A 144,179-nucleotide genomic window follows, 5' to 3' on the forward strand; every position below is an offset into this window, starting at 1 on the left:
AGTCTGGAAGTTCCTGCCTTCAGCTCTGAACCTGCCCCTTGGCATGCCCCTCCCCTCCACGTCCCCTCTTCTCTCTTGTGGGACCCCCAATTTCCTGGCTGTTGGGACTCCCCAAAGCCTCCCTGTGCCTTCCCCCAGGCCCGATAGCAATGGTGACAGCAGACCATGAATCAAGACCTTTGAACTGTGAACCAAAATCAATGTTTCCTCCTCCAAGTTGTTTTCCCCAGGTATATGTCACAGTGACAGAAATCTACTAACCCACCTGCTTTTCCAGGTCAAGGTTTATCGACACTGGCTTCCACATTAGAGTCATTAGCCTCTAGAAACTTCCACAATGATGTATAGAATTAAATATCGTGCATGTTTTCTCACCCCCCTTAGCGTGAAGCCACTACAACCCATTTGGCCTTTTCTGGAGGGACTTTGAGCCACAGTGTAGAGACGAGAACAGAGATGCAAGGGCGTCTTTATTGTTCCTGGGCGCAGGGCAGTATACACAGCGCAGGGCAGTCACTTAGCTGGTAAAAATATCTCAATAAATAAACAAACAAGCAACATATACACTGAAATAGGGAGTATAAAAACTGGCTAGCTGAGCAAATCATGGAGAAACAGAGTGGAAATGTGAGGGTGAGAATTCCAGGCTTCCTTAAAACAGTCATGCTGAGGAGGTTTTGGGGGAAGGGATCCCGGGTTCTTATTCTGAGAGCCTTGGTCCAGTTTAAACAGATCATACAAGAATGCATTTCTGTTTTATTAAAAAAATACATTATAAAGGCACTTAGAAGGAAATACAAATCTAAAATATCCTCATGAATGCATTCCTGATCTAGAGATTTTCAGAAAGATTAAAATCACCCCCAACTAACACTCAGAAAGAAAATCCAAAGGGTGACGAGATGACAATGTGAATGAAGGTCACCTGCAGGAAGGGCAGAGTGAGAGAGTGCCCTTCCTATGTGGAGACCGTCTCCGAGAAGGAGGCGGAACCGGGCCTGCTGTCCAACGTCACTGCTGACCCTCTGGAAGCTTGGCTGGAGGGTGTTCAGGTGTCGGAAGTCACAGTTGTGGACTGACGCATCCCAGTTCTGCTTGTGCCTCTGACACATGGTTGGTCTGGAAGATAAGGAGAGGGGATGAGCTGCTGTGGCGCTTGACATCTTGGGCAGCTTGGCTGCTGACTGAGGAAGCCTGAGGTTGGACAGATGTGGACATCGGGCTCTGTTCTTCCTCAGACCTCCCTCCTGCCCCTCCTTGCTACAGAAACTGGACAGGAGGGGCCCGGGCCTTACAGAGCCCCAGACCCTGCAAGGCTGCTTCTCACAGTGCACTGTGTTCCCAGGGCCACACCCTTTGGGCTACAGCAGAGTGAGCTGCTGGGATGAGGTGGCTGGGAGCAGCTGCGAGAGAAGAGAGGTGTCGAGGCAAGTGTTCCATCGCAGTCGTGTGTGAATCGCCGCCTGTGCTTGGGATAATGGCAGACACCTGTGTAAGTCCCACACACTAACCCTGCACCAGTGTCAGAGCCCTAGAAGTTGGAGAAAACGCAGAGGAAGAGCTCATGTACACCCCCCCGTTCCCTAAGTATCTTCTCAGACCTATTCTGCAATTTCACAACCAGGCCCCGCCCATGGGGACAGTCCAGGGCTGGTTTTCAAGCTACGTGTGAGTGACATGGGGGGGGGGACATGTGTTAATGGGTGTGTATTGTGTGTTATATATGTTGCATATAGTAGGTATGTGGTGTATGTTATGTCAATGTCATGCTCTGTGGTATATGCTGTGTGTGGTGACTCTGGTGTGTGTTATGTGTGTGTGTGGTGGGTCTATGGTATATACGTGTATGGGTGTGTGAATTGTATGTGTGGTGTACAATGTGTGTGAAAGAGAGAGAGAAAGAAAGAGATGGAGAGAGGGAGAGAGAGAGAGAAAGAATTGCATATGTAAAGGGGGTATGTGGTATATGTTGTGATTTATTTCTTGCCCCTACAACTGTGATTGAGATAAACACCTTTCCCATTACCACAGCATCCTCTTGTGCCATGCAACCAAGTTTGAAGACTGCACATGTGCCAGTGAAAATAGGGCAGGCCAGGCTTGCTGTCGAGGCTGTGGGCAGACTGCTTATGGCTTACTCAGTCACCTGGCACAGGAACCTTCTAGGTGTCACCTGGACACTCCTCTTTCTGCGCCACCTGCTGTAGCATTCAGGCATGAGCAGCACGCTGGCAAAGCCACATCCTCAGGATACACACACACACACACACACACACGCACGCACACACGCACACACGCGCACACACACCCCATTCTGCTCAGAAATGGTCCCTCCCAGTGAAGGCAGGTCTGGAGCCTTAAAGGGGAAGTGTCAGTGAGCGACAAGGTATGGAGACCTGTACAAAAGGGAAATTCAGGTCCCTAGAAGTGTGAGGGTGGGGACCTCAGTCCTCAAACATTGTCGTCTGTGCCTGTCACAAGCCAAGGCCAGTATGATAGCCTGACAGCCAGTTCTGAGGGCAGCCACAAGCCCAGGGTCATGGCATGGCCGTGGGAACCACAGCGTCAGGAGAACACACTACTTGGTACTAGTTCCTGTCAGGGCCTATGGCACACTGGAAATCTCCAGCTGGATCTCCAGCCAAAGCCACCAAGAGTGGAAGAACGACCATGCACCATGTTGTCAGGATGCAGCCTCCTGAGGACCCCACCTAGCCCTTTAGTTGCTGGCTGTGCAGGGCGTGTGTGCCGCGCGGCCAGGCCGCACTGGCTGGTGTGCAAGGACCCGGTGCACCGCACTGTTCCTGGAGAGTCGGAGCTCTTTGCGGGTCTTTCAGAGGCTGCTGAGTATTTCTCCCTTGTGGAATCAAGACAATTGGAAAAAATCTGTCTCAGATTTTCAGAAATATCTGAGACAGATATTCCCTAAAATGTGGGTGCACATGCGTGTGCACACACACACATACATACATACACACACACACTCACCACTCACACACTCACCCACCACCACCACCCCTTTTCAAACTCAGAACACTCTAAATATTTAAGCCTTATTAAGTGGTCTTGGGCAAAAAGTCAAAGTCTGCTCTTTGGAGAATGTGATTGTAATTAGATAATTAATAAGGGGGTGGGCAGAGAAAGCTACGTGGTGGCCTTCCTCAGTGGGAGGAAATAATTACAACCGCTTTGATATATGAGCTGAACCCGTCCTCCACGGGAAGTACAGTATCATCCATGAAAAGGCAAAAACGGCAGGGGCCGTCCTCAGCCAAGGGTGGGCTTGAGGGATGCTTTTGAGGGTTTGCTTCAGGAGCCCGAGGGGCCCAGGGATCCTTGCAGAAATGAGTGGCAGGTCCATTAGTTTTGACCAAGGGCTTTCCAGCCGGACCCTTGGTGTCATCTTGACCCCCACATGTCTGTGGACATAGCTGCAGCACGCTCAGCAAATGTAACCATCTGGGCTTAAGATGGCCTCCTCACAGAAGAGCCACCCCGAGATGCACACATGTGCTCCTGCGACTCACTCTGCCCACGCTGGGCTGTAGAGCTGGGGCTGCACCAACGGGGCTCTCCAGTGCTTTCCCACACTAGACCCTGGGCACTAAGAAGCCAGCAACAGGTCTTATGCCGGCCAAGGCCAAGGCCAAGGATGAACCATCAGCAGAGTCTCCAGAAAGTGAGGCAGGGTGGTGGTGGTAAGGAGAGAGAGGTGTGAGGTCATCAACCCACCCCCACACCTCGCCCACCGGCCCTCTCCTCTTCGCCCTCCCTTCTTTCTTTCTTGCCTTCCCTCCTTCCACCAGCCCTCCTTTCACCCATGCAGCCCGCCAGCCATCTTCTACTATGTGCCAAACACCTACATCTAAGAATGGTGCTGGTGTTGAGAAGACTGGGGAGAGCTGGGGCGAGCTCTCAGCAGCCGCGTTTATGCCAGCAACCAGAACACAGTGAAGACGCAGAACCTTCTCGACAGAATCACAGGCCAGACTCTCCCGCGAGGGCGGAGAGGGCGAGGGTTCCACAGACTTGGCCTGGTGTCACAAAGAAGAGTGTGGGAGCCAAGGGAGAGACAGGAGCCTGGACCTGAGATCACGAGTCCTCCTCTAGTGAAAGGCAGCACACATGCCCACACCCTGAATACACACAGACAGCACATGTACTCACACGCACACACATGTGAATACAAAGAGAGACAGCACATTGCACGTACACACCCGCATGAATACACACAGAGACAGCACATGTGCACCCACACATGTGCACACACACATCATACACAGAAAGACAGCACATGTATGCACACACGAATACATAGAGAGACAGTAAATGTGCATATACAACACACACACACACTTGAATATATACAGAAACAGCACATGTATACATACAACACACACATGAATACACACATAAATAGCACATGTACACACATACATGAGTACACAGAGACAGCACATGTATACACACACACAAATACACACAGAGACAGCACATGTATGCACACACACAAATACACACAGAGACAGCACATGTATGCACACACACAAATACACACAGAGACAGCACATGTATGCACACACACAAATACACACAGAGACAGCACATGTATGCACACACACAAATACACACAGAGACAGCACATGTACGCACACACATGAATACACACAGAGGCAGCAGATGGACATGTACACACACGCACAGACATGCACACACAAAACACACATCCACACACCTTAGCTGCTCCTGTGTCTCCTGCAGGGGCGGGATGAGACTTGAGGCCAGGAGCTGGTCACAGAAACATAATCATGACCACAAAAAAGAAAACACAGGCAGGATCTCTCTGTACTTTTCTTCTCTTAATCTAACACAGCGTCTAGTCTTACATAAAAGAAGACCAGGAAGTGCAAATGTACCCACAGCTGTCGTCTAAACCGACTGGCTCAGCACCAGCCTCTACGGACCCACAAAGAGCAAGCAGACGGCCCACAGGAGGGTTCCTCCACTGCTGCCACTGCTGCAGGACCGTACTTCCCACCCGTGTCAATTCCACTATTCCAGAATTTAAACACAGGGCACATTTCCTATTGTATTTTAATTATTCATACCAAGTTATCTGCTTTGGAACAGCATTTAGAGTCGTTTTAGACCCACAGCAAAACTGAGGGAAGGTGCGAGGTTTCCCATCTGCCGCCCGTGTCCACTGAAGCGCGGTTCCCCGCACAGCACACCTGCACAGCCAGGTACAGGAAAAACTAAGGACGGAGCACCTGCTTGTAAAGTGAAGGGCAAAAGTTCCCTGATGTCAGCAAACCAAATTGGCTTTTGGAGATAGGTCTCTGCTGGTCGCCCAGGATGGCCTTAAGCGCTCAGCCTCCCAAGGGCTGGGATGACAAATGTGGGCCAATCGTGCTGGGTTTAAGCTGTTTTTAAAGAATCATCTCCATAGGGCCAAAGTGTTAATCCCAGGAATTCAGAATGAGGGGTGACTGGTGAGGGAGGGCAGGGCGCACTGACCTCATGGCTCTGGATGACACAGGCAGCGATCAAGAGGACAGGCTTGGAGCCAGGCCCTGGGACAAACCCCAGCTGCTAGTCAGGAGTGGGCAGCCTTAGGAAAGTGGCTTACCTTTGCTGGGCTTCGATTTCCTGTAAGTATGGACGATCACCAGATCTACTGAAGTTACTGAGTCGTGTCTCATAAATGTTTGGGGCCAGTCTGCCCTTGTCTCCATGAGGATGGAAGCTGAGAGGTCGGGGGACTGCTTTCCTCCCCAGCTGGCTCCCCATGGTCTTTTATAGAGCCTGACACCTTTTCAGTATGTATCTGTACACAGTAGAGAGACCAGAGAGGATGCAAAAGCTCCTAAGTGAACAACTGGGGCTCTTTCATCATGCCAATTGCGAAGGGGCATCCCTCTCACTGCCGGCCCAAGTGGTATGGAAGGCTCAGGACAGCTGGGACCACGGGACAAGTAACAGCGGAGAGACAAGCTTTGCTATACTGGTACCCAGCTGGACACGGGAGGGCTGTGGACACAGATGCAGCCCTGCCTCTGACCCAGGCACTCACTGCCTGCGGGAGACAGCTAAGCCCCCCTGGAGGCCAGCAGTATCAATTGCCTGAGGCCAGCTGGAAGCGGCTGTGGAGCTCCCAGCCCAGTGGCCTCCACTAGGTGGAGAGGCACCTCCATGGCAAACGTTACAAGGAGGTGCCGCAGCCCCAGCAGTGTGACGGTGACCAGGGGCCTCTTAGGCCTCTCCCTAGTCCCTGGACCCACATCTGCGTGGGTCACCATCCCCACCTCTTCCGGGATGTTTCTAAGCATGCCTAACCTAGACAGTTACATCCTGTGACAGCCTAGCCCTGCTCAGAGGAACACTGAGGCGGAAATGACCCACATCACACAGAACTTTAGAATCATGACAAGAGCAAGAATGTAGGTATTTTGCTGTTCCTTGTCTAGGGCTGGCAGTATGCTGCCCCCCACCCTGCCCTGGTTTAATGTGGCTGTACCAGCCAGCTTCAATGAACCCTAGACACACAGCCTCTGGTGAGCCATGGACCCTGCTGGCCGCCCTCAATGGCCATGCCCTTTAACAAGCAGACACCAGGGTGCCAGAGCAGACCCCAAGGGACTCTTAGAAGTCACCAAACCTAACTGAAAGGGCTTCCTTTGTCCACCACATAAAACTTTAAAGAGACCATTAGGCCTCCAAGAGCTGGCCAGCTCTAGGCACCTGTCAGTGTACCCAAAGCTGCAGCCCACACCCCAACGCCCTCTCCCAGCTTGCTATCTTTTTTGACAAATGTATAAGCAGAGACGGGGGAGGGGGGAACAAAGTGGTCTGTTTCCAAAGGGGAGAATATGAAGCTTCTTTTCAGGCCAGATTCCTGCAAGCTGCTCTGAGCAAGGCAGGATGGGACCAGCAGGCAAAGTGGTCCTGAGTGGAAGGGTCTCAACTCGCAAGCGCCACAAGTCAGGCTTACCTGGGTTGTCCAAGCAAGTTTGCCTGGCTAGGCACTGGATACTGGCTGGGGGAGGACAACAGGTGTGGTCCTGTTTGGGACAAAGGCAGGTAGGAATTCACCAAGCTCCCTCCCCTCCCAGCCGGTCTATCATCCCTCCTGGCTCTGAGCAGGTCTGGATGCCTGGGGAGGAGGGAGTCACCAGAGCAAACACAGAGCCCAGCCCAGCCCAGCCCCAGGCTGCCTGGAGGGTGGGTCAGCCTCGGCAAATGGGGCAGCATCTGCAGGGATGCACAGGGTAGCTCATCACCAGACAGACTTTCCAAGGAGTGTAAAGATGAGGAAGGATTTCTACAGAATGAAGGCTGTCCAGAAGGCCAGCATGGATAAAGGCAACTGTTCTCTCTCCCAGGCAAATGCATACCAAGAAGCAATGGGCTTTCTGAGATTAATTTGTTTTTACTACATTCTGGCTGTGCCCAGGCCCCTCGTCAGGATCCCTACCCTTCAAAGGGCTGTGTGTAGCATGCTCCCATCTGAAGGGGTGACTGGTCTGGTCTTCCATTGCTGGCTTCTGGACCCTCATTGCGAAAGGCTGGGAGGAAGCTTGGCTGCCATGTGCTTCTGCTTCGCCCTCGAGGAGCCGCAGTGCTACGCAGAGTGGATCAGGGCAGCAATATGGGACCTGCCGGCTGTGGGGCCCGTCCCTTCCCCTCTGGAGAGTCAGGCCTCTTTGCAATGACTAGGTAAGTGGCATTCCCTCCTATGCTCCCAGGATTCCAGTGGATCGATGATGCCCTCAGAACACTCAGTCACCCTCAACGTTTTTGGTGAAGGGCAGGCCCAAGTGTGCTGACTGGGGATGTGCTGCTCAGATCTTTGTACAGCCTGGCATCATCCTCCTGAGAATAGCGGCCCAAGTGTACCTGTGCTCTCTGGCTATCTCTGAGTCAACAACATCATGACCCTTCTGAATCCACAGGGGGCTGGGAGTGTTTCCAGGGAGGGTCGGGGCGAATTTGGGTAACAATGGTTTGACTTGCTCTTCCCAGTCCAGGTCCCTCTCCCCCAGCTCCATGACCCACTTGTCTAACCCTGACTTGAGCAGCGTGAATGACAAAAATCCTTTTGGGAATGGCTGCATTCACAGTGCTGGCTTAGTTTCCTCAGCTCCTAAGTGGCCTGCAGTAGAGCTACTGGCCTAGAACGTCCCAAGGAGCAGACTTTCATGCCAACTGGAAGCAGTGTGCTCTCTCTCCCTCCTCTCCCACAGGGAGAGACTTGGGGCCTGGCTCTCTCCTTCAGGGACTCAGACTGACTGTTTGGAATGGCCTGTCTGGTGGCTCAAAGCCAACCAGGAAAGAATCAAGCTTGCCTCTACTCTGTTCCCACACCACTATCAGGAAGACCGCTCAGGGCCACTCCCTAAGATCTCAACTCCCAGGAGCTTGCTCTGTCCATTCCGTGAGAGCTGCCGCAGCAAGGTCAGGCCCAAGTTCCACTGACCAAATCATCTTGCTGACCGGGCAGCCTCCCACACACTGAGGCCTTTCCTTTCTTCCCCGTGCACCATGGCGAGGCTGCAAAGGGAGCTTCCCAGCCTTAGAGACAGAAGGGGCTGGATCGTGGGAGGAGGCTCGGCCTCTTCTTGGCATGCGGGGCTTTTATATGCAGGAACTTTTTCACCCGGGGACTTATAGGGAAGCCTGAATTGGCTCCCAAAGGAAACCCACGGGGTGGGGTGGAGGAGGGAATGGAGAGTGTTTTAGGTGTTGGTGACAGGAGCCCCTTAAGGGACCAGCTCATCAAATGATGTCTTTTCAGAGGTGGAGAGCCGGGGCCACAGGTCACAAGGTGAACTAAGACCAGAGGCCAGAGCTCAGGCTGGTAGAGTCCTGGGATGGAAATGAAATGCTGTTTGCGCCCAGAATGCCCACCCAAGAGCTCAGACTCCAGAGTGCAGTTAGTGAAGCTTCAGATGGAACCAGAGAGTGCCCGGCAGCCCCTGACAGCAGCGGCCCAAGGGGAACTGAGGGGCGGCCGCTGAGGGGTGTTCCATGGACTTGGCATGCAGACATGGCCACAGCCTGGCCTGTGTTCTCTTGGGGGACGGACCACACGACAAACCATTTCAGCAACATGTAGTAAGCGCCCCAGTGAAGGCTTCATGGAGCACACGCAGGGCTGCAACTGACTTGCTGTGGAATATATTAACACATACAAATGACTTCAGAAACTGCAGTAAGTGATCTAGACGTGTCATACTATACAGGGCAAGAACAGGGAAGGCAGCAGTTAAATTTCTGGGCTCCTGGAAGCTCTTCACAGACTCTTCATGAAGCCAGGTCCTGGGTACAAGGCAGAAAGGGTGCACAAAGGGATGTGGGGCCCAGCTGGGCAGAGGAAGGAGGGGTGAATGGATGTGTATCCCAGTGAGGGGCCAGAACCCTGCATAAATGAGAAAGCCAGTCTACTTTGCATCAGTGACCCAGGAGGACGGCAGCAGGGACAGAGTCAACAGGGCCAGCAGGGAGCCACTGAGGTAACCTGCACCGGTGCACACAGGTAGGAGCGTCAACAGGCTCTCCAGAGAGAAGGCAGCATGAGCACCCCTGGAAGCTGGCTACCCTGCGGTGCTGGGGTCTAAATCTGGCCCTGGATTCCAAGAGGGCTCCTTCTCCAGCAGTGTGCTCCCTGACCAGGAGACCCTGGGAGCAAGCAGAGGGCGGGGGAGGCATGGCTGGAAGCCGCAGACAGTAGAGGGCATCCAGGAAGCGAGATGGTGGGCAGCGCCCCCTGCTGGCTGGAGGACTGGGCTAGCCATGCAAGAAAAAGGAAGACCGGGCCCTGGGTTTGCAGAGCACTGTGGGGAGGACTCCTTAGGGACAGTCTCCTCGGGCTGAGCTCAGCAGAGAATGTGCCTAGAGCTGCAGCTGTGACCAAAGGCATGCGACAGCATCATGAAAGAGGCGTCCAGGTCCACATGCTGACGTGAGCGCACCGAGGCTCTGAGAGGCAGGGCCCGCCCTCACCACAGCATGGAGGAGAGAGAGCGGGAGATGGGAGCAGGTGTCTGTCCCTCTGTCCCGGCAGCCCTCACACAGTGCTCAGGGACAGCGAGTCACAAAAGTGAGAAAAGATCATGGAAGTTGTTAATAAAAATTTGAAGAGAGGGCTGGAGAGATGGCTTAGCGGTTAAGCGCTTGCCTGTGAAGCCTAAGGACCCCAGTTCGAGGCTCGGTTCCCCAGGTCCCACATCAGCCAGGTGCACAAGGGGGCGCACGCGTCTGGAGTTCGTCTGCCGAGGCTGGAAGCCCTGGCGCGCCCATTCTCTCTCTCTCCCTCTATCTGTCTTTCTCTCTGTGTCTGTCGCTCTCAAATAAATAAAATAAAATAAATTTATTAAAAAAAAATTTGAAGAGAAAAAAAGTGTGAGAGGATTTTGAGTTCACCTCCCAGGCAATTTAGGAAGGAGCCCTGAAATGACTTGTGATAATGGCCTGAATCTGGAGATAGGCTAGCTGCCAATAGTGACAGCTTCCCTTCCCAATCGTAACTTTGAAAAGCAAACAAACAAAACAGGCAATTTTTAAAATGCCCGTGTTTATGCAAATAGCTATACCTAAGTCTATTTCCGTGGGCAGTCTTTTTTAAAAGGTGATTCAGGTAAAATCAGCTAGTTTTGAAACTTTACGCTATAAATTTATAGTCACAGGTAGGTACAAATCTGATGAAGGGACAGAAAGAGGTACAATGGTGCAATCCCAGCCTTGCACCTCCAGAAACCTAGATCCAGCCAACTGTGAGGCACGCTGGGGTGCTCCTGGGCACTGCAGAAACTCTACCAGGGCTGGGGGGAGCACAGTAGGTGCTTGGTTAGTCTGCAGTGGGGCGAGCCTTGGGTTCCCCATGCTCTGGACTCAGTGGCCTTTTACCTCTGTTTCCAAAACTTCAGCCAAGCCTTTAAGAAACAAGGCAAGCTAAGAAATCAGATAACACACACTTAAGTTTTGAAGCCTTTGCCTCAATCAAGGTGAAATCAACTTATAGAACCTAGGGTGGCAATTAAGGTAATACCAGAGGGAAGAAAATCAATTTCAGGGGCAGGGCTGAGTGAGCAAGTGACCCCAGCTAGACAGGCCTGGCTACCCTGGTGGTCCCTGCAGCTACAGTGTGGAACTAAGGTCCCAGGGTGGCAAGTTCAAGTGGGTTCCAGTGAAAACATGACTATAACAAGATTAACCAGGGCCTGCTAGCAAAGACTCAGCTACTTGGGGGTGAGGTAGGAAGATCACATGTTCAAGGCCTATTTGGACAACTTAGTGAGGCCCTGCTCCAAAAGAGGGCTGAGGCTGTAGCCTCTTGCAGGGCACTCATGTGACACATATGTGACCCTAGGTCCAATCCCCAGCATGAAGAGAGAGAGATTCGATAGCAAGCAAGACCTGAATAAGGGATGAGTAGGCAGGTTCTTCATGAGCTAACATGGACCCGTGTGCACAGCCCCCGCTCTCAGACCCTTCTGGAGTCTTGCCACTACTCCCAGAAGTGGAGTAACAGATTCCCTGTGCTGCCGGCAACATTCACACCCCGTCTTGCTGGTTCCCAGATTCAGATCATTGCCAGTCAGGGAAAATGACCCCTGATCGTTGAGCTAGCACAGATTGTTAATCCCAGGCTACCACATGCCCCTCCTCATCTGGGCCTTCTTGTGGGGTGTAGCCAGGTCTCTGAGAAAGGGTGCTTGGGAGGCTGTTTGTCCAATGTCCTGCTCCCCTGGGAGCCTTCCTGCAACAAAGTCAAGGTGTGATGGACAAGTTGCTGGCACCAGGCTTCCCCGGGAGGCAGTGCTGCTGGGAGGTGGCCAGCAGAGTCTAGAAAGTTCTGAGAGTGTGAGTGATGCTCAAGGTTTGCAACAGCTCCCAGATAACCTGCATGCTGCCTCTGCTGTGGAAACCACACAGCAGTCAGGGAATCAGAAGTGTTGGTGCAGGCATGTTGTTGTGGGTGAAGATACCCTCAGCACAAAAAAGGTAGATCCTGCAGATGCCCAGTTGCCCCAGACAGCCTGAGGTTCAAGTAAGAGAGCCAGAAATCTGTTCATGATGAGTCAGTTTTTAAAAATCCAATATTCCTTGATTGAAACCCCACTTTTACAAACTGTGGCATATTGAAATATGTTTAATGGAACTTATTTTGCTTTCAAAGTGTTTTTCTGAATAGGAAAAACATTTTTTTGTACTTTCCTAAACAGTGCATTTTTTCCAGAAGTACAAATGACATGAATGAGGGATGACTGAACATATGTGCACATCTCTGGTCACATTTCTGGAAAAGAAAGCCTAAGTGGGAGATGGCTTTGGGGACTGTGTGGTAAGCTGAGTGTTCCATGTCTTGTCAGTCCTGGGAGGTCGCTGGCTCTCAGAACCATCTCCTGAGCTGAGGACTGTGGGTTAAGCCATTCGCCACAGCCAGCAGTGCTACCACAGAAACTACTTTGCCCGCTCTGGAGCACCTGCCCGGCCATTGGAGGATGTGGGCTCTCGGGTGGTTATCCTACGGAAAGGGGCAGACAGCATCTGTGAGGGATGGCCCTGAGTGGATGCAAGCACGGAGGATGGGCTTCTAAACCGGACTTCCAATATGTGGTGGTCTCAACTCCCTGCTCTGTGCAGAGGTCACTGTGGGTCTTTACCCAGAAGGCCCCCACCTGCACTGAGGGTCATTTCATCTCCTCAACGTGGCTTCCTTGGCTATGCTCCCGGGCTTGCTCACCCTCCCTGGGACTTCTAGAGTCATAGGCTGGGCCAGGCCAGCTCCCATGCAGGCAGCTCTCCTCGCCTGCAAGCCAGAGCCCATCAGGGACAGGTTAGCAATCACTCTGGTTGTATCTCCTTCTGCAATCCTTGTATAAAGTGGGCAGTACCACCTGCCCAGCAGGAGGGAGGACACCTGGCATATGGTGAGTTCTCAGTGCATGTTAAAAAGTCTGCAATGAAAGCTGGGTATGGTAGCATATGCCTTTGATCCCAGCACTTGGAGGCAGAGGTAGGAGGATCACCATGAGTTCAAGGCCACCCTGAGACTACATAGTGAATTCCAGGTCAGCCTGGGCGAGAGTAAGTCCCTACCTCGGAAAAAAACAAAACAAAACAAAAAAACTGCAATGAACACATGAATTCCAGAGCAGTCATTGGCAAATGAGGCCCACCAACCAGCCAGGGAGAAATGCTGTTCCATGTCCCATGTCTTCACCGAGATTCTGAATGACCGCCCCCTGCAGGTTACATAGCTTAAGAAACCATGAAGATGTAGTACAAGTCGAGTTTTCTCGGAAGCAATCGACCACAGACATTGAACATGCACAGCATGCACAAGGCTCTGCTCTAGGCCCAGGAAGCCAGGGGCAATGGGGTTGTCAAAGGGCAGACCCCAGGGATTGTAATACCTTGGTGTCACATAGACTTGGCACATACATACAAAGGTATCCCAGGACCTCAGAGGACACCAAAATCTGAGCTCTCAAGTCCCTCATGTGAAACTGATCAGTATTTACATAGCATGTGCACATCCTTACATAGACTTCAGTGCATTTGATCTAAGGAGAAACCAGCAGATCCCATGATTTTACATTATCTTTAGAGGACTCATGACCCCTGATATAATGTCAGTGCTATGTAAACAGTTGTCACACTGTGTTTCTTCGTAAATATGACAAGAAAAATGTCAGTATGTGCTCAGTGTGAACAAGTTTTTTTTCAAATGTTTCAATTCTAGGTTAATAGAATTTGCCAATATGTAACATGTACCATCTAAATACCACAACAATGTACATACGCACATTGCATATGTATTCACCATATTTATACAAACATCACATGTAAATGTCTATGTGCACACACACACATTTATTCTCTAAGAAGGGCAGCTTGTGCCTTATGTTTGCTCTAGCCTTTATTTACTGAGCTCGTGGTCTGGGGGGGAGATATTTTAAACTTAGCCAGGGACCAATGCTCTTCTCTTGGGGTGCTCCCTTGCCTTAAGTGACCAGTTGATGCTTTTAATTAAGATTTGAACTCCAGCTTAACATCCTATAGAAATTTCTTTTGCCAAGACAGACCCCATGAATATGCTAAATGGTTGCAATGTCAATGTGTATAAGCAAGTTCAGCCGTCTCCTTCAGATCCTTGATCCAGAAATCCACCTTCCCCTGTAGATTTTCTTTAATCAAGCTTGGTCAATAAATAGATGTGATGCAGATGGTCTGTGCAGCTTTAAAGAATTCAGGTTGAATTCACTTTAAAACAAAACACTGCCTTGCAATCAAATGAAAGGATGAAAGTCAAGGGGGAAAAAAAATCAACAAAACCCTCAATAGAAGCAAAGCTCTGGAAATGGCTACTAGACTCTGAAACAAAGACTTAAAAAATTAAATAATATGCTTAGGGAAAGTGCAAAATGACCAAAACTTTTCAGCCTTATAATGTGCATTATTTTAAGGAAATCTGATCTTCAGATCTCTGCATTCAGTATGTGAATGAAGCCCTAGTTAAATCTTAGGGAGTTTCATGGTCTATCAAAACCTTAATGAAGAATGCCTTTCGTAACTCAGCCCCTCTGATGTGAATTCTAAATGGCTCACTGTGCACAGCGTTCCCGAAGTCATACTCATTTTACAGAGAGAACGCAACTTTCATACCAGAACTACATGAAGACACAACAGTGAGTTATGGGATTGTTTTCCCTCTCATGTTATTTTGATTCTGTCAGGATAAGTTGGGCTTCGCTGCAACAACAAACAAGGCCCTGAATCTCTGGTTTAATGCCACAGTCGTTTTCTTCTTGCTCATTCAGGTTATTAGGGGCTCTGTTCCACAGAGGGGAGGGGACTCAGGCTGGCATTTTTGACCACCTGTCCTTTTCCAGCAGGAAGACAAGCCAGAGCTGCACCTGCCAGTTCTTCTATACTTTAGCCCGGAAGCACTTTCTCCCAAAGCTCATTGGTGGGATGAATCATGTGACCCTCACTTATCCTCAGGAGTTCTAGTGGGAAGAAGGGTCTCAACTTGTATATGTTCCATAGAATCTGCCTCAAGTATCAAGAGTTTTAAACGATTGTATAAAATAAAAAAGCAATTTATAAGTAGGGCATGGTGGCTCATATCTTTAATCTCAGTACCTGGGAGGCAGAAGTAAGAGGATTGCCACGAGTTAGAGGCCACCCTGAGACTACATCATGAATTCCAAGTCAGCCTGAGCTAGAGTGGAACCCTACCTTGAAAAACAAACAAAAATTATAGATAGAATTTGAGGAGCTCTCTGAATAGCATGACTCTAACCATCTGTGCCACATGCCAGGCTTTAATTCCTGCAAACCACTATAGCAGATTCATGGCTGGGTTGGCCAAGTATTCTGGGGACATGGATGTGGGGAGCAGGATACTGAAAGAATTTACCTTATTAAATGTTCATTAAAAAATCACATGATAAAAAGGGGTGAAACACTCAGATAGTACAATGGCATCCATGCACCTGTGACATCCCTTAAGGGGTCCTTGAAGACTGTACAGTGGGTTGTAGCCAGGCTGGAAGGCAACCCTTCTGTGTCCATTCCCTCCTTTGAATATTTATTTATTCATTTATTTATTTGACAGCAGCAGACAGAGAGAAAAAGAGAGAGAAGGGGCGCACCAGGGCTTCCAGCCACTGCAAACGAACTCCAGACGCATGCGCCCCCTTGTGCATCTGGCTAACGTGGTCCTGGGAAATCGAGCCTTGAACTGGGGTCCTTAGGCTTCACAGGCAAGTGCTTAACCACTAAGCCATCTCTCCAGCCCCATTCCCTCCTTTGGAAAGGATCTTTTGTGCAGAACAAAGTGATTCAGTGTCATCTGAGTAAAGGCTCCTTGGGGCATACATGACTTAGGCTTATCATGGTAAAAGAGTTTGTAATTGGTGACAGTCCAGGGCCTTGGTGACAGGGTCTCTTTAGCCCAGGCAAGAAAACTCCAGGAAGTGGTCTGGGGAGATGGCTCAGGAGATGAAAGCACAGGTGTACATGTGTGATGGTCTGAACCCACATAATGCAAGGCTTAGTACTGAGCGTATGTAACCCTAGCCCCTCTACAGTGAGACCATGAGGTGGAAACAGGAGGGCCCCTGAAAGCTCACAGGCGAGCTATCCTGGCCTACTCAGTGGAGAAGATAAAGAACAAGATGGAAGCAAGAACCTGCCCAACGTTGTCCTCTCACCTCTCCCAGGGCATCCATATCCCCGCACACACTCACACACAAATAACTAAGAGAAGGGCATTCATATCCCCCCACACAAATAACTACAAAAAGAAACCTCCACAGAGCATGAGCCAGCTCGCTTTGCATGGAAGCGCTCTGCACAGGTGGCTGCCAGGCGGTCATGCGCCTCCCAAGGCCACTGGCGTGCTCACTCCAGCCCAGGCCTTCCAGGGCCACTGCAGCACCGTGCTGTCTTCCCCCTCTCTACTGTGCGTGGTCACTACACTTCCACCATGGCAGGAGAGCGTGGCCACAGGGAGAGCACTGGGAGTCTCCTCCGTGAGCATTCTCTCTACTGGAATCAGCCCACCAACAAGCCCCCTAGCTCCCCCTTTGCTGACAATCTGTCCATCCCCTCAGTTCACAGGCACTTATTTCCCCATGGACCAACACCCATCAGATCAAGACGGCAGCCTGGAGTCTCACAGACACCCAACAGCCCTGAGCACTCAGGAGACGGCTCAGGAGCAGTTTTAACTTGGGGCAAGGGGAGCTCCTGGCTGGAAGAGCAGACTTCCCAGCCATGTGTGTGCACCTTTAGAATACTCGCCTCCCTAGCAGCGTCTGGGGAGAACACGGGCTCTTCCTCATGCTTGTGCTACGCACTAGACAGCCAAGAAGACACTGGCAAAATTTTATGTATTATTGAATTACAAGCAGAGGAAGAAGGTGGGAGGCAAGGAGGGAGGGAGGGAGAGTGACAGACAGACAGGAATATGAGCATGCCAGGCCCTGACGCATCTCTTGACACTGCAAACTGCAAACTGCAATCCATCTAGATGCATCTGACTGTACATGGGTACTGGGAAATCCAACCTGGGCTGTCAGACTTTGTTAAAAAAAAAAAAAAAAAAAAGCACATTTAACCACTGAGCCATCTCCCAGCACATGAATGATACTTTTTTTTTTTTTTCTTTTTTCAAGGTAGGGTCTTTCTGTAGCTCAGGCTGACCTGGAATTCACTATGTACTATCAAGGTGGCCTTGAACTTATGGTGATCCTCCTACCTCTGCCTCCCAAGTGCTGGGATTAAAGGCATGTGCCACCATGCCTGGCTATGAATGCTACTTTTAATGAACTTGAAGGATTTGGAAAGAATCCACTTTTCACTCAAATGGTCCACTTGAAGTCTGAGGCAGTATAGCAATATTGAAGACACAGTTAGCCCCAAGGAGTGCCATTCCTTGGGTAATGTAGCTGTTAGGCCAGTAATGTTACTTTACCTACAGCTATAGCTTCAGACACCAGCAGGTGTAAGCACAGAGGAAAACATGGAAATTGTTCTGTTGGCTTTTAGAATGAAGTTCATTGTATGTTTCCTTACTGGGAACATCGTTAGTAATGTGATTTCTAAGCTAAGATTACAAGTATGCTTTTAAAATGCATGGAACACGGACTCCCCTGTGACACAGCCTGGAAAGCCTGGCGGTGCTGTCCCTCTGCCACTCCAGGGCCCTCCACAGACCTGTGTGGTTTTCCCGATTCACGGGGACCCTAGCACAGAGCCCATGACCTCACTCTCCATCTCAACGAACAGAATTCTGACTGGAACCAAATACCCAGGACACAGTGACTCAGTGTGGTGACAGAGCCAGACATCTGTGTGATGTGTGCACTGGTGGAGGCTGTCCTGAGCCCTGGGTGGTAAGATGTGGCAGTCATGAGTACAGATCTCAGCACAGAGGAACCGCCCCCCCCCCAAAGCCACAAAGACCTGTATCCTCATTCCCCATGAGACGGCCATCAGCTGTCAGGGCACTGGTGAAGCTGCTCACTTGCCCAAAGCAGGCAGACCCTGGCCCTGTAGTGCATTACGCAGCCCAGGACCCAGAGCCCATCAGTGCGTGGGTCAGGAATGAGAACATTGTTCTGAAGACTTTGGTATGGGGGTACCTGAGAGGAAGGGGCACAGCCTGGCCAGGATGGCACAGCCTCCAGGCACCAACAAGATTTGGGAGGGATCTAAGGGCTATGGAGGCTCAAGAGTAAAGATGTTTTTGATTTCCAGGGCTGATCCAGTTGCCCTGAACTTCTCAGGAGAGAGAGACCTTTGGGACCATCCGCATTGCATGCTTCCCTCTACAGACAAGCCCCTAACCTCCCACTGCTTCCAGGCATTCCGCCCCAGGGAACAGCAAAGTGGCTGGCTACGGGGAACCCATTCTGCCGAGCTATGCCAGCACTGCGGGCGAATCCTCAGGTCCTTCATCTCAACCTTTACCAGCCGATGTTTTCATTGCCCTAACCTTGGGTATACATCCTAGAACCCAAGCAGACAGAAGGGGACACCACTCCCTGCCCCCAGCCTGCCCTGAGGCCTATCCAAGAGAACCACATCCCTTGAGCCTGTTCATGAATCATATGAGGTCTAGAATCTTCTTTTGGCCTTAACTCTCAACATCCCTGGCAAGACTGGGTGGGATAGTTTCAGGATTTAGCTCTGGTGTTCAGTGTGGAGCCAAGACAGAGGCACTCTCAGGGCAGGTGGAGGCTCCTAACTTAACTCACCTTCGCTACTTGAGGGACCATGGGACCAAGCTTTGGAAGGAGGAGATGAAGAGGCCTGATGGGTGCCCTGAATAGTGGCACCCAGGACAGAAATGAGGGTGCACACACCCAGTCCACCTGCACACAGGAGGTGCTGACAAGTTCCAGGGAGCTGTTTGATGTAGGTGAAAACCCCCAGCCAAATACCTTGAGCACCCATTGTGCCTTCCAAGGAGGGAATGGGCTTCATGGCTTCCCAGGAAGACTTCTCAGGGACAGGGGAGCTGGAAAGCATGCAGATAAGCACCGTAAGCGCCGGGAGAGGCTGCAGGCATTTACTGCTGGGTGAGACAGACCAAAACCAGAGCTTCACCCTGGCTTATCGGCCATCAATTACTGAAGTCTTGCAGATGCAAAGGGAGAGAAAAGCCACAATTATGCACATCTCACAGCTGGGAAACCAGTAAAAACACAGCCCCTTCAGCTTTTCATTCCTAAAACCGCCTGCCTCCCCACAAGGCACAGAATCAACCTCTCCTTCCCCAGGGTCCTCTCAACCGAGAGCTCTGGGAGTGGGCATCCTCTCAGCCGCCCTGGGAGTACATCTTAGTCAGCCCCTGCAGTGTGCTCAGAGCGCCTCCCTGGCCAGGTTTCTAGAAGAGTCTTTGTCTCAAGTGCTAAATGTTTTCCCCAGTCTGTCTTCAAAACCCCATACCTTCTCGTTCTGTTGGAATTAAAGGATAGGGAGCGATAAAGGTTGGGCTGGAGCAGCCTCTGCCTCTGCCTCGTTCTCGCTGAGCCTCTCCATCTCCTGTCCTCTCTCCTTCCTGGTCTGTTTTTTCTCTTCCTATTTTCCCTGTTTAATGTCAAGTAAGCCAGCCTGGCTCCTCGGGGACATACAGCTGCAGAAGCAAGCACGAGTGGATTTTAAATCAACAGAGAATTTTAAAAGTGAGTCATGTGGAAAAAGAAGCCCACAAGCAATGCTGGGGCTCCGCTGCTCCCACGAAGCACACGGATCCTGCTGTGTGCACAGGCGCCCCGGGGCGTGATGCTCAGGTGCGCTCAGCTCCCCGTGTGCACAGGCCCCCAGGGACCTCCTGTGCACCCGGCAACCCGTGTGTGTGCACAGCTTCCACCGTGTGCACGAGCCCCTGTGGGCACAGATACCCACAGGGTGGGGGCTGCAGCCCAGCTCAGTGGCACTGTGCTTGCCTGGCAAGCGCTGCTTCTCCTCCCATCATGGAGGCCTTGACGTCTATATTCAGGTGCATAAGCTAACTTAATCGATTATTTAGTTAATAATAGGGAATCAAGGCTCAGGAACGAAGGATGTCTAGAACGGGGGGGGGGAGGGGGCATGGTCTCTTTGTGCACTTCTCCCTCCAAACTAAAGTTCAGCCTCAGGAGCCACTGTGAACCCCAGAGGGACTCTGACAGGCCCATCCCAGAGGACGGCTTCCTTCTGCCCTGTCCATCCTGGCGGAGCACCTGACCTGGGAAAGCCAGTGTCCCAGAATTCTGGAGGAGCAACCCAGAAGCCACTGGTTCCATTTTTGTCCCCAAAAGCTTACTTCTTGGAGGACTTCCGAAATCAACTTTTCTCCTCCCAGTACTCCAAACAGATCCACTCCCACCAAGTCCTGTCACAGAGAAAAATCAAGTTCTAAGTTGCAAACATACTTGATCCCTTCTGGAAGGCCTTCCAAAGGCCTTTCGCTCCGGAATCAAGTGTTTTCACAGACCGCTGGCTCCTAGTTGGGAGGCAGAGTGTGGAGGGAGGATACACTGTCAAGGCTGCTCACCCAGACGCCTGTGGAGCTGCGGTGGGGAGATGGGATGAGCCCAGCAGGCAAATGCATCCCCCAGATGAAGTTCACACCAGCTTCCTGAGGGCTGTCTGCTCCGCAAGGCAGGGCACCCTGGCACAGGGAGGGACATGGGCTTTGATTTCTGTAGGGGCTGTAGCACTGAAATGGAGAAATGGACTGATCTGTTTTCCAGCCACTGCTGTGCTCCACAGCCCGGAAGTTCTGAAGGCAAGTCAGCACAACAGGTGAGTCTCTGGAGGGCTGGAGAGAGGCTGGGACTCAGTGCCCTGGGGCCACACCACACAGCCAAGAGCATCCAAAAAGATGACCACGGGCTTGGGGGACCAGGATTGTTGCTGTGAAACAATGGGGACTAAGTAGCCTTTGGGGCAAGGACAGAACATCAGAGAGGTCCCAACCTGCAATCGTGATTCACTGTGTGACCCCACAACAGGAGGTGGGGGAGAATGTGTGTGTGTTTGAGACAGATGCAGGGAGAAGGTGAGGGGCGGGGCAGTGCCAACCCTGGGCCTCTCCAAAATGCACTGGGGTGAGAGGAAGACAAGTCACACCCCTTGAGGGGCGACTCCACTCGGCGGTGTGGGCCTTCCCTGGCCCCTCTGTGCCCGGGAGCCTTCCTCTGATCATGAGATGCACACTGCCACTTGACATCACACATTTAGACTTTCTCACTTTTCATACCTTGGGCGTTTCAGCCCCTGGGCATGATCACATGCCCTCACATAGTATATTTAATACCAGAATCCTTATTACAAGTCTCCACATCAGTATGCAAAGAAAGGCAGCTCCTGAAGGTGGCTGGCTGGCTATCAAGGGAAGCATGCGGTCTCCCACTACAAGGCCTGCATCCTTCTCTCTCCAGATGGTCACAGGTAGCCACTGGAGCCCATGTCTGAGAACTGGGTCTGTGAACTCATCCCGTGCTTGGTGAAATGTGCTCATTCTGTGTTATCTCCCGAAGTGAGCGCTTCACCTGGGAAAAAGATCAGTCCGCGCCGCTACCTGCTCTGTGTCAGAGCCGACAGCAGGAGGCGGGAAGTGACCCTCACCCCTCCCAGCTGGGCTCTGACAATCACCAGGACTCTGGACTCCAAGCAGGTCTGTGGGTTCCCATGGCCTTAATAAGTCCCAGGGCCCCCACTGGGCCGGGTGGGGAGCTGCCTGCTTATTTTTTTTCCCCATGGTACTCTGGAGTTTCTGCTCATTGGCTGCCACTTAACTCGGCTGGAGAATTGCAGAGAAAGAAAGAGCTCTGCCAGGCCGGGTGCACTCTGACAGTGCACAAGGAGGTCCCCAGTGGCGAGGAGGTCCAGGCAGAGATCAGCAATCGCTGGGGAGGGGTGTACCCCACCAGCAGACTGGTAGAGGCATCAGCTTTCTAACGCCAGCCCCCGCTGTCCTGGCCTCTCGGTCTGCTCAGCAGCAGCTTTTGGGAACCCCACTGTGCGCAACCCCTGGCCTCCCCATCTTGTCCTTACACGTGTCAAGTACTAGCCTGCTCGGAGGCTCCCCAAGGTGCTTTGTAGGGATCCTGGGGAACCACCAGCAGCAGCCCCTCCCCAGTTCCTTGTGCACCCATCTGGCTACGTCTGCTGCCCCATCTCCCAACACGCCCAGCATGATCTTCTAGACTGACGATTTGATTACACACATGGTCATGGCGGATTTACTATGGTGTGCATGTCCACACAGCCTCATGGTACGCAGAGCTGCTCACTGGAATCCACGTCCCCTCTTCCCTGGATGGCTCTTCACAGCCGTCCATCACACTTCTCAGCAGGCACACGCAAAATAGCATCTAGTTTTTGTTTGTGACTGGCACCTTTTTGTTTTGTGATAGGGATAGGTCTGAGGATGTTTTAAAACCCTGTGTTCACATAGAAACCAGCCTCCATTGTAACTTGTCATTAGTCCTAATGATTTTGAAATGACTTCTTTCTTGGTGGTGGCATGGGAAGCAAGGTTCCTGACAGACAATTATGTCATCTACAGATACTTTCCTATCTTCTACTTTTCCATAGTCCTATCTCCATTTATTTTTCTTGTTTTATAAAATCACCTAAAAGACCAAAACAATCTTACAAAATGACCCTACCACTGTCCACACTGGTCTCCATTGCTACAGCATGGACAAGACGTGATGGCTGGCTACTTCTGCTGTACCTCACGGAGGCTCAGCCGCCAGCGGTCATTGTCCTCTTCATTGGTCACTTCACTGTGAACTGAGACTACTGCATTTATTTCCTTCTTTAACTAATTTGTATCAATGACAAAAAAAAAACATGAATGGTCTGAACTCTTCTAATGAAGTATGAAAAAAAAAGAAAAAACCTTGGGAAGGTATCAGAATGTTAAAATACCTTAATTTCCCCAAAGGTGATGTATTCTATTGAAATTCTGATGAATTTATTTTCTCATCGCTGACCTAGAATTAAAGCTCCCAAGGAGATTGGTTTCTCCCAGCAGCCCAGGGGCCTTGACAAGCTTGGCACATGCTGTGACGAAGGCTCTGGTAGGTTTACACACTTCGGTGACTCCTGATCTGGTTTCTGTCATGTTGAGGACATTTCTGAGGTGGAGAGTGTGTCTCTACTACCCAGTGGTGTCTAATAGTGGTAAGCAGGATGAAGGGGACAGGACTCAACAGACACCCCTAGATGGACTGCTCTGTTGGACACGGTCCCTGATACACTTGACCACCATCAGCCACACTTTGTGCTTTTTGCTTATTTTTTTATGTGTAAGGAGAGAGAAAAAAGCAACAGGGAGAAAGAAAAAGAAAGATACAAGATAGATAGATAGATAGATAGATAGATAGATAGATAGATAGATGGAGAATGGGCACACCAGGGCCTCCAACCACTTCAAACAAACTCCAAATACATGAGCCACTTTGTACATCTGGTTTTATGTGGCCACTGGAGAATTGAACTGGGGTTGTTAGGCTTTGCAGACTAGTGCCTTAACCACTAAGCCATCTCTCCAGCCCTACTTTTTATTTTTGAGACAAGTTCTCACTAGATTTTAGGTGCATGCCACCACACCCAGCTTGTACTTCCTAACATTGAACTTCTCAGTGGGAAGGACAGTAACAAGCTACTCACACACTTTGGTGCCACCACAGCCCTGCCTGGCTGCTGACCTGATCCCACTTGGGAGGTCTTGGTGTCCCTGACTCCCTTGCTTGGCCCCTGTGCCTCTTACCACCCCTCTGAAGTGGCAGTGACCTTCAGTTTATGGAAGAGGGTTTCTCAGGGGTTTCTACGGAGACAGCTCTCTCCGGTGAAGGTTTCTTTGCTCCCAGAGTCCCCATGCCCACAGCCAGAAAGAGGACTGAAGAATTGGATCTGACCTAGAGCCTTGAGGACCCCTGCCTGCCGTGCCTCTGGTCTTTCCCTTCAGGCTGACAACTAACGGAGCCCATGACCAGTCTCCTCCTGCATCCTTTTTTTTTTTTTTTCTCTATTGCATCAGAATCTGCTGAAATAAACCTTCACCCGAGCCAGGGTTGTGCTATGCCAGGTGTCTTTGCCAAAAAGCTGTGAGGTAACCTTTTTATTTATTTACTTATTTATTTTTGGAACTTGGGGACAGGGGAGAACTGCACAGGGTCCAGAAACTCAGCCGAGTGAGTGAGTGACATCATGGGAATTTGCCTGGCCGGATTGGTGGCGTCCTGTGACCCTGGTCTGGGAGTCAAAGTTCGTAGCATTTTCTTGGCTCCTGTGTCATTGTCAGCTTGCAGCCTCTGGAAGCCAACCCCACTGCAAGGTGATGCGCACTTCTGCAGAATTTCCCAACAAATACCCCAAGCATGGCCACATGGAACACCAGGCCACAGGCACTTGTTATTGGGACATTGGCTAGTATCACATATTCTTTGAATTTTCCTCTCCTTTGATCTTTTGGCCAAATCCATCTTCCCCAGTGAGGAAGCTGCTAGAAGCACAGTGTCTGTCCCTGCAGGCTGCAAGTCCCAAAGTGGTTTTCTCCTCAGCTGAGCCCTGAAATGGATATCACTCTCTTCTGCATTCTGGAATCCTTGAAGGACTGGATGTCTACCACATCGCACTCAAGAGCCAAAAACTAGAGCTGGGTCCACTGTGGCCCAAGAGAGTGACAGCCTATAGTCTTCTCCATCTTGGGCTTGCTCAATTGGATGAAGCCATTTCAGATAAAGGAGAGCCAATGGATATGTTTCATAGTCTCTGCCCTGCTTCCTTGTCCTCCTGGAGACAAGAACATAATGAACCCAGTCAACATGCACACACAGTGTTGCTCTTACCAATCCTCCAACTAGCCTCTTCCTCAATGGACATCATGTTTGCTGCCTGCATCCTCTGGGAAGTCATGGACGGCATCTAGGTGAGAACAGCTGACTGACAGGGAGAGGACAAGTGTGGCAGACAGAAAACCCAGAATCATACCTATGACGTTCCCTTCATGCCTGGAGGTCAAGTAAGCAATTCAGGCGCTGTGCAGGAGCCTCTCCTGCCTGGATCAGTACATGATCCAGCAAACCTGGTAGACACCAAGAAAATTGACAGTGGGGTCTTGAAGAGCTATCTACTCACTCTTGTTTGTAGCCATAGTATTCGCAAAAGCCAAAGTGGAGAGCAAGCCATTGAAAGATGAATAAAAAAACAGAAGCTATAAGTTGTAAAACATGAGCTCACACTGATCATAATAAACTAATAACAAAAGGCATATACAGTGGGATTCCTGTCGTCTGAGGTGCCCTGAGTAATGAACTTCATGGGGGCAGAAAGTAGAATGGTGGGTGGCAGGAGCTGGGACAGGCGAGGACAGTTAGTGTTTGATGAGTGTAGAGTTTTAATCTAGGAGGAGGAGACCTAGAGGCGAGGGCTGGTGCTCAGGGCACAGCAACATGCCCAGTGCCTGGAGAACTTCAAGTGATTCGTGTTTGATAACTAAACATTCAGGAGATGCCCCTGCTGTAGTAACTGGAAGGTGGATGAGGATGACTCATGGGCAGGGTCTCCTGCTACATGTCCTGTGGTACCCATACCCTCCGTGAGCTCATGCTTTTGTACCTGCGGAAGGGACTCCAGCCAGGGTGCCTGGGATATTTCTGGGTGTTCAGGAGCTGGCCATTTCATGTGCCCATCTAACCCTTAGCCAAAGGAGATGGATGTGCTGGGCTGCCGTGGTAACATCTAGTTATACCATGGCCCGTGCTGTGAGCCAGGGCTGAGGTCAGGTGAGTGTGAGGGTTGTTTAGTCAGGGCAGCCACCTGTGTGTACGCCTGTACACGCCAGATCTTCTGGCACATCCTAATTTGAAGCAGAGCTGCAAATTTCCAAGAGAAGGCTGAGTCCTAACCCTTGCAGAAGCAGGCTATGCTTGCTTTTTGCCTTAAAGCTCACTGGATCAAAACGTTTCAGACTTTTTTTTTTTTTTTTTTTTTTTTTTTTTTTTTTTTTTTTGAGGCAGAGTCTCACTGTAGTCCAGGCTGATGTGGAACTCACTCTGTAGTCCTAAGCTGGCCTCGAACTCACAGCAATCCTCCTACCTCTGTCTTCTGAGTGGAGGGATTAAAGGCACACTCCATCATGCTGGGCCTTTTGTTGTTGTTATTGTTATTATTTGAGTGAGAGAGAGAGGAAAGAGAGAGAAAAACATGGGCACACCAGAACCTCCTGCCTCTGCAAATGAGCTACAGACACATGTGCCATTTTCTGTCTGGCTTTACGTGGGCACTGGGGCATCTAAACAGGACTGTCAAGCTTTGCAAGCAAGTACCTTTAACCACTGAGCAATCTTGCCAGCCCTTCAGACATTTTCTGAACAGTGATGTGTCAATAGCATTCACCTGTGGGAAAGAAGGGGACAGATGTATGCAGAGGGCTAGGGTCCCAGCAGACACCTGGAGAGTGTACTAGACAAGTGACCAGTGCTACCTCCATCCTACAAAATGTCCTATTATCTACCAAAACCTCCCAGTGATGGACGTGTGGTCTGAGCACTCGCTGAGGGAGAGTTAGGAGCAGCTGTTACCACTGGGGTTATCTGGGCTCAGAGCCCTTCCTTCTTTGAAAGGCTTGAGAAGTGGCCCTCAGAAGTGCTCTGGTGGCAGACCCAAAGTGCTGGACAAAGTAGGCTCGCAGCTGTGAATCTCCTCACCTGCTTGCTGTCACCGTCCTCAGACACAGCTTGGGCACAGGTAAACTGTGACTCAGCTCAAAGCTGTGTCCGTGATCACTGTGAACTTGCTCGCTTGCCCTGTTAAGGAGAAAGCATTCCAGCTAAGGGGTCTGCCTGGAGCAGCAGCTGGGGCGGGACAGGCGAGGGTCGCACTCAGCAGGATTCACAATGGGCTGGCAGCAAGGAGCTGTGTGACCACCTGGGCTCAAGGGCAGCGTGCCTCAGGCAGAGCTGCTCAGATGTGCCACACCATCCTCATGTGCTGCTCGGGCCAGACACTGGCTTCCTAATTTGACTCAAATCTCGCCTTTCCTGCTATGAGCATCTCAATTTACAAGGAGGGTCCTCTTTACTTCCACATTACTGAGTATTAAGATGCCATCTTAGGGCTGGAGAGAAGGCTTAGCAGTTAAGGCACTTTCCTGCAAAACTAAGGACCTGGGTTCTACTCTCCAGATCCCATTAAGTCAGATGCACAAAGGTGAGGCAAGTGCAAGGTCGTACATGCCCACTAGGTGGCACAAGCATCTGAAGTTCGATTGCAATGGCTGAGGGCCTGGCATGCCAATTCACTCTCTCTCCTCTCTCTCTCTCTCTCTCTCTCTCTCTCTCTCTCTCTAAAATAATTTTAAAAAGATGTCATCTTAGTTACTAACATTCTTTTACAGTCGAGCAGGAAATAATGGGGAGTGTGCATGCTGAGAGTGAGCTTCCATTCCAAAGAGCTAGGCTCCCCGCATCACCGTTGGACGGCCTTCTCCCTCCTGGACACTGTGTATCCACCAGTCCACTCCATCGGGTGTTTGTCCTAGGAGCCCGTCATGTCATCCCTCGTCCCTGGTCATTTTGCTTTCCCTCATAGCCATCCCTCTGGGTGTGGGTGGCATCCCTGTAGCTTTCACTCACGTTTCTCTACAAGGGTAGCATTGTGAGGCTTCTCCTCAAAGGCTTGCTGGACATGTGAGAACCTATGGTCAACAATGAAAAGAGAACCTATGGATGGGGAAGATATTTGTGAATCATCTCTGACAAAGATTCATATCCAATCTATAAAGAACTCCAGTAATTCCATAATTCGAATCAGACAACCGGAGTGAAGAATACATTTGGCTTTCACTGTTGACCACAGCTTCTCTTTTCACTGTTGATCACAGGTTCCCTTTTCACTGTTGACCACAGGTTCCCTTTTCACTGTTGACCACAGGTTCCCTTTTCACTGTTGACCACAGGTTTCCTTTTCACTGTTGACCACAGGTTTCCTTTTCACTGTTGACCACAGGTTCCCTTTTCACTGTTGACCACAGGTTTTCTCTTCACTGTTGACCACACATTCTCTCTTCACTGTTGACCACAGGTTTTCTTTTCACTGTTGACCACAGGTTCCCTTTTCACTGTTGACCACAGGTTCCCTTTTCACTGTTGACCACACGTTCTCTCTTCACTGTTGACCACAGGTTTGGTTTTCACGGTTGACCATAGGTTCCCATTTCATTGTTGATCACAGGTTCTGTTTTCAGTTGACCATAGGTTCTCTTTTCACTGTTGACCACAGGTTCTCTTTGCGCTGTTGACCACAGGTTCTCTTTTCCCTGTTGACCACAGTTTCTCTTTTCCCTGTTGACCACAGTTTCTCTTTTCCCTGTTGACCACAGATTCTCTTTTCCCTATTGACCACAGGTTCCCTTTTCAGTTGACCCTAGGTTCCCTTTTCATGACACCTGCCCTTAGCCCTGCCACTGGTCCCACTGCCAGCCTCCCTCCTTCTGCTTACTGTACGTGGGTCTTCCTTCCTGTTCTGTCTCCAGAGCTCTCCATGGTGCCGGCTTTTGCTTCTCATGCCACCTCCATGCCCACCTATGCGTTTATGGCCTGTTGTTGGCAATGCAGTCCTTATCTACCACTTGGCCCCTCCCTCAGATCTCAGTGCCAGCTGCCAGTGTTCTGCTCTCATCAGAGCATCCAGTCCAAGATAGGCTGGCAGATAAAACTTGACTCCTTTATCCCCACGGTTACAAACCATTAGGAGGGCACCCCCACCACATATCCTTGTAGACAAAGGACAGTCTGTGAACAACTCTCTTCTTGTTGGTCGCCCTGACACCTGATACCACTCTTTGCATCTAGAAGCCCACTCCACCATAGGACTGTCCTGAGGTCCAGTGGCAGCAAGGCGTGTGCTAAGAATGTGGCTTGTTTCACAGACAATCATAGCTAGTGACTTGCTTCCCTTCCTCCAGCAGGTGAAATGGCATCTTGGTTTGAGTTTCCTGGAATGTAGCTGAGGAATAGACCCGTATATCAGTTACTCTTCTTGTTGCTGTGACCAACTACCTGACAAAAAAACAGATCAAGGAGGGAAAGGTTGATTTCAGCTTATAGTTCCAGGGGTGCAGTCCATCACTGTGGGGAAGCAGGGCAGCAGGACCAGGGGATGGCTGGTCCCACCACACCCACGGTCAAGAAGCAGAGAGAGAACAGGAAGTGAAGCCTGGCTACAAACCTCAGAGCCCTCCCACAGTGAAGCAAGTCCCTACCAAGGCTCCACCTCGTACAGGTTTCACCCTCTTCCCAAGCAATGCTGCCAGGCGCGGCTGTGGTTAGACACATGAGCCGAGAGGCTCGTTCCCGGGCCCATTGCGGCAGGCCCCAGTAGTTGAGGGCTACTTCCCCACATCCCGTTGAGCCTCACTGTCCTGACTCTGCACCTAGGGAAGCAGGCTTTTGTTTTGTTTTGCAAATCCTGTCTAACTTTGGCATTGTAGAGAAGCCCAGTGTGTGCCACAGTGGGAGGAGACAGCTCCCCTTCCCAGGCAGGCAGGTTGCAGGCTTGGATCTCTCCGGTGCCCGCCTCTGCCCTGAGCTCTTTTCTAAGCAGCTGTGCTAGATGAGATACAGGGCCTTCCCTGAGGACCCTGGAAGCCGTAGGTAGGGAAGGAGAAGGACACCCATAGGAGTCCAGGGCTGTTGTCTGAGGGGCCTGGTGGTCACTGGCTGGTTTTCACAGTCAAGGAAGGAGGTGAATTAGGAATGCCAGCTACCTCCCCGGCCTGGAGTTTTCCCTAGATTGTTCATTTCACTTCATCCAAGCAGCCCATCAGCTGTTTGTCCACCTAGAATCCCAGGTCTTCACCTCTACCCAGAGCTGCCCCCAGCCTTGGCTCCCCCTTCTGCCTGTCTCCCACAGAATGCATGGGAGCACGTGAGCATAGCTGGGATCCAGCCTGTGGGGGACTCGGCCACTGCCCATGCCACCACTGCAGCTGGGCGACTATCCATAGCTCACGCGGCGCTGGACTTGTGCGGGTCACGGAAGCCTCTCCTGCGTGGGTGGCTACTGTCTCCCGTTTGCTGCGAGCTGACAGCCAGGTTTCCTCCTCCCCCACTCTGCAGCCTCTTCGGCCGCCAAAAACACAGGATCTAGGCAGGACTTCTTTTTATCATGTCCACATCCCGAAAACCACTCATGACAAAGCCCAAGGATAGTGGGTATTTTATTGAGGGTTGTGTGTGTGTGTGTGTGTGTGTGTGTGTGTGTGTGTGTGTGTGTGATGTGTGTGTATGCACGCTCATAAAATGGCAGTAAAACTACAGTGTCACACAATACAGGCTACAGGTTTTCACTTCTCCAAATCATCCTATTTCAGATCCACATACGACACCTCACCCCTCTTCTAGTAGGTAGAAGTACAGTTCTCCCCTTCTCTCTCCCTTTTCCTTCTCCTTCACTTCATCTTCTTATCTTCCTCTTCTTTGTTCTTCTACACAGAGCGGTTCAGAGGCTTGGACCCCTCCATGTTTGCCTTGTGTTTCGAGGCTCTGGATTCCAGAAGGACAAAGTTGTAGAGCAGGAGGCAAGTTCTGTTCTCGGCAAACACAAGCCCCCTGGCCTCCCCTCAAAACTAGAGCATTCTGTCCAGGAAGCAGCCAGGGAATTGTAAATCACAGACACTCTTCCTGTCCTGGGGATACTTTTGAACTGAGACACGACAGTTTCTTGGTGTATTTCTACATGGTAGGGAGGCAGAGGGTCCCTTGTGGACACTACCACTGAATTTTCATGTTTAATTAACTCATTACCTACAAACAACACACTAGGACATGGCCCTACAGGGCCTCACAAAACAGACAGATGCCCTGGGCACAGCTAACGGCCATCGCTGGTGTGGGGTGCTAGGACCAGGGAGCCAGAGATAGTTACAACAGATGCCATCAGGGATGGCTGGAGTTCCCAGAGTGGGAACAGGCCACTGAAGACAGGAGCTGCAGAGGGTCAGCAGGGTGTTTTAGTGAGAGAAGGCAACACAAGGCACAGAACCCGGAGCTCTGAATCTGAGGCACCAGCACCTGGAGTCCCCCATTTCCACAGGCGTCTGCTGTGGATGCTGGGCATGGTGGGACAGGAGAAGCCCAGCTGCGGCTCTGCTCACCAGAAGTTACCTGCGGCTGTGCCTGTCTGGGCTGACTGTCCTGCTAGGCAGTCGGGGGCTGGGGTAAGGGAATCAGCATTGGCCGGCGGTGTTGTGTGGTTCATATTGTTTGTATTATCCTAGTAATAGTTTTAGCGATAGATCAGATGGGGATGAGGACAGCCAACCATGTGGAGAGCTGGGGAGGGACCCTGGAAGATGGTTACACCTCCCCTACGGAGAACAGCAAGGTGGGGGACACCAGAGGCGCCCTGTTCCTGAGAATGCTGTTTTGGTCGTAGTTGACGTGCAGGACAGCTAATGTCCCTTGTCAACTTGACTGGATTTGCGGTCACCTAGCGCACGCCTCTGGGCGGGTCTAGGAGCGTTCCCAGGGAGGGTCGCCTGAGAAGAAGATCATCACCCTGAGTGTGCAGCACCACGCCCCGGTCTGAAGTGAGCCAGCCACCAGCTCTCCTCGCTTCCTGTCTTCTGGCCACGCTTTAAGCTCCTGCCACCATGCCTTCCACCCTGGCGGACTGTATTCCTTCAAACTGTAAGCCGAAATAGACTCTTGGGCTGGAGAGATGGCTTAGCGGTTCAGGTGCTTGCCTACAAAGCCAAAGGACCCAGGTATAACTCCCCAGGACCATGTAACCCATATACACAAGGTGGTACATGCATTTGGAGTTCATTTGCAGTGGCGTGCCCATTCTCTTTCTCTATTTGCCTCTTCTCTCAAGTAATAACAACAACAAAACAGCCTCTCCTTCCCTAAGTAGCGTTGGATCAGGTGTTTTGTTACAGAATTAGGTAAAGTAACATAACATGTAACAGATGTGGGAGGTGCTTTCCACCAGCTGGGACATGTAGATTCACTGCACCATCATGGAAAGAGGATTTGGCACTGGGGTATGAGGGCTTTCCAGGGCCAGAAAACAAGCTCCCAAGTGGTGGGCTCTGGGTTCTGCACGCTCGGCTTCAGCTCGTCCCTGGCTCCTGCTGGTATGAAGACCCAACCATCAGGCATGGTGGGGGCAGGAGCGGGTCTCCACAGCCACAAGATGCTTGGGCAGGTAACTGAAGGTGGGCACAAGGCTGGAGACCGGTGCCTAGGCTGAATCCTACCCGATGTGTCGTGGTGAACGCTGTCACAGTCAGCAGGACACGCAATCAGTGAACAAGCTGGACCAGCAGTTGTTCAGCATGTAGAACCACGTGAGCAGGCTCGTGATGGGCTCTTCCCACCAAACCAGCTTCTGGGCCTTCAGCTTCTCCATCTGTGAAATGGAGTAAGAGAAGCTCCGGCCTCCCTGAGCCATGGCAAGGATGAATGTCATTGCCCATTTTGCCAGCTCCTGCTCTCCACTTTTGCAGAGAGAGGGTATCCATGCCCTTATTCTCTAACCCTCTGCTCCAGAAGGCAGCTACTTTGGACTCAGCTAGGGTGGCGGCCCACCGCACCTCACATGACTGCAGCTCCACAGGGGACTCTGCTCTTCTGTGACCCAAGGCCCAGCTCCACCAGATACCCCACACCCAGGATCTTGTGTGGGGAGAAACCCCAAGGAACCTCCAAGGCACTCAGAGAAGGAGACATCCCATGGATATTTCTTGGGGACAAGGTGTAAGGCCTGGGACACATGCAGAAGTGATGGGCCGACTTCTGGCCAGCTAAACAGGGCAGTGTCTCCAGAGAGAACCTGCAGACTCCAGGACATCTCTCTCCCTGGACCAGCTGCACTCCTGGATACCCACCATTTGGACCCTGTCCTGCCCAGCCTCCATTCCAGTGAGGCCAAGCCTTTCACCCTGGTCTCCCCTCTCAGGCTGACCTGGCCCTCGGGCCGGGTGGGGTGCCCTTGGAGCCAGAAGCTGCCTTCCAGCCCGCACTCTGGGGGCCAAACTTTCCTACTTTGTTTATTCCCACAGCCAGGAGACACAAAGCCCTGCTCTGAGTCACTGCTGCTCCCGGCAGGCTCTGATTCATGGAGGAGGCCCATGGCAGGGACTGACCCTGGCTGTTAACCTCTTGCTTCCTTCTACAAATGGCATCAGCAGCTCCTAATTGAGAGCTGAGGTGCTGCCTGATGGGAGCTCAGTGCACTGAGCGTGGAGAGCCCAGTAGAAGAAAGCAGAACAGGAGGGAACCTCCCTCTCATCTCTGGCCACTTCCCGCCTTGTTGATGAAAATTCACAAAAATGTCATTCACTGCTCTGAAAAAGATTTGGTCATCTGGCAAGTGTGGTCCCAGAATTTGCCAGAAGTATGTGTCAAATGTGGCACAGAATGTAAAAGAAGACAAGGCTTAACAAGAAATCAGATTGTGGCTAAGAATCTGAAAGGAAAGGGGAGATGCAGAGCCTGGCTGGGCTCTTGGGGAGGCCCAGCTAATGATTCATCCTATGAAAGGAGGCTGCAAAGAGCCCGTCCCAGGCTCTAGAGAACAGGGCCTAGGGGGTGTCCAGGCCAGAAGCTAAGTTCCTCAACACACACAACTCAATGCGGGGACCAACGTTTGATCCCACGGAGAGTCACCACCACCACCTGCAGATGAGCGGCTTCCTTCCCTTGCTGCTCTGGGCAAGGCTAGCACATCTGCCCTCCTCTGCTCAGCGTGGCTCAGGGGAGCCGTTCGTTCACTGATGAAGAGTGCTCCCCTTGCTGCTACAGTCTGCAGTGGGCAGCGATTGTGACCAGATATTCTCAAATATCCAGCGAGGATTAGGAGAACAAGGGGATACTGGGATGCTGAGACCGCGCAGTGTGGAGTGAGCTTACCAGGAGTCAGGGGAGCTCTGTCCTGCAGGGGAGCACTGAGCACCGAAGCACCGGGCAGACGGCCGAGGCGCAGTCCTCACGGCCAAAAGAGAGCCTGGGAACTGCCCCGGGAAGCCAAGGCCGCTGAACTGATACACACTCCAGAAGAATGGACCAGACTGCTCAACATAAGGCTCTTGAGGGCAGGGTTGGGGCCTGGCAGTGGATTGTAGAACATACAAAAATACACTTTGAAAGGCCAAATTTGTATTACAATTGCAGTGCCCGGGATCAAACCCAGGGCCTGTAGCATTCTGGGCCAGTGCTCCACCTTTATAATAACTTCAGTTGGATTCAGAGGCTCAATGCTGAGGGACAGTTCCAGTAAGGACCCACTGACAGGGGCCCAAGACTGTATCCAAGGTGGGCCTGGAGGGGGCAGCGGCCAGCCTCTTCTACAGGAAGTGGGGCTGGTGGGTGCCCTCCATCCTTAAAACCACTGGCCACCTCTGTGTGATTTCCTCAGGTTGCAAAACTAATGCTAAGTATTTGTGGAAAATTGGAAAATACAGAAGTCCTCCGTGATCCCAGATCTCACCATGCAGCTTTAGGTGCACGTGTGCATGTACACGTGTGCACTTGTGTGTGTGTCACAGAAGAGTGCATATTCACATGACTTTCCTATGCTATCTTGTTATAACTGTACTGTTTTCATCTACTCTTTTCACTGTGCCTAATTTATAAATTAAACCATATGACGCGCGTCACACGCATAGGAGAAATACTGCGTGCATACGTATGGTCTGGTGCTGAAGTTTCAGATCCACCAGGGTCGTCAAACTCATCTCCACAGACAAAGGAGGGCAGCAGCCAGGAAAAGCCACAGCAAGAAAGGAAGATGCTGCCTCTCCGTGCGACGGCCGCGCTGGCGGCTCTCAGGAGCAGCACGGCCCTGGCCACACACACTTTGATTTTTCGGCCTGGGATCATGTGAGTTCCCTTCCAGGCTCCAGCTTTTCCTCATGACACAAGACCTGCTAACTGCAGAGTCCTGACCCAGGGACAGGATGTGATTTATTCAGCCAGCTTCCCAGGACCTCACGAATGTCTCATAATGTCTCAAAGCTCATATGAATTTCCTTACTGCTAAGCAGACTTGCCATAGGTTTCCTAGAAACAGAATGACTGGTTTGTAGGGTGTTTTCAGGTGGGCACAGCTCAGAATGGAGCATCTATCTAGCACCCCAAGGCCCCAGCTCCACAAAAGACTGTACATGGCAGCTGGAATAATCTCTAAGGTGCTTTGAGAAGACATATTTCCAACTTTAAATATTTTCCTACCTATTCTCAAAGCCTCTTTAGAAGCACTGCATAGCTTATCCACTGGCAGGGACTAAGGAGGCATGATGCCCACCTTCCTCCACACAGAAGACTATCACCATATTTTTTTCAACTTAATAAAACATAATATTTGCCAGTTTCATTAAAATTTCTTGGATTATTGTTAATCTCAACTTTTATAGATTTATGAATCCATACATTTATGCATATTTTCTACTGTATAAATTGTCTGATTTTTTTTCATTTTTTTGTCTATTGGGACTTTTTAATCCATCATAAATGGGCGGCACACCCTTTCTCACTTCCCTGTGGAGCTCACCCTGCTCCTGATGAGCACGCTTTCTTGCCTCTGGAGGTCAGAACTTGAATTCTTACAAGTTATTCTTGGTGTTTGGGGTCTGTGCTCACCTCACTTAGAGCAGCTAGCTGTGGGAACTGGAGGTCAGAGAGTCCATGTTAGCAGTATCTGCCAACCCTCAGTGCTCACTGTTGAGACTTGAAGGCCAGCAGCTTGTGTCTTTATTATGTCTGTTCATGGCCCAGCCACAGATGAGGGTGATGATCCTCTTTGGACAGATCCACGGGACCTCAAAGGGACAAGATCCACATGTCCCTCAGGAACTCCCCAGGTCGCCTGACTTTGCTGTTAATTACCTGTGAACATGGGTGCTGAGGGAGAACCTGATGGGGATGCCATTACACTGAGGCCCCTACCTTGGGGACAGTAAGAAGCCTTGGGAAGAAGAAGAGAGAGGAAGAGTGTGCAAGGCACTGGCAAGCTCCAGGGTGCTGCCCAGGCTCCCATCACATTTCTGAAAAACATCTGGAAAGTCACAGGAGGACAGCTCTATGTCCCAGCTACAGGCTGAGGCGCTGGGCCCAGGTCGCCACGCATGTGAGCCAGGTGGACTGTCCCACAACTGAGAAGTGGCTGAAAGATGTGTGGCACAGGCGCTCTGGCTGCCAGGCCAGCAGCACACTAACGAGCAAAGATGTCACTCTGCAGCCCAGAGCCTTGCGACCCTCGTGGAAGGCAAAGGGGCCTGCAGGTCAGTACTGTTTCTGCCCTGGGGAATGACCCGGACCTCGCCACGCCAAAGGCATGGTGCCTTAGTCTGCACCTTTGGAACTTCACTCTGCCTCCTCCTTTTTCCCCTGGTGGCTGTCTCTGGGCAAAGGACTAAGAAAGGGTCCAGCAGCACCAGAATGGGTGGGCTTCCTGAGCCGCAGCCATCTCCCTCCTGGTCACATTCACTGGCTTGGCTCTGAGCTCTTCTGCCCTCCTGGACTTTCAAGGCCAAACAAAGCTCCAGCAAACACCGCTTCAAGTGTAGTGACACGGCATCAGGTGCCGCCAAGGCGACTGTGGTCCCAAGGAGACAGGGCTTTATGATGCCCGTGGGAACACAGAGTGCCTCTCGTGCCCATCACTCTTGGCCTAGTGGATGTGACAATGTCAGGAGGATACAGGTAGGTCAAGGGCCTCCAAAGGGCTGATGAACTGGAGGAAAGAAAGCGAGCCACCTAATTGTGTTACCTTCCTGGTGTCTACGTCTCTCCCCTCTGAGGACAGTGCCTACACACAAGGAATGCAAGATTCTCTCTCACACCCTTGGTGTTGGTACCAATGCTTGAGAGTCGCCAGGCATGGAAATCAACCTGAAACAGTCCCATTATCAGGTGGACAGGCCACTGCTGTATGCAGCATCACTGCATTGGATACTCCAGGTAGGTCTGCCCTTGTCACCAAGGTGGACAGGGCAAGTTCTCACCACCCTATGATCAATGTACAAAATGCTCCCTGCCCTTGTCTGGTGGATAGATCATGTTTTCCCTCTTTTATCCTCTGTCCCTGGAGTTTGAGAAATCAGTCAACCATGGAGAGGTTTCACGTGGAATGAAGACATCCTGCTGCAGTCTGAGGCCAGGCAGAAGCATGTGTGACAAGCAGTTTTGGAAGTAGGTGTATGTAAGAGAGTGAAAGGGAGGGAGGGAGGAGGGAGAGAGTCAGTACACTAGGGAGGAGATGAGGAGCCAAAAGCTTGTTGGGAGGTGAAAGTCACCAGTAAGGGATGGGGTCAAGCAGTCCACAGCTCAGTCCACAGGAGAGTGAGGAGAGTTGAAGGTTCAGCACACCTCCAGGTTCTGTCCAATTGTCACCCTGGATACCAGAGGCCTGAGTCTGGGACTGACATTTATTTATTTATTTATTTATGATGAATTTCTGTGATGCTGATGGTACAATACACAATATAAAATCTGTGGTTTGAACCATGTTTGGGTATCCAGCTCAGTGGATTTAAGCTCACTCCTATCATTGGGAAACATCATTGCTGTCACGTTCAAGAGCTTTTCATCATCCAGTCAGCAATCCCACACCTGTAAAACAGTCACTCCCCCCCTCCCCCACAACCTCTGGCAGCCTCCCGTTGGGTTTCTGCCTCTATGGGTTTGCCTTTCCTGGACATTTCAAATTAATGGAATCATACATGATGTGGCCCTTGCCACTTGGCTTCTTGAACTTCACATAATGTTTTCAAGATTCACTCTGGAGGTACATGGGTCATTTCTTCCCTTTGCATGTCTGGGCGGAGCTCACGTATCACTCCTCCATTGATGGGCTCTTGTGGTGTTTTTGCCTTTTGACTTCCATGAACATATCTGCATGAGCTGTAAGTGCACACCTGTTTTCAATGCTCTGGGTTGTTTCTGGAATGGGTCAGACTAGCTCTTAGAAGTTTGGTACTTGGAAGATCATCAGAAACTCATTCCACAAATGGGGAAACTGAGGCTCAGAGAGGACCCCCACAGAGAACTGTAGACCTGGGAGGAGGAGGGTGGTCTTCACACCATGCCTGACTTTGGGTGTCTCATCCCTAATCAGATCCACCAGGCACAAGGCAGTGGGTTTGCCCACCAGAGCCCCTGGGAAGCAGCCTGCCTCCTACAAAGGCAACAGCCTTTGGTTTCTAATTAAAATTTCCCAAATTAGAAAAAGACCACGTCAGAAAGATTCACAAAAGGAAAGAACCACAATGATTTATGCTGGAAACAGCGACTTAAACTAATTGCAAAATCCATTGCGAAGCATCGCACTGATCACAGGCGGCACAAGCGCTGAACTGCTGCTCAGGGCTGCGTGCCCGTCGAGCGGGCGGGGCAGTGCCCCGGGACAGCCACAGCGCCTCCTCTTCGTGTCACATCTACCCTTTCTTTCTCTCTGGCCAGAAAGTGAAGCTATGTGACTGACACTAAACACTACTTGGTGTAACTTTCAGAACACAACACAGCACATGCCAACAGCCCAGGCGAGGAGGGTACAGAGACTGCTTGATGCGCTGCCTCTGTCTGCCTAGCTGCACCATGTTCTGCCAACACCAGGCGTTCTACTGCTCGGGAAGAGGGTGCTCCACAGGCGGGCAGCAGGGCAGCCGGGCTTACATCTGCAAACAGGGTTGGTTCTGCTTCCTCTGAAAGCCTCATTGGGATGGGCATGATCTCCCCCTGTATTGAGCTGTGTTTGGTGGACAGTGAGCTATGCTAGGCTCCACCAGGAGCTCCAGAGTCCCAGAAGTACAGTGGCATAGTTCTGCTAAAAGCCTTCAGTGTCCTTCCTCTTGCTGCCTCTGCCTCTCTTGCTAGTGTTCCTCTGGTCATACTGTGCCCCTGGTGTCCTCCCCTAAGCAGCATAGGTCACCCTGCTCCCTCCCTCTTGCTAGGGTCCCCATCCTTTCCTCCACACAGCAGGAGACCCTGAATGCCCTGATCTGAGGACCTCTGCTTCTTCTGGCAGCTTAAGGCCCATGATCTTGGAGGGCTTCTTCCATCAGGGCTACCTCCAGTCTCTCTGGTCTCTTCACAGGGTGGATTTGACTCCTGCAAGCAAACATGAGGCCATGGCTCTGGCCCTGGTGCAGTGTCCAAGCCTGGACCCTGGTGCAGCCCCGCTGCTGAACCCCTGAGGTGGCCCTGCTAGCGTTTATAGAGTTACTTTTCTCAGAAGGCAAGCAGGGTTCTTGTTCCAATAAAGCTCTGTCTCCTGGGTCTCCGGGGGACTAAGTGAGAAAAGGATGGGACTCCTTCAGCCATCAGTGAAGGGGAACCCTGACTCTGACACAAGCCTGGACTCTGCTCTTTCCTCACTGTGAGGCCCAGGTCCCCTCCTATACCTGGACTCCTCACGAATCTGTTCCTGCATCGCTTCTGCAGTTCATAGGTTCATGTCCCAATGTTTTCTTCTCCTTTGTCTCTCCTGAAAAGGCTAGCTTTTTACATTTTGAATCTTAAATGGCAGATTAAAAGTACATGGTACTTCTAGGGATATACAGGGAAATGAACTTTTCATCACTGAATTTACATGAAATTGTCCATTTTTGAAATGTGATAAGCCAAGAGAGGATCTGACGTGAGATCAATATCTGAAATGAATAACAGTGCTCCTCCTCTGCTGCTCAGAGGGCAGTCTCTATCTTCAAAGCATTGACTAAAAGGGAGTTTGGGAACTGGCAATAATTTATTATCTGGCAAAATACCCTGAAGCCCAGAGGACCCTTCAAATCCTGCTGCTCACACGGATGGACGGACCCTTTGCTACATCTTAGCAACTACACAAGGGGGACCCACGAGTAGACCTTCCTCTCAATACCCAAGAGAAGATGCCTGCCCTGCCATACCTAACAGCAGGGTCAGCACCTAGTCCCCTTGCAGTTCTGGGATAGGTGAAGACATTTCACAAGAGCAAAATAACAAAAAAGGCTACCTCTGGGTTCCTGGGGTACAGACATCTATGCAGGGTATTTTGTTCTAGTACCAGTGATTTTTCTAGAAAACAAGAGGAAAACTAAGGAGAGAAGTCTCCACACAGGTGAGGGTGAGGCGGGGCGGCGGGGGGGAAGTACTAGCTTGTATCACACACTGCATGGAAGTCCCGGGACTGGGACAAGAGGATCCTTGGAGACAGCGTGTCTGTTCCCCATGTGTGACCTTGCCACCCTGGGGACTCAATGGTGGGGCCACTGTTCTTACTCTGTTATTTTGATGATAAGAAACGTCACTGGCCGTCAGTCCATCATTTTGCGAAGGTGGTGTAACAGCTAGCAAATCAGCGAGAGCCGGGCGTGGAGCTGCGCTCTTGTAGCCCGTCACTGGAGGCCAGGGTCAGCCTAGACTACATGAGACCTTGGCTCAGAATACCAAGAAGGTAAGGAGGAGGAGGAGCAATGTAAGATACATGCCGGGTCGGGGGGGCGGGCAAGCTCCCAGATGAAGAGGAGGGCTCACCAGGCAGGAGAGCCCAGTGCCCAGCCCCTCACTGCCAGGTCACATCTGTAGAGCAGATCAGAGTGGGGGAGACCAGGTGGCTGGACTGCTCTATGAATCTGCAAAAGTTAGAAGCCAGCAACTCAGAGTTACTTAATTTCAGGAAAATTAATCTCTAATGAAGATGCTGTTCACATAGCAACCCCAATTGTGTAAAAAAAAATGTGGACATGCGACTTGACAAAGAAAATGTCACCTTTACCTCCCTCCTTTCCCTCTCAACTAGGAGCACTTCCCAGAGAAATGGCAATGCCCTTCTGACTTATCAGAATAGTATCCTGAAGAATGAGATTTAAAATTCTCCCAGGTTTCCAGGAAGAGCCCCAGTCAGAGTAGTTTGCCAAACCTTCCAGCTAGCCAGCCTTGCTCACCCCCACCCGCCCCTGGAGGGACAGCCTGCAGGATGAGTCAAGCCACACTGTCACCCTCAGGTCCAGTCAGCCACTGGCTTTTGACTTCTGACCTCTGTGCACCCAACAAATCAGTCCAGGAGCTCACGAGGCATGCTTGTTTCTAGGTCGATGACAGTAAGAACACACTGCCCGTGGCATTTCTACTTGCAGAGTGTCAGATCCAAGTGGTTCACAAAGAAGCCCACGAGGCAGCAAAGACTGGGTTTAGAAACCCTGCAAACCACAGGCTTTGTTTTCTTCTAAGGCATTTGTTTATTTTTCAAGGCAGCCCCATCTGCCTCTAAAGCAGGCAAGACTCTCTGGAACATTCCAAAAAGGCATCCGTGTCACAGAAAGGCTGGGTGGCACTTGTTTGTGGAGCACTAGGAAAAAGGCAGAAGGCAAAGGCATCAAGGCCTGCCCTTCAGCAGCAGCCTGGAGGACCCTCGCTGCTGCTCCTGCCGAGCCGCCCAGCTTGGTGCTGAGAGCCTCTGCTTGTGACATACCACAAACCTCAGCCACAGGAAGCAGGAGTGAGGACTGGCCACAGCCAAGGAACTAAGGAAGGTCAAGGTATAGGTCCAAATGTCTCCCACCACTTATGTCCCAGGCAGGCGACACACTCCTGTCAATCACGTAACTCAAAGCGCTGCTTCCCCCAAAGGTGCCACTGATTGCCATTTTTAAGGTGGAGTGTGAGTGAGCCCTTAGACACATCTTCATAATCACCTACTCTGATAATGAAACTCTGAGTTCAAACTCGACTCCTAGGATCTGACCAGTGAAGCCAGTTCCACATGATATAGGGAAGCCATGGGAGGAGAGGCCAGAACCCCAGCAGTAGGCTCCACTACTGCCCTGGTGCCCCTGGCTCTCAACCATGTCCTGTCTTACCCATAATCACCCTTGCAGCATCCTGAACAACAGAGTTAGGACCAAATACTGTTCAAAATGGCTGCTTCTGTGGAACCCAAAAATGTTTACCTCAGGCTGGAAAAAATGTAGAGTGTTGGCTTCCCTTGTCTCGGACCTGTGTCCCTTTGATGGGACAACCATTAGTAATCACTACAGAAGAAAGAAGTCGTATGATGTCTCAGTTTATATCAGCATGAAAATTACAAACTTCACATCACATTCTCATCCTAAACAACACTCAATTACGGCACAGTTGAACATAATTAAGTCACATTCAAAGGGTGACTACCGATCTGAATCATAAAGTATGTTCCTAAGACCAAGTGCATGATTTGAGATTTCTTTCTCTCTCCTTTCTTGTTCCCCCCTCTCTTCTCTGTTTTCTCTCCTTTCCCCTCTAGTGTACATGCATGCATGTACACACACACACACACACACACACACACACACCGTGTATGGTTCCAAATACTAAAGCTATAAGCCACCAATCTCTACACGACTTGGTAAATAATTGTTATAAATCATTGGTTTTGGAATTTTGTTCTTATATGCTGAAAGTCAATATAGACTTAATATCACAAAAGTAAACGTATATTCATTCCAGGTGAAGTTTCCCCCAAATTTATTTCAGAAATGTCTTCTCTGTTGGTCCAGAATAACTGTATTCCTATCAGACCCAATGTTTGTTCTCTTCTATTTCAGGGTTGCCCCTCGGCATAGGAAACTGGAGAATGCTTCCAGTCAATCAGCTATAGAAATGATATCGAGAGTCCTCACATTCTGAAGAGAAATACAGCAATGTAAATCCGGAAAAAAGTGTGGATCTTTAGTTTATCATTCTGAGACAGAGCATAGTGATAATTCCTTATGAAATTTGTTCATTGAACTGCAGAAATTTAATTTTATGGAATATTGGCTTTTTAAAATAATTTTGAGGTTCCCATGAAGTTTTTAAGAAGTCATGTACCTTTATCTTTTCCCTCATTCTCCCAAGGGTGATATCTTACCAAGGTACAGAACCATATTGCAGCCAGAAGATTGGCATTGATACAGCCCCCAGACCTTCTGCAGTTGTGGCTTCCCCCACACTTGTGTGTGTGTGTGTGTGCATGTGTGTGTGTTTAGCTTCAGGCAATTTTATCCCATGTGTAGGCTCAGGTAACCATGAGCAGCATCTTTCTAAGCAGTTTCTGACTTGCGTCTCGTCTTGTCTCTGCTTTTGAGAACATCCATTTGTACAGCTCTTAGATCCTGTTTCTCCTTTATGGCTCTCCGTTTCTTGGCTACAGTAACATATCCATCCTGTCTTTGAATTTTATGGCCTCCATCACAAACTCTTTGCTGGTAGAGAGCTTTGTATTGAGTCTGCTCTCTGCAGCGCGCTTTCTTTTCCCAAGCAAAGACACAAACATGCACGGGCATTCCAGCCCGCACTCACAGGGCTCTTAAAGACACCAGGGAGAACAGATTAATATAAATACTAAGCTGAAAACTGTCATAAAACTTCAGCCTTTAAAATTGGCTTATTAAAATATTTGTTTTCTTAAAGTCCAGATTTAAGCTCCAGTTATGAGTTACAGTGTCTGCCACAGAAACGGTGGGCTTCCTGATTTCTTCACCAGGCAAACGCCATCTGGTATCTGCACCATCTATTCATGATATAGGCATGTGAGGCTGATGAATACTCAGTGCTTGCAGGCTCTCAACCTGCTTGCAAACCTCAGCTTAGGACCACATTTCAAATGACCACAACCAACTACTCATGAGGTCCCATCCCTCCAGCTCCATGGAGACTGGAAAGTCACTGCTGACTGTGAAGGGGACAGTCGTCCCAGGGGAGGGCCATTCCCTCCATCAGATCTTACTGACGGGAATTTTGTAAGGAAACATCTTGTTCTTAGGTAAGGGCTGCTGGTTCTACTTCAAGCTGACCAAGAGCCCCGGGGCTTCTGCATCTCCATTCTTCTCCCGAGAGTTCTGAGACTAGCCAGCATCCCGAAGGAACCCACGGTAGTGGTAGGCATCTGCCTCCAAGAAGCAAGTTTCCCGGGGAAAAGAAAGGCTGACATGTGTTCAACGGCGAGGGGTCACATGCTTTCTCCAAAGGAATCAAAAGTATCAGAAAGAAAAGAAAAAAGGAGGTCTTTTCTTTTGTTTTGGTTTTTAGTATGGGATCTAAATGAAAAATTGTACAGACTGAGCAGAAGTTGGAAGGGACAGCTTTAACCATGAAGGACCGAACACGATGGACGGCTAATAAGAAAAGGCTGCCTTCCCCATCCTGCAGGCCAGGTGACTGTGCCCTGCTCAGAGCTCCTTCTGAGATGTTTCAACTAGACGAGTTCAGTGACTGGGCAGACCCCTGGCCTCTGCTGTACTGAGGTGTTAAATGGCCGCCGAAGGGCAAACAGTACAGGCTAGGCTCCACAGGGCCACACTTCCTCCTCTAACACCACAACTGTCAGGTATTTTATTGTTCTTGCTGTTAGTCTAGACACAACCTTTCATACATCTGATATCTAACACCTCACAACAGATATGAAAAGCATCTGCAAGTTAAATGTCTAGATAATTTTGCTGATATGTACACCTAATGCTTCTTGGAAATGTACAAAGAAATAACAAATCACCTTTACCAACCTTTCCAGGACATGAAATCAACTAGGGTTGTGTTTATGCTCACAGAAAGGAACAGGTTATGAACAGAGAATGCAGAGATATTAATTAACAAGCCCAATCAAATAAATGAGGGCTTCAGAATAAAAAAGTTCTATATTTCCTTTTTCTTCTTATAGAGAGTCTCTAATCACAGACACTGGTTTACCTGACTAGACATTATATTCGATTCTGTAAAAATAAATAGGCCTGCATCTAGACCACTGATCTCCAACTAAGTTTGCTATATAATCTTCTAAGGCCTTTGTCCAAGCAAGCTCTTAACATTTTTCATTTATTTATTACAAATACTGCATTTTGTTTTTAATAATATTTAATTGTGATCTGCGATTGTGTCTCTTAAGTTTTAAAATGTGTAATTACTTTACTATGAATTTTAAATGTTCCTAAGTTCTTGCATCAGGGTAATAGCTCCTGGAGTTTATTTTCAATACTTTTCTGGACAGCGGTCTTCACGATAATTCTGTTGACATTTTCCTTAAACAAATTATATGTGTGTGTATAAAAACGATGACACCACTCATCTGTCTGTTCTCTGGGTGTGCTGTAAGCCACGGATGGTATGAGGGTGAATGGGAGAAGCTAATGGAAGCTCATAATTTAGGCAGTGAAAAACAGAATTAATGTATTATCCCTCTGTAGCGCTGAGTACTCAGCCAACCCAAACTTTCTTTCCTAGAGAAATACGTGATTGGGACGATTTCCATCTGTTTTTGACAAACATTAGGAGATTCCCACAAGTTAGTCCCTGTTAAAAATTCTTCTTTGAAACTATAAAACGGTCTTTATCTCAGGCGGGCGGGTATATAGCATCAAAAAGAATTCTCAGCGATACAGAAATAAAAGATTAAAAAAATAATAAACCCTGCAGCAGGAGATCAGCATTAGCGTCCACAGGAGGAACATTTGCAGATAAAAACGACATGAAAAGAAATAGATGTGTTTGGAGAATAGATGGCCTCTCTGCGCTAATCTAAATTCCTTGTGGGTGAAATAGAAACTTCATTTAGAAAATTTCGCAAGATGGGGAAAAGAAAAAAACAGATAAAGTAATAGGTCGGAAAGATTTTCAACACCCTCCCCCAAATGATTTTGCACCCTTCCACAGCGGGCAGGCCTTGCGGGAGCAGAGCGGTGCCCGCAGCCTTGGAGGACCGGGAAGGTGCCTGCGAGGAGCTGGCGACCGCGCTTCAGAGAAACCCGCACCTTTCAGGGCTGCAGGCAGCCGTGGCCCCTGTCTTCCCCTGCAGGGCCTGGCGCTCACCGCTTCCTTTGCTACAGACCTGTTCCCCCGCCTGGTCCCCGCGGGGCTGGACCTCCTCGAAGCGAGCGCAGGCGGCTGTCTAGGTTCAAGGCCGGTGCTCCAGGGACCGAGCCCCAGATCCACCACTCCGCTCCACCTGCCTGCGGGCCGCTGAGAGCCCCGAGCCGTCCGGGCCTGCGCGCTAGGGTCTCGGTGCGGTGCCCTCGGCGCGACCCGGTCCCCCGCGCTCTCCGCGAACCAAGAGTTCCCTGCGCTGCTGCTTCTCTGAGTGGAGCCCCAGCGCAACTTCCCTCCCCAGGTAAACCGCGGAGCCGCGGGTCCCCATCTCCGTACCTACCGGGACGGTCAGGGCGCCGCCGACAGCTCCAGTTGCGTATTGGGGACTCCCTGGTGGAGCAGCCCACCAGATCTGAGCGTCGGCTCCCCAGAACCAGCCACAAGCAGAACCCGCCTGGGGACCCATCTCCCTGCCCCAGCCATCCTCAGGAGCCTGTTCGGGTTTGCACTCCTCACGGGTCACCCACCGACACCATACACCACCAAGAACCAAAATGTATCCGCGCTCTTTAAGAAGCGCCGTCCCGGCGGGTTCTCAGCTGAAGCCCCTGGCAAAAGCCTCTGGCATGCCCCTGGGGCCCGGGAGCCTCCCCATCGCCCTCCGTCCGTGGCTGGAAGGAAAAGCTCCCCCATCCACTCGCCACGGCCTGCGGGCCTGTGCGCCGAGGGCCGCGCCGGCCCGGGTCATCCTGCAGCCCGCCCCGCTCGCGCCCTCCCTCCTGCTCGCCCGCCCGCGCCCATCCCGGGGCGCCCAGCGCCGGCACCGCACCTACCCTGGCGCGCGGGTCCGGAGGCGGGAGGCGCGGCGCTAGTGCGAGGCGGACATGGACCACGCGCCCTCCATGCGCCACACGGAGAAGGCGTAGCTGAGGCGCTCGTGGGCCACGTAGCTGCAGCTGGTCATCTTATTGTCCATCTCGTCGCTCTGCAGGACCTGGTAGAGGAAGTCTATGTACCTGGCGGCCAGCTTGAGCGTCTGGATCTTGCTGAGCTTGTCCGAGGGGAGCGTGGGGATGATCTTGCGCAGCGCGGCGAAGGCCTCGTTGAGCGACTGGGTGCGCTGGCGCTCACGCACGTTGGCCAGGATGCGCTGGCTCTGCAGCTCCTCGAAGGACTGCGCGCTCGGGCTGCCCTTCTTGCCGCGCTTGCCCGGGGTCGGGCTGCCATCTTCGCTGGACTTCTTGCTGTAGCGCCGCTTCCGGCCGAAGCGCTTGGGCTGCCTCTCCAGCTCCTCCTCGCTGGTGCCCAGGCTGTCCACGGGGGACACCGGCGAGCTGGAGCCCTCCTCCATGGCGCCCGCCCGGCGCGCGTGGGGCTGGGGGCGCCGGGGCGCCAAGCGCGCGCCACTGGCTGAGCGCACGCACACGCACACACACGTTCCCGGGTTGCTCGCAAGACTCTGATTTCGAGGCCGGCTTGTGTAAAACCGAGGTCTCCCGGAGAGGAAGTTATTATAACTTTTTTGGAAACTCTACCCCGGCTGGGTTGCTAAATAGCTGTCAGGAGCGAGGGCGGCGCGCTGATTGGCCACCGTGGCCAGGGGCAGGACCAGCTCGGGGCCTCCAGGCCGCCCCCGCCCCTGGGGCGGCACTTTCAGTTTTGTCTCTTCTTTCGGCCTTGGCTGTGGCCGGCATCACCGAGGCTGGGTCCGCGCTCGCAGTCCTCGCCCCTACGCCAGATGGGCCGCCAAGCAGCCGCCCTGACCCCTCAGCCCAGCCGGACCTGGCTTTGTCTGAGTCTCATCTTGGAGAGTTAGCCAAGCCACACCGCTGGATCTCCGCGAAAGGCGGAGAAAGGGAGGCCAGCCCTGAATGCCCTCCGTGGAGTGGAGACACAGCCGGGAGCCTCTTGTGGCGCGCCCTCGGGTACCAAAAGTGATGCCCACCCTCACGGCCTTGCTTCTAAGATCGGTGGAGACATCTCCCCTCCTGAGCCAGCCCTCGCATTCTGGACCATTTCCCATCCCGATTTGATTTGCTGGAGGGTCCCAGCCTCAACGTCTTTTCCGAACCTTCCACCTAAACGCTTTATAGCTAGGTGCCACAGTGAGCCTATACGAGGGCGCGGGGTGGCCGCCTGGTCCTCCCAGCTGTTCCTTAAGTGCTGCGCTGCATATTTGGGTCTCCCACCCGACCTACATTTGTCTCAGTGGCCTCAGCTCCCTCCTTCCCTTCTGTGGTCAGCAATGGGCCAAGGACACCCTGGGAACTGCGCAGGGCTGCTCTGGGCCCAGCCTCTCCCGCGCTGGGCGCTCGCTAGAGGACAGTACCTGGCAGAAGGGTGCGAATCTGGGGAGCTTGAGGCCAGGCCTCGGTGGGCAATTCCAAGGATCCCAGCCTGTAGCCATCTGGACGCTGAGCGCCAGCGCGCGTTTGAAGTGCTCTGGATCTCTTTGTTCGCCTGGCAGCTCTGGCTGGGGCCTGGAGGTGGTTTACAGCTTCCGTGCCTTTGAACCTATTCCCAGGTGACACGCGGGGCGCAAGTAGGCCTGGCCTGAGCAGGCTGTCAGGAGAGCTGTATGATCAAGGCCTAGCTGGGCCTTCTTATTGAAGTTGAACTCGGTCTGGGGAGCACTGAGCTTTGGAAGCAGCTGGGGGTGGCTGGGTAAACCACGAAGTGGGGCCTGAGCTCTGACCACCACCTTAGGGAGCACAGGGATGGCAGTGCACCCACCTTTCACACCCCTGTCCAAAGGCCTGGATTCGTCTACTCTAAGGTATTTCCAGTGTCCATCACTGGACAGTGCTCTGTATAGACCAGGCCCACTCACTGGGGACTGGTGGCAATGCTGTTCCTAGTTCCTTAGGAACTGCCTGGTTCCAGATGAATAAATAAAAGTCCCTAAATTAACTGCTCTTTCCGCTTCTCTGGGGAGGCAATGGTTTATTCATCACCCCAAAGTAGCTTTCTTTGTCCTTTTCTTTAAACAGTTCAAAACAAATCAAAGGAAAGAGAGAGAGGGAGAGAGAGAGAGAGAGAGAGAGAGAGAGAGCAAATCCTTAGCCCCTGCCTGTCCTGAGGAGTCCAGGTGACCTGGCCACTCCTTCAGTACTGCCCCTGGCCCCTGCTGGGTCAAAGCATGCCAGAGACCTGCTGCTCTTTTGCCATCCCAGTCTCACTCAGGGTGAAGAGCCCCTGTGCCTGGATCTTTTGGGTCCTGGACTAAATGAGCCAGGTGGCATGCCCCTCTCCAAACTCAAAAGGCACTTACTCAGAAGAGGAACCTGCCAGAACAGGGCCCAGCCCCCTCTCTCCTTCCCTGTGTCCCTGTGTTTTTCTCTTTCTCACCCTGTCGGCTCTTCTCTCCCCTCCCCTCCTCCCCTCCACCAGGCAAAGGTCATAGTTTAGTTTGGAAATGAAAACAGCCCAGCGGAGAAGAAGGCTGGTAGGTCTCAAGCAGCCCACAGCTCAGGCTAGCTAAAGACAAAGGGAGCTGATAGGAAGGTGGGGTTCCTCTCTGCCTGGGGAGATGGGCACAGAGACTTCAGCTGGGCCCCCAGTGGGTGGGGAAGGGAGTTGTGACTATCCAAGCCAGCAGCTCAGCTTAGTCATCAGGGGGGCCTTCTTTGGTGCTGGGTCTTTTTAGTTTCAAAACACGTTAAAGATAAAATCTTAGTGCCGGTGGTCCCGGTGAGTGTCGTGACCCTTGCTGACTCAGCGTAGGGCACCATGCCCCTCCGCGTGCTGTCCTCAGTCACTGAGGAGGCTGTGCCTGCTCGCCACATGAATCGAGTGAGGTGACGTGAGCGTGGGCCTGGTCTTTCCAATGGCACCAGAAGGGTCACAGGGAGGTGGTACTCAGCCTCCTCACTTTCTTTTCAGGTTGGCTGAAGTGAAACTATGATGAAAAATTAATCAGTTGAGGAAATAATACTCAGGTTGTTGAGATGGTCTGAATTTTTGCTTTTAAAAGCCAAGTCATTAATAAGGCTAATAAAAACGGAGGTATTAATAACGTGAGCAGCAGAATGGATCTGTGTGTGAGTATTCATGGGACCACCCAGGCTCGCTCAGCCCTGTATGAAATATCATGCAATAAGGATTCGTGGGTGTGTACGTAGTTCTCAGTATATTTGTTCGTTATTGAGTGTGGAAAGTCATGTCAATGCTTCTTTTCATATATGTAAAAAACGTGCACTTTGTTTCATAAAAAAAATGACCCACGGTTCTATTGCCTGTTCTGTGGGCCACAAGCAGAGAAGGTGGTGTGTTTTCACAGTGACTTGCAGGCTGTTTTGGGCATTATTCTTGCCACACAGAATGTGACACTGCTAAGATTGTCACGGGGGGACAGTCTTTAGTGCCAGTATATGGTTAGACAATGCCTGGGTTTTATTGGGATTAAAAAAATGTGTACTCCACACATCAGAATCATGTTTTACAACCTGCCAGGAGCTAGGCAGAGCAATACATTCACAAATGCAAATGCAAATGCTATTGCTGTTTCCTTTTGCCTAAATTGGGAAGCTCACCTGTGCTCTTCACAAAATTAGGCATGGTTTACTTGTAACAGACAGAGATGGGATGTTTAACAAGGCTCTTGTGTGCATTCCCTGTGTGAGCTTTGCAGTAGAAAGCTTGAGCAGATGACAAAAGCCAGAGCTGGTATGACAGAGTCAGTTTCCAGAGAGGTTTAACTGAGCAGGGAAGCCTTGCCTCGAATGTGGGGAGCACCATCCCAAAGCTCTCTGCTTCCTAACATCAGACACAATGTGACCAGCTCTGTCACACTCCAGAGCCATGCCTTCCCACCATGGGCCAGAGTAAATCCTCCCTCCCTTAAATTGCTACTTGTCAGGTATTTATTTTGTCACAGCAATAAACAAGTAACAAATACACGTGTCACTTGTTTATATTTCTACTAATAAAGTTGCCACTGAAATTACAACTTTCTCTGAAATTATGTTACAAGGAAAAGCAAATGAGTCATTGCTTCACATCTCCTGGGTTCGAGATTTCCAGAGGCGAAGAAAACAGACGCAGACTTCAGATGAGCCCAGTGGCGTGAATAGTAACGCGTAATCTGTGCAGAGGTCAGTGTGGACTCGTGTACGTCCTCTTCAGCAATGCGTCTCTGGCCCTGACCCCTGGGAAGGTTTGCAGCTGCTGAGGGGCCTGCAGCGGTGAGGTTGTCAGTGTGGCTCCCTCTGTCTGCTACAGGGAGGGGTTGACTAAGGCCGGGGCAAACCTATGGCAGGAACATCTCATTGCATGGTGGGGTGGGGGACAAGGACACTGTCCACGCTGCTGGGTCGTGTCAGAAGGGAAAGAATGTAAACTGTTCCCACAGGCCAAGGCAGGACAGGATGAACAGCCTACAAGTAATGACCATGGATGACACACATCAGAGACGGACTAACCCAAGAGTTGACAACGTGGGTCAAATTCAAGTTTTAATGTCATTTTTGGCTGCTGCTAGGAAATTGACTCAGGGCTCTGGGACCTAGAAAAGAAAGGGAAAGAGGCAAGCATGACACCAGACCCATGAATTATGCCCCAGGGTCACAGGGGAGCTGCTGAGACTATGGCTCCTTCTGTGGAAGTGCTTCTGCAGGTACAAGCACACTTGGAGCGTTGTGTTAAGAGCGTGCTGACGAGGGCACGGCTCCGGGAGCAGGGCCCATCCCACCCCTCAGGGCTCCGGAGGCCAACTGTCCCAGTACTGGGCTCTGGAAGCCAGTCCAGGAAGCCCATGGCAGACAAACAAGCAGGTTCACTTGTGCAATGGGCTCTTGGGCCTCGCTGCTAACCCAGGGCCACTTGCACTTTGTACATCTGCCTTACTTAGGAGGGCAGGTCAGGCTAGCATAGTCTGGGGCAATACCCACAACCACTCTGACCTCATGGCCTGCAGCAGACCACTGACTCCTGTTGCCACCAGCAGGTCCTTTCCACCAACCTATGTCTTCACACAAGAAGCTGCCTAGACCCTTCTGTCCCCCACACAGCCGCATAACAAAACACTCTGTAGTTCAGGGGCTTGCCTTATCAGCGTGCCCTGTGTGCTCAGCAATGTGGGCACTGTGTGGACTGAGCTCCGGTGTGCGGCTTTCCTAACAGTCCTGTCTAGTGTGCCTGCAGTCACCTGGTTGCTGGAGTGTGAGGTGGTCATCACAGCCTGGGGGTTGGGCTGTCAGTAGGAGCAGCTTGCTTATTCTTCAGGGGGAGAATAAGTTTCTCCCCCCACCCAGGGAACCATCACTCGTTCCCCTTCTGAGATCAGTTTCTACTCAAATATGGTCTTAGATAGATCTGGGATTGGAATAGCAGGGGCCATCCGGCCTGAACTGGTTTTGAGTGCATGTGCACTAAATCAAACTGGGTCCTATAAGTACACTTTTAGGGGAGAATGTCCTTATGTCTATGCATAGCTGGTTGTATATATGATTAAAATCAGATGCATCATGGGATGGCATGCACAGTTAAGAAAAGTTTACATAACTTAAGCCTGTCAATCAAAACATCCAGACTATACTCCTTAGTTACTGGCCCCTTCTTCTAATGATCAACGTCTTAAGAAAGCCCTCCCTTGGGTACTTCCCTGACCTCTCAGGTGACCCACTGCCCCTCTTGGCCGTTGTGGTGATTTGAATGTACAATGTCCTCTGTGGCCTCATGTATTTTTGATTACCCCCCATACTTAGTCCCCAGCTGGCAGAGCCTTGCTGGAGGAGTGTGTCACTGGGGTCAGGCCTGGGGACTGCTTAGTCCAGCCTTGCTGCAGCTCACTCCTCTTGCCACTTCCCCACAACTGACATGACAAGGCGTGGCGCCGTGTTGTCTGGTCATGCTATGCTTTCCCACCATGATGAAGCTTCCCCTCGAAACTGTAAGCTGAAAGAAGCCCCTTCCTTCCATAAGCTACTCATGGCCTGGTGTTTTGTCCTGGAAAGGAGAAGGTGGCTGCTACCATAGTGACTTTGGCTTTGCTTTCCATAAAGTTTCTTGCTGCCTTACTCTGTGCGTGCATGCGTGCGTGTGTGTGTGTGTGTGTGTGTGTGTGTGTGTAGGCATCCCATCCCAGTTCTTTGAATGAGGTGCCAAGAACCCAGAGCCCTGGGAGATACTGGTAAACAGTCATGTCTTGGCGTGAACCCTTTCATTCCTATTTGTCTTTCTCTGTGGCTGACCACTGTTGCGGTTTGTCCCAACCAATCTTCACATTGGGACTGAATTCTTCAGCGTGGCAATGTTGAGGTGGGAGGACCTAGACGAGGACCGTGATAGGGCCACCTAGGCTCTGTCTGCAGCTTGGCCTTCTTCCGGGGACTACTGCTGGCCTCACAGGAGTGGGTCTGTGCCCCCATGCCCAGCCCCTCCCTGAGGCTGTTTTCTCATGTGAGCATGCTCTAACCGTCAGGCTCTGTTGCAACCCATCTCATGCTGTCTGCCTGCTATGACACTGGCACAGGACATCACAAGACGTGATGCTGTGTGGAATTTCTAGCCTCCAGAATCAACAGTCTCATAACCGTCTTTTCTTCATGTTATAGCAAAGGACCTTTTGCTATAGCAACACAAAAGAGTACAAGCTGGCCACTGCACAGAGGACCTTCTCCCCCTATCCTGGCCATCAGGGGAAGGAGGGGCCTGATCAGGGATCGCGCCATTCAGAACATGGGTTTTTATATATTCCCCTGGTCTCAGCACAGGCTGTTATACCTCCTCTTGGCAACACAGGAACCCACTGGTTCAAGGGCACCGTGGTCACTTCCTGGCTCCTCCTGGATTTGGCCTCTTGGCAGGTGGTTGGGTGCTGATCACGCGCTCCTGGATTTTTTGTTTGTAGGGCTGCAGGACATGAGGAGGCCTCAGCAGGGGGCTAGCTGACTGTCCTCAGGCTGCCCCTCTCAGGGCCTGGCTCCCTCCTGCACCGCTTCCAGGGTCCCACCCCTGCCCAAATGTGTCTGTTTCTTTCTCTTCTCTCACTTTCTCTGAGAGTCAGACTTTGGTTTGTCTTGGTTCCTTTAATTTAGAGGGATGTAGGGAATGGTACAGCTCTAGTCAGAGCACACCATCGTCTTCACTTAGAAATTATTTGACGAGGCTCAAATGCAGTGGCAAGTTCGGTGCTGGAGCTTACTCTGAGGCTCTGGAATGGGCTTAATGGAGAGCCAGGCTGCCTCGTGACTCACGTAGACATGCAGTGACCAACAGGAAGCTAAATCCAGGTGAGAATCTGCTGAGAAGAGACCAAGGCTGGGGAAGCTCTCCTTCCCCATTACTCCTTCTCTGTGAGGCATTCATCTGTGGGAGGCAGGGTTCCCAGGGGCTTCTGGGCAGAGGCCCGCTCATGGATGTGTGTGTCCAGATGATTGAGTTTCTTTTGGAGGGTGGGATCTAGTTTTGCTCTACTTCCTGATCACAAGACAGTTGTGTCCCTGCATCAGCCCAAGCAGGACACAGCAGATAGGCGTCCTGGCCAGCTCTCATGGACACCATTCTCAGGTTTGCTGTCCTCTGGCTGGGGTTTGCTCACAGTGCCTGGAGCTCTCACTGTTCTGCAGTGGCTCTCAGCACCAGAGCTGTGTGTCATTCTTATCTCTGTCCCTCCCCTCGATTCCCAGGGCCCCATGCACGCACTTGGCTTCTTCCAGCTTTACATTTTCCTTTTAAAAAAATATTTTATTTATTTATGTGTATGTGTGTGTGTGCGTGTGTGAGAAAGAGAGAGAGAGAGAGAATGGGCATGCCAAATCCTCTAGCCACTGCTAATGAACTCCAGGAACATGCAGCACCTTGTGCATCTGCCTTACATGGGCTCTGGGAATTGAACCTGAGTCCTTTGACTTTGCAAGCAAGCACCTTAACCACTAAGCCATCTCTCCAGCCCCAGCTTTACATTTTTAAGTGAATATAGGAACCACATAAACAGACATTGGTGTTGAGGATGTGGCAGGGCTGTGATCTATGTGGCGAGTCCTGGTATGCTGGAGCAGACTTCAGCAAGAGCAGCCTGCTGCACAGTGGGGGCGAGAAAGCATTGTGGCAAAGAAATAAGAATGTGCCGTGAAGCTGGGCGTGGTGGCGCACGCCTTTAATCCCAGCACTCGGGAGGCAGAGGTAGGAGGATCGCCATGAGTTCAAGGCCACCCTGAGACTACAGAGTTAATTCCAGGTCAGCCTGGACCAGAGTGAGACCCTACCTCGAAAAACCAAAAAAAAAATAAATAAATAAAAATAAATAAATAAAAAAAAGAATGTGCCATGACCCAAGGAATCACCGGCTTTTTTGTCCCTGCAATGGGGGTGTCTCTGTGGCTGGACTCTCAGGATCTCAGTGGCCAGCCCTCATTTGGTTGCAGAAGGAATTTCTTAGCTCTCTTCTGTGGGTGTCTTGGGCTCTGTCTTTAGGCTTAGCTGGATCCAGGCATTGGAGCAAACTTATTTCCTGCCTCTCTGCCATCTTTCAGCTCTGCTGGGTCACCCATCACTCCTTAGACCTGAGCAGAGAGGCCTGGCACCCCAAGGCAATGGATTGGTGCAAATCAAACAAACTTTCCCTTTTGCCTCAACACAGATGTTGGCAGAAGACCCTGGCTGGCTGCACTTCAGGGATGAGGCTGTGCTCCCAGCATGATGGGCAAAGGAGGGGAGCAGACTGGCCGGAGGGCGATCAGGTTCCCTGGGAAGAGATACTGGGCAGGTGAACAAGGTGTGGGGTTTGGGGTATGCCTTAGGGGAAGATGGGATGGGACTCCTGAGGGTCACATAGGGCCAGTTATTGAATTTGCTTTCCTTCTGCAGGCAGTGAGAACCAAAGGGGAGTTCAGAGGAAGCAAGCGATGGCTGTGACTGATCTGATTTGGAGGGCAGTAGGAAGAGGCCGCCAACAAAGAGGCTGTTACAGGAACCCGGCCCGCCAAGCTCTGTGTGCATGTGTGTCTCTATACGTGCATACACATGTGTGGGAGGGTGAGGGAGGAAAGCACATGCACAGATGTGCTTGTGGAGGGAGAGGGAGGACAGGTTCACACATGAGTGCACACACATAAACACATAAATGTAGGTATGGGAGCAAGATGTGTGTACCTGCATGTGTGTGCACATGTGTGATTGCTTGCTTCTGCATGTGAGTGGAGGAAGATGGCAAGTACTACTGTGTGCATGTGCCCATATGTGCACACACATAACAGTATCTGTGGGAGGGGATTATGTGTGCCTACATGCATGTGCACATATATGTGAGCATATGTGTATTGGAAAGAGGAGTATGGTACATTCACATGTGAGCATGTATGTGTACTGTAGGGGAACATGTGTGTCCTTGTAAGTGTGTGCACATATGTGTATATGTGGAGGAAGGGGGGTGGGGTATTCCTGACATGACACAGATGCCTGAAGCTCAGCTTCGCTTAGTGAGCGAGCGCACCGGGACCCATGGGCAGGCAGCAGGGAAGAGTCCATGGGTCCCCTTAGACAGCGGAGTGGGAACACCTGCGCTCAAAGCTACTTCAGCGTGTGGAGTCACAAGGCCCCGCCGCAGCCCCGGGCTGCGAGGAAGAGCCGAGGCAGGGACGAGAGCAGGGCTGCAGGAGCCCTCATTCCAGCTCTGCTGGTATCTGGGGTGCTGTGGGGACAGTCCTTTCCCTGCTAGGGGCTCAGGGTCCCTTGTGAATTAACAGTCTCGTGTGAACGATTGGCAAGCTTCCCTCCACATGCCAATGTCTTCTACTTTCAGGAATGGACCCTTAGCAAGCTGGGGGCAGAGTGCAACCCTCTCTGCTGTCTGAATATAGCAGGGCCCTGGGGGGCCACACATGCCTGACCCTCATAAAGTCCGTGCTCTAAGGTGCCCTGGCCGTAAACTTTCCTGAAAAGGTCATTTGAATTTATCGCCCTATATTTTATGATTACAAATTATGGCCTCTTTTCCCCACAACAATTGTGAGATTTAGCAGACCTTAAATTAACTTTATACATGTTTCAAAACGTTCTTCAGAAAACTTTAAATTCGTGAGTTGGAAATGTTCTTGAGATCCTCAGCGCTTTCATACAGGTTTGACCCAACATGTCTAAAACAATAAACTTAGAATTAAACTTGTGTGTTAAAACTCTGATTGTATCTCAAATCTAAAACACATCAAAGATGTCTGGTGGGGAAGAGGTTCTGGGCATGTGGCAAATTCCTCTTTTATGGAGGTCACCAGAGCAGCTAGACATGGACTGCTGGCCTCTCCCAAGTGACCAGGAAAGAGCACAACTAGATGTGTTTGTTAAACATATGTGTGTGCATGTGTGCCTGTGTTTATATGCATGTTTATGCATCTACTATGTGTACTTATGCATGTATATTGTGTGTTTATGTGTGTGCATGTTTATGTGTGTATATTTGTGTGAGGAGATGTGATATTTAACTTCTCTAGGCAATATATTTTATTTTGTTTCATTTGATTTTTTTCCAGTACTGGGAATGGATGCATTCTACCACAGCTATACATCTAGCATTAAGCAATACTTTTTGAAGTTTTTAGTTATTTCTCTTGACTACATCTTTCTACTTTATTTCTTTATCTCTCCCAGGGAAAAAGAATGAATACTAGCCATGGGCAGTTTCCTTAGGCCAGAAGCCCATCAAAGGAGGGCATTCACCTGCCCCGGGCTTTCTCTCAGCTCTCTCTCACTTCTACCCCATGACTCTTCCTTCCTCCTTTTCTCAAAACCCCTCATGCCTAACCTGACCCCAGGAGTCTCTGATCTCTGAGTATGAAGTCGAATATTCATGAACACCAGCTTTGGAGAGCGAGAGTCACTTTCATCTCCCTGGGCCACACATGGTGATTTTGCCTGTGTCCCATCTTCAACCCTCCATCCATCTGCACCTCACAGCCACACACCCCAGCAGCTTTGAACGCTCTCTCACCAGATCCAGAGACACGAGGCCCCTACATGACTGAAGTGGACAAGGACGAAAGTGTGTCCAGTAGTGACCCTTTTGAAAAGGCGTGTGAAGAAACTAGCATACTGAATGGTCTTCTGTGGAGACGCTATGAGGAGGACTTTGAGATGGCAGTGAGAGTAGTGGGAGCCTTCAGATAACCAGCTTCTTCCTTCATGCTCAGATTGAGGGAAAGTGGTCAATTCAGTGCAAAGGAAGCAGCAGCAGGAGGAAGATGGCAGGGAAGGATTAGATGACATCCAGTGCTAAGCAGCCTTATCAATGCTTGCTGCCAACATGGGGGATTCGCTCACTGTCCTTACTAACCGAGTCTTCCCTTGCTATCTTGTACATCTTGAGGTGTTGACACCCTCAGCGAATGAGGAAGGGTCCATACTCCATGTTGGACAGCAGGAGCGCTGAAACACACCATGTGGGTTGAAGAACTGGGTCTCATGCAATCTTGACTTCCCAGTCATTGATTTGAGAGTCAGAGGAGGAGAAAGACAGAGAGAAAGAGACAGGAAGGATGAAAAGAGGGAAGGAAGAAAAGGTGGAAGGAAGAGAGTATAGGCATGTCAGGACCTCCTGCTGCTGCAAAGGAACTACAGTCACATGTACTATTTTATGTGTCTAGCTTTATGGGGTACTGGAGAATTGGACCCACACCATCAGACTTTGCAAGCAAGAGATTTCAACTGCTGAACCATCTCTCTAATTCTCCATCAATTATTTTTAAAAGGTATAGTTTGCATGCAATAAATTTTAGCTACTTCTTGATTTGAGAGATGGTGACAGAAAAGCTCTAGAAAGTTCTCTTTAATCAAATTTCTGTTCCTGATTGCCTTTCGAGAAGCTCAGCTCAATGGAATCATTCAGGGCCTGGCTTCTCATGTTTACCTTCTCCACTGAGAACAATACTTCTGTGATTACTGCTGCATCCCTCACAGACCTGCTCTTTTCTCTTGTCACGTATTCCATTGGCAAGTGCACCACTTGGTTCATCCAGCTATGGACATTTGGGTTGTTTCTAGTTTGGGTGATTTTTGTCTTTGTGTAGACATATGTTTATCTATTTGGTGTCTTTCAAATACACACCTTTGTTTCTCCTCTATGGATGTGGGATTGCTGGTCCTGTGTGTCCACTCAACCATGGAAGAAACGACCACATTATTTTCCAAAATGACTAGGTCATTTTGTATTTCTGCCAACAGTGTATAAAATTCAACTACAATTGCCAATACTAAGTAATTAGTGAATAAAACCCCAGACAGGCCATATCAAAGTTGGGAGGCTGAGGAGAAAGAAGATTTTGCAGAGTGCCGGTAGGAGTGTAAAAGCAGCATAGCCACTGTGAGTGGTGCTTGGTCGTCCTTGATAGATTAAATACAGAATGACCACATGGCCTAGAAATTCTAATCTTAAGTTGTTACCCGAAATAATTGAAAGCAGATGTTAGACAAAACTTGTATACAAAACTTCACAGCAGTGTTCCTCGCAATTGCACAAGTGTGGGAATGGAAGAATCAACAAACAAAATGTGGTATAGCTATGCAAAGGAATACTAGTCAGCTGTATAAAGGAATGAGGGATTCTGCAGGCTACCAGGGGGATGAACAGAGAAGCCAGAAACAAGAAGCCACATTATTGTGTGGTTTTACTTATGTGGAAGATCTACAATAGGAAATCACTCTACCAAGAGAGAATACAGATGAGAGGTTGCCAAGAGTCCTCCAGGAGAAGGGAGTGTTTTAATCTACTTTCTGTGTTTTGTGATGCTTTGACATCATGGTGGCTCATAGACCCAGGGAGGGACTGCCCTCCCAGCTAGCTAATTTTTCGAGATAGCAGACAGCTTCCCTGAGAGCTTAATATGCAAACCAACCTGCCTCTCTCCTTGTCTCAGGCTCCTGGGCCCCAGCTTGAGACCAGGACTGCCCCACATAGTCCTGCTGGGGTAACTCACAGTCTCAAGTCTGCCATGCCCTGAACACAATTGGGCTTTCCTCTGCTTCACAATCCTCCCTGCTGGCACATCCTGGACCTCGGGACCTGGGACCATAAAACTTCTTCCTTCATGACAGTCGTTCCCATGCCTGTCTTATCATACCAAATTATTGAACCAAATCCTTAGTGTTTTAAAAGATGGTGCATGGGGAGTGACTGCTTAGTAGGTGTGGGCATTCCACTACAGATGAGGAAAACATGTAGCCTAGAGAGACTGTATTGCCCGTGTTTAGCCTCAACAAAGAAAACACTTAGGGCTGGGGAGAGAGCTCAGTTGGTAAAGTGCTTGGTCACAAGAACAGGGGCCTGAATCCAATTCACATCAAAATACCCGACAGGGTGGTAATCTGCTTGTTATCCCAGTGCTGGGGAGGCAGAAACAGGAGGATCCCGGGAGCTCGGCAGCCAGTCAGTTGATCTTAGCTGCTGAGCTCCAAGACAATGGAAGACCCGGTCTCAAAAAGGGTAGATGGGACTGGAAAGATGGCTTAGCAGTTAAGGCATTGGCCTGCAAAGCCAAAGGACCCAGGTTTAATTCCTCAGGACCCATGCAAGCCAGATGCGCAAGGGCATACACACATCTGGAGTTCGTTTGCAGTGGCTGGAGATCCTGGTGTACCCATCCTCGATCTCTCTCTCTCTCTCTCCCTCTCTCCCAGCCTATTTCTGTATCTGCCTCTCTCAAATAAATAAATAAAAATTAAAAAGGTGGATGATGTTCCTAAGGGTAATATCTGAGGTTTCCTGGCCTCCACACACATACATATGCGCGCGCGCGCACACACACACACACACACACACACACACACACACACACACAGGAAAAGTCTGAGGTCCGTTTCTAACACCTTCCCTGTGCCGGCTCTCATCAGGCTCACAGACCTCCACCATCCCAACAGGCGCAGCGTCTCCTGGCTCTCATATGTTTCCTTAACTACTAGTGGCCCTACCATATTTTTCTACCGAATACTATTTTTATTATGAAATAATTTTAGGCTAACAGAAGCTTGCAAAATTTGTTTAGAGAGTTCCTGCAGCCCCTCATTCAGAGCATTCCCGGAGCCCCACATCCACGTTCCCCTCATCTTGCAAAGCCACGGTACAAGGGTGGAAAGCAGGAAAGGAGGCACTGGTGATACCGCGAGTGGACTCTAACTGAATTCTGCCTGTCACCAACTTGGGTTCTGTTTATTTTTTGTTGTTGTTGTTATTTTGTTTTGGCCCAGGACTTAATCCTAGGTACCAAATTGACTTAATTCTCAAATTTCCTCAAATCTATAACTGTTCTTTAATCTTTATTCCTTATGACTTTGACACTTTCCTTGAGTACTCTTCAGTGAATTACAGTCTGGCATTACAGTGTGTCGTGGTGGGGAAGGCATGGTGGCAGGAGTTTGACTTAACTGGCCACACTGCCACAGCGAGGAATCGGGGGTGATGAATGCTACTTCTCAGCTTGCTTGCTCCTTTTTATTTGGCCCAGGACCTCAGCCCATGGAACAGTGCTCCCACAGTTACAGTGGGTCCTCCTGCCTCAACTAACCTAACCTAGGAAACCCCTCATGACATGCCCAGAGACATGTTTCCATGATGACTCTAGATCCTGTCAAGTTGACAAGCATCATGCCCCCGGAGCAAAGGCTGCCAGGTTTCTTGCGCAGTACCTGTCTCTTTCCTCTATCACCATGTGCTCTTGGAAGCTCTGGAAACTTTCTCTTCAGTCTATCAGTCCCCAGAACCCTTCCCTGGCCTGGGTCCTTCAGACCTGAGCATAGATGGCCCAGCTGTCCATCAGCGCCAGGCCCAGAGAGCCAAAATTCTTCCAGAGTCTGTGGGGAGCAAGGGCAGTCACCCAATGTGCATCTTCCTGAATCTCTGCTTGCCTGGGGTCAAGTACACAGGCTGAAAGGCAGCTCTGAGTTGGGACCCCATATAGACCTTGGAGCCATGTTCTTGGCCAGGTGCTGGGACAGCACAGGCTGTGGCTGGTTACCCTGAAGCCAACACTCACCTCTGACCTCTTTCTTTACTTCATTCTGGCACACTTTAGCTTTTAGAGTCATAGAAGTTTCTTTCTCCTTTTATTTGGTGGAGCCACTCTCCATCTCTTTCCTCTGGAGGGAAGTGAGCCCACACACTAACCCCCTGGGTGACCGGCCACCACACTGGAGTCCCACCCCGGGTCCCACTCCTCCCACGGGTGTCACTACAGCTCACCTCCTGCTTCCCTGGTAATTAGTCCTGCCCTCAATGTGATAATGCACGGAAACCTGCAGAACCCCCTCCCTCCTTGCAGCTGCTCCCAGAGCTGTCCACTGCCCTGAGCCCTAACTCAAAAAACATGGCTTTCCCGTTTCCTCCTCTCCTTCTGTGCTGGGGACGCTGGCCAAGATCCCAAGCACGCTCGCCCTGAGGCTTTGGGGCTTGTCCGTCGCAATAGCCCTTCCTTGCCTTACTCATGCCTTGTTGTCCGCATCCCTGGCCACAAAACAAACTACCAGACAATATGAAAACCTGCAACACTATGAAGAGGGTAGGTCAGCAGGAGAAAAGAAGGCAGGCGGGCCCTTTGCACACTTCCTCTAAGGTGAGGGGCCGTTGGTCCAGTGCAGGTTTTGTGACCCTGAGCTTCATGCACAGTAGGTCTCCTTCCAGCACCTGAACACTTGACCCTCCACATCCTCCTGAGAACCTTTTCCCCTTGGAAAGTGACCACAAGTGCATGGTTAGGCCTCACGACTCCATCTGCATATACACCCACTCCTGTCCCAAATGTCCATGGACCTGTGAGCTTGGCCAGGTTACTTTGAATTTCCTAACTTCATTTCTGCAAACAGGAGCACCTCACAAACTGGCTGGGCTGGTGACCAAGAGTGGACAAGAGAGTATGACCCTGATACCTAGCATTGGCATCAGATGTTCTTTCTATTCCCTCACAACCTTCCGTGGGTCTTCCAGGCTTCATGTCTGTCCCTCCAACCCCAGTGATCCCAGAGTGGCCAATGGCTGACAGAGCCTTGCTTTATAACCCGTGTCTCGGAACCACCCCTGTCCTCTAACTTAGAGCCCAGTCCCCGTGGAGCCAGACACGGTCCCCCAGGGAGCCTGAGCTCTGCATGTCGAGTACGACTTTGCAAGTGTGATTAGGTTAGTGGTCGTGGGATAGCAGAAGCCATGCTGGAGGGAGGTGATGTGGCCCTGAGCACAGGCATGCAGGACCTTGGGAGGTGTGCACCAGGGCCACCAGCCCCTTTGCAGCCCGCAGAAGTAGCCGGAACGGCTGACCTGCTGGCCTCTCACTTCTGCTGGGACAGAGAATGTTGATGTTGCACCGCACAGTGGTGTTGTCTCTAGCAGGAGCTCTGCTCTGCTCTGAGCAGCCGCCACCCGGAGTGGGCATGAGCGTGGTGCGCTGGGAGAAGGTTGTGCTGCCCATCAGTGCTCTGTGGTTTTTCCAGAGGAAGCCTGGGCTGTGTGGCCTTGCCTCCAGGCCACCGGATCTGCTTTAATTACTACATTTGCTTAATATTTTTTTTCTAGTGATCCTTCCTCAGAGCCCTTGTGAGGTTTCTGAGGGATGTGACAACAGTTTGATGGATGTGTGGGGAACCCCATTCAGATCCACAATGAATCTTCACCCACCAAACAACCCCCAGAAGATGCAGCAAGGAAGCACATGGCACCCTGGGGCTGTGTCATCCAACAAGGGCTGCAGAGAACTCATCTGGGCTCTTTAAACTCTGTTGGCACATTTAGCATGGGCCAGTTCCTAATGTGGCCTCCTCCAGCCCAACACTGTAACCATGTACATTACTTCAGGTGGGTTAGAGGAAGTGGTGACACTTCTCACCACAGGGAAATTGAGCTGGTTTATTACTAATGAAAACCTATTTGAGTTACTCTAGCTTTGACTCAGAGCTGCTGTCTGGTGTGAATGCAAAGAGCAGGAGAGAAGAAACCTGCTCTCTTCTAGAGAGGTTGACAATCCACTTAGAGTAACAGAGCCCAGGGAAGCAGGAGGCACTACCTCAGTCTGCCTGGGCTCTAGAGACACGAGTCTTCAAACACAAGAGGTCACCTTCCCCACAGGGAACTTGAAGCTGCACAGGCCTCTTGGGAAGAGGTTATCAGGGGCTACGTAAGGTGCTGCAAGAGATCTCAGCCCGTACCTTTGCTGAGACACTGTGTCTTCCTTTTGGCTGCAGGGATGTCAGGTGGCCTGTTAGATCTGGTAGAAGCTGAGTGAGTACGAAGTGGACGCAGAGGAAGAAGCAGAGGTCGGCTTGGAGTGCCCTCAGGCCCATTGCCAGAGAAGCAGGAAGGTCAAACAGAGAAGGATGAGGAGTCCAGGCAGGTGTGAGTGGCTCCCTGTCCACACGTGGGGAATCTAAAAATCCTACTGGGGGGGATCTACACCCTATCTCCAGGTCTTTCCAGTCACTAGTCCCAGCAGGCTCAGCTTCTCCCAAGGACAGGGAAGTCTAATACAGTAGCTAACACCAACTTGACAGGATTTAGAATCACCATGGAAACACCTCTGGGTATGTCTATGTGGGTGTTTCCAGAAAGATTGGATTGTGGTGAGTAGATCTGCCCTGAAGGTGGAGAGCATCATTCACTGACTGGGCTCCAGACCGAGTGGGACGAGGAGGGTGAGCTGAGCACCAGCATTCAGATCTCTGCTCCCTGACCGCAGCGGCAACGACTGGGGCCTCCTCACACCCCTGCGCCACGTTGTCCCTCCACGATGGGGTGCACTGCCACTGTGAGCCAAGCAAACCCTTCCTTCCTTAACTTGCTTTTATCAGGTGCTTTGTCACAGCAATAGAAAAGTAACGAGTTCACTGATTCAATCCTTAGAATTTGTTTTGGACAGAGCTTTTACATAGTCGGTGCCAAGTAAATGTTATCTATTGTGTTTATTAAGTTTATTTCATTACTATTGGTCAAATGTGAGATGGTCTTTCTCTAGAAGACTAGATACTTTTTGAAGGAGGAAACTCCCCACACATGTGATACATATAAACATCTTCACACAACATGGACCTGTATACTTATCACACAGAGATGCTCACTACATGCACCCTGGCTAGAATGGAGTCAGATGTGCTCTCCATGGAAGGCCTGTGTGTGGAACCGCAAGTGGTTGTATAGAGTTGGATGGCAGAGGCTCTTCCAGTGTTGTCCATGAGCACATGTATGTGCATGTGCACGTGTGTCCAGTGGGCTCTGTTTCCAAGTGGCCAGCTTACCCTTCCTGCTGAAGCTGGAGGGAAACCACAGCCTGTGTCTCATGAGATCATTCTTTCCACTTTGGGCAAAGAGTTTTCAAAAAAATGCTCTCTGTAAAGTTTGCTTTGAAGAGCCAGTGGGAGAGGAGGCCAGCAGCTGGGGTAGAGTCGGAAGCAAGCTGCAGCCTTCCCGCTCAGCACCACCAGCCCCTGTGGAGCACAGCTCCTGACAGAACATCTCAGCAGATGGGAAACAGGACTCTGGAAGGAAAATATTCAGAAGCTGAGGTGGGCGTCCCTCTGTTTCTCTCTCATGCCACCCCTTCTTCAGGCCACCACTCAGCACCACCACATATAAGAGCAAGTGAGCTGATCCAGATGCCCTGTGAGAAGATCCTAGAGAGAAGTCCAAATATTACTAGCCCATGAAGCCCATCAGAGAGGGAACAGCAATAAACCAGGTTCTCCTGGACACCGGGCTCCTTTCATACTTCTGGATTACATCGTGAATCCTTCTTGTGAACTTTGTGTAAGAGGACATTGAAAGCTGGGTGTGGTGACACATAGCTGTAATCTCATCACTAGAGGTAGAGGCATGATGATCACAAGCTCAAGGCCACCCTAAGATACATAGTGAGGACCTATCTCAAAAATAAAACGCAACAAAACAAAACAGGATCAAAGGCAACAACAAAACCCAGGAAAGGAGGACACTGGCTCCTGGAGCTGCCATCACCTCACCCTGCGCTCCCTCTGCAGGGCTCCAGTTGTCTGCCTCTCTTCCTCCATGGAGGCTGTCACACAGAGCTCTCCAAACACGGAGCATCTGCTAGGGCACAAGTCTTCCCCAGCCACTTCTCCAGTTCTGTGGGAAGCATCATATTCCTTTGTGACTTGATGGGATGAAATGAGCTCAATGGAAAGCACAGAGAGTTGAGAGTTGGGTGTACTCTACTATGAAACTGTAGTTAAAACACATGGATCATAATGAATTAGCATCACCCACCTAGCTTCATACCAGCCACTGCAGCCTGCATCAGCCTTCCTTCAATATCTACCCACTATAGCCTCTTTTAATCTACTTTTAATACCCAGAGAACGTAGCCCAACTCATTCTACCCTGCCACAATAACCCCACTCAATTAACCACTGACACCCACATCCATTGTATATACACCTTGTTCACAGTTTTGCTTCACTTTCAAATTTGATTTATCTGCAGTCAGCCACAATCAAAAGATATAAACTAAATATTGTGGAAATGAATAATACATGAAATATTATATCATGATAAGTAAATGTCAAGTTCTTACTGTGATTAGTTTATAAACAGTACCATTTATTGCATTTAATGCATGTTTAGTATTATCTACAGTTTTAGACCATAGAGAAATGTCTTAGGGTATATCCTCATAGGTAAAGGGGACTGTGGTATGAAATAGTCAGCTGACTTTGCAATAGGTCTTTTTTTTTTTTTTTTAAGTAGGTACACTTACCCAAGAAATGCAAAAACACTCACATGTTGTGGTTACTTTTTGTTTCTGGAACAAAACATCAGATCAGAAACAGCTTATGGGAGAAAAGAGTTTATTTCAGGCTTAAAGTTTCCAAGGGAAATTTCATCACAACAAGGAAAAATGTCACAAGCAGGAAGCTGTCACATATCTGGATGGAAGTAAAGTATTGGACTTATAGCTGAGTGGATACACCTCAAGATCCACCTCCAGTGACACACCTTTTCTGTGAAGTCTCCACTCTCCCAAATTGCCACACATGAGGCTAAGGAGTAACTTAACATTCAAATTTCCATATGACTCTAGATTTTAAATTCAGGTGTTTTATGTGTTGGGCATGGGGTGTAAAAAGAGAAAAGGCAAAAATGACAATTTGGGCATGAACTTTTGAATATGTGGTTAAGGAGAAATGGAGCCAATTTAGAGAACAGATATTCTCACCTTTGAAACAAGAACAAGGTAATAAGAGGTAGGAACAGAGAATAAAAGTGAGCCTGAGAAAATAAAACATGACTACATGACTTCCAAAATAAAAATTTTCAGCACAATATATGAAAATATATATATATAGCCTTGTTGGCAAACAAATAGGCAAATAAACAACCTAGATTCCTGTGGGACGTCCTGGTCCATATCTTCCTGAGTGAGTGTGTGACCTCAGCCATGCCAGGCTCCCCAGAGGACAGAATCATGATCATGTTTTGTCAGCTAAATCCTGACCATGATCACATCATCCTCTTCATCTCTGACCTACTTCACCAGTGAACTTTGTTGGAAGCTTAAATCTCCTTGCTTCAATGCCAAGAAATATCCACTGTTGGCATGTATCCATGTTCACCCCACCCCTTTATCTAGCTTTATCCCAGTGTCATGTCTTGATGGAGCTTGGTGCCGGGGCCTCACCTTTGAAGCAAGGAAACCCACATCTATCTGGAGATAACAGGAGTACAGACAAATCATGATGGTGGGAGCCAGAGAGATGCACACTTGCACCCATGTAGTCACAGACACCAATCATGGACTTTGGGGCCATCTGAGCTCACAAGGGGGTGTTGAGGTCTTTCTGCACAGCAACAGACATGACAGTCACTCTGCTTGCTTTCAAGATGCTTTACTGCTGATGCCTCCAGAGGGAGGGGCAGGCTTTGATTTCCACAGGGACCGAGGACACACAAAGGAGGGAGCCGCTGACTTGGCCTGCAGCTGGCTCAGAACTCCTGCCAAGGACTCACTGTGACCTCCCAGAGCCTGTGACCCCTGAGAGCAGAAGGAATGGTGGAAGCCAAAGTCAGCCTCCCCAGCTGTCTATCCAGGAAGCTCAGCGCACTGTGCCGCTGCCTCCCACACCCGCAGCACCATTCTGAGAAGGTGGGCATCATGAGTGAGTGAGGAAAGTGAGGTAGCACTGTGGCTGCCTGAGGCCTCCAAGAGCCAGACTGAGAGCAGAGGCAGAGGTAAGCCATGACACAGACTGCCTGTCAGCCACGGTGGCTAGCTGCCAGGGACTTTTGTGGACCAGACCTGCTCTCATTAGGGTTAGAGAATGTGGGGTTGGGGCTCAGAGCCCCACCTGCCATGACCCCCATCTCTAATGCTCAGGGAACTCCACAGAATATAGAAGGGTCCAGAACTGCAATCTAGAATTACTGGGAGAGTTAGAAAGAGACAAGTGAGTCCTGGAAGCCAGCCATGGGGCCCCTTCACTCAGATCTTGCTGTTAAGGATCCTCTTGATAGAACAGCAAGAAAAAGAGAAAGGGCCAAGGCACTGCTATAGAGAGAGCAGAGAGTGGGCCACACACTGACCTTGGTGGGCTGTTAACCTACTTGGAAGGCTAGGTCAAAACAGCGCTCCTACCTATCTCTTTGTGTAGTCACCTTACTACCGTTACCCTACTGTTTTCTAGTCTTCAGTGTGGAGCCGTGAAGACACCTTCCCAGGGCTTCATGGACCGTGGAGGTAAAGGGTTCAGTGTGGAAGGTAGCATGCACACATCATTGCTAATCACTGCAGTCTGGGGACTCAGCAGCCAACGATGGCCCTGGAGACTGATGGCCTGTGATGTTGGAAGAGGAAGGAGTCAAAGATGGGCACATGATCTAAGCTGCAGTTACTAGAGCCAAAAGCCAAGCTGGGACAAACACAGAGCCAATCATAGAGGGCATCATCCGGTTGACATGGAGGAGGCAGGTCTTTCAGTTGCCCGGGAGGACAGAGTCTGTGGGTGACATATGGGCCTGTTCTCCCCTTTACCTCCATGTCCAGCCCGAGTTCTCCTGCTGCAACTCCTGTGAAACAGAAGAGCCCAGGGAGCTGGCCAACCACACTGCAAACCTATGCCAGAGGCATGGCTCACTTGGGAGAGTTTCTCTTCAGGCTTTTTTATTTTTATTTTTTTATTTTTACTTATTTATTTGAAAGTGATGGACAGAGAGAGAGAGAAAGAGGCAGATAGAGAGAGAGAGAATGGGCGCACTAGGGCCTCCAGCCCCTGCAAACAAACTCCAGACGCATGTGCCCCCTTGTGCATCTGGCTAACATGGGTCCTGGAGAATTGAGCCTCAAACCGGGGTCCTTAGGGTTCACAAGCAAGCGCTTAACCACTAAACCATCTCTCCAGCCCTTCTTCAGGCTTTTAAATGCAAGTGAATAAGCAACTGAGTTAAGGGACAGAAGCCATGCCCAAGACTGTGCAGCCTGGGTCCCTGACATTGGGAAGGGTGGTTCCCCAAGCAAAAACAAAACCACACACACAAGCTGTGTCCATCGGAATTGAGAAGCTTCTCAGTGGCACTGTCTGTTCTGTCAGGCCTGGGTATGATGGAGAAATAGTTGGATGGGGCACTGGTGTAAGAGGTAAAAGAGATGCCTTCATTGGTTTGACAACCTGAAATCACAAATTGCATTGAGTTAAAAACATGTCAAAGACAGTATTGTCAAAACCACCTACATATTTAGACCTAACTGCATGCTGATTCTATATTCACCTGCTGTGTCTCTGGCTCATTCCTTTGCTTCTTGACACTTAATTTCACAGGTAAAATCAGCATTTTGGAATTGAAAATTGGAGCGGAAGATGGATGGAAGGAAGGAGGTATATTACAAAATATATGCAAACCAGGACAACACAGACTAATTTGCCACGTGAACAAAAGGTCCAACTCTTCACTTGAAGTTGGAGAGCTGAGACTTAATTAAGAGCAGAAATAGAACGCATTTGTTCATTTGGCTTTGACCGTGTGCCAGTCAGCAAGCGAGTGATTGCCTCAGCATCTGTGCGTCACGCTCTCGCTGTCTCATGTCTTCCCTCCACCCCAAAGTTAGAAATATTGGAGAGAATTCAACAGATGTGGTTCTATCTATTTCTCTTTGTTATTTAAATGAGGGGGAGGCACCATCTTAGGAAAGTGGTTTTCGTTAGCAAACAAAATCACAGCATATAAAAACCACAGCCCAGCAGACATGAGATTGGATTGCAGATAGGTTCTACTCATCCTTTCAATATTTTCAGAGATATGGCTGTAGAAGATGTTATTCTGCCTTTAAATGGAGAAGCAGGCTCTGTGAAAAGTAGGTGGCCATATATTAAGGAGGACTTCTTGAGAGGCAACCACTTAAACTCCTTGTAAACATGGCTTGACCTGAAAAACAGAGCGAGGCTGCATCTTCTTCATGAGTCACTCACACCCAGATGTGGCAAAGTTAACTGAGAGCCTCCTGGCGTTGACTTCCCAATGCCTGGAAAACACCAGCATCTCTACCACGGGGTGTTTCATGTCAGCCTTAGGCAGGTCAGAACCTCTTGCTGCCAAGGGCAGTGTCACAGTGAATGGGGCTGTCGTCTTTGGGATGGGGCCGGAACAAAGTACGCTTGGAGCCTGAACATCCCGAGAAGATGGAGCAGTTTACAGAGAAGTTGGTTAAGAACTGATCTGTCAGTTCCCAAGGTGGTCTTCCAGATCATTGGCTCCTATGGTAGTATGCCTCAAAAGATTGTCTGTGTATGAATACTGTGAATGTGGTGTTACTGAACAAAATGTCTCCCAGTGTAACTAAATTAAGGATATCAAGATGAGATCACCCTGGATTAATCAACAGGGCCCTAAACTGAATGACAATTGTCTCCACAAGAAACAAAGGGGAGATGAAGGAGGAAGGCCACATAAAGATTGTGCATGGATATGAGACCAATAAGCCATGCACCGCCTATGGCCAACAGACCCTGGAAGAGGCAGGGACAAACCTCACCCGGAGCTTCAGAGGACACACAGTCCTGCCATTACCTTAATCAGGGACTCTGGACCTACAGGCCAAAGGAGAATAAACTTCTGTTGTTTGAAACCACTGAGCTTGTAGCACATATCTAGGGCAGAATCTGGGCTGGCGAAGCTGAGCTTTCTGGATTGTTCTCTGGAACAAATTATGTGCAGAGCCTTGCAACCTGCGCGTCTAAAGAGTGCTAAAGTGCTCGCATTTAACCCAAGTGTTAAGACTCAACTCAGGGTCCCACCGCAGCCATTTCATTGTTTTAAGATCCACGAACTTCAATCAATGTTGAAAATTATAATAATTAAAGAAAGCTTGTGTCTTCATCCACTGTGTGGGGTAGGCATCTGGGTCCTAAAGTGTTTTTTTTTGTTTTTGTTTTTTTTTGAATAATAGGCAACACTAAAATCCTTTTTTATTTTTGTTTATTTTAGTTTAAGATCAACCCTAGAAATATGGAGAAAGTGGGGCTGGAGAGATGGCTCATCAATTAAGGTGCTTGCCCACACAGCCTAATGACCTGAGTCTGATTCCCCAGTACCCACGTAAAGTCAAATGCACAGTAGAGTATATGTCTGGCATTTGTTTGCAGCAGTTGGAGGCCCTGGTATGCTCATTCTCATTCTCTTTCTCTCTCTCAATTAACTCTTGAAAAACACTATTGAAATAAAAAAAATAAAGCAAACAAACAAAACTCAACACACTAAGCTGGGCATGGTGGTGCATGTCTTTAATCCCAGCACTTGGTAGAGGTAGGAGGATCGCTGTGAGCTAGAGACCAGACTGTGACTGCATAGTGAATTCCAGGTCACCTTGGGCTGGAGTTAAACCGTATCTAGCAAAAACCAAAACTGAATGGGTCCAGTGAAGATTCCAGAGGAAAGAATCAGTGAACTGAGAAAGAACAATAGAAATTAACAGAGACAATACAGACTGGGAAACTGACAAGCACCCAGAGACTTGGAGACCTGTGAAACTGTAACAGAAGATCCATGTTTGTGTCATCAGTCTCAGAAAGAGAAAAGATATTGAAACTAAATTTAAAGAAATCATGGCTAAAAACTTCCCAGTTTTAGCAAACGACATGAATCTACAAGTCCAAGAATCTGAGCAAACCCCAAACAAGATAAGCTCAGAGAACCCCATAACCCAGCCCATTATTGCTGCAGCACAGGGAATGGTTGGGGGGCACCGTCCATCATGGGGGCAAAGGCGTGCTGGCAGGAGTTGGAGGCAAAGTCAAGGAGCAGAGTGTGACGCACGCTGGAGCTCAGGCAGCTCTTAGCCTTGTCATTGAGTCCATCACCCCCACCCAGGAAATGGCACTGCCTATAGTCAAATGGCTCTTTGCACTTCAGTTAATACAATCTAGCAGCCCTCTCACAGATATGCCCAAAGACTTGTCTCCTAGATGATTCCAGACATTACCAAGCTGACAGCAGTAAGTTGGCAGCCTGTCCAAGAAGACTGCATTAGCCACATGCAGACTCCTGACCCACAGACACTGGGAAATCACAAGTGTATGTCCAGGCACACACAGAAACCACAGTCTATTGAAAAGAAAGGGGCACTCCAAGTCAGTCAAAGACTGAAGTTAAGTGAAGGTCAGCATTTTGTGTGATAAAATGGCATCATTTAGGGATGTCAACTCAATGGAAACATGCAGTTATCAGTTCTTGAAAAGAGATTCAGAATTTGTATTTATATTAATTTATTTTCAAATAGCAAAAAGTTCAGTTATATGTGAATATTCTTGTCAGTAGCCCTAGATATGAAATACCAACCAATGTATAACTTATGAGGGACACACAGGAAAGCACCGGACAGCCTCTGAGCAGTTGGCAAGGGGGTCCCAGGGACACCTGTGGAAGCAGGTCTTGCTCACCCCTGAGAGCCAACTGGCACCTGTATCTGGAGCTCACGTTAAAACTTAAAAGTTCAGGCAAGAGCCACAATGTGCCACAGGCCAGCTGCCTTCAACAGTCAGCGGCGTCACTGACATCCTCATCCCTGCCCCGCTTCAGAGTGGGGTCATCTCTGTGCCTTGTTGGTGGGCTTCATGCAATACTCATCAAGGCGGCCATCAGCCCTTATCTGACTCTCTGGGCACTTATTCTTTGTTATGAATCTTACTGCACTAAACTAAGATTGTTTGGACCATTTTTTTTTGTTGTTGTTGTTGTTAGAGTGGGGTAGGATAGACACCTCCTTTGTACCACCCAAATAATAACCCCTAGGATATGTGTGTGCCACTGCCCTTTTGTCATGGATGTTGCCTTTACAACAGAAAATGGGCTCAAGACTCCAGAAGGCTGCAGCCCTGCCAGGGTTAAGATGTCAAGTTCTTGTGAACTATCCTCTGCCCAGCCATCCCCTCCTCCTGCCCAGCAGTTTCTGGCCCTGGCAGAGTACTTCAGGAAAGAGCAAGTCAAGAACCTACTCTGAAGAATGGGTTCAAAGGGCCAATACCCATCTCTGCAAGTCTGTAGACTCTTAAATATACCCATGCCTAGCCAGTATCTGCACCTCTCAAGCTAGGTGTCAGGTGTTCACAGAGGACTCAGTTCTGAACTCTGCCCTTTGCAAAACATTCTGAACTAAGTAACTCTTTCTTCAAGTTCTCAGAATTTTAAAGAAGGTTCTGCTTACAATAGAAGCGAGGGATAGCTAATTCAGAGTGAGCAGACACCCTCTTGCAGTTTTAAAGGTTGGACCTGGATTATTTGACTTGAGGGTCAAAATACATCAGTATTAGACCCCAGTTATCATTTTAATATCTTGGATTAATATATTTGTCTCTCTGAGAATTAAAGTTAAAGATAATTTGTGGGCTAGGGAGATAGCTTAGTGGTTAAAGACACTTGCTTACAAAGCCTTCCAACCAGAGTTCAATTCCCCAGCACTCATATAAAGTTGGACATAAAGTGGTGCTTGAATCTGGCATTTTTCATAGCAACAGGAGACCCTGGCATGTGCACGTGAGCCTGTGCGTGCGCGCGCGCACACACACACACACTAGTGGGCAAATAAAATTCATTTTTAAAAGAAAATTTCCCAATCATACTTGTTCACACTTTCAGGCCAGACTTACACTGTCTGTCTCAAATAGCAGGGCTGTATATACATGAAGACCCTTAGTTTTTATTATGCAACAAAGCCAGTGCAGGATAGCTTAACTGCCACGTTTATCTTCTCAAGTTCATGAGCTAACCCCACACCCTGCAAGTGAAGCAAAGAACAACTTGGTTGGTTCCGCATGGGGCACCTGCCCTGGTATTAACAATCCTCACTGCAGGGCTACCAGAGCTCTTCAAAGTAATGAGTCCCTTCACATTCCTCTAAGTACCTTGTAATTGTAAAAGACTTCACCATTGGTGCTAGGGCTTTCAAATACTTCCAGAGAAACCTCATGTATGATTGCTCTGAAGGAAAAACACTTTGAAATTCTTGAAATAACAAAGTTAACTTCAAATCTTAAAACCTATTAGGTAATATGTTTCTCTGGTATTTTAATTTCATGTTTGAAGAGGCAGCCATTATTTCTGAGGAGGAAATAAACTATCTTCTTTTTAATTATGCAAAAAATTTTGCTAGGCGTGATGGCACACTCCTTTAATCCCAGAACTTGGAAAGCAGAGGTAGAAGGATCACTGTGAGTCTGAGACCAGCATGGAATTACAGAATGAGTTCCAGGTCATCCTGGGATAGAAGGAGACCCTGCCTCAAACAAACAAACAAACAAATCTTTTAATTGTACAATTACTTGTTTTACCAACTGTTATCCCACTGTCTTTTACAGCATGAGCTTTACAATAAAACATCTTTTTAAAAGGATGCTAATAATGGCAGGTGAAAAAATTCCGTGGGAACAAATTGTGATAAGTTTTCAAACTCTTGGTCTTCACTCTGTCTCCTTCCCTCATTCCATCTCCCATGGGATTGGGATCTTCGTTCTGGGGGACATGTTGGTAAGTCCCCTCAGCTGCTGTGGTCAGGGAAGTTTCCTTGCACTGTCACTTTGATTCTCCTTCTGTCTCTCTTCCTTTGGCAATTTCTCATGGGTTGAATATTTATTTTCTGGCCTCTTTATCACTCATTAATTCTCTCATTTTCTTATTCCTCAACATTGAACCCCATAGGGACGTTGTCAGACAAATCCCAGAGAAAGTTCTGGAAGGAACAGCCATCTATGAGAGGAATGGCAGTAGTGTTTCCCCTTACTAATTACTGATCATCTCTCGGAGGTGACTGCTGGCCAGGCACTGAGGACAGCGGCGAGGCTGGAGCAAGAAGACCGGGCGCAATGAGCACAAGCCACTGGGACCTGCTGGCTTTTATGAGGAAAGCTTGCTGCCCCGCTTTATTTTTCCTTTCAAAAGAGCCTCCTGTAAACGGTGGAAATCCTATAAATAGTCCCTCCACAGATCTGTTGGAAGAAGATGCAGTGGTGAAGGGGAGTCTGTCAGAATCACTCCCTCCAGAACCCTTCTGCTTTAAAGTGGTCCCTGCATGGGGCTCCCAAAGCATCCATGGCCAGTGCCAAGCCAACTATCTCTGCTTTTTATCTACCCACGGAAATAGGAGCAATACACACAAAATTAGCTCCATAAATAAATGCCGAGGTCTAATTGCCCAGCCAGCCCTGGCCCAGGAGGTTGTGGGGACATTCTCTGGTCTCTTTCATCTCTGGTTGTGGCTGGCCCAAGATGCAGGAAACCCTGTGTTTTCTCCAGGCAGAGAAGTGCTCTGGTGGCCTCCATCCATTTTCCTGGTAGAGAAATATTTACTCTATACTAATTGGCCTCCTCTTGGCAGCCTTAGTGCACCATCATGATGCATTGAGACTGAACCCTCTAGGGAAAGAAGAAAAGGTGGCAGGGCACTTGGTTCAAGGACTCAGAGCTAAGGAAGACAGCCTGTGTTGTCCAAACAACCATTCCCAGACAAAATCACTGGCTCATAGCTGCTCCCCAAGGCCACCTTTGCCATTGGACACTGCTCCTGAGTCTGAGGCCAAAGGCACACTACCACCTATTCTTTAAACCACAGGGCACCACTAAGTATTTTAAGGAATCATTCATGATTTTTGCAAAAGCAATTTTACATGCATAAGTGACTTGGAAAATAAAAGAAAAAGGTGTAAGTGGAAATGGAAAACTCCAAAGCTCACAAAGCATCGCTCATTTAAAACGCCCTTCAACCTTCCCTTACACGCAGCAATATAACTTGTTTTTACTTTATAGTGCCTCATGACTATTCTCCACTGTTACGTAAGATTCTTGGGAAATGGTTTACACTGACGGTATAAGATTTCAACACTTAGATTTCTGGTATTTATTTGAAGCCCCATGTCTGACGATGGACCTGTGGTTATTTTCAGACTTCATTCTTACAGATGAGGTGGTGGTGAGTGTCTTCAGGCTTACATCAGACTCCTTTTCTATTATTTCCCAAAAGGAGATGAGATAACCTGGCATTATGGGGTCAAACGTCATGGGCATTTGGACAGTTTCAATCTCCACTTTCAAATCACCTTCCTAGAGACTCTGTCAGTGTGCACCCCCACCCCTACCCATACCCATGAGAATGCCACTCACTCCACACTCTAGCCAGCATGGGCACCAGAACTTTAAACATCACTGCTGAGGGCTGGAGGGGTGGCTTAGTGGTTAAAGTGTTTGCTTGCAAAGCCAAAGGACCCAGGTTCAATTCCCCAGGACCCAAGTTAGCCAGATGCACAAGGGGGCACACACCTCTGGAGTTTGTTTGCAGTGGCTGGAGGTCCTGATGCACCCATTCTCTCTCTCTCTCTCTCTCTCTCTCTCTCTCTCTCTCTCTCTCTCTCTCTCTCCCTCTTTCTCTGTCAAGTGAACAAATAACAATAAAATAAGAAATTGCTACTGAGAACTCCCTGCTTTCATCTGGAGATCTTTGATAGTCAACAATGGCAAATAAAGTTTAAAGTTTCAGTTTACTCAATACATTTCATTTCTATTTACTTTGGTTTTACTAGTTCTTTGAGAAAGGCCCTTGCTTGCTCCCTATGTAGTCCATGCTGACCTCAAACTCCTAGCAATCCTCCTGCTGCAGCCTTCCAAGTGCCAAGATTACAGGTATATGCCAGCATACCTACTTTTGTGGCATATGCATGTGTGTGGAGTGTGTGTATAGGCATGCTTATGTATGTGTGGGTGCACATATTTGTATAGGTGTATGTATGTACAGATACATGTACACCTGTGGAAGTCAGAGACCTGGTGTGTCCCTCATTGCTCTCCACCACATTTAAAAAATATTTTATTTTATTTATTTGAGAGAAAGAGAGAGAGAGAGAAATAAGGAGGGAGAGAGAGAGAAAATAAACAGGGAGAGGGAATGTGTGCACCAGGGCCTCTAGCCACTGGAAGTGAACTCCAGATGTGCGTGCCCCTTGTGCATCTGTCTTACGTGGGTCCTGGGGAATTAAACTTGAGTCCTTTGGCTTTGCAGACAAGCGCCTTGACTTCTAAGCCATCTCTCCAGCCCACCACCATTTTTGGGGGGAGGGCTCAAGGTAGAGTCTCACTCTAGTCCAGGCTGACCTGGAATTCAATATGTAGTCTAGGGTGGCCTTGAATTTACGGCAATCCTCCTACCTCTGCCTCCCTAGTGCTGGGATCACCTTTTTTTTTTTTTTTTGAAATAAAGGGTCTTATTGAACCCAGAGCTCACCAATTCAGCTAGATGAGCTAACCAGGAAGTCCTGCAGGAATCCCTCTGTCTCCGCCTCCCTGGAGCTGGGAGTGCAGGCGTACATTCCCACACTGGCTTTGTGTGGGACCTCGGGCTTGCGTACCATCTCCTCAGCGTCCTCTTGTTACTTTACAGATCTTGGTGGTGGCACTCATCTGAAGTCGACAGGGTGCTTGCTGAGCAAGTACCCAACATGTGAACAACACCGGCTGTCTAGTGCTCTGTGTGATGTGTTAAGTAATCACTTCTCCTCCTCCTTCCTGGTGAGTACTGTGTCCTGAATGTCTCTCCTCAGCATGGTGACCCTGGGCCTGGCCTCTGTGTGCTCTGCTCATGGCCGGCTCACTGATTCTTCCTCTCTCACCTCCCTGCTCACCTCTCCTAGCTCTGAAGGTCCTGACCCTTGATGATTTGCAATTTGCTATGGTCTATCCTATCTAGAACTAGGAGATAATTTTACTACTGTAGCGCTTTTGTCCTTGACCTCTAGAGCGGTCCCAGCATTCTCTCCCGATACTGCCCCCCACCGCCACCTACTGTGCTCCTCGGCTCTCTCTCGAGCCTCCAGCATGGGGCACAGGTAGCTTCTGGCCTGGCTCTCCATGCCGCTTTCATCCACCTGTCTGTCCACTTCTGCCTCTGCTTTTGCTGATAACGTGTCGTCACACTTTGATTCCGTAGGTCTGTTTTTCTCTCAGCTACTTCCTGTCCATTGCTGGAGTTTAAACAAAAATTACGAATTTTTCACACATTTATTCTCATTTCATCTTTAATCCCAGCACTCAGGAGGCTGAGGCAGGAGCATCACCATGAGTTTGAGGCTGAGATGAACTATAGAGTAAATTCCAGGTCAGAGTGAGACCTGGTGTCAATATTTTTAAAAAAGCTCCAAAGATCTGTCCTTCCTTCTGCCAGCACATGAGGACGTCTCCACGTGGGAAGACGGTACTCCCTTACCCTGGAGGACACAGTAACAAGATGCTCTGTCGGAAGACCAGAGTAGCCCTCCCCAGATGTTGAATCTGCTGGGGCTTTGACCTTAGCCTTCCAGCCTGTGAGAAAGAAACGTCCATCATTTTAAAATTATGTGGCCTGGGCCAGTTTGTTATAGCAGCAGGAATAGACCAAGATGAGGCTCCTTCCATTTCTGTTAGCTCTGAGTGGCTTTTGGTGTGACTCCTCACTCATCCTTTCAGCTCCAGTTTGTCGGCCTTATCCCTGGGGCAGTGGAATCTGTGGTCCATGGCAGGGCCCAGTGGAATGTAGCTGATTTTCATCCAGAGCTGATTTCAGCCTGGAGTCTCCACACTCAAGGGCAGAGGTGTAAGCCTGGACCTCACAACTTCTTCCTTAATAACTTTTTAAAGAACACCTCATGCCTTCCTCCTTCATAGCTCTTTTTTTTTAAAAAAAAAAAAAAGATATTTATTAGCAGCAGAGAGAGGGAAGGAGAGAGAAAGACTGAGAAAGAGAGAGGATGGGCACGCCAGGGCCTCTAGCCACTGCAAGCAAACTCCAGACACAGGTGCCACCTTGTGCATCTGGCTTACATGGGACCTGAAGAATCAAGCCTGTGTCCTTAGGCTTCACAGGCAAGTGCCTTAACTGCTGAGCTATCTCTCCAACCCATCCTTCTTCATGGCTCTTTACAGTACATCTTCTAGGCCACAGCCTAGAATCAAAACACAGACTGTGTGTGTGTGAGTGTGTGTGTTAGGGCTTTCCAGATTCTTACTTTTACACTCAAACAAGAGGTGGCGCTCCAGAAGCTTGCTGCTCATGCCATCCCTCTATTGCTGGGATGCCAACCCTCCTCCAAGTGCACCATGACACCATGGCTCAGCCTCTCTCTCCATCTCTTGTGAAACTAGGGTTTCTGTTTCTCTTGTTTAGCTAGGCTCAGAATTTTATATTTGAATTGGAAGTTCCAAGTGTTTGGAGCAGGCATAGACACAGCTTATGACTGGTGGATCTGTAGTGACCTTGAGTGTATTTTCTTATGTGATTAAATGTGTTGCCATACCTAGGGTAGACCCTGCCTTCTCTTCCCTTCTCACTCTTTCCATGAAAGTCTTCCCTTCTCCTCCCTTCCCCCTTTCCTATCCCCTTCTCTTTTTTCCCTTATTTGTTGAAATCATTTTTTTCCACATAGATTTCTCCAAATGTACTTTCTTTGTGAAGTTAGAGAAATCCATAGAAATTTTAATTTGAAGTTTACCTTTTATACCCAGTGATATAATGAGCGATGATCCACACTCACTCCTTTGCTATCGCCTCTTGGGATTGCTTTCTTCCTTCCCTCCCTCTCTCACTCCCTGTCTTATAGCCCCTCCCACCTTCACCTTCCCTCAACTGGGCTGTTCCATGCCCCCATCCAGACTTGTTCCCTCCTTCCTTTCTCTCTCTCTCTCTCTCCCTTCCTTGCTCTCTTCCTCCCTCCCTCCTTCCCTCGCCCATCAGCACGGGATCTTCATTCTGGGTCACATTATGTAGAGTCCCCTCAGCTGGTGTAGTCAGGGAAGTTTCCTCCCATTGTCTTGTTCATTCTCCTTCTGCTTTCCTTGTGAGATTTCTCACTGGCTGGATGTTAATTTTCTGTCTATCACTCCTTCATTATTCCTCTCATCTTCTTATTTCTCAACCTCTTCACCCATAGTTTGTAGTGATGTTTCAAAGTTTTCAATGTTTGATTTCCTCACTACAAATTTAATTTTCTGCAGGGGTTGTTTCTCTGCCTCTGGGGCAGAGAGTCAAACTGGAAGCCTCCCTGTGGTCTTTTCACCACAGCCCTGGTCTTATCCTGCAGCCCCTCCTTCTTGAACGTGGGCTCGGCTCGCGGAGGCTGGCTGTCAACCAGAGCTGGGAGCGCGCGTGTGTGCAAGCACTGGAGAGACTGACTTCCGTCTCTGACCTTGCTACGACTCCCCTTTTCTGAAGGACCTCAAATTCTGACAACATCTCCTCTCCATCGCGCCATCTCCCTCCCCTCCCCAGCTGTGGTATCCTGAAGGACTACAGAGAAACTCGTACCCCCCAAGAAAACCATCTTCTAGGGGGCTCCCCACACCTGGAGTCTGCTGGAGGGTGGCAGGAGGTCTCCCCTTCCCCCCACTTGCTCAGTGAGGAATCTTATCCTTCTAGCATTGGCCAGGCCTGTAGGGACATTTGTCCCTGGTTGCTTATCTGAAGTTGCCCACGTCCCTCCTTCCACAGTGGACTCATTTTTGCTCTTGTTCCAGCCAGGATAGGGGCATAGACTAGACCTGCAGAATAGATGCTAAAATTCTGGGTAACCTTAGTTTTCTGAAATTTATCAGTGAGAAGGCTTGACTTACCATTTTTGGGTGTCAACAGAGAGCAAATTCCTGCATTGTCTCGGTGCCTCCATGGGTGGTTTGTCTCCTTTTCTTTGTGTCTTGAAGCTTTGTGGCCTCATGTTAAAAGAGACACTGTGGGACTGGAGAGATGGCTTAGCAGTTGAGGCAAATGTCTGTGAAGCTTAAGGCCCCATGTTTGACTTCCAGATCCCACATAAGCCAGACACACAGGCGATACAAGTGTGCAAGATTATACATGCACACAAGGTGATGCACGGGTCTGGGGCTTGATTGCAGTGGCTGGAGGCCCTGGCGTACCAATTCTCTCTCCTCTCTCTCTCTTTCTGTACCTCATTAAAATAAGAGACCAGGTGGAGGCAGCTGGGAGCAGTGACAAATCCAGGGACCCAGGAGGTGTGGGCATTGCTCAGTCCTTCTCCTCTTACTGCTTGATGGCCATTACCTTCCGAAGCCAGCACCTCCCTTACTTCTGCTCCTGTCCAGCTCAAAAGGACTGATGTTTTCAAGTACTCCACCGACACTGTAATGACCACAGTGTCACTGCAGGACAGGCATCTCCTTCCATGGGCAGGTTTCTAGATGCAGTGGCTCCAGGGGAGCCCTATCATGATCTTTGGAAGCACAGGAATGAAGATAATCAGGGCTGGAGTGAAGCTCCGTGCCGTGTCTGTTTTCTACCCACCCAGGAGCTCTGGCCCACAGAGGGCTGCCAAACAGCAAGGGTCTGGTGCAGGTTCTGGGAACAGTGGTCAAAATCCCATCCTCAGGGTTTTCCAGGCACTCCACTATCTACATGTGGCTGCAAACTGTCCATGACAAAAATGGGAAAACATCATAAGTTTTTCTGGGACATTGGGCAAGCTGCTGAAAAGTCCTTTCAGTTGGGTTCCAGTGCTAACTGCAGACCTTCTGTGTGCTCAGCATCGGGCTCAACCTGAAATCCAGCTGAACCTCATCACCTGCCAGGGATTAGTTCCATAATCCAGGTACCAAAGCCCACCATGGTCATGGGCCTCACACAAATGGTGTGTTTTACACATATCCCACTTTAAATCCTCTCTACATTACTTATAATACCTAGTACATTTCTAACACTGTGGAAATGACTGTACTATGCTGTCTCAGGAAGGATGACTAGAAAGTCTGTACATTACATTACTTATAATACCTAGCACATTTCTAACACTGTGGAAATGATTGTACTATGTTGTCTCAGGAAGACTGACTAGAAAGTCTGTACATTACATTACTTATAATACCTAGTACATTTCTAACACTGTGGAAATGACTGTACTATGCTGTCTCAGGAAGACTGACTAGAAAGTCTGTACATGTCCAGGTCAGGCACAGTTGATTTTCTGAAATATTTTCGATGCACAGTTGGTGAAAGCCGAACTTTGGAACACAGAGGACCATTTGTAAGCCCTTATACAAATGCTAAAGTATATGGTTTTCCCCCCAGGTTTTCTTTCTATATCCTTGTCCCAAAACTATATTTCCATATAGCTCACAGTGATGAAATACCAAAATCTTTTCTAAAATCAGGAGGAAGGTAAGAATACCAGCATTTGACACCTCTATTCAACACAGTCCTAGATCCTTGGCAAAAATAAAGGAATAAGAGCCAGGTGTGATGGCGCATGGCTTTAATCCCAGCACTTGGGAGGCAGTGGTAGGAGGCTCACCATGAGTTCGAGGCCACCCTGAGACTACATAGTTAATTCCAGGTCAGCCTGAGCTAGAACGAGACCATACCTTGAAAATACAAATAAATAAGTAAAGGAATGAATGAATTAATAAGTAAATGTCATCCAGTTCAGAAAGGAAGAAGTAAAGTATTTGTTTGCAGAAGACTTGATCTTACATGTGACAAATCATGACTTCTAACAAACAACTATTCAAAATCATAATTAAATTCTGCAAAACTGCAAGGCACGAGAGGAGCACCTGAGGACCAAGTGCATTTACGCTCTAATAACGAACCACTTGGGAAGAGAGTAGGAAACACTGAGAGGAATGAATTCCTCAGTAACTCGCCCACTGCAGCAGAAGAGCCGGGAACCAGCTCCCGAGCTACTGTAGTGACCGTGAAGGACAGCACTGACCGTCACCCTGGTGACGAATGCTGATGGTCTTAAGCCATGAGTCAAATGTGCACAACTACCAGGCAATAGCATTTCCTCAGTGGGTGAAAAATGCAAATGCCATGTTGAAGACTCTGCCAGGCTCCCATATGTAGACAGTGTCATAGCCTCAGGGAGGTGGCTCTCTCCTTTTCCTAGGTGTCCCTCATCCCCAAGAAGAAGCTTGTCTGGGTTTTGATGGACTCAGATTGACTAGTTAACAGCCTTTCAGCTCCTATTGGCCTTGATGTTCTCTTCTGTGTGTGAGGCATGGCTGACCAATTTTGATTGGTGATTGATTATGGTGTTGGGGATGGAACCCAGCACCCTGAAAAAGACAAATATTCTACCACTGAGCTACAGTAAGAGTTCCAGAGAAGAAACAGCTGAGAATATCCACAGAGGGGGAACTTAGTTGAATCCATCACACATTTCTTTTTCATTACAAATGTAGTATTTCTCTGTGGGTTTGTTTTTAGGAAGTATCTTTTTCTACTGGTACAAATCCTCTGTACATAGTGTTGGCTTTCATAGAGACAATTTCTTCAAGTTATGTTGTATTAACTCTTTTTCTCATAGCTGGGACAAAATACCTAACAAAAAATCAGTTTAAGGAAGGAAGGGGTCATTTAGGTTGATAGTCCAGATGTCCAGTCCATCATGGCAGCAGCGGATCACATTCATTCTCCAGTTGGGAAGCAGAAAGTGATAGTTGCAGACAGCTTCATGTTGCTGGGACAAACAAACATCCAACCAGAAGAGCTTAGGGGAGGGTCTCTTTCAAAATCTAGGGGAACACCATCAACGGCAGAGGAAGCTGTCTCCCTTCCATAAATCTAAGCAGAGAAACGGCCAGCAAAACCCAAGCAACTATCTAGGCTGGTTCCATCTCACCAAACTGCCCTGAAAGCACTACACTTAATGTTCATACTCATGTATTAATGTTACTCTCACTTCTGGTTAGAGAAGCTTCTCTTTTCAGATGGTTCTGACCACTGGGCAACATAGTGCTAAGTAGAAGGGACGGAGGAGTGTCCAGCACTGAAACATCTCACACCCTCCAAGGCTCAGAGTCCATTGTGGAAGAGGTGGCAGAAAGAATGTAAGAGCCAAAGGAAGGGTACCACTCCTTACATACAACTGTCCTGACAGAATTTGGCCTCAATATCCAAGACCTCATGGTACCTAGTAATACCTACACAAGACCCTCATAATAGGAGAAAAAGATGATGACATCAAAATGAAAGAGAGACTAATGGAGAGAGGGAGGGGATATGACAGACAGTGGAGTTGTGAAGGGGAAGATGGGGAGGGAAATACCATGGTTTGTTGTCTGTAAGAATAGAAGATATATATATATATTTGAAAAAAACCCAGAACTCAAACAGCCAGAGCTCCAAACTGCTCTCCACACACCTTCGACAACCCGCCCCCAGTGACATGCCTCCTCCCCCACAGGACTCCTCCCTCTGGGGACTCATGATTCAAGCCTGAGTCTATGGGACAATCTATGTAAACCACCCCAGCCACGGGTGCTGGTGCTCAGCAAGCTGCCCCTTCTTTATACGGACTAGGACAGCAGCCCACGAAACGGTGCCGCTGGGTCCTCAATTAACCAAACAAAGCAATCCCTCACAGGCTTAATGATTCGTTTCCTAGATTATTCTAGGTCCTGTCAAATTGGCATTCGATATTAACTACAACATAGATCAGGTACTGTGAGCATGTGCGTCCCTCTGCTCCTTGCTTTTAGTTAGCTTTCCCTTCCCTTCCCCCTTGTCTCATCCCTTCCCCTTGTCTCTTTTCTGCTTTCATGTCACATATGTGTATATACACATGCATGAATATATGCATATACACGGTTTATGTGTGTATAAAGAATTCTAGTTCCACAAATGTGAAAATACTTCCTATATTTGTCTTTCTGTTCATTTTTTTTAAAATTTATTTGAGAGCGACAGACAGAGAGAGAAAGACAGATGGAGGGAGAGAGAGAGAATGGGCGCGCCAGGGCTTCCAGCCTCTGCAAACGAACTCCAGACATGTGCACCCCCTTGTGCATCTGGCTAACGTGGGACCTGGGGAACCGAGCCTCAAACCGGGGTCCTTAGGCTTCACAGGCAAGCGCTTAACCACTAAGCCATCTCTCCAGCCCTTGTCTTTCTGAATCTGACTTATTTCACTTTCTATGACAATCTCCAGTTGCTTTCATTTCCAGAAGATAGGGTTGTTTTTTCTTCTGTATGCCTGAGTGGTTCACAGTAAGCATGTCTGTGCAGGTGTCTCTGTGGTGCAGTGACTTGGGGTACTGTGCGTGCACACTCAGGAGTGTGCAGACACCTCTGGGGTGCACTGACTTGGGGTACTGTGTGTGCACACTCAGAAGGGTGCAGGTGCCTCTGTGGTGCAGTGACTTGGAGTACTGTGCATGTATACTCAGGCGAAATACAGCTCTACTTTCAGTTTTTAAGATTTCTCTTTAATACAGAAGCAATGCATAGTAATTTTGAAAATATATGAAATGGGAAAATTTTTATTTGTGTGTTGGGGTGTGTGTGTATGCATCGGCTGTGCACCAGGGCCTCTTGTAACTACAAATGAACACCAGACAATTACACTGCTTCCACATCCTGTTTAAATGGGTGGCTTGGGAATTGAACCCCAGCTGGCATGCTTAGCAAGCAAGCAAGCAAGCACTTTTAACCACTGAGCCACCTCCCCAGATCCCCGACATGTATCTTTAAAGAAGAATCCTCCGGGGCTGGAGATGAGCTTAGCAGTTAAGGCACTTGCCTGCAAAGCCTAAGGAACCATATTCGACTCTTCAGATCCCATGTAAGCCAGACACACACGGTGATGCAAGTGCAGATGGTCACACATGCACACAAGCTAGCATGTGTCTGGAGTTCAGTTTCAGAGGCTGGAGGTCTTTGCATGCCAATTCTCTCTCTCTCTCTCTCTCTCTCATTAAAAAAGAATCTGTAGAATCTCACCTCCAGAGGCATCCAACAACCACACTACTTCCAGAGAATTAATATTTTAGAAGTAGATGGCTGGATTAGTGTGTATACCAGCATGGCTTCATTAATTTTTTAATTTGCAAGTTGTAAGGGACACTGTAATGGTTTATATTGTGAACTTGACAGGACCTAGAATCATCTGTGAGAGATTATGCAGATTAGGTTAGCCTCTGTGAGGCATCATCTTGATTCGATGAATTAAGGTGGGAAGCCCCACCTTAACTATGGGCATCACCCTTCCATGGCTGGGGTCCTGGACTGTCTAAAAAGGAGGGAGCTGGCTGAGTGGTAAGTGTTCATCACTCAGCTTCCTCACTGTGGCCTGAATGTGACCAGCTGTCTCAAGCTGCCTTGTCCTCTCTGCCATGATGGACTGTAACCTGGCACTGTAAATTGCAATGAAATCTTCCTCCCTTAAGCTGATTTTTATCAGGCTTTTTTTCTACCAATGGGAGGGTAACTGGCACAGGCACTTTGAAAACTCAGTATTGTTTGCAAGCAGAAAAGGCTGACTTGTTACTCAGGTCAAGGCCTGGTTATCCAAGGGCCAGGGGTTCAGAGTGGTGCTGCTTGGCCCTCGAGGGCTGTGAAGCTATTCTGCTGTCCCAGGCCTGTCGTCCCAGCTGAGCTGGGTGGACACTGCTGACTCCATCTTCCTCCATCTCCTGCTCTGTGCCCCACGCCCCACATGGGCATCATGAGGCAGGATCTTTGCCCACTGCCTGGCTGGCTTCTCTGATTGGCTGCTCTGAACTATCTATAGGAGAATCTGTCCCCTGAGAGGAGAGGGCAAGCTTCCTGGAGGAGGGAGGAGATTGAGGAGCAGAGGGACCCCATGGCCTGGTCTAACAGTAGCACTGGACATTGTTTTAGTGAGTAATTGCTGTTATCGGGCTCCAACAGGTGAACCGCTGACCTGCCTGTTGCTCTCTTGCTCTTGTGAAGGCACAGTTCCTTCCTGGTGAAGTTCGTCCTTTTGGTTGTGACCAGTGAGCACAGCCGGCCAGCCGCCTGGACAACCAAGATAATGTAATGTAACTCCATCATCCTTCTTTACCCATCTTAGCCTTCAAAGCAGAAAGACACAGACACAGAAAGACACAGCCACCACACATGGGATTTTCAGTGCAATTCTCCTGTGGAAAGTGGCTCATGGCTACCTTCAACTCCATTTATACCGCTTGCCCAAAATGTGGGAACAGCAGAAAGAATGTGTGTGTGCTTAGTGCCAACAACACTAATTCAACAAAATTGCCTTCAGAAGCCACCCAAGTGCTCTGCTCCTGCCAGCATGCATTTCACAGCCCCTCGTCCTTGGGATGCCCACCCAAGTAGAGCTGAAAGCCCCTTTTCCAGAGCAGAACAGGAGTCACTGTTGGAGGGAAAGTGGATGGCTGCCGTGAGCAGCTAGCACAAACGGACCAGGCAGACAGAGTCGGCGCATAGGTAGAAGCACCAGCCCTCCACCCACGGCACATCAGAGCCAGGCAATGTGGGTGTCTCTGCGAGGCCTCTCCCAGAAGACAGGACCACCAGCAAAGCTCTCTGTCACTGAGCTGTGTCTTGCTCCAGCGCACATGTGTGGCGGCTCCCAGGCCTTTCCTCTGCACAGGCTCTTCTGCAGAGCAAGAGCAAATTCTCTAGGACACAGCACTGCTTAGCTGCCTTTCAGGCTCAGGGAACCAAACAGACCCAGGCCAAAGCTGTGAGGTTCTAGGAAGGGCCCTGCACTGAAGCTGGGAGAGAACTGGCCTTGCTGGAGTGGGCAGCAGGTAGCATGGGCTGAGGCGGCAGCCCTGGCAAGTGCTCCCTTAGGGCAGTTTGCAGAGGGCAGTGCATTTACAGAAGCAACCTCTTACTGCCTCTTGTCCAGTGAACAGCCCAACAAATATCACCGAAATGCCTTTAAACTAATTAGCCAAACATGTAATGGCAAAGGCTGGGAGAGATGGCAACCCATTTTCTCCTTTTTTTTTTTTTTTTATTAAGACATGGTTTGTATTCAGTAAAATACACTTTTTAAACTTGGACACCTACGTTTGCATAACTATCATGATCAAGACCCAACAGTGTGGCAGACATCCAGCCATGATAAAATTCTCTGCCACTAGTGGAGGACATGGCTCCGAGCTTGGAAGCCTCTTGAGGCAACTCCAACCGATACAAAAGTGAGTGACAATGGACAGTGACTTGATTTCTTGGGGTTTCAGTTTCCTCAGCCACCAATGAAGATGACATGGCCCATCTCCAAAGCCAGTGACAGGAAGTGAGCCAAGGAGGAGGAAAGCAGGCAGCCTTCCAGGCCCCTGGATATGGTCATCCACCAGATATTCACATGGGCTTCTGATGTCAGCCATCAGCATGTCAGGAGTCTCACTATTCCCCCCACACACACCATCCCCTGAGGCATCACGTCTCCTTCAACTGGAGCCAGGACAGTCCCTCCAGCTGACTGTGACACCTCTGCACTCCAGGTATGTCCCAAAGGCTTTCCATCTGAGGCCTCATTTAATCCACACAAGGTTAGAAATGAGAGTTACCACCATTCTTTCAGTAAGAGAGCTGATGTCCAGAAAGGGCTTGGCCAGGAATTCAACCCCAGCAGGGCATGGGCCTAAGCCAGAGAGTCTGTGTATTCAATCGCATGCCGTTCCCCATTCAGGAGCAAGGGCACAGTGGGAGGCAGTAGCCAGATTGAACCATGAATGTGAACACTCTTTTGTCTAGAAGGAACATGTGCCCACAGAGATGTGAAGCACTGATAAGGCCATGAACAGAAGACAGAAGCAACACAGCAAACACCCAACTAAAAGAAGAACAAGGAATTTGAATAGACGTGAATCAAGGACCATCACTGCAGGGGTATGAAAATCCAAGCCATGACCACTAGGACATGGGCACTGGATGTGGCATGCTTTAAATCCCTAGAGGGCACAAGTGTGGAGGAGAACATGGAATCCTTGTGTTGATGGTGGGAATGCTATGTATTGCTATGGAAAGCAGTATGGTCATTCCTCTAAAATTTAAAAGTAGAGGGCTGCAGTGATTGCTCCGTGGTAAGGCACTTGCCTGAACACATTTGAGTCCCCAGTACCCACATAAAGCCAGATGCACAAAGTGATGCATGCAACTGGAGTTTGTAGTAGCTGAAGGCCCTGGCACACCCATTATCTCCCTCTCTGTCTGTCTCTCTTCCCTGTATCTTTATCTTTCTCTGCTTACAAATAAATAATAATATATTTAAAAATTAAAAGTAAGCCGGGTGTGGTGGCACACGCCTTTAATCCCAGCACTCGGGAGGCAGAGGTAGGAGGATTGCCATGAGTTCGAGGCCACCCGAAGACTACATAGTTAATTCCAGGTTAGCCTGAGCCAGAGTGAGACCCTACCTCAAAAAACCAAAATAAAGTAAAATTAAAATTAAAAGTAGAGTCACCATGTGATTCAGCAGTCTGACTTTTGGACAAATACCCATAGAAACTGAGAGCACAAACCAGACCCCTTTCTTGCATGTTTGTGTTCATAGCAATGCCATCCACATGAGCCAGGATGTAAAAGCAAATCACTGATGGGCAAATGGATAAGTCAGATATGGTGTGCACATGTGGTGGAACACTACTCAGCCTCAGACAGGAAGGAAGGGCTGACCCACACCACAGCTTGAATGAGCCGAGCCGTAAGGGTATTGTGCTGAGTGAGTTAAGCTAAATACTGAATGATTCTAGCTTCCTGAGGTCCCTAGGGTCATCATATTCATAGACAGAAGATTCAACCTTGGGTGTTGGGACTCTAGGGACGGAGTGGTTTGCTTTACAAGATGGGGGGCTGTGGTGGAGATGGGGTCTGCACAGCAGTGGGGGGTATTGAGCACCACTGAACTGAGCACCTAAAGTAGCTAAAATGGACAATTTTACACATTTTGTCACAATATAAATGCTGCTTATCATGAGTCCATTTGCAAGTCAGGGAAGAGGTAGAGGAATAGACACCAGACACTCTGGTCTGAGTCAAGAACCGCCTTGTTTCCCTTTTTGCATTCTGTGTTTTCTTAAGAAACTTAAAGCCACATGGATAGCTTTTGTAATCAGAAAAGGAATGAAGACATTTGCTGAACTCCTTTGGCCTGTCCCCTTTCCTTCCCTTACCTTTACTCACTTCTTTTTTAGACTGTGTGTCCTCTGAGGCAGCGAGGGTATTATCAGAACCATTTTACAGAGGAGAAAATAGAGACTCTGAGAGGCAAAATGACTGCCCAAAATCACAGCTAGAGCCAGCCACAGGAGCACAGCCAGGCTGGGTGGCTCAGCAGAACTCCCTCCCTGAGGCCGTCCCACAGACACCTCCAGCACGGCCGGCCACCTCCCTGATCACACTCCCTGCAATAATGCTTTTGTTTTAAGTAGCTGGAGCCTTTACCTGTCAGAGGCCTTGTGACATGCCTCAGTGATCATGTCCGGGTGTATGTCTGTGTGCATGTTACCCAGACTCCAGGATTCGGACCAGAAAATGCTTCCTGATTGACATAATCTGCATAATCCCCCCCCCCCGCGCCCTCCCTCCCATGTGCATTAACCCAGCTCCAGTGGGAGTCGGTCTGTGCCACACTAGTTCATGGTCACCGTGTGATCAACATGCTGTGTTGATGGACATCCGTCCCCCAGAGCTGCCCTTTTGCAGAGCCTGGATCACTGTCTGATCCTCAAGGGGATACGTAGGCTACACTTCTGTCTCCTCTCCACTTCCCGAGTTTGCTCTCTACTTAGTGAAGGTGCTGGGTGGGGGCTGCTGACAAGGGTGAGTCTCCCTTTCTAGCACTTCCTTGTTATCTGCTATCTCCCCTCTGGCAGATGCGGTGACCACACATCACATTAGTCATTTTTATACTCCATTCCCGTTACTCCAGTATTTGCAATGCCACACAATTCACAGGACAGCCTACTCCACTCTTTCTACTTGCACAGGCTAATGTTGGGAGCCATGCACCAAGGGGACATCTGGGGACGTCTGAGAGGTGCAGCAAGGACCTTGGCTCACCTTGGGTCACACTGTGTTCTGCAGTTGGGACAGGCCAGAGCTTGGGTGGTCAGGAGTAAACAGGCAGGCCCAAGACACTTGTTGGCCCATCACAGGGCTCTTTCCCGGGCTCTCCTTCAGGGACCCTCAGCAGCCGTGCGAGGCCAGGCTCTGCCGCATGTTCGGCAAGCTTGGCCTCTGCAGCCCCTGCCACGGAGCTCAGGGCTGTGTTTATTTGGATCTTTCTGAGGAGCCTCTCACCATGTTCCATTTCTGTAGACATATTTGGCAGAGTGGTGCAGATTTCCTCTGCATCTTTTTTTAAGTTGCAAACGCTTAAAATTCTGCCGGCCTTTGAGCTCCCAAGGGAAGCCCCCCATCTCCAGCCCCCATGTGCCGTTGCCATAGCGACCTCCCCTTCCCTTTAAAGTCTGGAATGCCACATTCCATCAGATTTGCACAGAAAGTCGCTTGATCATACGCAAAGGCCCGTCTGTCAGCTCCAACATTCTGTATCAATAAACACGCTCGGAGACCCTCTCTCGGCCTCGCTGTAAGAAATCAAGGCCCGACACTCGTCTCTGGATACTGACGCACTCCAGGGCAAGAGAAGCCCAGCCTGGGCTTGCCTCCCGAGCCCTTTCGGACTCCCAAGCCCTTTCTAAGGCACGCTAGCCGTCATATCGTTATCACCAGAGCACCAGCATGTGGTATGGAGTCTTAGTAAATTTGTATGTACAGCAGAATGCAACAGCAGCCTCCCAATATGGAATTTTACACAGATATTATGGGCATTTAAAATGTTAAAGTACATTTAAGTCCTCAAATAAATAAGTAACTTTAATTACCTAAAGAACTAGATTTTTGGAAAATTATGGTTATTTGCTGGAGGAAAATGACCTCTAAGACGTGTTTATGACTTAATGGGTAGTCATTTGGGGAGGCAAAATCTCTTCTCTACGTCTATAGATTTGACATTTTCTGAAATGAACCTCGGACCAATTGCTCTTGGGTAAAAAAGATTGTTGTATATTTTGTCTTGGATCAGATGGATGAAAATAAACAAGAGATACAATGTTTCTTTGTACAGAGAAATTGCTTTGTCCAGAAAAAGAACTCCCATGACTAGAACAAAGCATGAATAGGATAGGATTGATATGTTGTTACAATAACACAGAATTCCTTGATTGAAAAATGATGGATTTTTGTTTGCGACTAAGCAGAGACTGGTTCCCCCCTTAATTATTTCAAGAGCATGTCCTTTGTGCTCACAGTGATACTCACGGTGAGGAGGCGTGCAACTGATTAAAGGAGAGGAGGGAGTCCCGGATAATTCAGAAACCTTGGCATTGGTTTGCACAGGCTGTAGGATGCCCCACACACCTGCAAGGCTTGGCACGTTCATGTGTGGGACCCAGCTCGCGTGGCCAGCTCTGGGGACAAGGCCCCTGGAAACACATACGTTTGTGGTCCTGCAGAAACAGAGCTGATGTGTAAGGGTCTCTAATGGGGTTGGACTGAGGTAGTCAGGTGTGTCAAGGCATAAATCTGTAGGGACAGGCTGGTGACTCAACCAGAGGCTGTGCAGTCTGTCTCGATAACTCTGCTCCGGGAGAGCAGGGTGGCCAGGGTCTAACCATCCAGACCAAGGCTCTCCAGGCCTCCAGGGCCACTTGCTCTCAAAGCTTAGGCGGGCTGTGGCTGGTTTAGGGTGTTTACTCCTAAACAATGAATGTCAAGTGGGATATTGGTTCAAATTATCTTCTTTAAGCTTTCCACTGTTCTGTTGTTTTCTAATTACATGATATGCTTCCCATCACAGCACTTAGGAAAAAATCCAGGCTGTCAAGCCCAACTTCTTACGAAGTCCTTTTTACATAAAAAAGCTGGTGGGTCAAGTAGATGTAATATTTAAGCACTGTGGGTATGGATTCTAGAAAATCATTCTATGTTCTTTTGCTTGTGCTTGTATCTATAAGTAAATATGGGCATAGAAGTTGTATAAAAATTAGACATGTTTTATAATTAAAGAAAAGAAATAATTCTAAATTGTGGAAATGTTTTAAGACAGAGAATACAAGTCCCATTGCTAATTTAATGCAGACTTACAGAAATGTTTTACAACCTAAGAAAACTACAGATGGAATATCTTTGTCCTCTTTTATCTAGACACATTCAGAAAAAGTCAGAGAGCTGAGGTAAGTACTTTCATTTAGAAAAATTACTACGGTATCATGTCAGAAATGCCTGACAAGGTGGGGAGACAGGTTAAGACTGGTGTTTTACCTTCAGGGAAGTCTTCAGAAAGACTCACACTGTGTCACCAATATTTCTACCACAGCCTGAAGGGAGTGACAGCTCTCAACAAAGCCAGAGGTCTGGAGTTTGGGCTCTTTGGAAGGCAAAATAATGAAAATGAAATTATACCTATGCCGACATAAGAGTCACTAGTTTTCTCAGAGGGTTTTTTTTATGTTAATAGTTGCACTTAAAACTTTAGCAAACACAAACTTTGCCCAGTTACCACAAAAAATTGATTCAAATGGTATCTTTTCCTATGTAATTTTGAATTGGTTTTTATTTTTAATTAAATGTGAAGTCACATGGTAAGGCCTCCTTAGCTGCTATAAAGAACTTTATTTAGGCCTCAATTTGGCAATCTTCTGTTTTTTTCTAACAGCCCAGATGAATGAAAATTAAAAAGTAACTTAAGAAAACAGAATTACATTAACTATAAAATGGTCCATACCAAGTTTATTAGGAATTATGGAATTACTACCAGAACATACTTTCAATTTTAAAAAATTTGTTTTAAGAAACTTAAGTAGGATACTGCTTAGCAAAAAATAAAATAAAATAAAAATTGAAGTTTGTTGGAGGGAAAAAAAAATATCCTGCCCTAATTAGCCAAGACTGTAGCTTAAAACATATTGCAAATTTTCAAGGCTTTTCCTCCAGAACAGCTCTCTATGACCATGTTCACACAGGACACCCTGGCTCCCAGCGGGAATATTTCTTTTATTGCACTTTCATTTTCTGAAGCAATTTGCTGGAGTTCGTAAAAAGAGGATAACCGTCTGGCGTTTCAATGTTGAGGCTTTTACTTCTCTTGATTGCTGTTTTGAGGAGCTGGCCTGAACTCCAGCTAACCTTCCCAGGCTTCGCTGCTGTGTTTGGGGCTGTCAGGATGGTGGACGGGTCCCTGCCCAGCAATCGGTCGTTGGAGCCAGGCCTGCTCTGCGGCTTGCCCAGCACCGTATGGGCACCGGGGGACTTTGTCAACTGGAGGATCTGGAGGACAAGGCCACCTGGCTGGGAACTCAGGAAGGGAGCCTGCTCAGAGGGAGGGGAAGCAGGAACAGGATTGAGGTGGCCAGGTCTAGTGAGTGCTGTCCAGGCAGAGAGCGCTTGGAGTCCACAGACACAACACGGGCAGCAAGCAGAGTGACACAGCAGAGTTTCCTGTCGCTAATTGTGGCTAACACCCCAGGGCAGTCTTCAAGAGTCCCCTTGCTGGCTCCCTGCTCCTCTCTGGGAAAGTGAGGTGGGAAGTCAGCATTTCGGAGGCTAGCTCAGCACAGCCCTGCAAAGGATTTGGGTTTCTCCTGAAGATTAAACAATGTGGAGAGCCAGGGAGCAGCATGGAGCAGCCACGGGCTTCCTGACCTCCACTGTAACCAAACCACAGCGCTCGCCCTCTGATACTTCTGTCTGATGAATTTAGTAACCGCTACTTGGAAAACCTTCTTTCCTGCAAGCCAGGTTTTCTGTTTTCAGATCCACTGAAAAGAGGTGGATTTTCAGGTTCTTGATCCTTCAAAATTCAATTACAGATTTAGGCAGCATTGTAGCCTGAGCTGAGCCGCAGGCTGGGCAGGCAGCTGGACACCTTGCTGGGGCCAGAGTGATGAAACCTGTGCTGACACTTAACACTATTGAGCAGGTGGACCTGCCTCTGGCAGGACTCAGGAACCGAGTGAGCTGCAGGGGACCTAGTGACTAATGGTAGATGGACCAGCAAATGTGTCTATCTACCACAGGGCCTATTCGGCCTCATAAAGGAGAGGTATTCTGATCCACAGGACAATGCACACAAGGACACTTTGCAGTGAAATGAGTCTTAAAAAGGTAAATACCACCAGTGTGGTGGATCACACCACTTTGGAAGCTGAGGCAGGAAGACTGCCACAAGCTTGAGGCCAGGCTGGGCCACAGAGCAAGTAACCAGATCTGACAGGTTACATACTAAGGCCCTGTCTGAAAGAAGGGAAGAAAGAAAGAAAGAAAAAATAAAGAGAGAGAGGAAAGGGAGAGAAAGAAAGAGGGAGGGAAGAAGGAAGAGAGGAAAAAGTATGATGTCCTCAGAGTACCTCACAAGCTCGAGGTGGGCAGGCGGGGCACTTAGTGTCGAATGGAGCCAGAGTCAGGGACGAGCATTAGAAGATGGGGGGTCCTGAGACGGTGGGTGGCTATGGGGCTCAACTTTGTGAGTGAGCTTAGTACCTTTGAACTGTGCACTTAAAAACTGGCTAGACTGGCAAGGGGCACCTCGTGTATATTTCTCCACAGTGGAAAGGAAAGAACATTCTAACCCCAAACTAAGTTACAACACAAGGAAAATTTGCAAGCTTCTTCCTGGAGGCCCAGAGTAGCCCCCGCAGACTCCTCTAACAAAGCCAGATGACCTGAGCACCTGAGAGGAAGGGACTGGGCTTGCTGTGGGCCCTGATCCTCCCCCATCCACCCCTCCCACGAGCCTCTCTCCTGGGTGCTGGGCACAAGGGCAGTGACACCACCGGGCCACCTCGAGTTCAGCTCCCAGTGCTCCCTCTTCCCAGGGTCCTTCAGCCTCCTGGTGTGTTCTACAAAGGACCAGAGCTATCTGACTCCCGGGGCTGCTTTTGGCATGTGACAAAGCCGTGAACCCAGGCCTCTGTTTCCAAACTTTTATCTGTGATCTTAGGCCAGTTATTTTACCTCTCTGGGGTCTAGTCTCCCCTAATCTTCATAGGACAAAGGTTTGAGTAAGATTTGAGATTCTTTCCAGCTTGGACATCTGCAGTTTTGGAGTCCTGATGTACATTTCTGAGATTAAAATAAAAAAAGAAACCTCTACTGTTGGGGTTATTCCCTTATGCCAGAGGAGAGCACCCCGGTGTGACATCTCACTGGCTTGCTGTGGCGTGTGTGCGCACATGTGGAGAGAAGAGTGGCCTGCCAGAGCCTGGCCTAATGGAGAACACATTTCGCTGCACAAGCAAGACTTCTGCCTTTGCCTTTGAAGTCTTTCATCTGCGGCGTGACCACAAGAGGGCAGTGCACGCAACGCGTCCCGGCCTGAGGCACAGCTGCAGCCTCAGCCTCCGGGAGCGGAGCGTTTGTTCTCGGCAGGAGTCTTGCAGGATCTGCCCCTCCCTCCCAGGTCTTCTTCAAGGGCTGAGCGCAAGTCAGGACAGCTGGGGAATGGAGTCTGCTCACAAGCAGAGAGTCTCTGGTCCCCAAATAGACTTTATCCTACAACACAACTGACTCGCGGTGTTTTCAAGCCCAGTGCTGATTGTAGCACGAAAGACAACACTTTTCCTGGGTAGGAGTTTCGAAGTCGCAAGTGGCACCTGGCCGGCTGGCGGCCCCGCTTTGGAAAGTTGTCTCAGGGCTAAGGTATTTCCAGAACTTGAGTTTAGAAAGCTCCGGGACCTCCTGCTCACTCTGCTGCCAGAAGCTTGGTGTCACCCCAGTGTGACCTGGGGTCCATTGAAGAGCTGTGCTGGAGAAAGGACACAACTTCCAGGTTGAAATTTGACAAAATTTTCATGAAACAGGAAAGAAATTGGCAAGATTCTTTCACAAGCACTCCACTTCTCTGCCTGGGTCCAGCCTGAGGGCTCGTGTCCTGTGTCCTGACCCACTGGCCCCTTGCTCGATGACATAAGCCGTCCTTCAGTGGAGGGAATGACCTCACCGATTCTGAAGCAGGTGTGATCTCGTTCCAGGCCCACGGCTGCTTCTGTTGGCAAGCCTGGCATCAGCTACTTAAAGGCCCTGTGTTAGCCTGGCTGTGGCTTCTTTGGGCACCTCTGCAACAAGCCAAGCAAGCAACTATTCTGACGGTGCTATGCCACCGAGCCCAGCTGAACATGGATCAGGGTGGAGCAGGGAGCAGAGTCCACTGGTGCCCGCCTCTGTGAAGAGAGGCCTGCAGTTTCCAGGCAGCTTACACTATGGTGTGATCTGATTGTCTCAGCAGCGGCTCTCGTTTCCACTCTAGCCTCTCTGTCCCTCACTTTTTCTATGTGGGTCTGAAGCCCTTGGAAGCACGAGATGTGCAGGCCAGCCCCGCGTTATCCAAGAGCTCCATGCAGGGCCGGCTGCTGACTCACGCTGCGCATCCTCTATGGGGCAGAGAACACGACCTGGCATCACTGGACTCAAAGACAAATTGCTATTTTCACATTTCAACCCAAGCTTGTTCACACATACACAAAGGTCCTAATGTGAATTCTTCACTAAGCAAATACTTACGAAAAGCCTAGAGTGTGTGCGGCACAGTTGTTCTGCCTTGGGAGTGTGGTGAGAAGGCGCTTGGCACCTTCCTTGGCCTTGAGATTCTCGTCCCGGGGTACAGACGCATCTCACGCAGCAGGAGGTGCAGCAGACAGCGGCCCCATTCCTGAAGCTTGTGATAACGCTGCCCCCCTCCAGTGCTACTCCCCAGTTAAATTAATCTACTCATTTGTTCATGTAATCCATGTGTTTGTCCCCAGCGCGTGGCAGGAGCCATGTCAGCCACCTGGGCATTGAGATGAGGAAGACAGATGGGGATGGAGAGCCCGAGCACAACCGAAGACTTTGTCGCTTCCTTCTGGCTAAGATGGACTGACAGGGACAAAGCTGACCCTTTTTCCTAAAACAGAGACAAATATAAAAGCAGGACAAATGTATTCAACAACAGTCTTCAGAGCCCTGGACTAGGCACTGAGTGCCAGAAGTTCCTATGAGATGAAGGAGAGAGCTGAGCCCCACAACAGTCCAGTTCACTGCCTCGAGTCTTGAGGACACAGCATCAGGTGGGGCTCGCTAGACCCCTAAAGTTGAGAACAGAGAGTTGAGGCGATTACTGAAACTTCCTTTTCCAGGGCAGAGTCCCAGAGAGGGAATCTCAGGGGGGCACAGAGATTCGGTACCACCCGGACAGTGACTTGTGTGAAGAAACTTCCCAAGATCAAGAAGTCACCTTATGAAATATTTTTAGTTATTCTTTGACAGCTTCAGACATGTAAAAAATGCATTTCGATCATATTCACCATCATATTTACCATCAATTGCACCCCTTCTTCCCAACAAGTCCATTGCCCCTTGCATGCCTTTTTGTCTTATGATCCAAATCATGTATGTGTATATATATGCACAAAATCATAAATTTAAGAAAAAAGGAACACTGCTTGGCATTCTCTCAAGGCCTCAGAATAAATCCTGTTTCCATTCACCAAATGGGAAGCCTCGGAGGGCTCTGGCCAGCTACCCAGCATTTGCTTTGCTAATGGAGAATAAGAACTCCTGATTTCAGAGGCTCTGGTCCCGCCTAACAAGCCATAAAATGATGACTCCAGAGCTTCAAGAAGTTCAACTGTATCCCCAAAAAAGCTCGAGAATATTTGCAGGATTCTAACACCCAACAAGATGAAGTTGACAATATCTGGCATCTAATCAAAGATTACCATGTAGGCAAAGAAATAGAAAAATATGATTTATAATGAGGAGAAAAACTAATCAATCAAAACAGAACCACAACTGATGCAGATGTTAGAATTAGCAGACAAAGAAATTAAGAGTTACCATAACTGTATTCCATATGTTCAAAATTTAAGTAAAGATGTGGAAAATATAAAAAGGACAACTTGAACTTCTAGAGATGAAAACTGTAATGTCTAAGATCAAAAGCACCTGGGATGGGATAATGACAGATTAATTGTTGTAGCAGAAAATGTTAATGAACTTGAGTACCTAGTAATAGAAACTACTCAAAAATGAAGCTTAGAGATAAAAGAATTCAGAACAAAGTAAAAAGAGCCCTAGTGATGTATGAGGTAACTTCAAATGGCCTAATGGTGTGTAATAAATGTCCTTGAAGGAAAGGAGAGAGAATAGATATGTGGGACACATGATGGCATAATACAGTAAACCTCGTGGGCCTTGCGCACCAGGATGACACGCAGAAAGCAGCAGCACTTCCAAACCGATGACAGGCAGGGAACCCTGCCACGCAGCCACAGGAAAGTGACAGTTTACACACGAGTGGCAGTGATGAGAGACACAGTACAGGGAAGAAAATGGTGGAGCCACATGTTCAAACTACAAAATACAAAGCCATTTCTACCTAAAATCTTAAACCTGACCATAGTATCTTCCCAGGACAAAGTAGAACAAAATTATTTTCAGAAAAAACAAAAGCTAAAAGAATTTATCAATAGAAGACTCACACTATAAGAAATATTCAAGACAGAATGTCAGAAGAAAAATGACACCTAGTTAAATTATAGATCCTTAAAAACGAGTCAACAGTACCAGGAATGGGGGCAAGAGGGATGGCACAGCAGTTAAGGCACTTGCCTGCAAAACCTAATGACCAGAGTTTGATTCCCCATAAAGCCAGATGCACTGCAGTGGTTTGATTCAGGTGTCCCCCATAAATTTAGGTGTTCTGAATGCTAGGTTCCCAGCTGATGGGGATTTGGGAATTAACACCTCCTGGAGACAATATATTGTTGAGAGTGGACTTATGGGTGTTATAGCCAGTTTCCCCTTGCCAGTGTTTGGCATACTCTCTTGTCCTTATTCATCTGATATTGGCCAGGAGGTGATGTCCACCATCTGCTCATACCATCATTTCCCCCTGCCATTGTGGAGCTTCCCCTCAAGTCTGTAGGCCAAAGTAAACCCTTTTTTCCCCATAAGATGCTCTTGGTTGGGTGTTTTTTTTTTAATTTTTATTTATTTATTTGAGAGTGACAGACACAGAGAGAAAGACAGATAGAGGGAGAGAGAGAGAATGGGTGCGCCAGGGCCTCCAGCCTCTGCATACGAACTCCAGACACGTGCGCCCCCTTGTGCATCTGGCTAATGTGGGACCTGGGGAACCGAGCCTCAAACTGGGGTCCTTAGGCTTCACAGGCAAGTGCCTAACCGCTAAGCCATCTCTCCAGCCCTTGGTTGGGTGTTTTTTCCCAGCAATGCCAATCTGACCGCAACATGAACAAAGTGGTGCAAGTGTCTGGAGTTCATTTGCAGTGGCTGCAGGCCCTGGTGTGCCCATTCTCTCTCTCCCTCCCTGTCTCTCTCTCTTTCTTTCTCTCTCTCTGTCTGCTTGCAAATAAAAAGATACTTATTCTCTTCCTAAAAAAAAAAAAAAAAAAAAAGCCATCATGGTGGCACACGTCTTTAATCCAGCACTCTAGAGGCAGAGGTAGGAGGATCACTGTGAGTTCAAGGCCACACTGAGACTCCATAGTGAATCCCAGGTTAGCCTAGGATAGAGTGAGACCATACCTGTAAAAAAAAAAAAAAAAGTACCAGGAATGGTAACTGCACACGGAAGTATATTAACACTTCTGTTGTTTTATATGCCTCTCTTTTAAAAATTTACTTTTAAAACAAAAAAAAAAACCAAAATAGTATGACATGTATGCTATGTGCATAAGTAAAATGTCATAAGGGCCAGGAGGGAAGGGATGGAAGGGCCCTGCTCTCTTGGCTCTGAAGCTGTAACAAAGCCTGAGTGTGACTGCCCAGAGGTAGACTGCCGTGGCGAAGGTGCTGCAAGCCCGGTGAGACCCGCCCAAGTGCATGGCTCAGCAGTTAGAGTGGCAGCTGCCGAGCGTAACGGCCGGGAAGGGGCTGAGACACCTTGAGTTTGATTCCCCCAGATATCTGTAACCCCACTCTGTGGGGACACAGAGAGACTGGATGCTCCACTGTCTGATAAAGGCAGCTCTGGGAGAGGGAGAGACCCTTGTGTCAAGGAAACACACATTGAGCTACAGAGAAGAGCAGCCCAAGTTCTCTGTGGCAAAGCAGGCGGGTGCGCAGGCCGCCGGGGACGCGTCTCTGGACACTGTCTGAGCCACAGCACCAACGCTGGTCTCCAACAGCACCAGCGCAGGAGGGGCCAAGGCAGGGGGGCGAGGACTGAGAGTTGTCCTCTTGCGATGGTTAATCTCAGTCATCAATTTGGTTGGATCGAGAATCACCTAGGGGAACAAATTTCTGGGCATGTGTTTATAAAGGAACATGGAGATGAGGTTAACTAAGAAGGGAAAACCCACCATAACTGGTGGGCACCACCATGCCATGGGCTGGGGTCCCAAGGCAATAAATAGGACAGAGCAAGCTTAGCACCAGCATTCATTGTTCTCTACTTGTGAATGCATGTGAATGTGTGTGAATGCGTGTGAATGCGTGTGAACAGCCATGTCCTGCTCCTGCCACCAAGCCTTCCCTGCCAGGATGGGCTGGGCCCTCAAACTGTGAGCCCGAACAAACCCTCCCTCATTACATTGCTTTGGTCAGGTATTTGATCCCCACAGTGGAAGGAGGAACTAAGGAAGCTGGCTTTGCACCTCCTCCTCCCCTCTGAGGAAAGTTGCTGGTAAAATAGATACGTCTAGAAGAAGAAATGTGTTGGCACAAGGTTGCCAAAAAGAGATGCTCCACATGGATGAGCAGCTGGAACAATGTCTGACTTTCTGGAATGTTCCCCACTACCTCCAAAAGATGTGGGTTGATCCTTACTTCCCTTTGGCCAGAGGTACAGACCAAGTCCTCTGGTCAGGACAGGACAGGTCCACCTCAGCTGACTGAACGTTGAAGACTCAGCCCATACTGTGCACACAATCTCTGAAAATGGTTGGGTGATTTTCCAGGGGAGAGTCCCAGGACCCAGCATAGAGCAGAAGCAAGAAGACAAGACAAGCCTCCATGTCCAAGCCTTCAAGCCTTCAAGGACCGGACTTATTGGGTAGGATCTGGGAATGACAGGCTCAAGGGCAAGCGGCTTGTCTCAGTAACTGGAGCACTCTGAGAAGGATGGGCAGGAGAGGGGCATGATACTGCAACAGCGCCAGGAAATCTCTCTGGTTAGAACTTTTCTCTTGGACCAGGGCTTTCCAAATGTGCCAAGACTAAGGCTCCAGGTAAGGCAGAGGGGCTCAGGGTGGCTCTGAGTGATGGTGATATTCTTGCACCAAGGGAAAGCTTTATTCAGATCAGAGTGTATTTGGCCTTCAATGATGATCTGTGTCACCCTGGCCTGGAAAACTCACACCTGGCCAGCCTGGAAAGCTCCCCTGTTCCACTGCACCTGGCCAGCCCCTCCTCAGTACTCTAGGCTCCTACCTCTTCTTCCTCAGGGACCGACACCCCCTCCATAGCCTGGAAGCTCCAAACAGAAATCCATAGTACCAAGAACCAATGCCATGCATCCATCTATCCACATGTCCCTCTATCAACATATCTCTTTATCAGCACACTCCTCTGTGAATACATCCCTCTATCAATATGGCCCTTTATCCATTAAACATCTCTACTTGCATGAGCCAACACCACTCCAATTCCACAATTCCACCAGTGTAAACAGTCCATTATCCATCAGCTTCTTAGAACAGAAACCAGGGAGGCAACTCAACTCAGCCTGCCTTGCCCCACATCAAGTCGCTTCCAGAATTTGTCAATTTCCCATCCTAACCATCGCAAAGTCTCTGGGTTTTCTGCTTGCCCTGTGCCTTTACTCCTACCCACGTTCTCAACGCATCAGGTCTCTGGACATGCCTAGTTTTTGCTATCCTCTGTTGGGGTTCCATCCTCATCTACTATGGCTAGGTTAACTCTCTGGGGGCCACATCTCCACCTTCTTTCTGTAATACCCTCCAACAGGATCTCAGCAAGCTGGAGCAAGTGCATGCTTCACCTCCTGGACAGGAGAGGATAGATTGGGCCCTGCCCTCATGTCTCTCCTCTGGGATTGCATACCTGGCTTTTCTTGAACACTCTTTCACCCACCCTTGGGAGCTCTGTTCCACTTTACCCTAAAGATGTCCTCCTGCCTCCTATCTCAGGAGCATCTCCCACCCCCATTACTCTAGACTCCAAGTCATCTATTAAGGTCCTCTTCTCTCTCCCTCAAGGCCAAGACTGGTCTGTTCTTCTGTCACCAGAAGAATGAAGACATCCTGCCCAAATGCATGAATGAACTAAAGCAGTCATTTAGTGACCCCCCCAATGGATTCATGTTTATTCATGATAGGCTCATGTTTATTCAAAGATCTTCCCAACATTCTCGACCCACTGGAATTCTTCTCAAATGCCACCTCCCCCAGGACATCTTCCAGGATGTCCCCTGATCATCTTCCGCCCTCTGACATTACTTCCGAGCACTAGAGATGAGAGCTCCACTTCTCCAGCTGGAGATGTGACAGCTTGACAGGGTGAAAGCAGCTCTCCCTGACTGCCTGGAGTTTGGGGTTGGAGTGGCTCATCAGAGCTATGGACAATTTGGTCACTGGGCTGCCAAACTTCATCCTGAGGACACAGGAGATATTGCTTTCAAGTGTCACAGAGGGCACTACCACAACATAGAGAGCACCAACCCAGCCCTGAAGTGCTCAAGACACACGGGCAAGACCTGTGGGGTGGGTGGAGCAGGCTGTGGTGGTCAGACCAGAGTGTGCGAGGGAAATAACTCTTGTGGTCACTCACGCGTGACACCTCTTGACCCAGCAGCTCTGCACATGGTTCCTTGAAGGGCTGTGATTTCTTCTGAACACATTTAGGGTCTTTTGAAGTTCTCATAATTGTAAGGGCTGGGGTGAGGGCTTGCCTTTGGCGGTGGTTAGCAGTTTCCATGGCTGAAATTAGTATTTGGCAGCATGGCTGTGGTGGGAGGAGCTGGGGGTCAGAGGTGCCACTTCTTGCTGGTAATGAATGGTAATGAAGTGATTGAGGCCGTGACACAGGGGAAGGCGGTGGTGAATGAAGGCACTCTGTGCTCGCTGTGGTCACAGCTCTGTTCTTCCCTTGCAGCAAGGTGCCAGGTCATTTATCATGTTGTCTTCATCTGCTAGGGAGAAGGAAGTGGTTTGTGGAAGCCAAGGGGTCACAGCGCCAAAGGGTGAGTTTGTGGAAGGCAAAAAGCCTCTGCTCTTCAGCCTGCCTTTATGGGACTTGGGGCTGGGAGCAGATCACAGGGAGGAAGCACCCCATAACACAACTGCTCTGCAGAGAAGCCTGTAGGTCTGAAGGCTGTGGAGGAGGTGGTGATGTCCCAGAGAGCCCGAGGCCTGCAGCCTTACTCCTCAACCTGCTCCCTTGGGGCAGGGGAAGTGGGCAAGGGGTATCAAGGGCAGGGGAGAGGTGGGCAGAGAGGAGGTTGGCAGGGCAGATATGTGCAGGAGAGAAGGGCAAAGGAAAGGTGGCCAGGGGGTATAGGGCATGAGGCAGGTGGGCAAGGGAGACTTGAGCAGAGTAGAGGTGTGTAGGGCAATTCAGGGTGAAAGACAGATTTCCAGGGCTGAGGGACAGGTGTTATAAAAAAAAAAAAATCTCAAAATACTACCAGGCAGAGGTCCTATTGGGATAGAGTGGTCTTGTCTATAGTTATCCTGATGAGAAATGACCGCGTGGAGACAGACGGGGAAAAGCCATGGAGGTCTGAAGGCTGGATCAGAGAGAGGTATCAAGAGCTCAGGGAGCAGCTGGCAAGGACCCCCACCCCAGCCTAGGAGGACAGGCCCTGCCCAGCCGCGCCTGTGGCCTCCAGAGCTGGAAGGACTTTCTGCGCAAGTCACCCTGCGCACGAGGACTGCTCTCTTCGTTTCCAGAGCCAATGATGAAGAAGGCTCCAGGCCCAGGACTGCCCAGGCACACTGGTCAGTATTCAGAGGGGTGTCCAGACTTGCCTAGTGGCCTAGCCCTCTTCTACCCTGGGATAGAGCACAGGCGACATTAGGGTGAGCCAGTATAAGGTTAGACAAGCCATTGAGAGTTTTCTGGCACCCTCAAGTCTGACCTGGGTATGTGTGTCACTTGAAGGTCCCCACGTGAGCCTGACAATACACATGAGCTGGCTGGGAATGGGGCTGCCTTGACACACACTCTCCCACCTGGTGGATCCACATGGTGGCTGTCATGACTCGGGTGCCTCTGTGTTTCTCAGACCCATACAGACTGGGACCCTGTCATGGAATGTCCTTTAGAGAAGCCCAAGGTCTCAGAATTCCAGATGGGCATCATTACAAAGTCCGAGACATGGGCAGAAGGGCCTCACTGCCAAAGGTTGGGGCATACCTCATCTCTCAAACTCCAGCCTCACATAAGCATGAGGACCCACGTTCAGATCTCCAGCACCTACATAAATTCTGGGTGTAGTGGTGAATACCTGCAATCCTAGTACTTGGGAAGCAAAGATGGGATAATGCCCTAAGCCTCGCCATCCAGCTAGTCCAGCTGAACCAGGAAGCTCTAGGCTCAAAGAATAAGTGGAGAGTGACTGAGGAAGAGCCCGTCACTAGCCTCCACATGCAGCCACACATGTAAACATGTGCACCTCCCTGCACACATGTGCCCCCCCACAAACATACACACACACAGTATTGAATAAAGTAATAAAACCACAAAAATACCACCACAGAGGAATTGGAGAGATGAGCAAGAATGCTGCTTCCATGGTGAGCTTGACAATCAGCACCAAGGTAAAGGAGACAGACACTGAGGACTCTCAGCACCTACCATAGCAGAGACCCAGAGGCTCCTATGAGCCCATCACTGAGGTAGACTTAGAACACACCCACCATGGCTCAGGGAATTTTGCAGAAGAAGGGGCAGAAAGATTGTAAGACACGGGATGGGACATCATACTCAGAGGCCTTGCCTCCCCCAGCAACTGACTGCTCCTCCCACAATGCATAAAGCACAGCCCCATGGGGAACACCTGCAACCCTGCTGAGGAGGCCCAGCAGAGTGGGGCCGACACACTATATTTCTATACTTAGGATGTCAATAATAATAAAAACAGTACCACAGTCAAGGCTTTTCCTGGTGTAATGAGGTCTTGCTGCATGATTCCCCAGCTATGTGTTTCTACTAAAAATTTCTGCAAATTACAGCCTGGAGCACCCCATACCAGCTGGAATTACATCTGGCAATTCTGTTTAGTTTAGTTTGTTTGTTTGCTTTTGGTACTGGGGATTGAACTCAGAGCCTTGGACTAGTCAAGCATGTTACTGCTGAACTACATCCTCAGCCCTTTATGTTTAATTTAGGGGGAATGGAAACTGCAATATCTCATTATTTTTAAATTTATATTTATTCCTTATCCCATCATTCCATCATTCTTTTAAATATTATTATTGTATCAGTTACTTTCTCATTGCTCAGGAAAATACCCAACCCAGAAGCAGGTTATGGAAGGAAAGGTTTCATTTTGGCTTATAGTTTATTTTATTTTATTAATTAATTCATTTGTAAGCAGAGAGAGACAGATAGGAGAGAGAGACAGAGACTGAGAGAGAGAGACAGAGACAGAGAGAGACACAGAGAGAGAATGGGTGCACCAGAGCATCTAGCCACTGCAAATGGACTCCAGATGCATGTGCCACTTTTTGCATCTGGCTTTATGCAGGTACTGGGGATTGAACTTCAGTCGTTAGGCTTTTCAAGCAAATACCTCAACCACTGAGCCATCTTTCCAGCCCTCAGGTTACAGTTTTGAGGGGAAGTTTCATCGTGACAGGGAAAGCCTAGCACAGGCAGGCAGCTGGCATCCCATCTTCACGTCAGTGGGAGGAAGCAGAGGCAGTGAGCTGGCCGGCAGGATTGGACTATAAAATCTCAAGGTCTAGGTCCACAGTATCCACATAGAGCCAGATGCATAAAGTGACACATGTGTCTAGAATTCATTTACAGTAGCACTAGGCCCTGGCAAACCCACTCTCATTCTCCCTCTCTCCTTTTTCTCCTTGCAAATAAATAAAATTATTTTATGTAAAACATATTCTCCCCTGACTAACAGAGGCAGCAGCTGGCGTCTTAAAGGGGAGTAGCTCTTAGCAAACCACCTCAGTGTGTTCCCACATCCTCCTCTCTGTCAGCCCTGAGCAGATGGTTCACCTATGAAACTGTCTCATCTCCCTAAACAACTCCTCCAGCCACTGGACCTTTGCCATCTGTCTAGTCTCTTTCCTTTCCAATCAGTCACTTAATGCACTAATGGCTCTAGGCAGTGCCATAGAATAGTTACAGTTAGAATTTTCTTTCATTAAACAGTAGCAAGTTCCCAGTGAGGTTTGATACAGTCCTAGCAGATGAGCATAAATCTTGTTAGAAGAACTTGGCATCAAGACTGATAAAAGACACCAAGAACAGGGCTGCAGAGATGGCTTAGTGGTTTAAGGCACTTGCCTGTGAAGCCTAAGGACCCAGGTTTGATTCCCCAGTACCCATCTAATCCAGCTGCACAAGGCAGCACATGTATTTGGAGTTTGTTTGTAGTGGCTAGAGGCCCTGGCATGCCATTCTCCCTCTCTCTTCTGCCTCTCTCTCAACTAAATAAGTAAATAAAATATCTTTAAAAATATGTACTTATTTTTAAAATACCAAGAACAAACTGCAGTGCTATCCACACTGAAATATATATTGTTCATGTTGTGTTTAAAAGCCATTTAAATATAAATTAATTAAGTCCATTTGAAAAGCAACGACAAATATTTGATTTTTCCCTGATCCTCAAATCAGTGACTAATAAGTGTTTCTTAATAATTTATAAAATAAACTGATCTGAACTTACATCCTATGCTCTGCATTGCTATATCCCACCACCACAGGTGTTATTCTGAAATAGCTTTTGTAAATTGTCCCAATCCTACAGGTTCATTTAAACTTCTGAATGGTAGCATTTATTTATGGGGCTTTGGCCAACACTTATGGGCCAGTATCTATACTGTGATGAACCCCAACATACTGATGAACTGTCTGCTCTGAGCCTTGAACCATTTTTCACACGTGCAGCTCTGAGTGATCTGGGACCAGAGCCTGAGGTGAGGACTCACTGAGCAAGGCCATGAGAGCCATCTCCAGGCAGAGAGCATTAACACAGGGCACTGTTATCATGCAGGAGGGAAGGGCAAGCTTGGTTTCTTTGCTCAACAGAGGCAGGGTTGATGCTGTAAGTTCTCCCTGACAGTGGCCACTTGCCTCTGCACCTGCTGCGGAGGTTGTGACTGCCATCTTTCAGAGGGGCCCGCAGGGAGCTGTCCCCTTCAGCACCGCTCTGTTGTGGCAAGATCTGGGCACCCTGACCTGAGCCGCTTATCTTCAGGACAGATGGGCTTTCAAGAGTGCGCAGGTGAAGTGCCAGGCTGCCTCCTCCCAGCGGGGCGCACAAAGCCAGACTGTCCCCATCTCTACAAGGGCAGGCAAAGGGTAGGCTTCCCCCTTAATAATGCTAATCTAACACTTATGCCCATCTGGCCCAGAAATCAAATAAGGCATCTCACTCAAAATCTCTAAATTTGACTGACCTCTGAGAACATCCTCCTCAGTAATGAACCCACTGTCTTCCTGGTTGAGATACTTGCCATAGTGCTTCATAAGAGCTAGACAGAGTCTGGTAGAGCCTCCCACTTGATCCAGGATAAAAGGCTGACATGATCTGAGTGGGGATTCACTGCTCACCAATGCAATGTGACCTGTTCATTTTCTCTGTCATGTGGTATGATGAGAGGCAGGAGACACCGTGAACAGAAAGTTCTCACCATCGTTTTATTGGCAGAACTATTGGGTCTTTCTAAACCTCTTCTTCAGCTGAGTGTCCAGCTGAACTTTCCAGAGATAACTCTCTGAAGATACTCCCAGGTTTAAATGCTTGCTTAGGGATAAGCGAGCAGGAAGACTGAGTTAGCATCCTCATCCCATAGACCAATAACAGGTGCACTTTGCTGACAACTAGGAAAGAGCACAGACCAGTAGGCCATGAGAATCATGTGAGGGCAGCTGGAATTTGTGCTCTTCCCCTTGACAATGAGGTTACAGCTGTGAAATCACAATGCCCCTACCTTTAAGCCCCCAGGGCACCTAGCCCACTGCCAGGCAGCCTATGACCTGTGGCAGAAGTAAACTGAAATGTCATAGTGTAGAATAAGAATACATTCTAGAGAAGTCTCTGGGTCACCACCTGTGCTGAACAGTAGTCTTTATCCTGGGATAGGATGACTTTGAAGCTCCTACCCTCTCCTTGCAAGCTGCTCTTAACTTAAAAACTAACACTGAGAGCCGGGCGTGGTGGTGCACACCTTTAATCCCAGCACTCAGGAGGCAGAGGAAGGACAATTGCCATGAGTTCAAGGCCACCCTGAGACTACATAGTGAATTCCAGGTCAGCCTGAGCTAGAGTGAGACCCTACCTTGAAAAAAAATAACACTGAAAAACTCGCAGTATTTCGAGAATTATCAGTATGGGTCTCCTTTAAGTTCCTGCAACACAAGACCCTTAAGATTCCTATTGTTTTACCATTGATACTGCAGTAAGTGTCGTAGTCCTTCCACGTGCTATCTTCAGGAGAGCCTTACAAGCTATAAATCCCAGGTTGTAGTGAAAAGGCGGAGGCATCCTGGTGAAACTGAGAGCCTTCTTTTGTGCCCAGAATTGCATGGCCGGGAGGAGCACATGCACCCACACACGCACACACATGTAGAACACGTACATATGCACACACTGTATATTTTGGCCCCAATGAGCCCTGGTACAGTAGCTAGGATGACTCAAAATTCAACTCAAGTCATTCACTGCTCCATTGTAAATCATCTTATTTGAGAATAAAGCCAAGGTCTTGACCTAAGGACTCAGGTCCCGGGGCTCCATCCTTGCCACGCTCAGCCTCTTTCTCTTTGCTGTGGCTGCAACGATCCCCTGCTGGTCCTCAGACATGCCACTTCTACTCAGGCTTAGCATTCACTGGCTTCATAGTCTTTCTAGAATGACCTTCTTTCCATATGTCTTAGTCTCTTGTAGCAAAGGCTCATGAGCTACTCCTGACAACCCTGCATGATGGTCCTCTGGAAATTTCATGCCAAGGTGGGCATATCTGCGACCCTCCATGTTCATGCTAAAACTTCATTCTGAATGCAACGCTATGAAGAGGTAGGAACACTAGATGACTGGAGGAAGCAGATGGGCTCGTTGGTCCTTCTGCTCTTCCACCCCATGAGGGAACAGCCAGGAGGTCCTCTCAAGTCACCAAGTGATGGTGCCTCGACCTTCTACTTTCCAGCTTCCAGAACTGTGGTTGACAAATTACCTCCTCTAAGATATTTTGTCCAGTGTCAGGAACACACTAACACTACCCCACACTCCTTGGTTTTCCCCTGTGGTGCTCATCACCTGATAAAATATGCAGTTACTTATTGTGTTTTCTGTCTGTCTTCACTCTTTCCCATAAACCCTGTGGGGCATGAATTTGTTTCATCCAGATTCTCAATCTCTCCTTTCTCCTCTCTTGGCTAGCATCTCAAGCAGTGATATTTGAAAGTAATGTTCATCAATAATTTCTTTGGGTGAATCAAAGATTACAAAAAGTAAGGCTCTTTGTAAGGTTCTATAATTTTCCTGTTTCCACTACTATCATGCCAAGAGAATTTTCTCATGCCATTCTTCACAAGGAAAGGTGTCAATGTTGGAAATCTGTCCCATTGTATGGGTGCATGGAATTGATTGAACCATTTTCTTACATTGGGAAATCTGCATTGATTCTTCCTTATAAGCAACATTGCAAGCACTATGGGTCCATCCCTTTGCCACATACTTACTGAAATGTTGAGTATATCCCTGAACTGTGCTTGCCTTGGACTTCAAGAGTAAGCAGGGTCCTGTCCTTTATATGGAGGTGGGAGAAAGAGGAGCATGATGCAGACATGTGGTGGAAAACTCCAGCATGCTCTGAAAACTGCCCCACAGGTCACTCAGTGCTGTCTGGTGTTTTCCGTTTCTTGCTCTATCATTTGGTTGAATATTTTTTATTTATCCATTTTTAAGTTCATCAAATCAACATCAACCTGCTGTTAACTCCATCAAAGGACATTTTCATTTCAGATATTATATTTCCACTTCTCAAAGTTATATTGATTTTTATGCTTTTCCAAATTGGATTGAACTTAAAAAGAGAATGCTATAACAAAGCCTCTGAGCTTGTCAGTAGCTCACTCAGCTGGTGCTGGTCATGCGCATCTTAGGATAAAGTTTCGGAATCGAGGAGAGTGAGGCTGGACAGACATGGCCCCTGTCTGTTGAGAAATAAGGGGGAATGATTGGTGGTAAACATGCAATAGAACTTTTCACATGCACTGTGTGTTTGGTGTATGCATGCATGTTCATAGACTTTTGGGCACACATGTACACAGGTACTCTTCTTAGGTGTGTACATGTGTATAGAGGCCAGAGGTCAAATTGGGAATCTTCTTCAGTCACTCTCCACCTTATTTTTTGAGAAAAATTCTCTTTCTGAACCTGGAGCTCACCAATTTGGCTAGACTAGCTAGCCAGAAGGCCCTAAGGATCCTTCTATCTGCCTCCCCAGTGCTGGGGTTATAGGTTCACGACTCCACACTTGGCTTTTTTACATGAGTTGTGGGGATCCAAGCTCAAGTCCTTTCCCACACAGCACTTCACCAACTAGGCCATCTCCTCAACCCTGATATAAAACTTATGTGGGGGACTGTCATATTGGAAGAGCATTTCCACATCATTTTCTCTTATGCTGGCTGACAAAAAAGACAGGCAAATATAATAACTAAGACTAGCTGACAGTAAGCAGGGCTGAAATCTGTGGGTTAAACATCAGTCCCTGGAAGACAAGTGTCCAAGCTTAGCCAATGTGACAGACTTTCATGAGGAAATGTCATGGGGTTACCGGGTCCTAACCCAGGCTATGTGGATAAGAGGTTTACGATGCTGATGTGTGTTAAGAATGTTGGAAGAGTGCAGGAGAGATGGCTTAGCAGTTAAGTGCTTGCCTGTGAAGCCTAAGGACCACGGTTCAAGGCTCAATTCCCCAGGACCCACATTAGCCAGATGCACAAGGAAGCGCATGCATCTGGAGTTCGTTTGCAGTGGCTGGAGGCCCTGGCATGCCCATTCTCTCTCCCTCTCTCCCTCTCTCTCTCTCTCTCTCTCTCTCTCTCTCTCTCTCTCTCTCTCTCCCTGCCTCTTCCTCTCTCTGTCACTCTCAAATAAATAAAATAAACAAAAAATTTATAAAAAAGAATGTTGAAAGATGGGCAGGAGAGATGTCTCATTGGTCACAGGCACTTGCTTGTAAAGCCTGATGGCCCAGGTTCAGTTCCTCAGTGGCCACCTAAAGCCAGATGGGCAGGGGGGTGGCACATGCACCTGGGATTTGTGTGTCCTAGGGGAGGCCCTAGTGACCCATCCCCACTCTCTCATTTGAGTATTTATTTTTTAAAAAATGCTAGAAGAGTAATCATCAATCTGCTATAGCATTTTTTGTATTTCACAATGAGGTTCATGGGCAAAAGCACACATCTGTCATGGATGGGCTTGCACTGTAGGATATTCGGTACAAATATTTCTACAGTGAAATACAAAGCTTGGGGAGAAGACATGAAATATGTGGGATGCTGCACACTTCAAGCAAACATGGTGTTTGTAATTACCAGTGAAAGAATGGCTCGAGATTCACATGAAATCACTGTCCTGTCGGTCCTTCCCTGAGCTTTCATTCAAAATGAATTTCATACTTCAAAAAGGTTTCGCTTATTGTATTAACAGCTAGAACCCAATGCTGACAGCCTCAGTCCTCACTCCACATACGTCAGGACTGGCTTAGTCAGAGCTTTAGCCCGGCATAAGGAAGCATGATACTCCCAGTCCTGTGTGCTCCATACGCTACACCAGGCTCTCAGTGCCCACTGGTCAGAAGGTTGCTGTGACAGCCACAGACTCCTGTCTGGGTTAGATAATTGCAGCGTAGAGCAGGAAAGGCCTTGGCAATGTGCTCTATCCATCTGGGCAATTCCACAGAGCCACTTCACAGTTCTCATTCCATTTGGATCCCAGTCTTCTGAAAGAACCTCTGCCTCCTTATTAAGATAAAACTTCAAGGGCATGAGTGGCTGTACATGCTATTTCCAAAGGGCTAATATGAATTGGCTCTCAAATCTTCCACAAAGAATGAAAGTGCCTTTAAGGATATGAATGGATTAGAATTCCCCCCAAAAGAAATGCTGGCGAGGGTGACATTTCCCATTTCTATTGTTTAAAGAACAGAATGTGTTTCTTTTTATCCTCATATAAGAACTAATGCAATACGATAATAAAAAGCAGAGGTGGAATTTCTCCTTTAAGGGAATTTCAAAGGCTGTAATCTCCCTTTGGAAACCGGAATGGCTTGTAAGTGGAACCTGCTCCATTCGGGGGCAAGACGGTTTTAAACACACCCAGCGCAAGCTATTCACCTGACAGCTGCCCAGCTGCCCAGATGCAGACAGACAGCGTGGATCCTCAAGGTCACTTCTGCCAGCGTGAGAGCTATGAGAAACATCCACCTCAGAGAGGTCTGGTTCTGCTCTTTGAAAAAGAACTTGGCTGGCTTAGCCCTTCTTTTCTATTTTGGGGGCTATTTAAATTAATTCCAGTCTTCTTTAGAGGTGAAGGGAATTTCTCTGATAAAAGTCATTGATGTTTTCACGTTTTTCATCATCTTTAAAAAACCTCTACGGCAACATTTTACGAAGGCTAATTTTATGGAATGTAGTGTTATTTATTTTACAGTGTGGATCTGAGGATAGAACAAAAAAGTCTGGCCTTTTTTTGGGTAATGAAAAACAGAGTTTTAAACATTGGGGGGAAAAAGGAAAAGGCAAAATGTTATGTTTGTGTTATGATATATAGATGCAATTATTTTCAAAAATCAAAATGAAAGGATCAAGATTTCTTAAATTTGAAGAACATATAGAACCATTTACAGAAAAGAAAACTTTTTTTTGTAGATATCCACCATTATCATACACTCCGATCTTAACACCACCTGAGCATGCTTATAGCATGAGCCGTAGTTCTCTATACCTCTAAAGAAAAGAAATGCACACAAAAGGGGGAACAGAAAAGCACTAAGACCCATGTTTACAGAAACATCCTCTTGCAGTGGAGGAAGCTATTTTGCTGACAGTCCCAGAAGCTATGGCACCACGTGGCAGTTTCCTGCCAAAGGGGCACATCCCATGGAGCTCTGTGGAAAACTATATTCCTGACACCATCTTCCCACAGCACTTAGAACTCTCTGGCTTTCACCTGGTGCAGGTGCATGCCTTATTCAGTAGTCTTTGTTCCATTTCTTTAGCTTTGAACTGTGAAGATCTCTACTTGACCAGGAGCCCAAGTGCAAACACGTTGCTGGAATCATGTGGCTGTAAGTTGGTCATTGAACTGATTCGGACAATGGAGTAAAGCATTTGAGTCCTGCCAGAGAATACTCCAGGGACATGGCTGGATCAGCATGGAGGCAGAGGCTGCTCCCTGGCCTAGGAAGAAATCCCCTAAGCACACTGATTGCAATAGCCAGCTGCCAGTCTGGCCCTAGTTCTGCCTCGTTTATAGAAAGTTCTCCCCACTTGCTGCCCAGAAAACTGCTGGTCCCTCTAGCTCCCACCTGACTGCTGCGCTTCTGCAAGGTCCAAGATGGCTCACACACACGGTGTGAGGCTGTTTCCTTCCCATTTCCACGGCTTTGCACACAGCCCTGCTCCTTGCTGACCACTTCCTTCCCAGCCATGCACCCATGCACCCAAGCCTTGCTGCCTGTGAGCAGAGTGTTTCTTAACTCAGGAACAACTTTACCGCAGTAGAGCCCAGGGCCTTCAGACTCCAGGAAGTGCTAAATGAACAAACCATTGCAGTATTGGTAAAATTTAAAATGAAACAAGCAAATAAATTGAAATGCAATGCATCATGGACATACAGAATTCCTGTCACCTCCCCCATCCCATAGACCAGGAAGACATCATCTGTAACCATAGCAGGGACTATGAAAATTCTTTCATTCTGTAGATGTTGTGGGGTGACTCTTGCTATTGAGCAATGTGCAGGGACAGAGGTTAACTCCACCCATCTTTAAGGAATTTCCTTACATACGGCTTGGGGGCAAAATATCTTGTGGTGAGGGGCAACTTGCCTCCACCTAGGGTGGATGTGGGATGTTGCTTGGAGGAGGGGCGGGGCCTGAGGGTAATTCCCTTAGAGGGAGCATACCTGCACTCTAAGAGTGCCTGGGGCCAACCTGCTGAGACTTTCCACCTGGAGCCCTGTAGGGCAGCAGAGGGCTGGGCTGAGCTTCTCCCAGGCTCTGGAGGGATCACCTGAGAACCACAGAAGAACATGACTATAATGTGGGAGAATTATATCAGAGAATGTGTGTGTGGCTCTGGGAGACTTCAGTGAAGAGAAGTTTGAGAACAGCTTGAAAGGGGTCTGGCAAACAACCAGTCCAAGCTGCAGCCAAAGGTTGACTAGAGCCCATCAAAGAGGTGGTGTTTTAAGTCATTCTGCCAGAGTTTCCAATTCACAAGTCCTTTGATAAAGTTTCTGCTACTGATGCGTACTTTAACTGCTACATGGTTAAATAACATGGTCTGTGCTACACTGTTACAGACACCAGGTTCTCATCACATGGAGAAGCTAATGTCTGAGGGATGAGGGCACAGGAGAAAGAGAGGCCTCCCTTCTGCACAAACATGGAGAGGAGGGGCTGAGGCAGATGAGCACAAAGACTAGGTAGGCCACTAGGACGCCGCTGGTGTGGACGGTAAGCACACTTTTCTCCCACACAACACACCCAGCAACCTGTTGGCAGCCTGCCCCTCCCCACATTGATTAAGCTACATGCACACCCCACTCAACGCAACAAACTAGTTTTCCCATCCCTTTAGCAACCATTATTCATGGTCAGTATCTATTCAAATAGGTTTTTGGATAGATCCAGGCTTGGAACAGCAGGGAGTCATCTGGCCTGGACTGGTTTTGAGAGCATGAGCAGTAAAGCAAACTGTGTCCTCTAAGTGAACTTTTGGGGAGAAATGCCTATTTACCATCTTTTGCCTATGCATAACTGGTAGTGCGTGTGATTAAAATCAGATGCATCATGGGAAGGAGCATATGTGGTGAAAAAAATATTATGTAACCCATATATGTCCATCAAACCACCTACATCCCTAGCAACTGAACATCTTCCTTTACATCCTATAGACAGAAGCCCCAGACCACTTACTGTGGCCCTTCTCACCATTCAAGTGGTCCATTGCTCTTTTAGCAGTGTATTCAAACCTTTACTATTGATTTGCTCTTGATAAGGTGCCTTTCTGCAGAACTACTTGTGTGCATGTTTTTTCCCTTCATTTTTTACTTTTAAGAGAGAGTGAGAGAGAGAACGGGTTCACCAGAACATTCAGCCTGCTGCAAAGGAACTCCAGGCACGCGCGCCCTTGCGCTACACGTGCAGCATTCTGTGCTTCTGCCCCTGGGTCTGGCTACATGGCACCTGGATATAAACACTTGAGTCCCTAGACTTTGCAGGCAAGTGCCTTAACCACAAAGCCATCTCTCCAGCCCGCGTGTGCCTTTCAATTCTTTGAGTGAGAGAGCACCATGGGCTGAGGTGTGACCTTAAGTCAGTTTCTCCACCATGAGAGTAGGGGAGATGGCCATAGGACAGGAATGACGAGGAGAGACAGCTCTCCTCCCCAGGAGAGGGTGACAACTAAAGGACAGGAGTGACAAGGTGAGACAGCTCTCCTCCCCAGGAGAGGGGTGACAGCTATAGGACAGGAATGACAAGGAGAGACAGTTCTCCTCCCCAGGAGAGGGGTGACAGCTATAGGACAGGAGTGACGAAGATAGACAGTTCTCCTCCCCAGGAGAGGGTGACAGCTATAGGACAGGAATGATGAGGAGAGACAGTTCTCCTCCCCAGGAGGGGGGGTGACAGCTATAGGACAGGAATGACGAGGATACACAGTTCTCCACACCAGAAGAGGGTGACAGCTATAGGACAGGAGTGACAAGGTGAGACAGTTCTCCACCCCAGGAGGGGGGTGATAGCTATAGGACAGGAATGGCAGGGTGTATTAGTCAGGGTTCTCTAGCAGAACAGAACTGCTGGAATTAATTATTTTTAAAAGGGAATTTATTGGAGTGGCTTAAGGTAGTCCAATAGCAGTTGCAGGCCCCAGAATCAAGGACCTGGTAGCTGCTCAGTCCAATGGCCAGATGCCTCAGCAATCCTGTTCTGGCACTGAAGATGGCACCAGAAGGCCTGGAGGCTTCCTGGGGAGCAGCTAGGTTTTGATCCATGTGAGTCTTCAGTTGATTCTGGTCTTCAATCCACACTGGAAGGCAGCAAGCAGCTTAGGCAGCCAAGTGGGAAGAAGGAATGGGCTCTTTTCACCAAGAGCTTCCTTCTTTGAACTCTCCCTCTGAGTGGGGGCACCCACTCTAGGGGAAGGGCTCACTCTGGGGGAAGGACTTCCTCCTTCAGTTAATTCTTCCTGGAAGCAATCTCAAGGATCCACCCAAAAGTGATTTCTGTGGATTACTAAACAGATCAAGTTGACAACACCTTAACTATCACAAATCCACCCCTTGTCAACTTGACACCAAACCATATCTCCTTACATCATACTTAATTTCCAAATGAAAACAGTAACAAGTTCATAATTCCGCCTATCATGGTATAAATATCCCACATACAACCAGAACCGCAAAATCTCACCCCAACACAAAGCTTAGCTTCTAATATAATAGGTCTAATATAAATTCAACAACAGTTAGCTAGTGATATAATCTTAATAATAGTGTAGATATGTATAAACACTCCGTGTCAAGGTAGGACAGAAACATTGCAATTACAGTCCACGTTTTTGTAACTGGCCACATGGCCTTAGCTGGTGTTTGTAACTTCCTTCTTCTACTACCCATTCTGTATGTCCTCCACCTTCACCAAGCACCTCATCAGGTTTTGTTTCTTTACCTGGAGAGATGACCCAGACCCTTCATTCCTGAAGGATCTGGACCATTTATCACACTACTTCCATTGGGTTGTTGCAATCTTCCATTGAGCATGGTAATACTAAGAGACACCCTAAAGGATCTCCTGCACTCCAGACATACTCTTCCTTACCTCCATTGTGGAGGAGCAGTCCAATTTCCCCCTGGTAATCTGGATCCATCATCCCTGCTATCACTATAACTCCTTTCTCAGCCTGTTCACACAAGTGCATTAGGAGCCCAAAGTGACCAGGGGGAAGTCTTAGCTTCCAGTTCAATGGAATGTTCTTCATGCCTCCTGGAAAAAGCACTCCCCATTCTGGAACCAAGACCTCTAGGCCAGCAGAGCATAAGTTGCAGGAACAGGAAGCAAAAATTTAGCTAATGGGTCACTTGGGGTGATGGTAAGTGGGACCACTCCCATTTCCACCCCTTGATTCCTGGACCCGTGAATCCGGGCTATAGAAGAAACAGTACCATATATAGGATGCTGATACAGAGCATATACAGCCTGCTGGAGGACACTTCCCCATCCCTCCAAACTATTGCCACCTAGTTGGCACTGTAGCTATTTCTTTAAAAGGCCATTCCACCATTCTATCAAGCCAGCTGCTTCAGGATGGTGGGGCACATGGTAAGACCAGTGAATTCCATGATCATGAGCCCACTGCTGTACTGCCTTGACAGTGGAGTTCCTTGGTCAGAAGCAATGCTGTGTGGAATGCCATGATGGTGGATAAGGCATTTTGTAAACCCACAGATGGTAGTTTTGGCAGAAGCACTACATGCAGGAAAGGCAAATGCATACCCAGAATAAGTGTCTATTCCTATAAGGACAAAACGCTGCTCTTTCCATGATGGAAATATACAATGTAGTCAACCTGCCACCAGGTTGCTGGCTGGTCACCCCGAGGAATACTGAAAGGATAAAAGTTGCCCTATTTCTGCTGCTCTGTTTTCTAGCTGCTTTGCTAACTTGCCTTTTTAAGCTTCTGTAATATGGCTTGCTTGCTACTGCACTGAATCACAGAACTGCCATTTTGCAACTGCCTCCATTTTGTAAAAAGTATACCATGAGGACCTGGCCCTTTGTATGCCCTACCCAATCAGAGGGACGCTCACGAGCCAACCTCGTGGGCCCCACCCAATCAGGGGAACCCACGGCTGAAAAGCCCCTATGACTCTGCATACCTATAGTTTTCAGCCTTTATAAGCTGACCAAACACGTGGCGAAGGGCTCTTCACCTTTCCTCCTGCGAGAGGAATCTGTGTTGAGCCCCGATGCATCGGAATCAATAAACCTCGTGCGGTTTGCATTGAGAGCGTCCTGCGTGAGTGTTCTTGGGGTCCCGTAGACAGCCCTGAGCGGGGACCCCTCCGGGGAACCCCACATTTGGCGAGCCAGCCAGGAGTCTCTACAGGACCCCAGACCTCATCTAGGACCCCTCAGAGGTAAGAGGCGCCTCCCGTCTTGTCTGTGTATGTCTGTACTTTTATATCTGTCCTCTGGAAAAATTCTCGATTTCAACCGGTTTCAGTATCTGGATGCCTTCCCTTTGGGTGCTCTGAGTTGGGGCTGACGGGCCTGAGAACCACCACCCAGCAATCTGGAGGACGCTCCTGATTGCCCCCAGGAGACAGGTTTTTCTGTCTCCTATCTGAAGAACTCGGATCGAGTTCGCCTCTGTCGGGAAGCATCATCTGGGTCCCGCTCGCCGCCATCTGCTTCAGTTTCGTTTTTACTCGAGCAGCGATCGGGCCGCCTTTGTCTCTTTGTTCTCGGTGTTCTCCAGATCCTTTTGTTCTCCTATCTCTTTTATTCCCCTCCCAACATGGGACAGACTATCTCAACCCCTTTGGACTTGACTTTAGCTCACTGGACTGACGTTAAGAGCTGAGCTCATAATTTATCTGTTGAAATAAAGAAAGGAAAATGGCAAACTCTATGTGAGGGAGAAGGGACTATGTTTAATGTTGGATGGCCCCGAGGAGGGACCTTTAACCCAGATCTTACCATGGGATGATCCAACTCAGAGACCTCTGCCACCCCTACAATATTGGCCTTTCTCCTCCGCAGACCTTTATAATTGGAAGGCCAACCACCCTCCCTTCTCGGAGGACCCCTCAAAATTAACTGCACTCATGGAATCCCTAGTTTTCTCCCACCAGCCCACATGGGACGATTGCCAGCAGTTACTCCAGACCCTCTTCACGACCGAGGAGAGGGAACGTATCCTGTTGGAAGCCAGAAAGAACGTCCCTGGTGACGACGGGCGCCCAACGTGGCGGCTCGAGGCACGGACCCCTGCTGGACGGAAAGCCCCCAGCACATGAGCTCCGGGGTCACCGCTTCTCCGCCCAAGAAGACGGCAAGACCTGGTAAGTTTTCCCTCTTCATTCCGTCCCATCAAGATGGGCCATTCATTGTCTAAAGAGGCTTCTTTCATAAAGGATTTAAAAGCCTCTCTCAGAGAGCGAGGAATACAGGTAAAGATAAAGGATCTTATACAGTTTTTTATTTTTGTTGATAAGACATGTCCATGGTTTATGATTGATGGACCTAACATTCATCCCAAGAAATGACAAAGGGTTAGTAAAGAATTAAATCAAAAACTTACTACTGAAAAAAATGGCAAAGAGTCAACACCTCTGTCTCCTGTGTGAGATATGTGTCGACCCCAGAGCTCTGGTTTCCTGAATAAAGCCTCATGCTTTTGCAGCAAGTTGGGTCTCCTGTGTGTCTTTGGGTGCATGCTATCTCGAGACTTGAGTGAAGGTCTCCCTCTGGGGGTCTTTCAATTGAGGACTCGTCCAGGGATTTGCACGTCCACCCAGGACTCCGGAGACCCCCTTGGAGGTAAACAATGTAAATGTCTGCAGCGCTGCTTGTCTGAGTGTTTGTCTGAGTGTTTGAGTGATTTCTGTTGCTCTGATCTGTTTTAATTTCGGTTTGGGCAGCTGTTGTTCAGGACCGTGAGGACCTGACAATGGTGGTTGGCAGGACCACAGGCTGCAATCCTGGGGGACGCCCCAGGATCTGAGGAGAGTCAGGGTGGCTGACAGTCTCCTATCTGGTAAAGGAAGATTGTGTATTTCTCCTTCAGGAGAAACCACGGAGGCATCTTCCATCTGAAACTGCATTTGGTTTTCTGTTCTGGACGCATCGGAGGTGTCACGGTTTTTGGTTTCTTTTTGTCAGTATCTATTTTGTGTTTGTTTGTGGACTCTTGTTTCTAGTTATGGTACAGACTGTGATGACCCCCCTAACTCTGACGGTATCTCATTTCTCTGAAGTTAGAAGTAAGGCTCATAACTTATCTGTAAAAATTAAAAAAGGTAAATAACAGACTTTCTGCTCCTTTGAGTGGCTGCCAGAGGGAGCATTTGATCTAACCATTATTTCTGCTGTTAAGAATATTGTTTTTCAGAAGGGACCCATTCTCACCCAGATCAACAGCCATACATCCTGGTCTGGGAGAGCCTAATGATGGATCCCCCGGCATGGGTCAAGCCCTGGATCCACCCCCGCCACGGTCAGGCTCCCAAGTCCTGGCAGTGGCCCAACAAGCCACGAGAAAACCAAGCCGAATGGCCACAGACCCCTCGGCTCAGCCCAAAATATATCCTGAAATAGAGGACCCTCCCGAGTGGCCCTCTGCCCCGATTCCATCTCCCCCACCTTAGCCCCCTGCTCTCCCCGCTCCAGCTTTGGCTGAGGGAGGAGGAGATGGGCCCACTGCAGGGACTAGAAACTGAAGGACTTGATTCTACCGTATGAGCCTTTGGTCCTCCCCCTGACCTAGCATGTCTCAGGCCCAAATGAGCAGCCTACCTAGCTCCCAAATGAGATTGATGTGGGATTCCCTCTCACCCGACCTGAATGGAATTACAACTCAGCAGAAGGTAGGGAGCAACTGACAGTCTACCACCAGGCTCTGATGGCAGGTCTCAGGGGGGGGGGCTGCTCGCCGCCCCACGAATCTGGCTAAAGTAACCACCCTCTATCTTTTTAGAATGCTTGATGGAGGCTTCCCAGAGATATACTCCTTTTGACCTTACTTCTCCCGGTCAACAGGCAGTGATAACAATGACATAGATAAGGCAGTCCACTCCAGACATTAAAAGCAAGACAAGAAAGGAACTTAGATAGGATATTGGCTACAGTGATTAAAAAAAGAAAAAAAAAAAAAAAGAAACCCGAGGGCTTTAGGAAGCCCCTTGAGAAGGATCAATGTACGTATTGCAAGGAAAGAGGATGTTGGGTTCGCGAATGCCCCAAAAGGAAAGAAACTGGGAAGGAATTTTTCAATGTTGGGACATAGAGTGCTTGTTAAAAATGTCTTTTGAGTGGTACTTAGATCAGAATGTTAAAGTATGTAAATGAAGATGTGCGGATGTGAAAAAGAAAAAAATTTTCAGGCTGAAGTATGTTGGGATAGTTTGCTTGAGCTTTATCAAATTTAGGTCATGGGTAAAACATAAAATTGTTTTATGTTAATAAAAAATTTCTGTGGTACATGAAATCAACAGCTTCAATTAATGTTTTTTTCTTTCAAGAAGATTTATCAAGGGTTATATTAATATTTAGCTAGCTGTTTGGGTTCAGAAAAGACCAGATTCTACTTTGTTGTATATAAAGTAACTGTCTCAATTTTGGCATCTTAAGTCCAGTGCTTATAACAAAATTAACCCTTAAGACATATTCCCTACTTTAGGGCACAGCCTCATGCTCTAACAATGGTCATCATCTGAGAAAAAAAGGAAAAAAAAAAATTCAAGATTCATGGTTCTGTTTCCAATGTTCTCTGGGTAATTTGTACCCACACAGGTATCTGAACTAATCAAAGATGTTTTCACACAGGTGCTAAGACCTTATACTGTCTTACTTGTTTTCTAGGTTAAATAAGTTAAGTTTGTAAATCAACTGGTACTGTTTTCAAGACTGGTAACAGGTTCTGCCTATACTTATAAATGTTGGATATTTAAAATTGGAGATGTGCCTACTTTCTATACCTCAGATATATGGCTTATGCTACCACAGTACAACAAAAATTTTAAAGATAGGACAAAATGATTTTAGAAGCCCTGTGCCATTCTTTAGTTAAGCCTATTTCAGTAATTAAATGTGCTCTATATGTATGTACATCCAAGCTGGTGTAACTTCCTTTCTAAGTGTGTTAATCACCTATGTAGAAGCCAAAGCCAATTGGAATCATCGGAGTAAAAAGTGTCAATATTTTGGCCTATGCTCCCATGTCATGAGGCCACTGGAGATGATGGGACACTTCTACACTGGCCCCCTGGTAAGTCACCTGTCTTCCTGAGCAGGGAGGATATGGAGACCCAAACAAAAGTGGTGTACAATGTAAAACAGGAGAGTCACAATTGAGGAGCAATCAGTCCTCCTGACTTCCCAAAGAAGGGAAAACTACCTGGCCAGCATGGCCCTGACTCATCCTAACAGGCAAAAGACACCAGTAAGCTATGGGGCTACTCCTGTGTCCCTAAAGTCTCTTTGGAGAGCCATTAATGACCTCCAAAATTAATCCTTAATTAACTTTTGGCTATCTACAAGGTCTTAAACACTCAGAGAGAAATGTATAACCAAAGATTAAAAAAAAATAGCTCTTTATTATTAAGATTAAATGTTATGTATATGTTTCTGATAACTCTGCTAGCATCTCATCTGTTTTACAAGCCATGTTAAATACTACTGTGCCATTTAATGAACAGTTCTGAAAGAAGATCTCAGCCAGCTCATCCTCAGATGGTCCTGAGATGATCCAAGCCTGTCTACCTGGATTCCCTCGACCTGCAAAAAGACCAGTTTGCTGTGTGTTCACTTCTCAGTAACTCCTTACTGTTATTCTTTCCAAAGTTATCTTTCAAGACTATCTTCCTACACTCTGGGGTACATTAAAATAGTTCCCCTCTCTAGGAGAGATTCTCTAACTGCAACAAGTCTCCACTTCGTGTCCCATTCAGCAGGAAGTAGTAAATGATCTGATGTCTTCGACCCAGTCCCCTAAAGCAGTTAGAGTGTCTTCTCATAAGAGGGAGAAATAAAAGGGAAATAGACTGTCTATACCATACGTTCCTGTTGTCATAGAACAGTGCAGAGGGATTATTCTGGCACTCTGCCCCAGAGGGGCGTATTACTCTTGCATCCATTTCCGGCCTCGGACTGTGTCTATTAGGCCCTGATATGCTCCCTCCTCTGACTCTTGAACCGGTATGCAACCAAACTGCTATTATCAATGACTCCTTTATATATACTAAAGCCCCTAGTAACTCCTATCTTGCTTGTTCCATGGGGCTGACTCCCTTTATTGTCAACAAGGACTTTTTACAGACTAAGGACTATTGTGTTGTAGTTATAGTTTTGCCACGATTTTTCATTCATGATTCTGAAAGTTTTACATCTACTATAGATTAAGGCATTGCCATTAAACCAAATAGAGAGCCTTTAACTGCCCTCACCCTGACTGTGCTCCTGGGACTTGGTGTTGTGGGAGCAAGAACAGGCATTGCCTCGCTGGTAACCTCCCAACAGCATTTTTCACAACTCAGTGCCTTAGTGGATAGAGATCTTAACCTCATACATGAGGGGATACAAGATCTCAAAGATTCTTTGGCCTCGCTCTCTGAGGTTGTACTTCAAAACCGGAGAGGGCTAGATTTGGTATTCTTAAAGGAAGGGGGACTCTGTGTAGCCCTCAAAGAAGAATGTTGTTTTACTTAGATAAGACTGGGCTAATACAAAATAGCCTTGATAAAGTTAAAAAAAAAAATCTAGAGGAAAAATTGGTTTTCCACATCTCCCTGGCTAACTACTTTGCTTCCCAGTCTTTTATGCCCTTTTGTTGGATTCCTTTTGCTTATCTCCTTTGGCCCCTGGGACTTCAGATGACTAACCAGTTTCATTAAGAGTCAGGTAGATTCTGCAATCAAGCTGGTTACTACCATCGCCTCGCACAGAAGAAACATCTGCCGCTGACCTGCCAAAAGAACAAGACAACCCCCCATCTCGACCCTTAATAATGGGGTTGGGTGTTGCAGGAGCAGGCACCAGCATAGCTTCCCTTGTCACCTCCAACCACTCAGCTTAGCAATAGACAAGGATCTACAAGAGTTACAGTCAGGAGTGCAGAACCTAAAGGACTCGGTTTCTTCACTTTCAGAGGTTGTGTTACAGAATAGAAGAGGCCTAGATTTATTATTTTTACAACAGGGGGGACTCTGTGCAGCTCTAAAAGAAGAGTGCTGCTTCTATGCAGACAAGACTGGATTAGTAGAAAACAGCTTGCAGAAAGTACGAGGAAGCCTAGAACAACGCAAACGGGAGAGACAACAGAACCAGTCTTGGTATGAATCTTGGTTCACCAGGTCCCCCTGGATGACTACTTTGATCTCCACCTTGCTAGGGCCACTTATCATCTTAATTCTCCTCTTCACCTTTGGTCCATGAATAATAAATAGATTAGTTACCTTTATTAGAGAAAGGATCAGCACTGTCCAAGTCATGATACTTAAACAACAGTACCAGTCTCTTGCAGAAACTGAAATTCCATGATTGGAATTATGACAAAGAAAAGGGGGAAATGAAAGGATAAAAGTTGCCCTATTTCTGCTGCTCTGTTTTCTAGCTGCTTTGCTAACTTGCCTTTTTAAGCTTCTGTAATATGGCTTGCTTGCTACTGCACTGAATCACAGAACTGCCATTTTGCAACTGCCTCCATTTTGTAAAAAGTATACCATGAGGACCTGGCCCTTTGTATGCCCTACCCAATCAGAGGGACGCTCACGAGCCAACCTCGTGGGCCCCACCCAATCAGGGGAACCCACGGCTGAAAAGCCCCTATGACTCTGCATACCTATAGTTTTCAGCCTTTATAAGCTGACCAAACACGTGGCGAAGGGCTCTTCACCTTTCCTCCTGCGAGAGGAATCTGTGTTGAGCCCCGATGCATCGGAATCAATAAACCTCGTGCGGTTTGCATTGAGAGCGTCCTGCGTGAGTGTTCTTGGGGTCCCGTAGACAGCCCTGAGCGGGGACCCCTCCGGGGAACCCCACAATACTACTATATCGGGGGCTCAGAGTCGGCCTCTGCTGTTGGCAAATTTGGAACTCAGCAGTAGCCGTAGCCAGGTCAGCCTTAGTTAGTGGAAGTCCATGTTGTTGGGCCCATGCATAGCCTGCATCTCTGGACAAACTAGTGAGGGGACAGCAGAAGCTCAAAAAGGGAAATTCCAAGCTTAAGACCCACATACATGATCTCAAGGCTTCTAAGGGTGCCTGGAGGAGAGTCTCCTCTCTAGCCAGAATAGATTGCAGAACAGATTGCAAAAAACCAAACCCAAGCTCTCATTGTGAGACTCAAGTCCCAGCCTCACCAGCTATCAGAAGTTAAAGTGAAGGCACTGATTGGAAAAGAGTGGGATCCTGTGACTCGGGATGGTGATGCGTGGGAAGACCTAGAAGAACCTGGAGACAGTGAAGTGTCAGATTCTGAAGAAGTTGTTTTGGATGAAGATGTGACCTCCCCTCCCTTATCAGAAGTTGTAAAGCACCTCCACACTATGAAGTATTGCCCTCCCCACCCTTGCCTGAGGGAATTACTCCCTCTTTGTCTGAGGAATCAGCAGGAGGTGCTGGTGCTTCTCAGTTCCCACCCATCTCTGCCTCTAGGCTTATAACCAGATGGAAGGCTAGGCAGACCCCTAAAGGTGAGATAGAAAGTGTGACACAAGAGGAAGTGAGGTACACACAGGAGATTTCTAACTTGTACTCGCAGAAGCATGGAGAATGGTGGGAATGGATTTTAAGGGTGTGAGATGCTGGAGGAAGGAACATAAGATTGGATCAGGCTGAATTTACTGAAATGGGCCCATTGAGCAGAGATTTTAGATTTAACAATGCAGCTCGTGCAGTCAGAAGGGGTGCCAGGAGTTTATTTGATTGGTTGGCTGAAGTATGGATCCAAAGATGGCCTACTGTGAATGAGCTTGAGCTGCCTGATACCCCTTGGCTTAATGTCGATGAAGGGATTAAAAAGCTCAGAGAACTTGGAATGCTGGAGTGGATTTGCCATGTAAACTCATCTTTGCCCCCACAATGGGAGCATCCAGAAGATGTGCCCTTCACTAAGACCATAAGAAACAGATTTGTGAGGGGAGCGCCAGCATACTTAAAGTCTCCCATCACTGGTCTTTTATGTAAAGAAGACCTCACAGTGGGAGCTGCAGTTGCTGCATTAGGTGATTTAGATGCAATGGGTATAACAGGATCTTGGGGTAACAAGGGCCAACTGGCAGCACTGAATCGCCAAAGGTGGGGTGAATGTGTTTTTTGTAATAGACAGAATAGGCAAAATTACACACATAAAGGTATGACTCATATGGACATTTGGAATTGGCTGATTAATCATGGTGTTCCCAGAAGTCAAATAGATAAGAAGCCTACTGAGTTTCTTCTTGATCTGTATAAACAGAAAAGTTCCAGAGCAAGGGATCATAAAGCCACTTCGAATTATAGCAACAGAGAATCAAGACCTCTTAATCAGTTTCTAGATTTGAGCCAGTTTACAGATCCTGAGCCCCTTGATTGAAGGGGTGGCTGGGTCCCCTCGAGGAATGACCCTCCTACAATTCCCAAAAGTTTCAATATTAAGCTTACACATATCCTTCCTCAGAGGGACCTGTGGCTTCTTTTGATAGAGTAACTGTACACTGGGGGAAAGGAAATAATCAGACCTTTCAGGGTCTACTAGACACTGGCTCTGAATTGACATTGATTCCAGGAAACCCCAAAAAGCACCGTGGCCCTCCAGTTAAAGTAGATGCTTACAGAGGTCAGGTGATCAATGGAGTTTTGGCAAATATTAGACTGCCAGTGGGTGCAATGGGTCCCATAACTCACCCTGGGGTTATTTCTCCAGTCCCAGAATGCATAATTGGGATAGATATACTTAGGAGTTGGCAGAACCCCCACATTGGTCCCCTGACTTGTGAAGTAAGGGCTATTATGGTTGGAAAGGCCAAATGGAAGCCATTGAGGCTCCCACCACTGGAGAAAATAGTGAATCAAAAACAGTATTGCATCCCTAGAGGGATTTCAGAAATTAATGCCACTATAAAGGACTTGAAGGATGCAGGGGTGGTGGTTCCCACCACGTCTCCCTTTAACTCTCCTATTTGGCCTGTTCAGAAGACAGATGGATCCTGGAGAATGACAGCAGATTATCAGAAACTTAATCAGGTGGTGACTCCAATTGCAGCTGCTGTACCAGATGTGGTTTCTTTACTTGAGCAGATTAACACATCTCCTGGTACATAGTATGCAGCTATTGATCTTGCAAATTCTTTCTTCTCCATACCTGTCCATAAGGACCACCAGAAGCAATTGGCCATCAGCTGGCAAGGTCAGCAGTACAACTTTACTTACCTCAAGGCTATATTAACTCTCCAACCCTGTATCATAGATTAGTTCATGGGGATCTTGATCACCTGTCCCTTCCACAAGGTTTCACGTTGGTCCATTATATTGATGACATTATGCTGATTGGATCAGGAGGTGGCAACTGCTCTGGAGTTGATGGTACAGCATGTGTGCATCAGGGTATGGGAAATAAATCCGTCCAAAATTCAAGGACCTTCCACCTCAGTGAAATTTCTAGGAGTTCAGTGGTGTGGGGCATGCAGGGATATTCCTTCTAAGGTGAAGGACAAGTTGTTGCATTTGGCCCCTCCTACCACTAAGAAAGAAGCACAATGTCTAGTGGGCCTATTTGGATTTTGGAGACAGCACATTCCTCACTTGGGTGTCTTACTCTGTCCCATATACCAAGTGACTCGGAAAGCTGCTAGTTTTCATTGGGGCCCAGAACAAGAGAAGGCTCTTCAACAGGTGCAGGCTGCTGTGCAGGCTGCTCTGCCCCTTGGGCCATATGATCCAGCAGATCTGATGGTACTTGAGGTGTCAGTGGCAGATAGGGATGCTGTTTGGAGCCTTTGGCAGGCCCCCATAGGTGAATCACAGAGGAGGCCCTTGGGATTTTGGAGCAAGTCCCTGCCATCAGCTGCAGACAATTATTCTCCCTTTGAAAGACAGCTCTTGGCCTACTATTGGGCCTTAGTGTTTATGGGGGACACCTGACTCAAACCACCACACAGGGTGAGACAGTTGTCCTCCAGGAGAGGGGTGACAGCTATAGGACAGGAATGACAAGGAGGGTCCATTCTCTACCTCAAGGGAAGGGTCACAAGAACCATCCTTGCTTGTCACAGTGGGATCCTCGGCAAACTCTCATCATATTTTAAAGGGACTTGCTGGCCATGCAACCATGCTTTGCTGTGGGTTCAATGGGTATTGAACATCAGAATGCATTAGACTCTTCAGGCACTGGCTTCAGCAGATGCTGGCACCAGCAGGTGCAGTTTGGCTTGCAGCCCTGCCACTGCTCATTTCTGTGAATCCAGACATCTTAAGTGGCATTTTCTTCACTTGGAGTATGTGACAAACAACACCTCCTTCTGAATGAGGCCATGACTGTCAAGCAAGACAACAAGCATCACCAGTGGTGTTGGGTTCCAGCTCATAGTCAAGGCCACTGAAGCACGTCCTGTCCACTGCCTCCTACTTCCAATGATGGTGTCTAATGGAGTCTTCTGAGTGCTTCTATCTGATGCCCCAAAGCTCAAACAAAATCCCAATAGGGAGAAATTATGTACTGTTGGCAAATTACCCAGGCAAAGGCCAATGTCTGGATTTCCACTGAAACTTTTCAACTTGAAATTTTTATATATATTATATTATATATCCATATATATGAGGTAAATTCTGAAAGAAAGTATACTAAATCTCCCTGGAATAATGTGGCACACCCTTAAAATCCCGTGTGTGTGTGTGTGTGTGTGTGTGTGTGTGTATGTGTGTCTGTGTGTATGCGTGCATGAATGCATATGTGTATTAATATGTGCATATGTTCATGAATAGATATGTGGATCAATGGGTGTGTATATATCTGTGTGTACATGTGCATACTGTACATGTGTGCATTATATGCAAGTGTAACATGTGCATTGCATGTAATCTCTATGAGTGTGTGCCTATGTATATGTATATTTGAGTATGTATCTATATATGTGTGTGGGTATGAGTTTGAGTGTGTATGCATGCATGTGCATGCATGTATGCTTATGTGAATTTGTGTGGCTATGTGTAGACATGTTTTCCTGTAGGCTCACACCAGTGTTTCCTTGTCTCCACCCTATTCCCGCCTGCACAGCCTCCTGACCCCATTAATCACAGTGGCCGCACCTCATAAAGCTGCTGGACCCTTGTGCCTCAGAGTCATAGTGCAGATTTACGGAGTGACATGAGGTGACTGGTAACTGCTGCTACACAGAGTCGGTAGATGTGCACATGCTAAAAGCAGAGCTTGGAAGAGCGCTTGGGAGAAGGCATGGAGCTGCAGCTGTAGATAGGAGAAACACCTCGTGCCCAGAAGACCACTTGTCCTCCCCCTCATGTGCTTACCAACCTCTTCACTGTGCAGCATCTCTCTATCAGCTTTAACCTCCAGGCAACCCTGGAAGTCCCTCCCAGGTGGCCAAGCCACATTCAGGGCTTCTGTGTATATTTTTAAGAAATAAAATGTCTGATAGGCATGCTTTGAGAGAAAAGATCATGAAAGTGATCAGGACACGGTCACAGAATAAACCGTAAGAACATGGGTCACACCTTCCAAAGACTAGGTTATCACACCTACTGGCAGTCACTCTGCCCTTTGCCTCAGGGCTGTCCCTGCCCTGGAGGCTCATGAGATGCCACCACCATGAGAAAGGCCTTTGATAATCATTCCCTATCAACAAATGGAAGACTAGGGCACAAGAAGATGAAGTTAGAGGCAACACAGGAGCATAACTGAGCTGCCCCTTGGCCTTCTGGCTCACGGCTTAGTGTCCTCTGCCAACTCCACAACAGTTCAGAGGGGCCCACTGCATGTCCAAAGCAAAACAAGCGTAGTGGAGACCCATCATGGATTCTCAGGACCTCTTTAAGACCCACTGTGGTCTCTCAGAGCCTGGTGCTAGATCTCAGCAAAATCTACTCACATCTAAGAATATATCCAAAGACTCTGAGGTGTTGGTTAGGTTTGGCATGGGCTGAAGACTCCATCCCAACAGAAGTAAGCCTGCCCTGGGGCCTTCTTGTACCAAGGGACAAACACCATCATAAGCAACATGGGCCCAGGAAGTACCAGGTACTGGCAAGGGTGCTTGAAGATGCCTCCAACAATCTTAGGAGGTGAGGAGGATGTTATAAACACCCTGAATGCTAAAGTGAGCAGAGCTGCCTGCCAAGGAAGAATGAGGTTAGGAGAGAGTGTTGGCTAGCCGAACATCCATGCACAGAGACCCAAGGCCTTCTCCATGTTGGGGGAGTGGAAAGGGCTCAGGGTGGAGGTGAGCCAAGCCCACAGAACACTAGAACATCCAGGGATGGTGGAAGCAGTGGGCCATCGGGAGAAAGCATTTTGCAGAATCATCTGGCCACAGTGGGCACTAAGGTTGTGTGAGCAGGTTGAGACTTCAGGCCAGTCAGGACAATGACACCCTGGTGGGGCCTGGATGTCTCATGTGGTGGCTCTGAACATGGCTGAGGGAGCCAGTGTGGGATAGCTGATCATACCAACTTGATGTGATTGACAGTCATCATGGAAACAAGTCTCTGGACATAGCTGGGAGTTCGTACGTTGGTTAAAGTGGAAGGGCCCACCCTAACTGTGGACTATGCTATCTCATGGCCTCATGGCCTGAGCTCCCAGACTGAATGACAAAGAGGACATGAGCTACTCGCCAGCATTCATCACTCTGCTTCCTGACTGTGGATGGAAAGTGGTCGATGGCCTCTGCTCCTGGTGTCTCCCCTGCCATGAGTAACTGTGTCCCATAGAACTGTGAGCCAAAAGAAGCCCTTCCTTCCTTCAGCTGCTTCCTGTCAGGCATTTGGTCAGCAGTGAGAAAGTAACTAATGCACAGAGGCTATGGGAAGTGTAGGGGACCAACATGTTGGCAAGTGGGCTTGGGGTGGGGCAGTTGGGGCCCTAGATCTGGCCCAGGTGATGACTGAGTCAACAGAGCCAGGCCCTCATCCCACCCATCTTGCTCTTTGCCACCCAACCCTAGCACCACGTCATGGGCATACTCTGGTCTCCAGCTGCATGGCCCCTAAGGACTGCCAGTCATGATGTAGCCGTCCTAGGATGCTGCCATCCCTATAATTCAGATGAGCCATGTACAATGAGGAAAGCACCTGTTTCTCCCCGGAGGCATTTTATGGCGAGGACACAAAAACTCCTGGGTGCCCAGGACTAGGATGTCTTTGTCAATCTCATCACCACTAGTCCAGTGCAGTTCAAGTGGGGAACGCGAGACGTCCTGCTCTGCCTTAGGACACTCAGGAGTGGGCTCCTCCTCAAGTGGACCCTTGGTCTGGACAGCCTGGGTCTGACAGGATAAGCTACTGTGGATCACTCCTGCCTCTCTGTCTCAGGGTTGCTGCCTGAGGGCTCTTACAGGTGGCTTGTCTCGTCCTTGGCCAAGCTCAATGACTCCTCCTCCCAGCCCCCTGAAGATCAGAAGAGGAGTCAGGGGGAAGGTGGTGTGTGATGGAATCCAGAGAGGCATGAACAGCAGCTAGAGAAGCCCTGAGGGCTGGAGCAAGTCCCTGAGGTAGCTGAGCGCTTGGGCTAGAGACTACTGGGAGGGTGTGCCTGAAGCTGGGAGGGTGGGTCGACCAGAGGCCTGGTGGCCAGAGTGTCCTTGGGCAGTGAGGAGCTGTGGGCGAGGGAGGCCAAGGGGACTGTTATGTCTTTGACACGGCAGGAGACTGTGGCCTGAAGTATGGCAGCAGAAAGGGATTTCCCAAAGGAGGACCATGTAACAGAATGTAGGTATCTAGAAGGCCTTGGCAGCCGGCTGGACCATGCATGGTGCACAGAGGCTGGAGGACATGGGGAAGGACTGAGTAGTGGGTGCTGAGGGAGAGGGGAAGCTCGGTTATTAGAAGTCTTCCGAAGGCCCATTGTCTGAGTGACGGGCTTCTCCCTACTGCTCAGGGTGAGTCCTTGATGTGTTAGGACATCTTTGGGATGCTCCTGCTAATTTCAAGGCATTTTGATCGCTGTGTTCAGCATGGGTTCTCTAACTGGAGCTTGTAGAAGTCTGAGCTGGTGCGTCACTGTGCCTCGCTGTAGCCCCATGTCCGAAGTGCTCACTTAGTCTTCTTGGGTGAATTACCGGTGAATGGCTTCCTCACACTGCAGAGGGGACATTTGACGTGCAGGGTTCTCCTGCAGGCTCGTTATTTCGTCTTGATGTCCATTGTGTTTGTGGACCTGACCCTCCAGCCGCCACCTGCACATTTCATTAGCTGAGCTGCTCTCCTTCGGCCCATTAATCAAGCTGTTAAATGCAGGACTTAACACCACACCAAGCCATTTATCTGCTGAGGCCTGGGCTTCAGGCTCCTCGGTTTCCCCCGCGGCAGTGGAGGAAATCGTTAACACCTAGCGCCGCGCAGCCCAGCTCATGCTTCTGCTTTGCACATTAGCCCAAAGTGCGGGGTCTGCACACTCGTCCCCCTCGCCCTTCACCCCTTTCCGCAGCAACGTGGAGCGCACCCGTGTCACGCTAACCCGAGGCTTGGCAGTGGATTGGTCACTTGACCCTTAGTGAAGCTCTGTTGAGTGCTCTGTGGCCTTCTTCCATTCCAAGTCACGTTATTGCCTTTTAAGATGTTTCTGGCCAGGTGTCCAAAGAAGCGCAGGCTCTGCCCGCAGACTCGGAGGGCTCTGGTCCTATCTCAGAAGAGGATCTGGGCACAGCTCTGGAAGAGCAAGTGTCTGACAAGAACCCGAGCTTCCCCACTCCAAACCCAGCCTTTTCTCTCAGCACACCACTAACAGCCTGGCTGGGCCCCTAGGTACGGCCTGTCCTCTTTTGGGCACTTGGCAGGGCTCCTAAACTTTGTCCAAAGGGCTTGCCGCAGGATTCTCTGATCTGGTTTGCTATGGCTAGGGTGACAGATTGTGATTTTTTTTTCACAAAAGATGACTATATTACTTTTGTGTTGCTATGACCAAAATTCCTTACAGAGTAACTTGAAGGAAGGGAGGGGGGGGGGAGGGAGGAAGAAAGGGGACTTAGTGTGGCCACAGTTCCTGAGGGCTCAGCCCATGGCTCTGGCATAGAACATCTGGGGCAGATGTGTGTGTGACAGCAGCTTTTTCATCTCAAGGCATCCAGGAAGCAGACAGAACACAGAAGTTACTGGGGATGCATTCCCAGGCACCTCCTTCCTCCAACTAGGCCCCGTCTTCAGAACTTTCCAGAACCTTCTAAAACATTGCTATCAACTGGAGACCAAGGAGTCAACAAATGAGCCTATGAAAGACATTTCACACTCAAACCGTAACTGGCCATGACACAATCCCCTATCGCAGGCTCTTTGGACGTTGTCCCTCTCCCAGTCAAAAGGTAGAATCTGTGCCCTCTTACCTTGAACCTGGGCCAATGGTCCCAGGCTGCTCCACTGAGGGAGGACTGTGGAATGGCATGCCCATTTTTTAAGCCTTTATTTTAGTTTTTTTGTTTATTTATTTATTTGAGAGTGACAGACAGAGAGAAGGAGGGAGAGAGAGAGAGAGAGAGAGAGAGAGAGAGAGAGAGAGAGAGAGAGGGAGAGAATGGGCACGTCAGGGCTTCTAGCCACTGCAAACGAACTCCAGATGCATGTACCCCCCTGTGCATGGGTCCTGAGGAATCCAGCCTCAAACTGGGGTCCTTAGGCTTCACAAGCAAGCGCTTAACTGCTAAGCCATCTGTCCAGCCCACCATGACCATTTTTGACAGGGCCTTTGACTGGCCTGGTAGCATCCACATTGTGCTTCTTAGCTCAATGGCTTTTTGCAGCATTCCCTCTCAGCATCGTCCAAGCTAATCACAAGCTATGAGAGGATATGCCATGTGGAGAGCCACATGTTGGCCTCAGTTCAACTCCCAGAAGACAGCCAGCTCCCATTGGTTGCCATGTGAGAATAACACATTGGACGCCCAGGCCAGATGAGTCTTTGGCCATCTCCATCTACCTGCAACTGCAATGCCAGACTGCATGAGACCCACCTAGCTGAGTCCCCTCAACACACAGGGCCATGCAAGCAATGAAGAGTTGTCAATTTAAATTACTAGGTTTGGGTACGCTTCTTCTCTCTGCCGAGCAGCAGCCAGCAGTTACGGTCACATCGTGCTGACCCAAGGTTTTGGAGCAGACAAGCCTATGCTGATGGCACTCCAGGGACATGAGCATTGCAGGAGACACCAATGAAAGCAGAGGCGCATTAAGGAATACTTTACAATTTTATATTTTAAAAAAACTGAAAAATCTCAGAGAAGCTGATAAATCCCCAGACATATATGATATACCAAAACCGAACCAAGAAGGTTTAAAACCTTGGACCACTCTATACTAAGCAGTGAGATCAAGGCAGTAATAAAGTTTCCCAACAAAGAAAAAAAGAGCCCAGAACCCGATAGATTACAGACGGATTTCACCAGACCTTTAAATGAGAATTAACAATGTTCCTCAAAGTATTTCATAAACTAGAGGGAAGAAACTCATTCTCCAAAGCCATGATCCCGAAACCAGAGGAGGACACAACAAAATGAGCCCGCCTTGCACTGCAGGTGGAAATGGAAGTTTGCGCAGCTGCAACGGGGATCAGAGCGCAGGCTCCTTGAAGGCCCTCAGCACTACCACGCGGCGCAGCTTCTCCACTCCTACGGCTGCCCCCAGACGGCTCCAAGCGAGCACACCACAGAGACACGGGCACACCGTGCTTTTCTCAGAACGAGTCACAATAACCAACCTACGTCAGCAGCATAGATGTCTCCCGGCAACAAAGCAAGTGGCACACACACTTACACAACGGGGCTGATCAGTCACGAAGAAATCAGCTGTGCCATAGGCATCATTTCCATGTTAAGAAAATAACCCAGACTCAGAAAAATAATGTCGCATGCTTCTTCTCATGTGTGAAATCCAAATTTAAATATGCACATACACATACGCAGGAATGACATGCAGCCCCAGCAAGACTGCTTAAGGAGGAGGGGGACTAGTGGGTGGAGGCGAGGGGACGAGCGGGAGTAACAAAGGGATCGATGTGTATACAACAATTCACATGCATGGAAATGCCAGGATGAAGCCTGGAGAGACGGCTCAGCAGCTAAGGCACTTGCCTGCAAAGCCTGGCGACCCGCATTTGATTCCCCAGTATCCACATAAAGCCATTGACTTTGGGTCATGTTCCCACCAGTAATTTGTGAGTTTTTCCTCCACCACATCCTTGATAAAACTCTGTTGTTGGTCGTCATGGTGCCTATCAGCCCAGGTTGGGAGGATTGCACCCAGAGCTTACGTGAGGAGCAGGAGCCACAGCATAGGCTGAGCCCATGGGATTGAAGACACATCATGGGGCAGGTGCAGCAGAAAGGAACCCTTCGTCCTGGTCAGTCCAGAGGCTCATTTGCCAACTGAGGAGAAGAGAAGAGAAGACAGGACTCACCATACTTAATGGGTAACTAGCCTGACTTAATGGACTGTGGCATACACACTTCTGTTTGAGCTCCTGCCTTCAGCGTGGAAGAGGGGAGGGCTGCCTTCCATCCATGGACAAGCTGATGTAGTGATGGTTGGTTGGAAGCCTCAGGTCTCCACTCACCCATTCCTGACCCTGGGAGACCCACAGTTCCTTATCCCCTTAGTCACCATTTTGTTTTTCTGTTTTGTGTTGCTGCATCCATTCAGTGGAGCTAAGGACCCAAGCTGCCCTGTTCTCAGAAACAGACTGTTCCTGCCTGCTAGGAGGCTCCTCTTCCTTACATTCCTGATTTGGGGATGTTTTCACACACAGGGTCCGGCGAGCATGTTTTCATTGCTCACGGTATGTACCTAAGCAGAGACCCTGGCAGCTCTGCAGTTAGTCACTTAAAGAACTGCAGGCTCGTTTCCTAAAGCGTCTGCATCACTGCACGACCCACCCACTGTCGCCAGGCGCAGTGTGCTCCTCCTGCCCCATGTCTTGAGGTTTGTAAATTTTTAGACAGGGGCAGGAGGAAAAAGAGAGAGAATTGGCGTACCAGTGCCTCAAGCCACTGAAATTGAGCTCCAGATGCATGCACCAATCTTGTATGCATGTGCAACCTTGCATGTTTGCCTCACTTTTGCACATGTGGCTTATGTGGGACCTAGAGAGTCAAACATGGGTCCTTAAGATTTGCAGGCAAGCGCCTTAACTGCTAGTCCATCTCTCCAGCCTGCCTTGGGATTTTAATGCATTATTTAGTCAGAATGAATAAAACATAGAATTCGCCAGGCATGGTGGTGCACCCCTTTAATCCCAGCACTCAGGAGGCAGAGGTAGGAGGATCCCCATGAGTTCAAGGCCAGCCTGAGACTACACAGTGAATTCCAGGTCAGCCTGAGCTAGAGTGAGACCCTACCTCAAAAAATACAAACAAACATAGAATTTGAAAAGTTCAAACTCCACTGCAAGAGTCCAGAGTCCGGGGCTGAGGAGACAGCTCAGTGGATCAGCATCTGCCACACAAGCATGAGGACCTGAGTTCAGATCCCAACGCCAGACACCATGGCTGGTATTTGTAATGCCAGCCACACCTATGGAATAAAGGGAGGCAGAGAAGGGAGAATCCACTCAGGATTCTCAGGACACTCAGGGCAGCAGCAAGCCCATAGAAAACAGCGGTGAGCAGAGTGAGACCACGCCTCAAAGAAGGTAGAAGGTGAGTGAGGACTGACCCCTGAAGGTCATCATCTGACCTTCACCGTGGCATGCACACAGCTGCTCTCTCTCTCTCTCTCTCTCTCTCTCTCTCTCTCTCTCTCTCTCTCACACACACACACACACACACACACACACACACACATGATAATAAACAACAAATTTAAAGTCCACGCTCCCACCCCATCGCTCTGGGACTAACCACACAGGGAGGGTGAAAGCAGGATGACGGGCCTTCTCCTGAGCTCCCACAGGCTCTGCCTCCAGAACATCCTGGTCACGTCCACCAGGCTGGCTGCTGACACGCGAATGTGCTGCCCCCAACACACCACCAAGCCCACCTGGTTGCCATGGAGAATCCCACTAGCCATCCAGGTAGCGAAGTAAGTGCAAAGGACAGGTCTGCAGCAGAGAAGAAGGTGGGTGGTGGGCAATGCTTCCTTTCAGGGCCTGGAGCTGGCCTCTGAATCACCCCGTGGTCTCCAAAGAGAAGACAGCATGGCTTCATCTCCAACAAAAGCAGCAGAGATTTCAAAGCAAAGGTCAGATTCTCAGTTACCCCCCTAAATGCCAAGTGGCACTTGAGCAGGTCTGCCTCTGTGGGGACTATGGGCCTGGCAGGATCCTGTCCTCAGAGGTCCCACTGTGATGGAAGAACGCTGTGGAACAGGGCTGGCAAGGAGGAGGGTTTCAGGCATGTCCAGCTTTCAGCTCTCAACTCCAAAGACATCAAGGCTGAGGAAAAGAGGGCAGGAAGAAGCCAGCTGTCCAGGAAGCCACAGTCACCCTAGCCTGCTTCCCAGGTGTTGCTATTTCTCCCCATTCCACGCAGTCTGGTCACGTCCTCTAAGGATGGAAGAATGTGAAGCAGGGACTGGAGAGGTGGCTCAGCTGCTAAAGGTACTTGCTTGCAAAGGCTAACACCTGAGTTCAGTTCCCCAGTACTCATGCAAAACCAAATGCACAAAGTGGAGCACGCGTCTGCAGTTAGTTTGCAGTGGCAAGAGGCCCTGGCGCGCCCGTTCTCTCCCCAGATTTCTCCATCTGCCTCTTTCTCTCTGTCTCAAATAAGCAAATTAAAATATTTACCAAGAAGAGCCAGTGGTGCATGACTTTAATCCCAGCACTTGGGAGGAAGAGGCAGGAGGATCACTGTGAGTTTGAGACCACCCTGAGACTACATAGTGAATTCCAGGTCAGCCTGGGCTAGAGCAAGACCCTACCTTGAGCCCCCCACCTCTCCCTGCAAAAAAGAAGAAAAATGAAGAAGGAGATAACATGTTAAGGAGCTCAAAGAAAGACAAGGCCTGGATGGACCAGTGACCAGAGGCACTGAGCTCTGCAGGGGCCATCAGCAGGGCCAGATGAAGTCTCTGAGAGGGTAACTGCAGACTGTGGTGGAGCCTCAGGTGTTGACAGTGGGCAGAAGGACTGAGTTAGGAGGCCAGCCAGAGTGTGTGCAGGGGTTCAGTGTGACAGGCTGAGCTGAGAGCCCAAACCCCAGCTCACCCACAGCCCCATTTACACGAAGTCCCCTCTGTCCATCTTGTTAAGAATCCAACACTGCAAGGAGGAGGGACGGGGCACAAGCTCACATCCAACCTCAAGACATGGGGCAGGAGGAGCACACTGCGCCTGGCGACAGTGGGTGGGTCGTGCAGTGATGCAGACGCTTTAGGAAACGAGCCTGCAGTTCTTTAAGTGACTAACTGCAGAGCTGCCAGGGTCTCTGCTTAGGTACATACCGTGAGCAATGAAAACATGCTCGCCGGACCCTGTGTGTGACTGCTCGCAGCACCTGACATTACTGCAGACGCTAAGCACTGGTCAGCTTTGAGCCAGATTAACCTAGAGCCTCCCACTAAAATTGCAGTGGAAGTGAACTGCAATTGAACTGAACCATGCTGAACTGAACATTAATCAACTAGACCTTCTGACATTTATAGAATACTTCATTCAACTGCAGCAGAGAACACATTCTTTTCACATTCTGGGCCATAAAACACACCTTCCCAAATTAAAACAATCGAAATCAGATAGGCTGGGTTTTTAACCATGGTGGAGGAATGAAACTTGAAATCAATTTTTTTAACAGCTGAAAAAAATATCCCAAGAGATTTTTAAAATAACACACTTTTAAATAGCATATTTCAAATAAGAAGTTTAAAGAGGAAGTTAATAATAATTTTTTAAAATTTTTTATTGTTATTTTTATGTATTTGAGTGTGACAGAGAGAGAAAGAGGAAGAGGAAGAGAGAGAGAGAATGGGCGCGCCAGGGCCTCCAGCCCCTGCAAACGAACTCCAGATGCGTGCGCCCCCTTGTGCTTCTGGCTAACGTGGGTCCTGGGGAATCGAGCCTCGAACGGGGTCTTTAGTCTTCACAGGCAAGTGCTTAACCGCTAAGCCATCTCTCCAGCCCATAATAAATATTTTTAAGTAAATGAAACAGGACTGATGACACCTTGGGCAATTCCATGAAATCATTAACTAAATAAATGAACAAACTCCTCTGAACCTGAAAGTGGTCATAACAAGATCGTAGCACTGAAGTAAAACACAAAACTGAAATTTCCACAATGCTACAGAAGAGAACATTGAGAGGAGCGTGGGTTTGGGCTGTGGTATGAGGTGCAGCACTAGAGCGCAATTCCCAGCAGACAAAACGGTTCATGAAAAGTTAAAAGCGATCTGCTGCAGACTTTATTAACAGAATTAAAGACAAACCACAAGAGAAAAAGAAAAAAACTACATAGTGTACATATATCTGACAAATGACTTGTATACAAAATATAAGAAGAACTCAAAATTCAGAATGAAGAAAAAAAATCATTTAATTTCAAAATGAACAAATGTTCTGAAATAAGCTTTATAAACTCATGTATAGATAACAAGCTAGCATATGCAAAGATGCTTGCATGATTGATCACAGGGAATTTTAAGTTAAAAATGGCTGTGAGGGTTGGGGAGATTGGTCAGCAGTTAAAAGTACTTGCTTGCAAAGCCTGATGGCCAAGGTTTAATTCCCCAGTACCCACTTAAAGCCAGACACACAAAGTGGTACATGTACCTGGAGTTTGCTTGTAGTAGCAAAAGTCCTGACATGCCCATTTTCTCTCTCCCTCCCCTCCCCTCTCTCTTATAAATGAAAAATAAAATAAAATGACTGAGGTTCCATTCCATTGCTGTACTGGTCACTGGTTGCTTTTCCACAGATGTGACCAAGTACCTGACAGGAACAACTTTATTCAGGCTCACAGTTTCAGAGGGCTCAGTAGGTGGTTGCACTTGGGCAGAGCATCATGGTGGGAGCATGCAGTGAGAAAATGCTGTTCGCATGCCCAACTAAGAAGCACAGAGAGTGCAGCAGGAATAGAGGGAGGGTAGGTATAGTTTTCAATGACCAGTAAGCCCCAGCTTCTTAACGTTTTCACGACTTCCATCTGAATACATTACTAGCACACATATGGTCAGGAGAGGAGCCCCTCCTGGATGCCTGAGCTGAGCTGAGGCAACCTTGAGTTATAACTTACACACTTGTCTATGTCTTCCCCACTCTCACCCCTGGTACAGAAGAACAACCTGCTGCTATCAGGGAAACCTTAAGCTGCCTGAATTTATGACCTAGTGTCCCATCTAGTGCCCCTGTGGCTCCTAGCTCAGAGACTGAGTCACATGGAGTAAAACTTTCCACTGTCCCTGGAAAAGATATGAAGGCGAGAGCTCTATCTATTAGAAGCTGAAGCCTCTTGCTGGCTTTGGTGACCCCATTATGCTATTTCCTGGCATACCAACACCTCCTATAATAAGCCTTTTCCCCCAAAGAAGAAATCCATCTCAGAATTTTCTCTACAGAACCAGCCCTGTTTTCAGTCAGTTTTATCAACAGACAGGATCCTGTGGGAGCATTCTGTAGTCAAACCATGGCAATTGCACACCTGTTAAAATAACAAGAATTCAAAGATCAGACAACCAAAGGCTGCTCAGGAAACAGTAGGGGATGCAAATTGATCCCAATGGTCCTAATGGCCGGCCACTTTGAAAACCAGCTTAAGAGTTTCACATGTGTGTGTGCACGCGTGTGTGTATGTATGCAGGTGTCATGCACATATATCTGTGTGCATGTAGAGGCCTGAGGACAACCTCACGTGTCGCACTTCAGGCGCTGTCTCTCTTTGTTGAGACAGGTCTCTCATTTTGACTAGTCTGACTGGCCATCAAAGCCTAGAGACCCTCCTGTTTATCTTCTCAGTACTGGAGTTATAAGAACATGCCACCACACCCAGTTGATATTCTTAACATCAGGTGAGTGTATAAACACTGACACATCCATACTCAGAAGAATAAGGAAAGACGTGGGCTACTAAACCATGGTGAGACAAAGAGATCAGGAGGAGCCTTACGTGAAGATTGCCAAGTGTAAGACAGTGTGAAAGGCTTCAACTGCATGATTCTATCTACATAATACTCCAGAAAAGGCAAACCTAGGGAGGCAGAGGAACAGCAGTGTTTCACAGAGGTTCAGTAAGAGTGGGAAAGAGGGAATAGATGACAGGAGATCTCCTGGGTGGGGTGACCCCATTCTGTAACATCCTGTGGTGGCAGGTACATGCATCTGTTAAAATTATAACATTTTGGGGCTGGAGGGATGGCTTAGCTGTTAAGATGCTTGCCTGCATCTTAACAGCCAAAGGACCCAGTTTCAATTCCCCATGACCCACGTAAGCCAGATGTACAGGGGGCGCATGCATCTGGAGTTCATTTGCAGTAGCTGGAAGCCCTGGCGTACCCATTCTCTCTCTCTCTCTTCTCTCTCTCTCTCTCTCTCTCTCTCTCTCCTTGCAAATAAATAAATTTAATGCTAAAAGTAAAATAAAAATAACAAGATTTCACGACACAAAATAAACTAATATATGTACACAGAAACCAGTTAGGAGCACAAGAAATCTTGGGGAAGAAATATAGACTTTGGCAAGAGAATCAGGCTGTGAGGGTTTGATTCAGGCATCCCCTATAAAGTTAGGTGTTCTGAATTCTAGGTTCCCAACTGATGGCAATTGGAAATTAAAGCCTCCTGGAGGCAATGTATTGTTGGGGGTGGGCTTATGGGTATCAGAGCCAGTTTCCCCATGCCAGTGTTTGGCACACTCTCCTGTTCCTGTTGTCTACCTCATGTGGGCCGGGGGTGATGGCCACTCTCTGATCATGCCATCATTTTCCCTGCCATGCTGGAGCTTCCCCTTGAATCTGGAAGCCAAAATAACCTCTCTTTCCCACAAGCTGCTCTCGGTCAGGTGATTTCTACCAGTAATGCAAACCTGGCTGCAACACAGTCTTTGTTTGAAATGTATGAAAGAGCTTCATGAGGTGTGGGGAGGGGGAGTCTGCATTTTGGGGATGTATGCCATCTGTAAGACAGAAGGCAGAGGGGTGTCACGTGGCCATTGTGCACTGCCCAATGGAATCAATACCTGTGAGTCCCACTGGCAATTCTGATGCCACTATATTTAAGGCTAGCAATGAACAAAGATGTCAGGTGGTGGAAGGCAGGGAGGGTCTCCCTGCTAGCGTAGAAATGTAAAGAACAGATCACGAGTGAAGGAGCTCAATGACATAGTGCTGGACTCACCTCGGAGCATCAGTCAGAAGTCGCACTGAACAGCTGCATGGAGAAGTGCTGACCTGAGGTGCATACATGGTGAGCAATGCTCATGAGTGCCCTTGCCACTAAGCCACTAAGAAGACATGAGCGAAAAGACACCAAGTATCATTCAGCACTTCCGCCTCCCAGACCCTGGCTTCTAGCACCATTTTCCAGTAGAAAGGAACAGGGCTTCTTGGAGAAGTGACCGATGCCAGGGCTAGGGCGGGAAATGCACAGGATGAGCCTGGAGTGTCTTATAATGCCAGGAAGCAAGGTGGGGCAAGGCCGAAAGGAAAAGTGGAGAGGAGAGGAGAGAAAGAACAAACGCATTATTGAGGACATGACAAAGACCAGGAGCCACTGAGAGCCAGAAGGAATCACTTGACCAACAAAATCAACCAGGTACGTGGGGTCAAACCCCAAGAATGAAATATTTTCTAGATTCCCAGTGATACACAAATGGCTGGTTCCATCAATTAATGGACAATAGGAGAGAAATCACCTGTGCAGAAAAACTCCAGATAAAGTATGTGGACACCCCACCCTGGAGAAAGGGACAGGTATATCCCCA

The 144,179-nt window shown here is 48.7% G+C and overlaps 1 protein-coding gene across 1 annotated transcript; it reads right to left on the reverse strand.

Annotated features, from left to right (window-relative positions):
- Positions 1 to 452: 452 nt before the first annotated feature.
- On the reverse strand, positions 453 to 47,172 carry Twist2 (twist family bHLH transcription factor 2). Its single transcript, XM_004667835.2, has 2 exons — positions 46,655 to 47,172; positions 453 to 1,119 (listed from the first exon to the last, which is right to left on the reverse strand). The coding sequence occupies exon 1, from the start codon at positions 47,170 to 47,172 to the stop codon at positions 46,690 to 46,692; it is 483 nt and encodes a 160-aa protein (XP_004667892.1). The 3' UTR covers positions 453 to 1,119; positions 46,655 to 46,689.
- Positions 47,173 to 144,179: the final 97,007 nt, after the last annotated feature.

Source organism: Jaculus jaculus, chromosome 4 (assembly GCF_020740685.1).
Source record: "Jaculus jaculus isolate mJacJac1 chromosome 4, mJacJac1.mat.Y.cur, whole genome shotgun sequence".
In the NCBI taxonomy this organism is placed as follows: domain Eukaryota; kingdom Metazoa; phylum Chordata; class Mammalia; order Rodentia; family Dipodidae; genus Jaculus; species Jaculus jaculus.

What these genes read in the sequence shown, in the direction of transcription:
- Twist2 (XM_004667835.2), bottom strand. Translation starts at nt 47,172, where the DNA reads ATGGAGGAGGGCTCCAGCTCGCCGGTGTCCCCCGTGGACAGCCTGGGC.